Source organism: Pristis pectinata, chromosome 33, assembly GCF_009764475.1.
Source record: "Pristis pectinata isolate sPriPec2 chromosome 33, sPriPec2.1.pri, whole genome shotgun sequence".
Taxonomy (NCBI): Eukaryota; Metazoa; Chordata; class Chondrichthyes; order Rhinopristiformes; family Pristidae; genus Pristis; species Pristis pectinata.
Genome location: NC_067437.1, coordinates 7,002,537 through 7,146,318, shown reverse-complemented (window position 1 = coordinate 7,146,318; position 143,782 = coordinate 7,002,537). Strand labels below are relative to the sequence as shown.

Here is a 143,782-nt window from a genome sequence, read left to right as displayed (position 1 = left end):
CCTTCCTCTCCCCCTCTGGTCCACTATGATCTTCTCACATTTCTCCCCCCCCCCACCTTCCCAATCTCCCCCCACCTTCCCAACTCACCAGCCCCCTCTCAGTTCCTCTTGTCTCCCAACTGGCTTCATCTGCCCATTCTCCTCCACCCCCCCCACATGGATCCACCCATCCCATCTCCCCTCTACACTCCCAGTCCTGATGCAGGGTCTCGACCTAAAACATCAATTGTCCTTTTGCCTCCACAGATGCTGCCCAACCCACTGAGTTCCCCCAGCAGCTTGTTTTCCCTGATTGTGAAGAGTTGGAGCAAGGGAGGAGGGTTAATGAGGGAGTTCCTCACGGGCTCTCCCCCACCAGACTGTAGTGAACATGAGCTGCTGGAGAGGTCACTGCCAGAGGATCGAGAGAATCATAGCCTGAAGGAGACAGGGTTGGGAGAGTCCAGCAGAAATCCTAAACCTGGGAATACAGTGCAGTGGCAGACAGGTGTAGGAGGGTGGGTGTGGACATGGTCAGCAGTGTAACCTGGTGAAGTTGGAAGTGAGTGATTCAGTGATGGTCAGCACAAGAGAATGGAGATGTCTAGTGGAGCCTGAGAGGATGAAGCTGGGAGTGTGATCATTCACCCAACTGCCCAAGATCACAACAGGTTAGTGAGGATCAGATCATTGCCTGTCCCACTGCCTAATCCCAATCTTCCTTTCCTTCCAGAGACTGGAATTATCGTCAGCTCAAAGCTCAGAGTTTCCAGGTGAGTCCATGGTCAGCACCAGCCACATGGAGTGGTGCTTGTGTTCAGACTGAACCAGTGTGTGAAGAACAGAAGTAGAATGAAAGATATCCATAAATAACCACAATCAAGGTTATTCAATGTCAGCCCATCTCATTGTATCAAAGTCAATAGTAATTACCAACAAAAATACTGAGAACTAATTATAAACCACTATTGCTCCAATGGCCACTTCTACCAACTCTCAGGGACATTCTGGGGGAGTGCTACTCTGTTGGTAGTGCTACCCTGCAGTTACATAGAACAGTACAGCACAGAACAGGCCTTTTGGCCCACAATGTTGTGCTGATGTAGCTATTCCCTCCTACCTACAGAATGCCCATATCCCTCTATTTTCCTCTTGTTCATGTGCTCATCCAAGCCCCTTTTAAAAGCCCCCAATGATTTGCCTCCACCACCCTCAGGCAACACATTCCAGGCACCCACCACTCAGTAGAAAAAAAACTTACCCCTCACACCTATTCTGAACCTACCCCCTCTCACCTTAATGCATGGGTTAAGGTGTGCAGTCCCCTTAGAGTGGGGCATAGAACATTACAGCACAGGCCCTTCAGCCCACAATGTTGTGCCAGCATTGTCCTGCTCCAAGTTCTAACCCTTCCCTCCCACATACTCCTCTTCTGTCATTCAAGAATCTCTTAAATGTCCCTAATATATCTGCCCCACAACCTCCACCAGCAGTGTCCCATGCACCCACCACTCTTTAAAAACTTACCCGACATTCCCATTTATACCTTCCTCCAATCACCTTAAAATTATGTCCCCTCGTGTTAGCCATTGTCACCCTGGGAAAAGTCTGACTGTCCACTCGATCTGTGCCTCTTATCTTGTACACCTCTATCAAGTCACCTCTCATCCTCCTCCTCCTCTCCAAAGAGAAAAGCCCTAGCTCGCTCAACTTATCCTCATGACATGCTCTCCAATCCAGGCAGCATCCTGGTAAATCTCCTCTGCACCCTCTAAAGTGATACACATCCTTCCTATGAGGCAACCAGAACTGAACACAATAGTTCAAGCGTGGTCTAACCAGAGTTTTATAGAACTGCAACATTACCTCAACTCTTGAACTCAATAGCCCAACACACCATATGACTTCTTAACAACCCTATCGACTTGTGGCGTAACCTTGAGGGATTTATGGATGTGGACCCCATGATCCCTCTTCCTCCACACTAGGACTTCCTGCCATTAACCTTGTATTCTGCCTTCAAATTCAATCTTCCAAAGTGTATCACTGCATACTCTATCTGCACTTCTCAGCCCAGCTCTGCATCCTATCAATGTCCTGTTGTAAACTACAGCAACCTTCTACACCATCCACAACACCAACCTTTATCATCACCAAACTTACTAACCCACCCTTCCACATCCTCATCCATGTCATTTATAATTTATTAAAAAAATCACAAGGAGCAGGGGTCCCAGAACAGACCCCTGTGGAACACCACTGGTTATCAACCTCCAGGCAGAATACACTCCATCTATAACTACCCTTGGTCTTCTATGGGTGAGCCAATTCTGTATTCACACAGCCAATTTTCCCTGGATCCCATGCCTCCTGACTTTCTGAATGAGCCTTCCATGAGGAAGCTTATCCAACACCTTACTAAAATCCATGTACACCACATCCGCTGCTCTACCTTCAATGTGCTTTGTCACATCCTCAAAGAATTCAATCAGGCTTGAGGCACAACCTGCCCCTCAAAGCTATGCTGACTGTCTCCAATCGGCCTATGCTTCTCCAAATGCTCATAAATCCCGTCTAAGAATCTTCTCTAGTAATTTGCCCACCACTGAAATAAGACTCACTGGTCTGTAATTCCCAGGGTTTTCCCTGCTCCCTTTAAGGGAGGAACAACATTTCCCATCCTCCAATCATCTGGCACTACTCTTGTGTCCAGTGAGGATGCAAAGATCATCACCAAAGACACAGCAATCTCTTCCCTCACTTCCTGTAATAACCTTGGATATATCCTGTCTGGCCCAGGGATTTGAAAAAAAATGTTTTTCAAAAGTTCCAGCACATCCTCTTACTTCAGATTGACATGCTCTAGTGTATCAGCCTGTCATGTGCCATCTTCACAAATGTCAAGGTCTCTTGCTGGCGAATACTGGAGCAAAGTATTCATTAAGGACCTCCCCTACCTCTTCTGACTCCAGGTACACATTTCCTCTTATCCCTGAGTCCTAACTTCACTCTAGTCATTCTCCTGTTCTTCAGGTGTGGAAATACCTTGGGGTTTTCCTTAATTCAACTTGCCAAGGCCTTCTCATGCCCCCTTCTAACTCTCCTAAGTCCATTCTTAAGCTCCCACCTGGCTACCTTGTAGCTGTCCAGAGCCCTGTCTGATCCTTGCTTTCTAAAGGAAAAGCAAGCTTTTCTTCCTCTTGACAAGATATTCTACATCTGTCAACCACAGTTCCTTCACTCCACTGATCTTACCCTGCCTCAATGGGAGGAATCTGTCCAGAACCCCATACAAGTACTCCCTAAACAACCTCCACATTTCCATTGCACATTTCCCCAAGAACATCTGTTCCCAATTTGCACTCCCACATTCCTGCCCAATAGCATTATAATTCCCCCTCCCCCAATTAAATACTTTCCCCATATCATCTGCTCCTATCCCTCTCCAAGGCTATGGAGAAGGTCAAGGAGTTATGGCCACTGTTTCCAAAAAGCTCTCCCACAGATTTGAAAACTGATCAGGCTTATTGCCTAGTACCAGGTCCAGTACTACCTCTCCTCTAGTTGGCCTGTCCACATACTATCAGAAATCCTTCCTGGACACTCCTAACAAACTCTGCCCCATCTATCTGCTTGACACTAAGGATGTGCCAATCAATATTAGGGAAGTTGAAATCACCTATGACAACAACCCTGTTATTTTCACACCTTTCCAAAATCTGCTCCTCAGTGTCTCTGCTGCTATTGGGGGGTCTGTAGAATACTCCCAATAGAGTGGTCGCTCCCTTCCTGTTTCTGATTTCCACCCAATGACTCAGTAGACGATCCCTCCAGGATGTCCTCCCTTTCTACAGCTGTGACACTGTCCCTGATCAGCAAAGCCACACCCCCCCCTGCCCATCTTTTACCTCTGTCCCTGTCCATTTTGAAACATCTGAACCCCAGAATATCCAGCAGCCATTCCTGCCCTTGTGACAGCCAAATCTCCGTAATAGCCACCACATCATAGTTCCATGTACTTACCCACGCTCTAAGTTCATCAGCCTTGTTCCTGATAATTCTCACGTTAAAGCAGACACACTTCAGCTCATCCAACTGACTGCAATTTTACCCTTTCAACTGCCTATCCTTCCTCAGTCTTTCTACATGCTGCATCCTCTTGTACACTAAATGCACCAACCTCTGACCCATCACTTGGGTTCCCATCCCCCTTCCAAACTAGTTTAAACCCTCCCCAACAGCTCCAGTGAATCATCCTGCAAGAATTTTGGTCCCCCTCCAGTTCAGGTGTAACCCATCCCATTTGTATAGGTCATATCTTCAGATCCACAAATCTGAAACTCCCTCTTCCTCTATATTCCCTCTTCAGGGCCTCATCTATTTTCCTACCCATATCATTGGTACCAATATGTACCATGACCTCTTGCTGTTCAACCTCCCCCTTCAGAATGCTGTGGATCTGATACGAGACATCCCTGACTCCAGCACCCAGGAGGCAAAATACCATCTGGGAGCCTTTTTTCACATCCACAAAATCTCCTGTCTGCCCCCTTACTATGGAATCCCCTATCACTACTGCTCTCCTCTTCTCCCCTTCTGCACCACACAACCAGGCTCAGTACCAGAGACCTGGTCACTGCAGCTTTCCCCAGTAGGTCATCTCCCTCAACAGTATCCAAAACATGTTATTTGAGGGGAACAGCCACAGGGGTACTCTGCACCACTTGCCTATTTGTCTTCCTTCTCCTGACAGTCACCCAGCTACCTGCTTCCTGCAGCTTAGGAGTGACTGCCTCCCTGTAGCTCTCACCTGTGAGCTCCTCATTCTCCTGTAGGAACCAAAGGAGCTCCAGCTGCAGCTCTGGTTCCCTAACACAGTTTGTAAGGAGCTGCAGCTGGATGCACCTTGTGCAGATGTAGCCATCAGGGAGGCTGGAGGTCTCCCAGAACTCTCACATCTCACAAGATGAACACACCACTAGCCCTGGAGCTATTCTAACTTCTCTGGCCTGGCACTAAAGGAAAAATCAAAGAAAGAAAGTTACCAGAGACTTACCTTAGCCTCCACCAAAGCCTCAATCCCCCTCCCCCAACACTGACCCACTCCACTTGACCATACCTTCCTTTTATTGGCTGTTGTTAATTAGCCAATCAACTATTAAGGATTTGCAAATGTGCCTCCTGTAGACTCCTGCAAGGTGAAACTCACAAACACAAGCACAGAGACTCACCTCTTTACAAAGCTTTTCAAGAAGGAAAACAATCTGTGTCTGAAAAGGATGTGAAGATTTCCCTGGCACCACAAATCACACAGCAGCTGGGGGTTAAAATTCAGTCCATTAAATAAATCTGGAATTAAATGGCAGTCTCAGCAATGGTGACCATGGAACAATGGAATAGTTGTAAATCCTTCCTGGTCCATGGATGTCCTTCATGGATGGAAGTGTGCCACCCTGTATGTCCTGTAAATGGCTTCAGGTATCCAACTGATAACTGCCTCCTGAAACAACCCAGCCCCTGGACAACGTGATGGGCTATAACCGCTGCCCTGGTTATCTATACCGCATCCTGTAGTGCAAGTACATGGCTCTCTGAAAGTGGTAACACAAATGGAGCAATAGCCCCCACTCTCCTGAGATCAGCTTACCTGATCTTTATTGCACATCTGTTTGTGGGAGATTGGCTGTGTCTTAAGCGTGGTTGTTGTATCTGATTCCACCTCCTCTGGCAGTGTGTTCCAAATCTAAACTACTCTCTGTGTTTAAAAAAAACAGATCCTGTTTAAATCTTCTACCTCCCTCATCTTAAACCTTTGCCCTCTTGTTTTTGATACCACAACTACAGGAAAAAGATGTTGCCTATCTGCCCCAATCTGTCAGGTCACCTCTCAGCCTCCTTCTACTCCAGGGAAAATGAAGCCACTCCATCCAGCCTCTCTCCACGGCTAAAGCCCTTAAACCAGGCAACATCCTGGTGAATCTCCTCTGCACTCTCTCCAGCGCAACCACATCTTTCACCGCCAGGAAAGAACAGTGGAGTCATTCAGTCAGGACCAATGTTCCCATCTAAAAATTACCCATTCACTTCCGCAATGTCAGCATTTATTGTCCATCCCTAATTACCCCTGAACTGAGGCAACAGATAAAGTCAACCACACGGATGGGTCTAGAATAACCGGTGAAGGAGCAAGGAGATAACCGGCTGTACATCAGTGAACCAGATGGATGTCTATGACGGTGTGATAGCTGTGTGAACAACAGAAAAATTAAAATTCAGATTTTATTGGTTTAAGTTCCCAGCTGCTGTGGTGGGATTTGAACTCACGTCTGTTAGTCGTTGCTTTAGAACTCCTGCTGCTGATTCAGTAACTGCGCTAAGCCAGTAAGTCCCGCATAATGACAAATGCAGCAAGCTCCCATAGGGAGCACTGTGAGAATGATCTGATATCCTGTCTCAGGAACCCTGAGTGAAGGGTGAATATCAGCCTTAACTGGGGAATTTTCTTTTCTAGTGGTGCCTTGAAGTCTTTTGTATCTGCCTGAGAAGTCAAGAGAGGTGGGGTATCTACTGAACCCAAGAAAAAAACAGCCCCTCCAGCTATGCAGGATTCCCACAGTCCTACAGTAAATTGTCAGCAGAGGTACTTGTGGTCTGCCGTGGGATTTGAACCCACAACCTGCTGTTTCAGAGGTGGGAGAGCCACACCAGGAAACTGACACATTGTGTGCAACTCCATCTTATGCCCTACCTGATTGAAAAAACTCTCCGTTGAAGTCAGTGGTTTAGGTTCAAGGGGGAAACACAACTAGTGTTCCTCCTGACCTGACAGGTGTTTTGGGTTAAGTGTGACCCCATGTTTGCCTGAGTCCTGATTGGCTGAAGAGCTGTTTTTAAGTTTCCACAGTAGAGAAAGCCGGATCAGTCCTCTTCCTAAAACAACACCACTGACCAACAGAGAGGTAACTCGGGCTGCGAGGCAAAATTGTGTCACAGGTAATCCAAGTTGGTGTCCCAGTGGGCAGCTGTGACTAAAATTAGCACCTGGTACCAGGTTTGGTTTCGTGGCAGAAATCTCGCCAAGTTAGTGGTTCAAACCCCACCACAGAGCATCTAGGTGCTGCCGCTTTACGGTAATATTGTGGGAGATATCATCTTCCGCACGAGACTGGCACAGACAAACGTACAGTATTTGTACTTAATCTCAGGACCTGTAATGCTGCACAAGTAGAATGAAGTTACTAACCAGACCTGAGTCAGTGGGGGGGGGCGGGGTGCATCACACTCCCACAACAACAGCAGAGAGACAAAGGAGGAAGGAAACTTCTTCAAAGTGGGCATCTCCCACTTTAAGTAATCCCCACCCCCCTTCCCCACAACACCCCCACCATTCCTCCCACTTTGTAATCCCCACCCCCCTTCCCCACAACACCCCCACCATTCCTCCACTTTAAGTAATCCCCACCCCCTTCCCCACAACACCCCCCCCATGCCTCCCACTTTAAGTAATCCCCACCCCCCTTCCCCACAAGCCCCCCCCCCCCACCATGCCTCTTCTCTTCCCTTTCCTAGCCTCTTTTTCTCTACCTTTTTTCTCTTTCTCTCCTTACCTTTGACCCATCCCCCGGTGGATCTGCTCTCCCCTCCTCCCCCGCACCTGCCTATCACTATCTCTTACCTGCATCGACCTATCACCACCTTGTGCCCACCCCACCTCCCCTCTTTTGTCCACCTATCACTGCTCTGCTTTTCCCTCCCATATTTTGGGCTTCCCCTTTTCCTATCTTTAGTCCTGAAGAAGGGTCCTGACCCGAAACGTTGACCGCCTGCTTTTCTCCACGGATGCTGCCTGGCCTGCTGAGTTCCTCCCGTGTCAGTGTTTTTCACCCACAACAGTGACTCCTGTCTTTCTGATTTACAGAGAGTGGATATGGTGAAGAAACGTCTACGATGGTACGTCTCTACTGCTTTTAGCGCGTGACCGTCCTTGCAGGCAGCAACCCAATGGGTGCTTCCTTTGCTATTTTAGTTTGGTCTTGACTTTCTCCATGATAACCCCCCAGCTATCATGGCCCTTGCACCTTATTGTCTGCCCACACTGCACCTTCTTTGTAACTGTAACACTTTATTCTGCATTCTGTTATTGTTTTTCCCTTTGCACTACCTCAATGTACTTGAGTTTTGAAATGATCTATATGGACAGCTTACAAAACTAAGTTTTTCACAATCTTGGTACATGTGACAATAACATGTTTATTCCAATTAGCCCGAGGTGCAGCTCATGGAATCTCGGCTCGGTCAAGACTTCATGAGCGACCTCCTCACAAACAGCGGGAAGCTATTCAATTTGATAGGCAATGGGGGTGATTATGCTGCCATGTGAGTGTCTGATTTACATATGGCAATATACACCTTGTAGCACACAGGCAGCTACAGAGATGGTGATATGTGCATGCAATCATGTATGTAGCACATGCAACGATGCACATACATACACAGACAGGTACATTGATAGTTCTTCTCAGGCAGTCCCTCGGGATTGAGGATGACCAGTTTCCACTCCAGGTCTGTGGGTTTGGAGGAGGTTGGTGACACCAATGTGGAACCCACAGACTCTGCCACAAGTGGTGCTGCCGGGACAGAGGGAGTGGCTGGTTTGGGAGATGCTGGGCTGTCATTTACGCTGGGCTCCTGTTGCTCTGACATAGGCTTAGGGTGTGAGGAAGGGGTTTTCAAGGGGATCCAAAGAGTGAGATTTTTACACAGACAGTCATCGATATCTGGAATGTGCTGTCAGAGGAGGTGGTGCAATCAGATACATTCTCTACATTTAAAAGGCATTTAGACAGACACTTAAGTAGGCAAGGCAGAGGAGGAAATGCCTCTAAAGTGAGGAAGTGGGATTAGCTAGCACAGATGAGTAAAAAAGGTCAGCATGGACAAAGGGCCAATTTCTCTGCTGTACCACTCTATAACTCTATAAAAGGAGTGAGGTTTCCAGTCCTGCCTCACCTCATTGTCTGGGCCAGGAATTCCCAGGAATCGGGGGAATTTGCACCTTTTCAAGGAGGTTGTAATGGAAACATCGAAATAGAAAAACTGGAACAGGAGTAGGCCATTCACCCTTCAGGCCTGCTCTGCCACATAATACGATCATGGCTGATCCTCTCTCTCAATGCCACATTCCTCTCCTTCCCCATACATGTTGATGCCTTTCTGGAAATCTCTCTCCTTGTTACATACATTCAGCAATTTGCCCCCGATCATCCTTCTGTGGTTCACAAGAAGAGAGTTCTCCTTGGTCACAAATGTCTTACCTCATATCCTGAAACTGTGACCTCTGGTTATACAACCTGAGCCAGGTAAGATCTTTGGTTTTACTACCCAAGCATCCTCCCTACATCTGATCTGTCGAGCTCTGTCAGAATTTTGTACAGTTCAGTGAGATGTCCTCTTTTCCTTCCAAACCCTCGTGACTACAGCCCTAGTCAACCCAAGTTCTCCTCATACGAGAGTCCCATCATTCCAGGAATCTTTCGCTCGGTGCACTGGTACTTCCTTGCCACGACAGAGCTTGGAATAGAGTGTGTGTTTTGGGAATTTGGTATCAAGTCTGTCAATGATGTAGTCTGCCCAGCGGAGCTGATTAAGTGGAATTGGTGCCTCAATGTTGGGGATGTTGGCTGGGGAGGGGATGCTGTCCCAGGAAAGGGGGAATGATGCTGATGTTAGTTCCTTTGTCCTCTCAGTGGATTTTGAGGGATTTATGAAGACGGTGTTGGTGTAGTTTGAGGTGAGAAGAAGGAATTTTAAATGTGACCTGAGGGGTGAGAGTTGTTGAATCTGGAACACTCTGTAATCCAAGGATCAGAGGCAAGGATAGAGAACGGGAATCACTGCTTCCTAGTAGACCATGAGCTTAGTGTTGGGTTTAAAGTCTTGATCTTTGAAACGTTTTTGTCAGGGAGTCAATGGTAAATTCCACAACTTTCCCCACTGTACAACACTATCCTCCTTGACAAGACCGTGAAAAGTATGGACTAATTTCCATACTCCTAAACATCCATCCATCCATCTACATATTATAAATGTACATATGCACATCCATATACACGTCTATACGTTCAAAGACTATGTACAAACACATATTCAAATCCAACATATTGGTGCCACGTTACCTGGGATTAGTCAGTGAAGAGTCAGTGTCCTCAACCCCCTTGTGCTTTTATTATTAACTCTGCCCTGCTGATTCCTGGGGTCAGGAGGGATCTGCCTTTGCTCCTCTAACTCCAGATAACAAATAGCCAGTCAAGCTAGCCGTGGTGCAACAGGCTTACACTGTTGTCTCGTCTCTCTGTCTCTGTTTCAGGAAGTCCTCTGGCCGGATATCGAGAATGACCGGTACATCAACAGGTTCTCGATGATTCCCTTCCCACCTTGCAAGGCATCTTTGATGCGGCGGATTAAAGATGAGGAAGCAGTCGGCAGGTGACATATTAACCGGGGGGGGGGGGTCGGGGGGTGTGGGTGGGGGTTGGTGGATGTACAATCAAGGTTCGTTCACATTGGAGACACGGGTTCCAGTTCAGTATTCGGGTCAATCCCCAGATTCGATCCAGCACTTGGTACAGATTTCCCCCAGGTATAAAAATCCTTTGATTTTCATTGGTCAACAGACTGGGAGGACAGAGAAAAATTGCTGACCCAATTCTGACAGACCTGGTGCTAAATGGCTGGGCTTTTTCATGGGTTGACCTCAGTTAGTGGGTCATGTTAATGCTTTTTTCATTCCGCCATGAATGTGAGTGACACTGGCCAGGTCAGCATTTATCGCCAATCCCTAACTGTCCTTAAGAAGGTGGTGACAAGCTGCTTTCTTAAACTGCTGCAATGCATGTGGTGAAGGTGCTCCCACAGTGCTGCTGTGATATGTGTACGGTAATTTTAGAGAGGTTCAGAGGGCTATCAACATTACTAAATTACATGCCTTTTCGTCTTTGAGGAGTTCTTCAATCTTTATACAAGATATTTTTGAGGGAGAGAGTGAGCACTGCGGAGTGGAGTGCAGGATTTGCATTCCTGTTGAATGACTATTTCATGCAGATATGCAGTGTACTCTTGCACATTCATTGTTCTGAAGTCAAGCTTCATTGCACAGTCTCCTACTTCATCTCATTATTTGCCCAGGACCTTAAAACTAAATTGGTACATTGGTTTATTATTGAGGTACAGTGAAAAACTTGTTTTGCATGCCGTCCATACAGATTATTTTATTACAACAGTGCATTGAGGTAGTACAAGGGAAAACAATAACAGAATGCTGAATGTAACAGAGAAAGTGCAGTGCAGGCAGACAATAAGGTGCAAGAGCATATTACTCATAAGGAAACCAGAAAATGCTGGAAATACTCAGGTCAGGCAGCAACTGTGGAGAGAGAGACACAACTAACCTCTCGGGTCGATGACCATTCATCAGAACGGGGAAAAAAGTTGGAGGTAAGACAGATCTGAACCATGTCTGGAGGTGGGGACAGGGGGAAGGAAAGTGAGCAAAAGTGAGAGAGGCGGGCGAACTAAAGGGATGAGGTGTGAGCAAAAAGGGGACCGGTGAAGGACTAAACACTGGGCCTAGAGGGCGGTTCATGGAATAATTGTCTGGTGTTAAGTACAGAAAGTGGTATTGGTATTGGTTTATTATTGTCACTTGTACCGAGGTACAGTGAAAAACTTGTCTTGAATACCAATTGTACAGGTCAATTCATTACACAATGTGGTTACATTGAGTTAGTACAGAGTGCATTGAGGTAGTACAGGTAAAAACAATAACAGTACAGAGTAAAGTGTCACAGCTACAGAGAAAGTGCAGTGCAATAAGGTGCAAGGTCACAACAAGGTAGATCATGAGGTCAGAGTCCATCTCATCGTATAAGGGAACCGTTCCATAGTCTTATCACCGTGAGATAGAAGCTGTCATTAAGCCTGGTGGTATGTGCCCTCAGGCTCCTGATGGGAGAGGAGAGAAGAGAGAATGACCCGGGTGGGTGGAGTCTTTGATTATGCTGGCTGCTTCACCAAGACAGCGAGAGGTAAAGAGTGCAAGGAGGGGAGGCTGGTGTCTGTGATGTGCTGGGCTGTGTCCACAACTCTCTGCAGTTTCTTGCGGTCCTGGGCGAGCAGTTGCCGTACCAAGCTGTGATGCATCCAGATAGGATGCTTTCTATGGTGCATCAATAAAAATTGCTGAGTGTCAAAAAGGACATACCGAATTTCTTTAGCCTCCTGAGGAAGTAGAGGCGCTGTCAGGCAGCAACTACGGAGAGAGATGCAGAATTGATGTTTTGGGTTGAAGAGCCTTCATCAGTACTTCCAGCATTTTCTGTTCACATTTCAGTTCTTGCTCTTTTGACCATCGTTTGATATCATTGGGTTTTGAAACTGAATGCAGAAGAGTCTTACAATCAGAATCAGATTTATTATCACTGACTTAAATGATGTGAAATTTGTTGTTTTGCAGCAGTACAGTGCAAAGACAATTATTATAAATTACAAAAATAAATAAATAGTACAAAGACAAAAAGAATAACTAGGAAGTCTTTATGGGTTCATGGACTGTTCAGAAAGCTGATGGCGGAGGGGAAGAAGCTGTTCCTGTAATGTTGAGTGTGGGTCTTCAGGCTCCTGTACCTCCTCCCCGACGGTAGTAACGAGAAAGGCTCTAACATGACTAACTGGAAGATGAGGTGCTTTTCTTTGAGCTCTGTAGGAGATTGAAGATGGAGAGATCAGAGTAAGCTGTTACAATGACTGGAAGCTCAGGGTCACCTTTCTGCACTGAATGGTGGTCTTTCATCCAACCTCTGTTTGATCTCCCCAGTGAGTCAGTTGAAAGTGAGACAATTTAATCACTGTTACACCTGGTCTTCAAGGATGGTGGGACAGATGGAGGGGGGTGGGCAGGCATTGCATGCCCCGCAGTTGAATGGGAAAGTGCAGTGGAAAATGAATGTTTTGTTGGTGGAGATTGTTAGAGGGAATGATTCCTTCGGAACGCTGTTAGGAGAGGGGAAGGTTTGCACGTTAGTGACATCACACTGCAGCTGGGGAAGTGGAGAAGGAGATATTGAAGGTGGAGGCTGCTGTGGTGGAAGGAGAGGGCCCATTGAGAATCTTGGAGGGAGGAGAGGAGGTGAGAGAGAAGATCGGACCAACCATGGAAGAGGAGAATCCTCGGATGGAGGTAAAGGATGTGATGAGAGGTACTGATAGAGTGGAACTGGAGAAGCAGGGAAACTGGGAGTCCTTGCAGAGAGGAGGTGTAGGGAAGGGACTGCAGGAGTTGGCAGGATGAAGCCAGTCAGGATCAGTTCCACCCCCCCCCCCCACCTGTTGTTCCTTTACCTGCCTCACTGTTTCTTCCCTTCACCCATTTCTTCACTTACTCACTCCGTTACCTTTACTTGTCCTTCCCTCCCTCTTTACTCGCTTGCAACCCGTCCCTTCTCTTGGCTAAAAGGTTATCGACCTGAAACGTTGACCCTGTTCCTTTCTCCGCAGGCGCTGCCCGACCCGCTGAGTATTTCCAGCATTTCTCTGCTTCTCAGGAGAGGCCAGGTCTGCTCTCCTAGGTGGACACATCCCATACACAATTGCACTGAAGGGTAGGGGAGTTCTCACTGGGGTCCTGAGGCCAAGCAGTCTCTCCCAATCCACTCACCATAAGAGATTATCCTGTCGTCAACACAATAGTGTTGGTGGCAGCATACTTGTGCATAGCCTGTCAGGCACATTTTCTATATCAGGACAGTATCAACATTTCAAAAAGAGATTCCCTGTCGATGAACCATCTCAGGAAGTGCTGAGTTTCAGAAATGCAAGACACATTCTTGCACTTAGTTTCAGATTGCTAGCATCTACAGTGTTTCGCTATTGTGTTAGTGTCCTCAGTCTCTCTTACTTCTACAAGTGTTTGAAACTAGTTTTCAGCCTACTCCCTGTTGTGCATCCTTCACTTTTCGTAACCTTGGTGATATTTTGCATTTGGGTTTTGCCATGAAATTTTGTTCACTGTGTGCTTTTCTTTCCTCTTCTAGGTTTGAATTCAGGCCTCTCAGTAGCTCAATGGATTTTGGCAACAGCTGTCCAGGTACCTGCCTGCAAATGACTCTGAACAAAGCACAAGAGGGGGTGGTGACTCTGTCGTCAGTAGAGCGCTGAGCTCTGCTGTAGGAGTTGGAAACCCCCATCGAAATCCAGATTATTTCTGATCAATCCTACTCATTCTACACCTTCTTCCCTTTTCTTTTGAGGGTTGCTTATCGACAGAAGCCCTGAAAAGGAGACACACTACCTGTCGTTAGACAGGCAACTCTAATGTCAATGGAGAGGGGAGACATTGGGCGCTATGGTGAAGTGGTTAACCGATTGTCTAGATTCAGCCAGCATTCCAAGCCAGTGTTGCAGGGCACACAGCTGGCATTTCAGGGTAAACAGTTGGTGTTCCAGGTTGGGTTTGAGCTGTGGAATTTAAATACAAAAGCATAAGATGTTAGTGCCCATAATGGTGACATTTAGGGGGTAAATAGCAGGAAGCTGTCCCACTGGTGGAGCGCTGAATGAACAGGAAGGTCTTGATTCACAGTGAAGAGCAAAAGGTTTGGGGAGTGCGAAGAGAGGTTCCCTCCGACAGAGCGGCAATGCTCGGAACCCGGAGGCACAGGAGGCTGCAGATGCTGGAATCTGGAGCAAGAAACAAACTGTTGGAGGAACTCAGCAGGTCGAGCAGCATCTGTGGAGGGAACGTTTCGGGTCGAGACCCTTCACCTGAACACTTCATCTTCTCAACCCGAAACGTTAATTGTCTGTTTCCCTCTGCCAATGCTGCCTGACTCACCGAGTTCTTCTGTCCGTTTGTTTGATGCTAATGATCTGAACCTTACTGCCCACAGGGCTGGTGGAAGCAATCAGGGCTGACAGAAGGGGATCAGATTGGTGTGAGCTGTTGGGGGAAAAGAGTGGGCAAATTGGTCAGGGAGAGTCGCTCCTCCAAGAACTGCAACGGCCTGCTGTGTAGTGACAATTCTATAGTTCAACAACTATACTAGATTGTTATAGAGAACTACCTGGCTCTGTCACGTCCTTTGAAGGGGAGATAATTTGCCTCCCTTAACCCAGTCTGGTCTGAACCTGACTCCAGACCCACTCCCCCCACCCCCCCAGACTCTAAACAGCCCAGCAACTACCTCAATATCTGGGGCAATAGGTGGTTTCATTGCTGAGAGTGTCACTCCATCAAGAGACTAAAGGAAAGCCAATAGTATGACCTAATAATTCTCTCCCAATTCCTTCCCACAGTAACTGATCCTTATTTTGAGAATTATTAAGTAGCTTTTCCTCAGATTAGACGTATAGGGGTCATACAGCACAAAATAGGCCCTTCGGCCCAGCTCGTCCATGCTGACCAAGGTGCCTACCTGAGCTAGTCTCATTTGCCCACGTTTGGCCTACATCACTCCAAACCATGTACCTGTCCAAATGCCTTTTAAATGTTGCACCAGCGATACGGGTTCAATTCCCACTGCTGTCTGTAAGGAGTTTGTACGTTCTCCCTGTGACTGCGTGGGTTTCCTCCGGGTGCTCCGGTTTCCTCCCACATTCCAAAGACGTACGGGTTAGGAAGTTATGTTCGTGCTATGTTGGTGCCAGAAGCGTGGCGACACTTGCGGGCTGCCCCCAGAACACTCTATGCAAAAAGACGCATTTCACTGTGTGTTTCGATGTACATGTGACAGATAAGAAATCTTATCTTGTAATTGTACCCACCTCTACCACATCCTCCGGCAGCTCGTTCCACATACCCACCACCCTCTGTGTGAAAATTGCGGCTCAGGTTACTTTTAAATCTCTCCCCTTTCACTCTGCCCTCTAGTTTTGTACTCTGCTATCCTGGGGAAAGCTTTGTCTGTTCACCTTATCTATACTCCTCATGATCTTATAAACCTCCGTGAGATCACCCCTTCAGCCTCCTCGATCCACACCAGCCACTGGGCACTTATCCGAATTAATCCCATCTTCCAGCACTAGTCCATAGGTGGGCGATTGAAGTGCTCTGAAGGAAAGAATGTTTGGTGTCTATTCTGCAGAAGGTACAAACTCTTCAGAAGATCAGCCCATTCACCACATTCCCTTGCCTTTGTTTTCAAATCCTTCATCTTCTCCCTTATTTTTGTTTCTCCAATTCTGCCCTCTTGCTCTTCTGGTTTTGCATGTATCACCTGTGCCATCAGCAGCCTGGGCCTTGAGCTCTGGAACACCCACCGTAGTCTCCCCTTCTTTACGGTCAATCTTCTGGTTACCTTCCCCAGTAGTTTCAGATGTGGCCGGTGCATTCCCATGAACCACCATACCAGTGGCGCAGTGGGTAGGGCCGCTGCCTTACAGCTCCAGAGACCCGGATTCAATCCTGACCTCCGGTGCTCTCTGTGTGGAGTTTGCACATTGTTCGTGACTGTGTGGGTTTCCCCTGGGTGCTCCGGTTTGCTCCCACATCCAAAAGACGCACAGGTTGGTAAGTTCATTGGCCGCTGAAACTCACCCCCCCCCCCCCCCCCCCCACCGTGTGTGGGTGAGGGGTAGAATTGATGGGAATATGGGGAGATTTGGTTGCAGGGAAAATGAGTGGGAATTGGGATTGCTCTGAGTGCCAGCCGAGGCTTGGTGGACAGAATGGCCTGTTTCTATGTCATGAGAAAACGCTTTAACTGCACTGAGAGGCACCGTGTAAACACAAGCTGTTTGCTTTGCAGATAAAATTCAAAACCTGAGCTTATCGTTCACTGCTGGATCAGAGAGGGACTTCTCGTTCCCAGACTCTGAGGACCTGGGAGAGGCATCGACCAATGTCAAAGCTGGCAGCAACAGGAGGTAACTCACTGCCTGTGACTGTCCCCTCCACCACTCATCCACCCTCAGATACCACCCCCTCCACCACTCACCCACCCTGATACCACCCCCTCTGTCACTCACCCACCCCCATACACCACCCCCTCCACCCTATTTACCCCTCCTCTCCATCCCTCAGATTTACCCCGCAATGGCCCCAGGTTCCTTCACTCTCACCCATCAGATGACCAGAAGGGCTCCAAAGGGTTGACAGATTCCCCTGCTCCTGACCAGCTCAGTAACCCTGAGTTCTCTGCCTGTGGCCATGGTGTTCATGGTCTTCAGGTGCCTGTGTTCCAAAATGATGAGGGGTTTCAGCTTCAGTGTTGGACTGATAAACTGGGGTTGCCTTTGGAGCAAGGGAGGTGATTGGGATCAAGGTGGGTTTGGGGGAAGCAAATCTAGGGAAGCTATTCCTCAATTCATTGACACATTAATGAACCTCACTGTGTAGATGCAAGGAAGGTGCTTCCCTTGTTTGCAGGGCTCTGGAGCAGGGAGTCACCTTTGTAAAACGAGGGTCCGCCTTTCAGATGAGAAATTTCTTCACTGGGGTCATTGCAATTCTTTCCCCAAGGTACAAGCAGATTGATTGATAGACTTTTAGATATTAAGGCAATCAGGGGGTGTGTGGTCAGTGCAGGGAAGTGGCACTGAGGTAAAAGGTCTTATTGGATGATAGATTACATGCAAGGGGCTGAATGGCCTTTTGTTGCTTCTATTTCTTATGTTCCCATCAGTGGAGGGTACAAGGACTCAAGAACAGGTTTAAAGTTTGGGGTAAAAGTTGCAAGGAGGATAGGAGGAGAAACTTTCCACACAGTGAGCGGTGTTGGTTTGGAACTCGCTTCCTGGAGGAGAGATGCAACCAGAACAAGAATCAGGTTTATTATCATTGACGTATGTCGTGAAACTTGTTGCTTTGCAGCAGCAGTACAGTGCAAGACATAAAAATTACTATAAATTACAAAAATAAATAAATTGTGCAAAAGAAGAATAACGAGGTAGTGTTCATGGGTTCATGAACCATTCAGAAATCTGATGGCGGAGGGGAAGAAGCTGGTCCTGAGACATTGAGTGTGGGTCTTCAGGCTCCTGTACCTCCTCCCCGATGGTAGTAACGTGAAGAGGGTGTGTCTCGGGTGGTGAGGGTCCTTAATGATGGATGCTGCCATCTTGAGGCACTACCTCTTGATGTCCTTGATGGCGGTGGGAGGGGGGAGGGTGGGGGGCTTTGTGCCATGATGGAGCTGGCTGGATCTCCAACCCTCTGCAGCCTCTTTCAATCCTTCACATTGGAGCCTCCGTACCAGCCGATGATACAATCGGAATCATCCAGGGCTTTCAGTGGGGAGTTGGATGGGCTATGGGGAAAGAGCAGGGGAATGGGACTAATGCGAGTTGGCATCTTCTTGATGGGCTGAATGGCTTCCAACTGTACCTTAACAATTCTATGATCTGGCTTTGCATGTTGAAGAGCCTCTTCCTGATTGTTCTTGTCGCTACACCCTCACCTCCCACTCCTGTGCACCCCCCCTACTGTACCCTGCCTTCCATTGCCCTGTGCAACTCCTCTGTCCCATTACAACACACTTCAAGTCTCTGATCAACAAGGAGCGGCTTGGTTACAGGTTGTGTTGTTGTAGGACACTTTCTCTGTCGTTGTCTTTGCCGGATCTCAGCAGCATCAGCATTGATGTCAAGCACGACCACGAACACATCCTCAGTGACCTCACCATCGTCGGGGGCAACACAGCCAGCATCTTGGCCAACCCTGAGCATCAAGGCTCGGAGCCACAGCAGGGATACCAGCTACTGGGGGTGAGTCAGATCCAGGGTCTCCCTGCCAATCTGTCCCTACGTTGGTCATCCATTCCCCATCAACTACTCATCAGTGTAGGACAATAAAAGCTAGCATTGCCAGTGACCCTCAGATCCCGTGTTTTAAACCTGTTCATTAGTTTCCCGAGACATAAGAGACTGCAGATGCTGGAATCTGGAGCAACACACAAGATGCTGGAGGAACTCAATGGGTCAGGCAGCATCTGTGGAGGGTTTGGTTCACTGGTTTTTTTTGAGTCACTCAGTGCCTGTCAAGAACTGGTGACAAAGTTCTGGTCAGACCACATGTGTTCAGTCTGGGCTTTGCATCCAGTGGGATTCATTCTTCATTGCCACACCCAGGGGTGGTCCAGTGGCACAGCCAGTAGAGTGGCTGCCTCATGGTGCCAGAGACCCGAGTTCAATCCTGACCTCTGGTGCTGTCTGTGTGGAGTTTGCATGCGTGGATTTCTTCTGGGTTCTTCCCACACCCCAAAGGCACTCAGGTCAGCAGGTATTGTTATTGGTATTGGTTTATTATTGTCCCTTGTACCAAGGTACAGTGAAAAACTTGTCTTGCACACCGATCATACAGGTCAATTCATTACACAGTGCAGTTACATTGAACTAGTATAGAGTGCATTTATGTAGTACAGGTAAAAACAATAACAGTACAGAGTAAAGTGTCACAGCTACAGAGAAAGTGCAGTGCACTAAGGTGCAAGGTCACAACAAGGTAGATCGTGAGGTCATAGTCCACCTCATTATATAAGGGAACCGTTCAATAGTCTTATCATAGTGGGGTAGAAGCTGTCCTTGCCTGGTGGTATGTGCCCTCAGGCTCCTGTATCTTCTACCCGATGGAAGAGGAGAGAAGAGAGAATGACCCAGGTAGGTGGGTTAATTGGCTGCTCTAAACTGTCCCGTGTGTGGGTGAGTGGTAGAATGCACAGACCAGCCTTGCCTACTCTTTATGTATGAAGCTGTAATCTAGTTGATCCACTGTGTCCATGTTGAAAGCAGTAAATGAGCGCATGTATATATGATGCAGTACCTATGTTTTAGACAGCTGAAGACCCACATTTACCTGGAAGCCTCTCCTCTTCTGTGTAATGGTGCGACAATTGATACATCATATGAATTTCCTCTGAAGTTAGTACGGATAATTGGGACCATCCCCAGGGAAGGTGTTGAGACTGTACCGAGAGTGCTGTGCACATTTTCGGTCTCCGTACTTAAGAAAGGGTATACATGGACTGGAGGTTGTGCAGTGGAGGTTTACTGGGTAGATTCCTGGAATGAGGAATCCTTACCCAAAAAAAAGGAAATCATAGCATTGGAGGTAGCCCAAAGGAGGTACAAATAATCTGCTGGAGGAATTCAGAGGGTTGACCAGTATCTGTGGGAGGGAAAAGAATTTTCAGCATATCAGGTCGAAACCCTGCCTCAGGACTGAGAGTGGAGGTGGGAGATGGCCGGTATAAAGAGGAGAGAGGGAGTGGTGAGACAATTTCTTCCCCTACCCCCCCAACAGATGCTGCTCAACCCACTGAGTTCCTCCAGTAGATTGTGTGTTGCTCCAGATTCCAGCATCTGCAGTCTCCTGTGTCTCCAAAGGGAGGCAAAGGATATTCACCAGGCTAATTCCTGGGGTAAGAGGGTTGTCCTATCAGGAGTGGCTCGACAGTTTGGGTCAGTATTCTTTGGAGTTTAGAAGAATGAGGGGTGATCTTATTCAAGCATTAAAGACCTTGAAGGGGCTTGGTGGGGTAGACGTCTCCACAAGTGGGAGAGTCATGAACAAGAGGACGTGACGACAAGATAAGGGGCTGGTCATCTAAAACTGTGGAGTGCAGGAATTTCTTCTCTCAGAGGGTGGTGAATCTCCAGAATTCTCTGCCCCCGAGGGTGGAGGAGGGTGGATCATTGGATGTATTTAAGGTGGAGATAGAGGAATATCTGAAAGATTGAGAGTTATGTGGGGAACATACAGAAGAGGAGTTGAGGCCGGTGTAGATCAACCATGATGATTCTGAAGGGTGGGGTAGGATTGAGGGGCCAAGTGGCCTACTCCTGCTCCTTTCTCGTGTTTTATGAAGGGGTCGCTGTAAGATGAGAGGTCAAGCAAGTTGGGCCTATACCTGTCGAAGTTTAGAATGAGAGGTGATATTATTGAAACATATAAGATTCTGAGAGGGTTGACAAGGGACAACAGTGGGAGGATGTCTCCCCTAGTGGGGCAGTCTAGAACTAGGGAACATAGTTCCGTATAAGGGGTTGCCCATTTAAGGTTGAGATGAGGAATTTCTTCCCTCAGAGGCCGTGACTCATGGAAGATATTCCAGTTGGAGATAGATCAACTGAGGGTGTCTGTGAAGAGAATGGGGAAAGTAATGTCCAGGGCAGGATCGAGCGGCTATTTGATTTGTCTTTGTCCCTCGCTCTATGTCCTTCTGTCTAAGGAAGATGCAGGGAGACAAGGAGTTTCTGCACAGTGTTGGGTCAGAACATGTTGATGTAGCAAACAGCAGATCTCAACCCTGCCCTGGGTGGGGGAGGAGACAGTTCTCCAGGTGAAACAGCTCAAACCCAGCGGCAGAAGAAACTTGCAGTAACGTGTCGGCCAAATTAATTGCAACCAAACAAAGACTCTTCGGCGACTTTAGGCTATCTCCTAGCACTTTACAGCCAGTGAGATACATCCTAAAGTGCACCAGCTGTTGTGATGTAGAAAATGTGACAATGCAAGTTGTGCACAAGAACCCACAAACAGCAATGTCAAAGTCAAAATCAAATTCGAGTTTATTGTCATATGCACAAGTGCATGTGTGCACAGGTGCAATGAAAAACTTACTTGCAGTAGCATCACAGGCACATAGCATTGTATAAGCAGCATTCACAAGGAAAAATGTAAATTAAACATAAATTATACACAATTTTCACAAGAAAGAACACAATTAGAACAAAAAAAATCAAAGCCCATGTTAGTGCAAAGTGTTCAAAGTGGTCATAGTGCTGCAATACTGAGGTAGTGATTAGGGTTGTGCAGGTTGGTTCAAGAACTGAATGGTTGAAGGGAAGTAGCTGTTCCTGCACCTCGTGGTGTGGGACTTCAGGCTTCTGTACCTCCTGCTTGATAGAAGCTGCGAGAAGATGGCATGGCCCGGATGGTGGGGATCTTTGATGAAGGATGTTCCTTCTTGAGGCAGCACCTCCTGTAGATACTACCAATGGTGGGGAGGGACGTGCCCGAGATGTATTGGGCAGAGTCCACTATGAAATGACCAGTCGCTCTGATTTTTTGGGATGTTACTGAGGGATATATATTGACTGGCACCGGGGAGAACATTCTGTTGCCCTCAAAATGTTGGTGTGGGACCTTTAATGTTGGCCTTTCAGGTCTTGATTCATCATTCTGCTTGAAAGGTGATGCCTCCAACAGTGCAGCACCCCTTCAGACCTACACTGGAACACCAGCCTCATTTGAGAAGGGTCAGATGTTAGGGAATAAACTCGGAGCAGATTTTTTTCTTTCAGCTCCGGGCTCACTTGGCAACACTCTGGCTTTGGTATTGGGAGGGTTAATTGGGTTCAAGATGCACCCTGGAGCTACCAAGGAAGTGCTGCAATGTTGGAGTGCTCCTTTCAGGTAAGACATTAAACTGAGGCTCTGCCTTCTCCCTCTGGTGGCTACAGGTCAATGGTCTCCAGTGTCTGAGCCAGTATTGATCCCTCAACCAACATCAGACTGGTTATTGTCACTTTGCTGCTTGTGGGAGCTTGCTGTGCACAGATGCTACATTAGTGTCTACATTTCCAAAGTCCTTTATTGGCTGCCAAACATTTGGGTCCTCCCGTCGTCACAAATGCAAGTCTCCACTGTGTTGAAAGAAGCAACAAGTATCTGGTACAGATACAGAGACAGATCCTGTGTGTCTAGGTACATGGAATTCTACTGTAGTGTCCCGGCTTGCTCAGCCCTGACCTGGGAGACTGTAGCCACAGCATCCTGAATCTCTAGGAGGCGGGACAAACTAACTGGGATATTGAATGACATTAATGGTGCTACATAAATGCATTCTGAGTCAAGAGGAGAGAAAACAGTCCTCAAGTCTACGGTGGGAATTAAACACACAACATGTCCCCTTGAGGTAAGAGCATCCCATGAAGCTCTGGTGCCCCATGGTTAGTAGAATGGAGGACTGATCCCATCAGGTTAAGCTGGGCTCAGATCCCAGAGGTAAGAGGATGAATCTTTGGACTCATCCCATGTTTGAATGTCTCTTCAGCTGGAAGGGAGAAGTGGGCAGAGGACCACGCTGCAGAACTGCACAGGAAAGGACACTTTCTGGACTTTGCGCCATTGTGTTTTGCCAGATCCCCTTCAGCTTCAGCCCAGCAAGGGTAAGTGGGCCGGGAATGTGCTCTAACATGCCGATAGTTTTCTCCCTGAAGCCGTTTTGGTCATCTCTGATCTTCATCTCTCTGTCTTTGGCAATGGTGCCTTTAGTGCATAAGTCCTCGCCAAACCTTGTTCCGTCACAGGTTCCCTCACCTAAAAGTAGATGGTTCTTAAAACCTACCTCTTTGACTAGCCAAGTGGTTTTCTGATCTAATGTGGCTTAGCTATAGAATCATACAGCACAGAAACAGACCCTTCAGCCCAACTGATCCATGCCGACCAAGATTCCCACCTGAGCTAGCCCCACTTGCCTGCGTTTGGCCCATATCCCTCTAAGCCTTTCCTATCCATGTACAAGCCCTTGGTACATTTTTAAAACAACTTTTTAAATGTTGTTAATGTACCTGCCTCAACCACTTCCTCTGGCAGCTCGTTCCACATACTGACCAGTCTCTGGGTGAAAAAGTTGCCCCTCAGGTTCCTATTAAATCACTCCCTTCTCACCTTAAACCTGTGCCCTCTGGTTCTTCATTTCCCCACCCTGGTAAAAAGATTGTGTGTATTCACCCTATCTATGCCCCTCATAATTTTATACGTCTCCATAAGATCACCCCTCATTCCCCTACGTTCCAATGAAAAAAGTCCAAACCTGCTCAACCTCTCTCCATAGCTCAGTCCCTTGAGTCCCAGCAACATCCTCGTAAATCTCCTCTGCACTTTTTTGAGCATAATGCCATATTTCCTGTAGCAGGGCGACCAAAACAGAACACAGTATTCTACATGCGGCCTCACCAGTGCCCTGTACAACTGCAACATAGCATCCCAACTCTTATACTCAGTGCCCCAACTGACAAAGTCCAGCGTGCCAAAAGCACACTCTTAACTACATGTTGTTACTTGGAGTGTGATGTGTGCATGGAGAATGTTGTGTGAACCATGCACATGTGTGTTAATGGGCTGGTGGTCAGTTCACTCTCCCTCCAGTGACTGTCCGCTTTGTGTCCAAAGCTCCATCTCTCACTTCAGCATTAATTTGTGTACCTCTAGCTTACAGGACACTTCAGCGGGCGCTACAGGTCAAGGAGCCACTGGGTGGAGACTCCTTCTATATCCGAGTGAATCTCAATATTCTGGGCCAGGTTGACAGTTGCTCCTTGCAGGTGAAGTGTGACGAGATTTTGCATGTGTTGGACACTAACTACCATTCAGGCAGCGAGTGGCTCTGTGCTCGTGTGGACCCAGTCACCATGCAGGACCTAGAGCAAGGAACCATTCCCAGCTGTAACAGGTACAGTGGTGTGGGAAACTTCCAAAATTTATTGACAGCACCACATCTACCAATGCACTGGAGGTGGGGCAGGGTGTGTGACCTGCAGATAACTGTCTATTTTACTCAAGAGGATGTTTTTTTTGTTGTGGAGGGAATCAGAAACTCCAGCAACTTCTCCCGATAATAGCAGGTTAATTTCTCCAGAAAAATGCAGTAGGTGGAGGATTGCCACATATAAATTCTGTGCCACAAAACGGCTGAAGGGCTTAGTTGACATGGTATCATCTCTTCTCTGGATAGCTGTATCATTATTGAATGCAACTCATCAGGAGGTAGGTTATAGCAAATAGATATCAGTCCGGCAGAACAGAGATGCTCATTTCAATAGTCAGGAATGGAACAAAACATTCCTTGGAAGATAATAGCTGGCTGGGACAGAAGGACAAGGAGATCTGTGGATGAATGGCAAAGAGAAATGGTGCCAGGGAGTAAAAAGTACAGGCAAAATGCAACAGGTTGTTCCTGGAGGAATAAAAGGGAGTGAATGCCAGCTTTAAAAGGAAATTTTAAGAAAACTGCAGATGCTGGAAATCTGAAATAGAAAACATTGGAAACACTTGGCAGGTCAGGCAGACTCTGCAGGAAGAGAAACAAAGGTAACGTTTCAGGTTGAAGACACTTCATCAGAACAGAGCGGGAATCTGAAACAGTTGTCAACTCTACATAGAATCCCGCTGAGGCCATGTGCTGTACTGAACCATCCCACAGACAGGATGTTGGACTACTACAGCAACTCCACCAACCTCCTTGCACAGCATCTTCCAAACCCACCACCTCCACCAGCTAGAAGGACAAGGCCAGCAAAAGCACAGGAACATCACCCCCTGGAATTTGCCCTCCAAGCCACACACCATCCTGACTTGGAAATATATCTCTGTTCCTTCACCGTCGCTGGGTCAAAATACTGGAACTCCCTCCCTAACAGCACTGGGGGTGTACCCACACCTCAAGGACTGCAGCGCTTCGAGAAGGCAGCTCACCACCAGGGCAATCAGGGTTGGGTGATAACTGCTGGCTCAGCCTGCGAAGCCCACGTGTCTTGAATGGAGATAAACAAATGCAGGACAGAAATACTGCAGCTGCTGGAACCAGAAACAAACCAGTAATGCTGGAAGAACTCAGTCAGTCAGTCGGGCAGTATCTGTGGAAGGAGAAACCAGTCAGTGATCCTTCCTCAGAACTGGGGACAGAGTAGAGGGCTGTCAGTTTTCAAAGCCGTGCTGGGGGGAGGACTGAGATGTAACACTGAAGACTACATGAGGCTACGTTACGAAAAGTCAGGTGATAAGAAGCATGAGAACTGACCATCAACAAGGCAATTTTTAGAAACAGTCTGATAAAGGGACATCAGAATAATAAAGGGAAACAACAAGAGAACAGTTTCCCTGCAGCTGGAAAATATCAGTGTTCATCGCAAAGGGGTTGCAAAGTGCCCAGACAGAAGATAAGGTATTATGTTATTGTCCAGTCCAGATGAAGGGTCTCGACATGAAACGTCGACTGTCCATTTCCCTCCACAGATGCTGCCTGTCCCGCTGAGTTCCTCCAGCTCCTTTGTGTGTTGCGTAAGATGTTCTTCCACTAGTTTACATTGGGCCTCACTATGGCTGTGGAGGAGGCTGCAGACAGACAAGTCGGAACGGGAATGGGATATTGAGAATTAAAATGACAGGCAACAGCAAGCTCAGGATCATCGCTGCAGACTGAACGCGGGTGCTCCGCAAAGCGGTCATACAAACTGCATTCGGTTTCTCCGATATAGAGGAGACCACACTGTGAACACCGAATGTAGTACACTAGGTTGGAGGAAGTGCAAGTGAATTCACCTGGAGAGACCATGTGGGTCCCTGGATGTTCTGAGAGTTGCTGACAAGGATTAAGATGCAGTCAGTAAAGATTTAATTGTCTCAGAGTTTTTACTTTGGGAACGGGCTTGGTATTGGCTTTGATTTATTATTGTCAATGTACCAAGGTGCAGTGAAAAGCTTTTGCCTCCAGACAGATCATGCCATACATAAGTACATTGGGGTAGTAAAAAGAAAAACAGAATGCAGAATATAGTGTTGTAGGTCCAAGAAAGTGCAGAGCAAGTCAGCAAATAAAGTGAAAGAGCCTTGATGAGGTGGATAGGGAGATCGAGTTCATCTTTGGCGTATGAGAGGTCCCTTCAAGAGTCTGATAACAGTGGGATAGAAGCTGTCCTTGAGTCTGGTGGTACGTGTTCTCAAGCTTTTGTATCTTCTGCCTAACAGGAGAGGGGAGAAGAGAGAATAACCAGGGTTGGAGAGATCCTTGATTATGTTGGCTGCTTTCCTGAGGCATCGTGAAGTGTAGGCAGGAGTAATGGCAAAACTGGTGGACATAACGCTGAGTTTGGAACGAAAGGATGTAACAATAAGATTGCCATGAAAGGTTAGGGATTTCCTCACACAGAGTGTGGCCAGAGTATAGAATGTTTTTATATTCATTTATCGGACGGGACACCATTTGTTGTCCTTCCCTAATAGCTGAGAATTGACCACACTGGTGGATCTACAGTGACACAGATCTGATGGGCACCCCAACAGTCACCCTTGGATTGTGTTTGTAATTTAGGTTTAAGAACGTGTGTGCATACCTTGTAGATTCAGGCACATCTCCTCCAAAACATGGCAAATTGAAATTTCAATATAACTACCCTGGCAAAAAGATTCTGACTGTCTACCCTATCTATGACTCTTATAATTTTATAAAGTTCTATCAGGTCCCCCCTCAGCCTCCAATGCTCCAGAGAAACAGTCCAAGTTTGTCCAACTTCTTCTTAAAGCTCATACCCTCTAATCCAGGCAGCATCCTGGTAAACCTCTTCTGTACGCTTTCCAAAGCCTCCACATCCTTCCTGTAATAGGGCGACCAGAAGTGCACACAATGCTCCGTGTAGGTTTTATGCAGCTGCATCATGACCTCCTGACTCCTACACTCTATTCCCCTAGCGATAAATACAAGCATGCCACATGCCTTCTTTACAACTCTATCTTCTTGCTTTGTTCTGCTATGATACAAAAAAAGCCATTTAGTCCGTCAGCTCCATGCTGGCTTCCAGCAGATTATCCCACAGTCTCACTCCCTCCTCACCTTATTTCCCTGTATCCCTGCAACTTATTCTCTCTCACAGGCCCATCAATTCCCCTTTGGTTCTTTTGCCACCCATCTATGTTAGGGATAAATGGCAGTAGCCAATTAACCTGCCAGCACTATCTTTGAGGACAAACTGGAACACCCTGGGGAAACACACACAAGTTACGTGGAGAAAATCACAGCACCCAAAGTCAGGATCAAACCTGGGTCACTAAAGCAGTGATTAACTGCTGTGACAATGTGATTTCTGACTTATCGGTCAAGGTGAACCCCCAATTACATGATTTCAACCCACTGCCCTGCTGCTGATAATGGTAAGGTTGAAGTAATTTACATTGACATTTCAGGGGAGCTTTATATGTCTGTGAGAGAGGAAGGAACAGGGGTGTAAGGTAGGGTGGGTGGGAAGAGATTGTATGTTGTAAACTCTGTTTGCATGATGCTCCGTTTCTCAGGACCTTTAGCTGCTCTGAGGCTGACTGGCAATTGGTTACTTGGGAAAGGATCCTGAAGCCAAAAGAAAATGTAAGCTTTGACCTATTGACCATGGTGACTGTGAAGGCAATTGGTCTGAGATCTCTCTCTCTATCTCTCTCCCTCTCTGTTTCAGAGCTCACCAGCTACTCATGGTTAAAATTCACGCACTAATCGGAAATTTCCAGAAGAACGAGAGAACGAGAAAGGTACCTTATCAAAAAATTGTGGCTGTGATGCATGGACTGTGTGGCTAGGCCTCAGGTCAAATGGGGTTGTGCACATAGAACATGGAACATAGAATATAGAACATGGAACATGGAGCATAGAACAGTCCAACACAGGAACAGGCCCTTAGGCCCACAATGTTGGGCAGAACTAATTAAACTAGTAATCAAACACCTAACTAAACTAATCCCTTCTGCCTACACAATGCCCATATCCCTTCATTCTCTGCACATTCATGTGCCCTATCTAAGAACGAGAGGACATGGCTTTAGGGTGAAAGGGGAAAGGTTTAGGGGGAACATTAGAGGGAGCTTCTTCACTCAAAGAGTGGTGGGAGTGTGGAACGGGCTGCCATCTGATGTGGTAAATGTGGGCTCGCTCTTAACTTTTAAGAGTAAATTGGATAGATACATGGACGAGAGAGGTCTGGAGGGGTATGGGCTGGGGGCAGGTAAATGGGACTAGCAGAATAATGTTTTGGCACAGACTAGAAGGGCTGAATGGCCTGTTTTCTGTGCTGTAGTTTTCTATGGTTCTATGGTTCTAGCCTCTTAAATGCCTCTATTGTACTTGTCTCCACCACCACCCCTGGCAACACATTCCAGGCATCCACTACTCTCTGTGTAAAACAAACTTGCCCCACACATCTTTGAACTTACCCCTCTCACCTGTCCTCTAGTATTTTACATTTCTACCCTGGGAAAAAGATACCACTGTCTACCTATGCCTCTCATAATCTTATAAACTTCTATCAGGTCTCGCCTCAGCCTCTGCCACTCCAGAGAAAACAACCCAAGTGCAGTTGGTATAGCCCATAAATAAACAATGAACTCATTGCCTTTATCATTAACCAGGCGTTAGCCCAACTGCAGAGCTTAGTTGTGGAGGTATTGCTATAATTGAATTAGAGGTTGTGACTGTTGAAGGTTTATTTACAAGGTTTTCACTTTCTCCCTAGTATAAATTTAGAACAATGATTTTCACTGAATACTAGAAATTTACCCCACAGAGGAGGACCAATCAGCTCCTCGTCTCATAACTGACAAGAAAGACCTTTCAGATCAACTCCAGTTCCCAGCCTCAGACCCTGAGAACAAGAGAAATAGGAGCAGGAGTGGGTCACGGTACCTACCCTGCCAAGCCCCATAAGAATGCTGAAGCCCTGCAAGTATCATTTAAGTGTTGTCAGGGTTTCTGCCCCTATCACCCAGTGGGTCCCAATCCCTTGCCACCAGAGCTTTGCGAATGGGGGTTCCTGTTCTATCAGCCCTCAAGGTGAAACTCCCTCTTAGACTTGCTTGCCCATCTGCCTTCCCGTTTAATAGGATCATGGTCAATCTCTCAACTCAGCACCACTTTCTGCACCAACCCTATATCCCTTGATTCCTCAAAAAATCCAAAAATCTATCAAAAATCTATCTTGAATCTAATCTGAACCTCCACAGCCCCCTCTTGGGTAAAGAACTCCATGTGTCCACTACCCTCTGGGTGAAGAAGTTTCTTTTAATCTCTATCCTGAACAGTCGAGCACTTTTTAACTCTGGATCCCAGGTTCTAGATGGCCCAGCCAGGGGAAACATCACCCCTGCATCTACCTTGCCAAGTCCCATATGAATGTTACAGCCTTGTAAGTGTGCTCAGGGTTTCTGTTCCCTCCACCTAGTGAATCCCAATCCCCTACCACTGCCCAGCAGGAAAAAATGTTTCCTCAAGCCCCCCTTCAATAAGTTAGCATAAATCTAAGTTCCTGCTTTGTGGCCTCTCTGCTGGTGGTGTTGATCATCTCTCTGGGCCTGTCAGGAAGATACATTGACTTGGAATCAAGTGCAGGTATCTCCCCAGGTAGATGAGAACTTGTGTCTGAATCCACTGCACTGGCGTGTCAAGTACCAGGAGTGTTTTCCTGTTTCTTACTATTTGTTTTATGAAGTTTATGAAGAACTACAACAAGTTGAAGGCACTGGGCAGAGACCAAGTAAGGATTGTTGCAGCAAGACTTTCCAGGAATCCCTCCAGTACCAGCAGTCCTTCCTTCAGCTTCTGCCGGGAAGGTGAGTCAATGCCATGGAACGCTCTCTCCACAGGGAGATTACGGAACAAACTGGATAAAGAAAGCTATAGTTAAACCACCACGAGCTTTGTGAATAGGGGGTTCCCTTTCGAAAGGTTCTTGAGTTAAGAAATCCTCTTTGTTTTGCTCAGTGCTGGAGACCTTTATTTAGCTATAGAGGTTTATAGTGAGAAAGAGACTAACTTGCCCATTATTAGAATTCTGGTTCCAAAACTTATTCCATCGTACAAAACTTTAGAGTCACGGAATAACGGAAGCAACCCTCCAGTCCAGCTCGTTCATGATGACCAAGATGCCCATCTGAGCTAGTCCCATTTGCCCGAGTTTGGCCCATATCCCTCTAAACCTTTCCTATCCATGCCTCTGTCTAAGGGTCTTTTAAATGTTGTTATTGTACCCACCTCAAACACTTCCTCTGGCAGCTCATTCCATATACTGACTGCCCTCTGGGTGAAGAAGTTGCCCCTCAGGTACCTTTTCTCACCTTAAATCTATGCCTTCTAGTTTTCGATTCCCCTTCCCAGAGAAAAAGACTGTGTGCATTCACCCTATCTATGGCCTTCATGATTTTATACACGTTTATAAGTCTCCTACACTCCAAGGAATAAAGTCCAAGCCTGCACAAACTCTCCCAAGTCCTGGCAACATTCTCGTAAAGCTTCTTTGCACTCTTTCTGGCTTAATGATGCCTTTCCCATAACAGGGTAACCAAAAGTGTACACAATACTTCAAGTAATACACGAAAAGTTCTGGAGTAACACGGCAGGTCAGGAAGCAGCCATGGAGGGAAATAAACAATCGACATTTCGGGCCGAGACCCTTCATTGGGACTGGAAAGGAAGAGGGCAGAAGCCAGAATAAGAAGGTGGGGGGAGGGGGAGGAGCACACGCAGGCAGGGGACAGGTGAGTTCAGGTGATAGGTGAGTCCAGGTGAGAGGGGGAAGGTAGGTGGATGGGGGAGGGGGAGAAGATGTAATAAGCTGAGAGGTGATAGGTAGAAGAGGCCGAGGGCTGAAGAAGGAGAGATCCAGTAGGAGAGGGCAGTGGACCATGGAATAAAGGTTGGAGGAGGGGAGGAGAGGAGATGGGCAGGTCATCAAGGCAGGGGAAGGGAGCCACAGGAATAAGGGAAGACAAAGTCGTGGAGGGAGATAAAAAGGAAGGGGAGGGGTTACCAGAAGTTAGAGAAGTCAATGTTGAGGCCATCAGGTTGGAGACTCCCAAGGTGGAATATGAGGTGTTGTTCCTCCAACCTGTGTCTGGCCTCAATGTGGCAGTAGAGGGAGGCCGTGGATAGACATGTCAGTGTGGGAGTGGGATGTGGAATTGGCCACAGGGAGCTCCTGGCTGTTGTGGCAGACAGAGTGAAGGTGCTCGATGAAGCGGTCACCCACTCTACATCGGGTCTCACCAATGTACAGGAGGCCGCACCGGGAGCACCGGATGCAATACTTCAAGTACGGCCTCACCAACGTCTTATACAAATAACCTTCTCCAAATCCTCATTGCTTTAAATATTTCTACTCTTTATAAAAAGATCTTTTTGTAAGTCACTTTGCACAAAAAAGTTTCATCCAGAAACTCTTTGTGCAAAGACACCTGCTCCAACACCTCCTCTCACTCCGACTGTCATCTTGAAGCATCAGATATATCAATGGCAGTCACATTACCATCCCTGAGATTGGCATTTGCACTGCTTTCATGTCTAATTTAACCCTTTGTTAGGCAATTTTCAGTTGTGAGATCATTCTTGTAAATACATCTTACTTGTGGAACATAGGCACCACCTACAAGGCCAGCATTTATTGCCCATCCTTCACTGCCCTTGCAGAAGAGATTCACCAGGGTGTTGCCTGAAATGGAGGGCCATAGTTATAAGGAGAGATTGGCTGTGTTTATTCTCACTGGAATGTCTGAAGCTGAGGTGTGACCTTATAGAGGTTTATGAAATTATGAGGGGCGTAGATGGGATAGATAGAATCTTTTGCCCAGGCAAGAGTTTAGAAACAGAGGGCACAGGTTTGAGATGAGAGGGTAGAAACTTAAAGGAGATCTGGGGGTTAAGTTTCCACACTTGTGAATAGCTGGAATGAGCTGTCAGAGGGAGATACAATTACGATGTTTAAAAGGCATTGGGAAAAGTATTTAGACAGGAAAGCTGTACGGGCCTAATGAGGGATTAGCATCACGGTTGGCATGGATGTTGGGCCCAAAGGCCCGTTTCTATGAAAGGGCTTGGAGAGCTGCCCTCCTTCTGGTGAGTGGAACGATCTTGGTTCAAGTAGATGGCTTGTTCAGATATTTCAGAGTCTTCCACATTGCAGTCACCTGTACATCAGAAGCAGATTTCCTTCACTGGACGTAACTTTGCAACATCTGGAAGCCCCTTATTATTTCCAGTGTTTTATTTAATGAACAACTTAAATTCCCCAAATGTCGAGGCAGGTTCTGAATACCCATCCTATCACCAGCCTGGCAACATTCACACCTAATTCCCCTTTGTAATTCCAGCTGAATCTGCTTCCATTCAGGCAGCTTCGGGTTATTCTGCAATTTAGTTCTGTGACTTCTGGTCACTAGCCTCTGCCAGTGGTAAATTACGTTAAAAAGTTACGTTAAAAAGTTAAAATTACATTAAAAAGTTTAAATTAAATTAAATTACAGTAAAAAGTTTAAATTATGTAAAAAAGTTTAAATTATGTAAAAAAAAGTTTAAATTACATTAAAAAGTTTAAATTATGTAAAAAAGTTTAAATTATGTTTTAAGGTTTAAATTACGTTAAAAATTACATTAAAATTACGTTAAACATTTTTAATGTAATTTAAAAAAATCTTAAAACTTTAATGTAATTAAAAAATTTTTAAAAACATTTTAATTATGTTAAAAATTACATTAAATTATGTTTTTATGTTCAATTACGTTAAAAGGTTTAGAGTCAGGGAGTTATGAATTGTACTGCACAGAAACAGGCCCTTCAGCCCATCATGTCCATGCCAAGTTTTTTGACAATCTACACTCATTCCATTTGTCCGCATTAGGACCGTATCCTTCTATGCCTTGCCTACTTAAATGTCTGATATTTCCACCATGAGAAAAATATACCAGCTGTCTACCCTGTCTGTACCTCTCATAATTTTATAAACTTCTATCAGGTCTCCCCTCAGCCTCCAATGCCCCAGAGAAAACAATCCAAGTTTGCCCAACCTCTCCTGATAGCTCATACCCTCTAATCCAGGCAGCATCCTGGTAAACCTCTTCTGAAGCCTCTCCAAAGCCTCCACATCCTTCCTGTAATGGGGCGACCAGAACTGAATGCAATACTCCAGATGTGGTCCAACCAGAGTTTTATAAACTGCAACGTAACTTCCTAAAAGAGCAGGTGTTGCATCTCCTGCTCTTATTTCTTTTTTTATTTCAAAAATAAAGTTTATTCATAACAAACTATATATACAAAAGGAAAAAAAAGTGCAAAAATGTTTACATTCTTAGAGTCATTTGGTCAATGCATTCAGTAGTGTTAACACTTTTTTAAAACCACAGCACCATTTTCACTCATGTCCCTCTGGGGCGATACGCCCTTTCATTGTTTGAGGGGTTTCTCCAACCAACCCAGCCCCTCCATGTCTGGCAGCAGAAGGACCCTAGGCTGTGGCCCTATGTTGACAGTAAAAAGAGCAATGGGTACTCCTCCTTTGCCTATTAGTCAAGGACGATGCCACACTTGGTTACGACGAACTCCGTTGCTGTAATCCTGACTGAAGTTTTGTGTCCAACCACGGTGTGTGTGTCCAGTTAAAGTTCAGAGTGCCAGTGTAGGGAATGGGCTCATTCAGTCCATAGCTTGGGAGAGAAAGGGTTTTCGGAAATGAGTGAGACCAAGAGTTGTGTATTAAAACTGTGATGCCTTCTTGAATTGCAGATACGAATGAAAAGGTCATACCTTACAGCCTTGTTCAGCCAATCACTGTGCACCAAAAGCGACCGGTGCTCATCATGCCCACGGTTTTAGCCAAGCCTCTGATACAGCGCATCCTTCAGTCACCTGCCACTTCGGAGTTCGACGTAGTGAGGCCAGGTAGGAACACCCTCACTCAAGATGTACACGCAAGGTGACCATTTAGTCACTTGCTCTGGCCCTCGGGACGGGCTCATAGAATGAGAGAATCGTGCAGCACAGAAACAGGTCCACTGCTTCTATGCCACTATGATGCTAATCCCATTTACCTGCATTAGGGTCATAACCTTCCAGGCCTTTCCTATCCAAGTACCTGTCCAAATGCCTGTTAAATGGTGTAATTGTATCTGCCTCCACTACCACCTCTGACAGCTTGTTCCAGGTAACCACAATCCTCTGTAGATCCTTAGATCTCCTTTAAATTTCTTCCCTCTCACGTTAAACCTGTGCCCTCTTGTTCTACGCTCCCAGCACCTGGGAAAAAGAATCTGACTAACAATCCTATCATAATTTTGTAAACCTCCATAAGGTGACCCCTCAGCCTCCTACGTTCCAATGAGAATAAACCCAGCCCATCCCATCTCGCCTTATAACTACAGTATGTCTCCAAATGGTTCTCCAATTCTCACTCTCCTGTTTTTTTTTCTCCACATTCCTGTAAATCTTTCCAATTCTGCTTTGCAAGGTCCTGTCAGATCTGCAGGCAGAGGCAGCCCACTCCTGATCTCAGCAACTCGCCGAGCAAAAAGAACCCACCTTTTGGATATTTGGCCAATTACCTTAGATCCGTGTCCTCTGCTGACGGATTTTGTTTTAATGTCCGTGGATGAAGGGGTGTGACATCATCATGAAAACTGGCCTCCCCTCCACTGACTCCGTCTACACTTCCTGCTGCCTCGGGAACGCAGCCAACGTAATCAAGGAGGGACTCTGAGGAACGATATTTTGCAACCTGCAATGCACTACTTGAGACGGCGGTGGAGGCAGAGACTCTCACAACATTTAAGAATTACCTAGACGAGCACTTGAATTGCCAAGGCATAGAAGGCAATGGACTAAGTGCTGGTAGATGGGATTAGTATAGATAGCCAGCATGGACATGGTAGGCTGAAGGGCCTGAGGATTCCACCTCTCTGCTTCAAAATAGAACCACAAAGCAGCAGCTGGAACCCCAACCAGAGGATGACACCAACAGTGTGGCACCACCTCGGTAATCCATCCGAGTCTGGGGGTGGTGACTTGAACCAATGGCCTTCTGGCTGACAGGTTCAGCCACAAGTGACACCAAAGGTTGCTGTAAAGGGTGTTGGCAGCTCCTTCCCACCACCGTTGGAACTAATAGAATGCCCATGGCTTTCCTTTCTAGAAGTTCTTACCAAAGAGGAACTGAAGACCAAAACATGGTTTTCTTTCCAAAGGATCCCGAACCAGGACAAGTACGAAAGCATCACGCTTGAGGCCATCAGAGATGTCATAGCCAAGGTAAGGCTTGCTCGGATGAGTGAGGTTTCTCATGTTAGGTGGATGCCAGTGGCTCTGTGCCAATTTCTGCACCGCTCGGAGTCTTTTGGTTGTTGGTTGTGAGTTTGGGAGTTTTGAACACAAATTGTGAAGGCTATTCAGGGTTGGGGACTCCAAAACTAGAGGGCTTGGGTTTAAAGTGAGGGGGCAAGATTTAAAAGGAATCTGAGGGGCAACTTTTTCAAACGGAAGATAGTACGTCTGTGGAGTGAGCTGCCAGAGGAAGTGGTAGTGGCAGGTACATTTACAATTACAGGTACATGGATAGGAAAGGTATAGAGGGATATGGGCCAAACGTGGTCAGATGGGACTAGCTCAGGTAGGCAACTTTGTCGGCATGGACGGGTTAGGCCGAAGGTGCTGTTTCTGTGCTGTATTACTCTGTGACTCTATGGCTATCAAATGGTCATCAATGGTGGAGCTTTCTTTGTGTGACTTTGCTGCTGTTACATAAGAAATTGGAGCAGGAGTAGGCCACTCGGCCCCTCGAGCCTGTTCCAACATTCATCAAGGTCACAGCTGATCTCAGCACCCTTTTCTTGATTCCAGGAATGAAAGACTTAATGTACGAGGAGTGTTTGATGGCTCTGGGCCTGAACTTGATGGAGTTCAGAAAGATGAGAGGGGATCTCATGAAAATCTACCGAATATTGAATGGCAGGCATGGTAGTGTAGTGGTTAGCATAACACTATTATAGTGCCAGCGACCCGGGTTCAATTCCGGCTGCTGTCTGTAAGGAGTTTGTACGTTCTCCCCGTGTCTGCATGGGTTTCCTCCGGGTGCTCTGGTTTCCTCCCACATTCCAAAGACGCACAGGTTAGGAAGTTGTGGGCATGCTATGTTGGCGACGGAAGCGTGGCGACACTTGCAGACTGCCCCCCAGCACATTCTATGCAAAGATGCATTTCACTGTGTGTTTTGATGTACATGTGACTAATAAAGAAATCTTATCTTAGCTGGATAGAGTGGACGTGGAGAGGATGTTTCCATTAGTAGCAGAGTCTAGGATCTGAGGGCGCAGCCTCAGAATAAAGGGACGTCCCTTTGGAACTGTGCTGAGGAGGAATTTCTTCAGCCAGAGGGTGGTGAACCTGTGGAATTCGTTGCCACTGAGGGCTGTGGAGGCCAAGTCATTGGGTGGATTTAAGGCAGAGATTGATAGGTTCTTGATTGGTAAGGGGGTTAAGGATTACGGGGAGAAGGCAGGAGAATGGGGTTGAGGAAAAAAATCAGCCATAATCGAATGGCAGAGCAGACTCAATGGGCTGAATGGTCTAATTCTGCTCCTATATCTTATGATCTTGCACTATCTCCATATTCCTTAATATCCAGCAATCTATCAATTTCTGTACTCAATGAACTCAGCAACTGAGCTTTGAAGTCTGGGTTGGGAGTTCCACAGAATGACCATCCTTCAAGGGAAGATGTTACTCCTCACCTCAGGCCTCAACAGCCAACCTGTTATTGTAGGACTGTGCCCCCTCTGAAGGGCAGTAGAAGAGGAATGGATATGGGGAGGGCAGGGGAGGGTCACATTCATGGTCAACCTTGAGGGTCAGGGAGGTTTCTGCAGAGACTGACCTTGGGGGTTAAGTGGGTGGGGCAAGGCGGGGTTGATTGGCACCTGGGCAGGGTGAGTGAGAACCGGGGTGGGTGGGGAATGGGCATGGCCGTGTTGGGGGGGGGCGGGACCCAGATGGAATGAGGCGGGACTTGACTAGATGGAATGAGGTGGGGCTTCGGGTGGGATGGGCAGGTCTTGGGTTCTTCATGTTGTTTGTCCTCCAAGACGATGGGATGGGGCTTGATGGATCTAACCCCTGACTCCAAGGGCAGCATGTCACCTACAAATCTGCACCTTATGCAACATTTCTTACTGGTTTCTAGGGCTCAGTCCCCCTCAGTGTTACCTCCACCATGTCTACATTAAGATTTGTACCAATGGCCATGACAGATATCTAGGCCTGCAGACCTGCTCTTTAATTCAACATGATCATGTTCTGCTACCTCATCGGCATTCCCAGGCAATCCTGATGTCCACAATCCCTTCATTCCTTAGGTATCCAAATTCCCTGCCTCCACTCTGGTATGTCTTTAATACAGAGCATTGTTGAGCTGTCACCTGGAATATTGTGTCTAGGTCAGGTCTCCCTCCCTGAGGAAGGATCCATTTGGGACGGAGGGAGTGCAGACAAGGTTCATCGGACTGATTCTCGGGATGAAGCGTTTGCCACATGAGGAGAGATTAAGCACACTGGGCCCACCCTCTCTTGAACGAGAGGTGATCTCATTGAAATCAATATTTTTGGACGGTGGCGACTTGAGGCTGTTTCAGGCAAGTGGCACTGAGGTTAAAGATCAGCCACCATCTTATTGAATGGTGGAGCAGCTCATGGAGTCATAGTGCACGGAAAACAGGCCCTTCGGCCCAACTCGTCCATGCTGACCAAGTTGTCTGTCTGAGCTAGTCTCCTTTGGGGACACGAGAGTAGCTCAGAGATCATAAAAGGTACTGGAGGAACTCTGTGGGTCAGGCAGCATGTGTGAAGGGAAATGGACAGTCGATGTTTCAGGTCGAGACCTTTCATCTGGACTCATTTGCCTGAGCTTGGCCCATATCCCTCTTAACCTTTCCTATGCAGGGGTTAAATGACCTACTTCACTTAGAATGTAATCAGTCACTTTTCAGGGCTTTCCAAAGCGTCACACCCTCCACTTGTCGTGAGCCCTGGACTTTTCAGCCAGTGGAAGCACCCTGGGTTCACCCCCTGTATGTAGATCCACACTGCCCTTGGGCTGTTAAACCTCACACCCCTCCTCTCCACCACCCAGGATTATCTACACCACCTTGGAATTTTAATTGCAAATGTTTTTCTTTTTTAGAACAAACACGGCTTGCTTCCTTTAGGAGTGCACACCGTTAAGGATTTAATCAGCAAGGATATCTATACCATCATCATCCATATCAAAGTGACTTCAAAAAACATTAAGAAACTAAGGTAACCTACTAAGACGTGGGACAGGCTTGAGGGGTTGAGTGTCCTACTGACGTTCTACCAGTGGAGGGGAGTGAGAAGAGATGGGATACTGCGGGGTCTGCTGGGTGGATGGAGCACTGTTCTCCTCCTGATGGTCCAGTAGCTAATTACACTTGCTGCTGTGGTCCTGGCCTCTTATAACAGGGGGGGAGATCCCAGGATGTACCCTGGCTTTGCTGTGTGTCTGACCTCTCGGTCCTGAATTTCGTGCGATCACAATGATTTCATAACATAGTTAATGTTTTGAGACCTCAACACTTTCCACGCGAGTTGCATACAAGATGCTGGAGGAGCTCAGTGAGTCAGACAGCATCTGTGGAGGGAAATGGACAGTCGACATTTCTGATCGAGACCCTTCATTTCAACTGAAGAAATTTAAATCCAAGCTGGCACAGTGGCACAGCTGTAGAGCCACTCCAGTGACCCCGGTTCGATCCCGACCGCCGGTGCTGTCTGTGTGGAGTTTGCATGTTCTCTGTGTGACCACATGGGTTTCCTCTGGGTGCTCCAGTTTCCTCCCACATCCCAAAGATGTGTTGGTTAGTTAATTGGCCACTGTAAATAGCCCCTAGAGTGTAGATGAGTGGTAGAACCTAGGGGTGAGTGAAGGGAATGTGAGGAGAATAAAATGGGATTAGTGTTGGATGTTGAGAGGATGTCTCCATTAGTGGAAGAGTCTAGGACCAGAGGGCACAGCCTCAGAATTAAAGGACTTCCCTTTAGAACTGAGATGAGGAAGAATTTCTTTAGCCAGAGGATGGTGACTCTGTGGAATTCATTGCCACAGACGGCTGTGGAGGCCAAGTCGCTGGGTGTATTTAAAGTGGAGGTTGATAGGTTCTTGATTAGTAAGGGCATCAAAGGTTACGGGAAGAAGGCAGGAGAAAGGGGTTGAGAGGGAAAAATAAATCAGCCATGATCGAATGGCGGAGCAGACTCGATGGGCTGAATGGCCTAATTCTGTTCCTATGTACTATGGTCTTATGATTAGTGTAAATGGGTGCTTGACAGTTGGCAGTGATTTGATGGGCTGAAGGGCCTGTCTTTCCAACTCTAATTCCCCAGCTGCTATGATGGGATTTGAACTCATATGATCTGAAGCGGTTCTCCAGGCCTCAGGATGTTGGCATGTGGCTTACCTACTTCAGTGACCGACATTGCTGGATGTTGATCAGAAGCTGTAACCTCACCAGCCCAGCCACTACCGCACCCCCCCCCCCCCACCACCACCCCCATCGCTTGGGCCAAGAACAGTGAAGGTGACTGTGGACATCTGACCCTGTTCTGGGCTGGGCTCAGATCCATCAGGGTACCTTCAGGTCCACCCTCTCTCCCTGCCTTAGCCTTTCGTTAGTCAGCTTGGAAGGCAACAAATGAAAAGGCATTGGGGTAGACTGTTGTTGGAGGGGGTAGATGTTGAAGGGAGTAGATGTCGGAGGGGGTAGAGTGTTGTCAGAAGGGGTAGACTGTTGTTGGAAGGGTAGGTGTCAGAGACGGTATTCTGTTGGTGGAGGAGGTAGATGTGGGAGGGGGTATTCTGTTGGCAGAGGGGGTAGCTGTTGGCAGAGGAGGAAGATTGTTTGAACCCTTCCTTCCCCTTTCTTCAGGAAACTGGTTCCAAAGTCGTGCGGCAGCGACGACGAGTTCCTGCGTCTCCACCGTATCGAGCAGAAACACCTGGAGTCCGTACCTTGTCTCTCAGCCACGGTGGAGCCCAACACCTGGGGCAATGTTGACGAACTGGCCAAAGCTGTGAAGGAAAGCATCTTCCAGGAGCAGACAAAACTCGTCTGGATTGAACAGGACTAGAAATTCCTGGACTTCTGAAGCTCCAGCCGAGCATCTTGTCCACAATGTGCAATGGCAGGAACGTGACCCTGGTGGAGGCAAATGTGTGAATCCAGCCCAGTGAGGTATCTCCTGGTGCTGTCCTGTCAGATGTCCAACGACCTCGTGTTTAGATAAATCCCTTCACCCCTGTCTAGCCACAGGTCCGAATGCATGGCAGAAAACTTACCAACTGGTAGATCCACGCCGGTAGTTACAGCAAGATCATGGCTGATAGGTTTATCTCAATTCTTTCTCCCCTCCCTCCTGTGATTAGATGCAGAGAGGCGGGAGCAAAGAGCAGCAGGATGAGGAAGGTGCTGGAGGGTGGTTCAGTCGTATCTGAAGGGAGCTGCATAAGTATCTGAAGGGAAGGACTTTGCAGGACTGGGAGAGGGTGAGGAACTCAGACCAGCTGGATTGTACTTCAACAGAGCCAGTGCAGACCCAGCAGGCTGAATGGCCTAACTATTCTGTAATGCTGTGATCTTTTGCTTCTCTATCTCCCTTTTCCAGCCTCTTTTGCCTTGAATCATCATTCCTTTTACCATTTAATCTCTCCTCCCTTCCGCTCTAACACACACCTCTCCTTTAATTTGCTCTCCCCTCTCACTTTACTGCACCTTAAAACTTATTTCCTCTCTCAATTTTCCCAACCCCAGTTAAATGTCTTTGATCTGAAACGTTCTGTTTCAAAGTCAGTCGTGTTATTGTCATATGCACCAGTACATGTGTGCACAGGGGCAATGAAAAACTTACTTGCAGCAGTGTTACAGGCACATAGCATCAGATACACAGCATTCACAAGATAAACATAACTTAAACATAAATTATACACAATTTTTACAGGAAAGAACACAATTTGAACAAAAAAAATCAAAGCCCATGTTAGTGCAAAGTGATCAAAGTGGTCATAGTGCTGCAATACTGAGGTAGTGATTAGGGTTGTGCAGGTTGGTTCAAGAACCAGATGATTGAAGGGAAGTAGCTGTTCTTGAACCTTGAAGTATTCTGTACCTCCTGCCTGATGGTAGCTGCAAGAAGATGGCATGGCCCAGATGGTGGGGATCTTTGGTCATAGTGTTGCTGAACTGTAGTGATTAGGGTTTTGCCAGTTGGTTTAACAACCAAATGATTGAAGGGAAGCAGCTCCATTTTTCACTCTCCACTAACCCTATCCGTTGAACGTGGTATATAGTACGCAGGTGTGGTCTCCCAACCTGCTGTGTGTTTCAAGCATTTTCTGTTTTTCTTTCCGACTTCCAACAGCTGAGGCATTTTGCTTTTGTGTTAAAGGTTCAATGATTTATTTCTCATTATTAAGTAATACTCTGAAGTTATTGTTACCTTTAGTTCAAAAGCAGTTAGGGATACAAATAAACTGTGGGGTGTACCAGTGGAATTTCTCTACAGTGAAAAGCTAAAGTGTTGCAGCATCCCCACTGCTGGGAAGCTGCCAATACAGTGTTGACATTTACATAGGCAATTTATATTAATGTGTAGATATTTTGTGGAAAACATTGACACAGCTCTGTGACCAAAAAAAAACATGAACGTTTTTAAAGTTAGTTTTTTAAAATATTGTAAATACATCTTATTTTCAGTTCTATCAGACTATTTATCATATTTTATTTTTATTATCAGCGTTATTGATTGATTACCTACAGATGTAAATGGATATCTACAAATTGTAGTCACAGACACAGGAGACTGCAGAAACTGGAATCTGGAGCAAAAAACAATCTGCTGGAGGAACTTGGCGGGTTGAGCAGCATTGGTATTGGTTTATTATTCACTTGTACCGCTCTTGCAAACCGATCATACAGGTCAATTCATTACACGGTGAAGTTACATTGAGTCAGTACAGAGTGCATTGAGGTAGTACAGGTAAAAACAATAACAGTACAGAGTAAAGTGTCACAGCTGCAGAGAAAGTGCAGTGCAATAAGGTGCAAGGTCACAACAAGGTAGATCGTGAGGTCAGAGTCCATCTCATCATATAAGGAAACCATTCAATAGTCTTATCACAGTGGGATAGACTTTGAGCCTGGTGGTAGGTGCCCTCAGGCTCCTGTATCTTCTACCTGATGGAAGAGGAGAGAAGAGAGAATGACCCAGGTGGGTGGGGTCTTTGATTATTCTGGCTGCTTCACCAAGGCAGTGAGAGGTAAAGACAGGGTCCAAGGAGGGGAGGCTGGTTTCCGTGACACGCTGGGCTGTGTCCACAACTCTGCAGTTTCTGTGGGAGGAAAGGAAACCCTGCAAAACATTGGCAATTCTTGTTCTCAATCACGATCTATGTTGTTGTTCACGATCTACCTTGTTGTGACCTTGCACCTTATTGCACTGCACTTTCTCTGTAGCTGTGACAGTTTACTGTTATTGTTTTTACCTGTACTACCTCAATGCACTCTGTACTAACTCAATGTAACTGCACTGTGTAATGAATTGATCTGTATGATTGGTATGCAAGACAAGTTTTTCACTGTACCTCGGTACATGTGACAATAATAAACCAATACCAATACCAGATGCTTATCAATAGGCTGAGTTCTTCCAGTAGATTGCTTGTTTCTGTAGTCATGGGGAGGTTAGCTCTTTCCAGTGCGGCTTGCCTTGGAGTTTGGTAATGGTCTAGAACCGTACAGGACAAACAGGAGTGGGGTGGCCACTGTGCAGTAGACTTCCTGCAATCCTGAATGCACTTCACAGGGATCTGATCAGGAGGTTCCTTGTAGTGAAATCAATGGGGGCGTTGCTCACTCACAGGTGAGTTGAGGTGGTGGCTGTGAGTGGGTTCTTTAGCCGTGGTGCCATCAGAGGTGCCTGTTATCTCCTGACCACAGACGCAGTCTTTACAAAGAAGAGAGTTGGAGGGCAGTGGGTGGTGGCTGCCGATGTTGAGACCAACTTCATCACCCAGTCAGAGACCCCAAATTAGTCCAGCCTCACCTCTGACCATTGTGCTTGGGACCTACAATCACACCGAGCATTGTCCTTTCAACCATCACGTTAGCACACAGCGTGCCCACTGTGAAGCAAGAAAAAGTGATTGCATCTATATTGTCACCTCACAGTTTACATGAGCCAATGTGCCTGTGATTACAAAGGCAAAGCATAAATTTCATACCTAAATAAATGCCTTTTGTTTTGATTGTGCATATTTTATTCAGAACGTTCTTCAAACTATTTCAGCTTTTACCTGATTATTATTCCACTGCAAGGGCTCCCACACATTTTACCAGGATTAAATTTACCACTGTCCAGCAGTGATCCAAACACCTCCATCACTGGGCCACAGAGCTCCTCCATCACTGGACCACAGAGCTCCTCCATCACTGGTCCACAGAGGCTCTTCTGTCAGTGGACCACAGATCTCCTCTGTCACTGGTCCACAGAGCTCCTCTCTTTCTAGACCACAGAGCTCCTCCGTTGCTGGACCACAGAGTTCCTCCATTACTGGCCCACAGATCTCCTCCATCACAGGTCCACAGTCGCTTCTGTGACTGGCCCACAGAATCTCTCTCTCACAAGTCCACAGAACCTCTGAGCCACAGAGCTCCCCTGTCATATGACTCCACAGATCTGCTCCCTCACAAGCCCAGGGAGCTCCATCATAGGGCCACAAAGCTCCTCCAACACTGAACTATGTCAGCTTTCTTGACAAGTCAAGGGTTAATCAGTGAACATCCTTGTATCTCAAGGCAGCTGCCTTTCCAGGGCTGACATTATAGCAGCAGGGTGCCTACACAAGGAACATCTGCTTATCTTCTGCCTTTACTCTTCATGTTTCATCTCCCTGAGCTACAAGTGAGTAGAACATATGGGTGAACAAGATATAACTTCCCCAGCTCACGCAAGGAACACAGGGAGAGGGAAGTGGTGACTTTAGAGCACAGAGCTTAGTGGTGAAGAAGGAATTCAAGAACATTTAAGAGTGGAAGTCTTGTTTGAGGGAGTATATGTGGGAAACAACTTGCTTCTGTGAATTCCAAACCTCAGAAACAGATGTGTCAATCTGAGCTGTAGTCTTGATGCTGTGCTCCTGCTAGAATTCTCCAACCTGTGGGAATAGTTTCTATTTACTGCATCAGTTCCCCAATCATTCCTCAAATTTCTACATTCCAGGGCATTCAACATCAGTTGGTGCAGTCTCCTCTTGGAGAGTATAAGAAACATCCTGATCAACCTAGCCTGTGCTTGCTTCATGGCCAATATCTCTTCCCCAAGCTGTGGTGTTCAGGTGCGCTTCAACCAAGGCTGAAGATTGTTTCTTCCATCCCATTTTACCAGTCCGAAGACCAGCAGTCCATCAGCCGCCGTCATTTTTTGTACCTGTACAATAACTTAACCATTATGCACGTCCCTTTTTAGCTCCATTATGGGCACTTACAGCTATTGGACACTGGATGTATAGGTTGCCTTTTGGAGGATTCAATGTAAGCCATTACCTCATACTTCAACTGATTAGAGGGTCATTGTGCATCAGAAATACTCCCTAAAATAATAACAAACAATCTGCTGGAGGAACTCAGTGTGTCGAGCGGCATCTGTAGGAGGAAAGGAATTGTTGACATTTCAGGTTGAACCCCTGCGTCAGGTCCTGATGACCGGCCATCTCCCCTCTTCACTCTAAGTCCTGATGCGGAGTTTCGACCTGAATTGCCGGCAGTTCCTTTCTCCCCACAGATGCTGCTCGACCCGCTGGGTTCCTCCAGTGGATTGTTTGTTGCTCCAGGTTCCAGCATATGCAGTCTCCTGTGTCTCCCTAAAGTGGTGATGGGTGGGATGACACACTGCTCTGTGGAATGACTGGATGCAGGATTCCTCCCTCCAATAACATGCACAGTGTTAAAGTGGGAATCCAGGCATTGAAGCCAAGCATCCTTTTGGGGAAAAGCCTGATGAATGTCTGGGAGATTGTTGCAAACCTCTGCCTGGGCAGTGGCTTACAATATGGTCTGTTGTCTTCTTTTCATGCCTGCAGTGTGGAACTGGATTTGATTTTCCATTCATGAATGGAAGAGATGGTTACTTCTCCCACAAGTACTTATTTACTATTACATCCCAGCAGGACATTCAGCCCATCGGGTCCATGCCAGATCGCAGCAGAACAATCCCATCCATCCCATTCCCTTTCTCCTACAATGTATTCTCTCTAACAAGCCCATCAACTCCTCTTTGGTTCTTCTATCACTCACCTTCACTAGAGGTCATTGACTAGTTAACCCACTCGCTGACCATGTTGTGGGGCCTGTTTGAGCCTGGTGGCATTTTGCGGGATAGATCTTTTTTTGTGTGTGTGGGAGGCACGGTTTCTGTCTCAGAACTTGAACCTTGGGTTGACAGCGAGGGATTCCTTGATTCATCGAGTTCCTGGACACGGAAGATTTGCAAAATGTGCAATGAGCAAAAATCTATGCCATGGTTCAGATTGTTTTCATGTCCCCGAGAAACGATGCCTCAGTGGTTCAACAGCCACCCACTTAGGGTTTGATTATGACAGCTTGATTGGCACCCTATTCACCACCTGAAAAATTTACTCCTTCCACCACCATTGATAATCCTGTAGAATTATCCATGCACAGTTACCCCTGAGTCAGAGCAGCCAACCACACTGGAGTGTCTGCATAGGACTGGTTGTAAAAAAAGGGTAATTGTTGCTTTGGAGCTGTTACCTGTAAATACAGCGTTGGGTGTTGACTGCTCACTGGGTTGCCACATAGAGCCATACAGCATGGAAATCAGGCCCTTTGGCCCAACTCGTCCATGCCAACCAAGTTGCCTGACTGAATTAGTCTCATTTCCCTGCATTTGGCCCCTATCCTTCTAAACCCTTCCCATCCATGTACCTGTCCAAGTGTCTTTTAAGTGTTGTAATTGTTTTCAGAAGGTTCCAGAGTGGGCCTGGAGGCACCATTACAATGAACAGACCTGCTTATCGATGCAGGCTTGGTATGCAAGCAGTTAGAAAGGCAAGTGATGCGTTGGCCATTATGACAAGAGGATGTGAGTACAAGAGTAGAGATGTATAGCTCCAATTATATAAGGCGCTGATGAGGCCACACCTGAAGTATTTTGCATAGGTCTGCACTCCCCACCCAAGGAAGGACATGCTTGTTTTGGAGGGAATGGAATAAAGGTTCCGCAGATTAATCCCTGGGATGGTGGGATTGTCCCATGAGGAAAGACTACACAGATTGGGTGTGTGCTCTCTTGAGTTTAGAAGAGAGGTGATCTCACTGAAACATACAAACACTTACAGACTCAACAGGCTGGAGGGAAGGATGATATTTCACCTCGACCGGGATATCTAGACCCAGGGGTCTCAACATAAGGGGTCAGCGACAAGAAGAGGTAAATAGATGTTCTTCATACATGGGAGAAGATGGTATTTCCAGGGAGGTTATTGGATTGAGGGAGGTGAATCCTTGGAATTCTCTCTCCAAGAGGCTTGGTCACTGAGTGTATTCAGAGATTGATAGACACCTGGATATTACGTGGGCTAAGGGTATGGGAATATGGCAGTAACATGGTGCAAAGGTTAAAGGTCAGCAATGACCATCAAGTGATGGAGCAACCATGAGCGGCTGAATGGCCTACTCCAACATCTCTTCCTTGTGTTGATGAGTTGTAGAGCTCCTGCGTATTCGTGAGTCTGTTCAACCTGGTCAAGTGTGTCTGCGCGGCAGATTGCCTTTCCCTGAAGAATATTAGTGAACCAAATGTGTTTCAAAAGAGCAGTCCAGTTAGTGACCGTAGTCACAGGTTTATTTATTTACTTTGATTTATATTTCCCAGCTGATGTGTGAAGGTCTTGGGACCTGATGATCCAGGAGTCTGGTCACTAGGCTGGGAATCTCACCACCCCCGCTGCCTCTTCTGTCATCTGTACCGATGTCCCACAGCACCGGTCCAAATGCACAAAGATCGGAGGACTTTAGAAAACGTACAGCACAGGAGGCTGCTCAGCCCGGGTTGAAGAAGAGCTGCCCAGCTTAATTCCAACACTGGGTCTGCACCACTGCAGCTCAGGGTTGGGGAGCCCAAAACTAGAGAGCACAGATACACAAGATAAGAGGAGGGAGATTTAAAAGAGACCTGAGAGGTAACTTCTTTACACAGAGGGTGGTGATTACTTGGAATGAGCTGCCAGAGGAAGTGGTCGAGGCGGGTACAATTGCAACATTAAGAGGCATTTGGATAGGTAACATGGAGGGGAGGGTCTTGGAGGGTTATGAGCCGAATGCGGGCAACTGGGACTAGCAGGGAGGATGCTGTGGTCGGCATGGACCAGACAGGCCGAAGGGCCTGTTTCCCTGCTGTATTACTCTCTGACTTTTCAAGTCCACACTCGGTTTAACTGTAATCAGGGGTTTCTGGGTCTCCCAACCTTTTAGGCAAGGAATTCCAGACACCCCCCCCCCCCGCCCACCTCCCCAACACCCTCTCCCCTTTCTCCTCCACCAGTTCCTGTCTTCCCCACCCCCCCCCCCCCCCCCCGTCTCCTGACAGCTGCGTACATCCCCGACACACTCTCAGTGGCTGCAACAGTTCATGTTGATTTTCCAAACTTCCTGTTTCTTCACCGCACCCCCCCCCCTCCCAACCCCAACCACCACAATATCCTGGATTCTAAGATGATGCAGGAAGTGTTTTCTGCAACATCGTGTAGAAACCGCATCTTTCTGGAAGATGCGGTAGGAGAGCAGGGAGGAAAAGATGCTGAAGCGGAAAAGTGCTGGAGGAAGTTAGTGCCTTGAACTGTGGTTAGGGGCGGTGGAGAGAGGGAGGGAGGGAGGGAGGGAGGGAGGGAGAGCAGCTGTTTTAACGCTGGCTCTCTCTCTCTCTCTCAATGTCATTTCCCCACCAGTACTTAGACAGGACGTTAGATCCAGAAGAAGGCGACAAAAAAAAATGAGCTGGGATACTCCAGTGAAACTGACAAGGTGATGCAAGCTGATTAATTTCCAGTCCCGTTATCAGTTCCCCCGCAGTGGAGCGTCGGAACGTGTAGGCGAGAAGTTTGCAAAAACTTTTCCAAAAGTTTTTTTTCCCCCCCCCCCCCCCCCCTTCCTCCCGATCCCGGGCGCTATGGCTGGGCTGGAGGGTGCCTGGGAACACGGCTGCCTCCCGAATTGTTTCGCCTCCGGGGACGAGATGGAGATGCGGAGAAGGAGCAAAGGGATCGACCAGATGCTGGCGAGGGAGCGGCCTTACATGAGGAGGATGGTGAAGATTCTTCTGCTTGGAGCGGGCGAGAGCGGGAAGAGCACCTTCCTGAAGCAAATGAGGATCATCCATGGGAAGGACTTCGACAGGGAAACTCTGGAGCAATTCCGGGATACGATTTATGGGAATATTGTGAGCGGGATGCGGGTTCTGGTGGACGCCAGGGAGAAGTTAGGACTTCCCTGGGAGAACTTGGAGAACGAGAAACATGGGTTCTTCCTGGGCGCCCTTGAGAGCAGTGGTTTTGGAGAAGAAGGACATTTCCAAAGAGTTCTCCCGGCCATCAGAGCCCTCTGGAAGGATGAAAGCGTCAAAGAGGCCTACAGGAGAAGATCGGAGTTCCAGCTGGTGAGTAATTGTGCAGGGTGAGGGGCGTGGTTGTTTAAAGGGGCCAGCCACCCTGACCTCCCCTTTAAGTGTAGGTTCAGCATGGGGTCAACAAGAGAGAAGGGGGTATTTCCACCAGTGAGACTATTGGATAGAGGAGCAAATAACAATGCTGGAGGAGCTCAGCGGGTCAGGCAGCATCTGTGGAGGGAAGTGGACGGTTGACGTTTCAGGTCAAGACCCTTCATCTGAATGAATTGTCCAGACGTCTTGTCCTGAAACACTGACTGTCCATTTACAGAGTCATAGAGGCCCTTCGGAAACAGGCCCTTCGGCCCAAATCGTCCATGCTGACCAAGATGCCCATCTAAGCTAGTCCCACTTCCCTGTGTTTGGTCCATATCCCTCTAAACCTTTCCTATCCATGTACCTGTCCAAGTGTCTTTTAAATGTTATTATTGTACCTGCCTCAACCACTTCCTCTGGCAGCTCGTTCCATATACCCACCACCCTCTGTGTGAGAAAGTTGCTCCTCAGGTCCGTTTTAAATCTTTCCCCTCTCACTCTAAACTTGTGCCCTCGAGCTTTTGATTCCTTTTCCATTGGGAAAAAGACTGTGTGCACTCACCCTATTTATGCCCCTCATGGTTTTATACACCTCTATATATTAGATCCCTCTACAGATGCTGCCTGAACTGCTGAGTTCGTCCAGCAGTTGGTTTTTATTCCAGCATCTGCCGTGTCTTGTGTCTCCATTGGATAGAGGGTTGAGGGGAGGGTTGGGGTCTGAATTCCGACCTTGTGGGACATCGATCCATACAGTAGCTGTTGCTAAGTCTTGGCACGGTAACTCCTGGCTGATTCCCACAGCAACATCCAGGCCACTCTAACTCCCTCCCCCTGCCGTACCACTGGTTGCCAATCATAATGGGTGCATTCCTGCCAATCAAAAGACTTTTGTCCTATTGTCCGATATCTTTATTTTAAAATATTCAAAGACTTAAAACATTTTATGTTTTAAGCAGATAGAGTGGGCGGTGGAGGGGAAAGAAACTGGATGATGAGAGGCTTGGGAGGTTGGATGTTGGAAAGAAGCGGGTGTGAGAGAAAACGTGGGTGGATCAGAAGGAGAGAGAAAAGGGACAGAGGGGGAGCAGGAGACCTGGAATTGGAGAATTCAATGTTCATGCCGTCGACTATTTAGCCTCCTGGTTCTTTTGGTGACTCAGTGAGAATGTGGCTGATCTGTGACCCCCCCCCCCCCTCCCTCCACCATATTCCTGCCTTTTCTCCAGATCCCTTAAACCCTCTGGTTAGCAAAACTCCACTAACCCCAGAAGTGATTATTAACCAGTATCAATTCATCATCTGTAGAAGGTGAAGTTATTGAAGCATAAGATTCTGAGGGGGATTGACAAGGTGCATATTCCCCTTGTAGGGGGTATCTAGAACCGCGGGTGGGGGGGGGGGTAGTTTCAGAATCAGGGAGTGCCCATTTCAGATAGAGGTGAGGAGGATTTTGTTCTGTCTCCAGAACGTTCTATCCCAGAGAGCTGTGGAGGTGGAGTTATTGAATATATTCAAGGCAGTTACTGGCTGACACTTGAACTAATGGGAGTTGAGGGCTCTGGGGCTTCTGTGACAAAATGGTGCTGAGGCCAAGTTTGGGTCACCAAGCGTCTTATTGAATGGCTTCCTAACGCTCCTGTTTCTTGGTAATTGGTAATTAGTTTATTATTGTCACATGTACTGAGATACAGTGAAAAACTTTGTTTTGCATGCCATCCATGCAGATCAATTTAAAACAGAAGTACATCGAGGTAGTACAAGGGAAAAGTAGTAACAGAATGCAGAATGTAGCGTTACAGTTACAGAAAAAGTGCAATGCAGGTAGACAAATAAAGTGCAAAGGCCACGACGAGGTAGGTTGTGAAGTCAGGAGTTCACCTTTACCATACAAGAGTCTTAAGTTCAAAAGTCTTAAAACAGCGGGAAAGAAGCTGTCCTTGAGCCTGGTGGTGCGTGTCCTCAAGCTTTTGTATCTTCTGCCTGATGAGAGAGGGGGAGAAGAAAGAATGACCGGGGTGGAAGGGGTCCTTGATTACGTTGGTTGCTTTCCCGAGGCAGTGGTAATGTAGGCAGAGTCAGTGGAGGCGTTTTCGTGATAGACTGGGCTGTGTACACAACTCTCTGCAATTTCTTGCAGTCTCCTTGTGAGCATCGTTCCAACTTCCTGTCATCCTCTGGATACGGACAAGCTCCCCAACCTCACTCCCGAAAGGCCTGGTGCTAATTTAGACTCTGCCCCTTTGTCCAGTATCTCTCCATCCACCCTGTCTGAGAAACTTCTACCTACTCACAGCCTAATGTCTGTAGTTGTTTGCTGCTTGCTTGCCAGGGCTTAAAATGGGCCTTGCGGAACGGATACTGGTTTCAAATCGCCACGGTGAAGGAGTGTCCTTTTAAATTTAGGGATACATCATTTGGAGTATCATAGAGGTTTAGCAGAGGGATGAGGAACCGTGGTCAAATGGAGCCAGTATTCAACAGAGAAAATTGAATCTTATTAGGAAATTTAATAAAAGTGTTCAAAGTTGTTAAAGGAGAGAGAAATCATTTTCATTGGTGGATCTGTGGTGTGTAGGTGGCAGATTTAAAGGGAAAGGGTTTTGTTTAATGCACCAAGTTCACCATGAGACTACGGCAGTTCAAGGCAGCTCACCTTCTGGAAAGCGATCAGGGTAGGGCAACTGCTCTGCCCAGGACCGCACGAAACTGCAGAGAGTTGTGGACACAGCTCAGCACATCACGGACACCAGCCTCCCTTCCTCCCTTCCATAGACTCTATCTACACTTCCTACTGCCTCTGCAAAGCAGCCGACATAATCAAAGACCCCTCCCACATTCTCTCTCCGGTCTCCTTCCATTATGCAAAAGATACAAAAGCTTGAAAACACGCACCACCAGGCTCAAGGACAGCTTCTATCCCACTGTTATAAGACTATTAAACGCACCTCTTGTACGATAAGGATGGACTCTTGACCACACAATCTACCTCATCACGGCCTTGCACCTTATTGTCTGCCTGCACTGCACTCTCTCTGTATCTGTAACACTATATTCTGCATTCTGTTATTGCTCTCCCTTTGTACTACCTTGATGTGCTCATGCTTTGAAATGTTCTGTATGGATGGCATGCAAAACAATGTTTTTCACTGTATCTTGGTACATGTGACAATAATAAACCAATTATCAATTACCAACTTCCCAACTTGGCAGTGACAACTGCATCCTGTAAACAAATATTCAAACGTTATCATCTATAATACACTGCCTGAAAGGCCAGTGATAGATGGAGGTGAAAGTGGTCCAGGACACATAGGGAGAGGTTGTGATGGGTGGGTAGATACTGGGAGGAACCAGGGCGATTATACGGTTAATAAAGTGGCTGACACAATCAGTATGCAAGGATTAAATCAGCAAAGTCAGTGATGGGAACATATTGGTAAGAAAGTTACTCTCACTGCTGGTGGAAGCAGATTCAATAGGAACAGGATGAAAAACACAATGATGCTGGAGGAACTCAGCAGGCCAGGCAGCATCTGTATGAGAAAAGCAGGCGGTCAACATTTCGGGTCAGCACCCTTCCTCAGGACGGACCTGAAATGTTGACCACCTGCTTTTCTCCACGGATGCTGCCTGGCCTGCTGAGTTCCTCCAGCATCATCGTGTTTTTCATCTAGATTCCAGCATCTGCAGTCCTTTGTCTTTCAATAGGAACAGGGCAGCACTGTACTGCCTCACAGCTCCAGTGACCCAAGTTCCATCCTGACCTCGGGTGCTGTCTGTGTGGAGTTTGCATGTTCCACCTGTTGGTTTTCCTCCGGGTGCTCTGGCTTCCTCCAGCGTCCCAAACATGTGCGGGTTGGTGGATCAATTTGCTGCTGTAAATTGCCCCCAGTGCGTAGGTGAGTGGCAGGACCTCGGGGGAGTTGATGGGAATGTGGGGAGAATAAAGTTTAGTGTTGATGGTTGGCACAGACTTACTGGGCTGAAGGGCCTCTTTCTGGCTTTATGCCTCTATAATCCTACAAACGGAAGGAACTTGGATAAGTACTTGAAAAGAAACTGATTGGACAGATCATTTCATGAGCCAGCATCAGCTTGATGGGCCGGAAGGTCTTTTTGTGTGTTGAATGAGCTCATGATTCCACCATGGAAATTCTCCCATTGGTCAGAGACAGCATGCTGTCTGTATCAGGCCATGTCCCGTGTAAAGAGTCAAAGGAAAGGCAACTCTATGCTGAAAGCTCTCCACATTTCAGTCAATGAATTACGTTCTCAGCCCAGGGCTTTGTGAATAACAGCTTGCATTTCACAAGCTGTTGGAGGAACTCAGCGGGTCAGGCAGCATCTGTGGAGGGAAATGGACAGTCGACGTCTCGGGTCAAGACCCTTCAGCTGACTGTCCATAGATGCCCACTGAGTTCCTCTAGCAGCTTGTGTGTGGCTCCAGATTCCAGCATCTGTGGTCTCTTGTGTAACCACTTGCATTTGTATATCACCTTCACTGTCCCAGGGCGAGTCAGCAGGATGCAATCAAACAAAGTTTGGCAACCAGCTATGGGGCAGATGAGCAAAAGCTTAGTTGCGGTGGTGTGTTTTAGGGAGGGGAAAGAGGCAGAGGGCTTAGGGAGGGAGTTCCAGAGCTTAGGGCCTAGACATGGCCGTCAAATCAAAACTGGGGATGTAAGTGAGGTCACCTCTGAGGGAATGCATCATTGGTGAGATTTTGGGCTGGGGGAGGTCACAGAACTCTGAAGGAGAGAGGCCGAGGAGAGAATAACACAGTAGGAGGAGAATTTTATTTTGCAGTATTGACAGTGTGAGAGACAAACAGCAAAAGAAACAACTTCACAAGGAGGCAAGAGATCTCTTAAGTAGCAGTTTGAAGGCTGTTTTAGGGTAATGCTTCCAAAAGCGACCTCCCCATTCCCCCTGAGACTGTGAACCTGGACCCTGGACCCTGGACCCTGGACCCTGGACCCTGGGAGAGGCTTGTTACATGGGCCCTGTGGTTGAGGTGGGAGTTCCAGTCAATATTCATGCTGCCTTTCTATCACAGCTGCTCCACTTGAGCCTCAAGGCGTGGGTGACGGGGGAGTCATGCACAAACGTTAATTAATTTGATGTGCATCACCCTTCATGTGAACTTTTTTTTCGCAACGATGAATGGTTTAAGAATTCAAGAATTTTGGAATTAAAACTTGGTCTGAGTGCCAACTTTTCTGTGTCTGAGGAAGTTGTTAGTGGTTGGGGCCCAGATGAAATATTGTTTTCCAGATACTGACTACAGGCAGAGACTTAAACAATCAGGGGAAAAGTTTTGGTTCAAAGCCCTTGAAGGGTGAGTGATTCGTCTGTGGAGACTGTGGGAGAAGAATAGAGTACTGTTATCCTGGAGGTGGCCACAGTACTGGGTTTGATGTCTGTTTTCAATGGGCAGTGGAAGATGAGAGTGACGAGGGAGTTTGTAGTTGCTGCAGCTGCTTTCCATGTCGATGCTAGGGAAGAGGAAAGTTATCCAATTTAGCCCCACCCCCAGTCACAATCTGGAAAGTTACAGTCATACAGCAAGGAAACAGGCCCTTCGGCCCAACTGGTCCATGCTGAACAAGGTGCCCATCCAAGCTAGTCCCATTTGCCAGAGTTTGGCCCATAACCTTCCAAACCTTTCCTATCCATGTATCTGTCCAAGTGTCTTTTAAATGCTGTTATTGAATCTGTCTCAACCACTTCCTCTGGCCGCTCGTTCCACATACACACCACCCTCTGTGTAAAAAAAAAGTTGCCCCTCAAGTTCCTATTAAATCTTTCCCCTCTCAAGCCTATGCCCTCTAGTTCTTGATTCCCCAACCCTGGGAAAACAGACTAAGTGCATTCACCCCTCATGATTTTAAACACCTCTATAAGATCACCTTTGAGTCTCCTACACTGCAAGGAAGATCTGACAGCAGCAGTGTGCTTTCCTACACCGAATACAATGGCCAAAGTGTCTCACGGGAGTGTTGACAGACAACGTTAGACACTGAGGGGTGAGGGGGTGTGGGTACAGGTGAGTAAACCTGGGTTTGAAGGAGCATCTTAACAAAGGAGAGAAAGGCAGAATTGGTTAGGGAGGAAACTTAGGGTAATGAAATTCTCAAACATGTTATCATTAGAAAAGGAGATATTAGATGTTTTACAGAGACACAAAAGATTCTGCAGACGCTGAAATCTGGAGCACACACAAAATGCTGGAGGAACTCAACAGGTCAGGCAGCATTTATGAGGCAAATAAACAGTCGACATTTCGGGTCGAGACCCTTCAGAACATTAGATGTTTTAGTTGGCTTTTTAAATGTGGATAAATTCCCAGGGCCTGATGAGATGTTTCCCAGGTCTCTGTGGGAGGCAAGGGAGGAGATTACTGGGACCCTGACAGAGATTTTTAAATCTTCCCGGGTCTCAACTGAGGTGCCAGATACCTGGAGAGCAGCAAGTATGGTTCCTTTGTTCAGAACTGACAACAGGGATAAGCCAGACTAAGTTGAATGTTAGTGGGAGGGAGGTTGTTGGAAAAAATTCTGAGGGAAAGGATTAATCTGAATTTGGAGAAGCAGGGATTGATCAGGGATAGCCAGCATGGCTTTGCCAAGGGGAGATCCTGTCTGACTAATATTACTGAGATTTTCATAGAGGTGATGGAGCGTATCAATGAGTAGTGTATGTAGTCCACATGGACTTCAGTAAGATCTTTAATAAGGTCCCACAGGGTCTGTCCAAGAATAAGAGTCCATGGGATCTAGGGTATTTTGGCAAGTTGGATGCAAAATTGGCTGGGTGATGGCGGGGGATGATGGTTCAGGGTTAGAACATAGAACAGTACAGCACAGAACAGGCCCTTTGACCCACAATGTTGTGCCAACATAGCTAATCCCTCCTACCTACAGAATGCCCATATCCCTCTATTTTCCTCTCATTCCTGTGCCCATCCAAGCCCCTCTTAAAAGCCCCCAATGAATTTGCCTCCACCACCCCATCAGGCAACGCATTCCAGGCATCCACCGCTCTCTCGCTTCTCTTCTGAACCTACCCCCTCGCTGCTTCTCCCATTGAGTCCTAAACCTGTGGAATTGTCGACCACAGAAAGTAGCAGAGGCTGAACCATTAAATATATTCAAGAAGGAGTTGAATACTTTTCTAAGGACTGAAGGGATCGAGGGAGATGGGCAGAAAGCTGGAAGGGGAAATGAATTTGGATGATCAGCCATGGTCATAATGAAGCGGGCTCGAAGGGCTGAATGGCCTACTCCTATTTTCTATGTGTGGATGTCTAAAACCAGGGGGCACAGGTGTAAGGTGAGGGGTCGGAGATCTAGAGAGGATTTGTGGAAGATTTATTTTCACCCAAGTAGTGGTTGGAATCTGGGATGCACCGTGTGGGGGTGGTGGAGGCAGGAACCCTCACAGCATTTACCAAGTGTCTCCATGAACACTTGGAGCACCATGGCATTGAAGGCTATGGGCTGAGTGCTGGGAAATGGGATTAGAAAAGGAAGGTACTTTTTGGCTGGCAGGGACTCTGTGGGCCGAAGGGCTTGTTTCCATGTTGTATCACTTGAGGGCAGAGAATCTTAGCCAGGAGGAATGATTGGGTGGGCTGGCGATGGTTTCCCTGGAACCGAGGAGGGTGAGGGGAGATTTAATGGGGGCAATCCTAGGGGATAGAGGAGAGAAGGGACCCATGTTTCTGAACAGAGAAGATGATCGCTGTGTGTGTGTGTGTGTGTGTGTGTGTGTGTGTGTGTGTGTGTCTGTGTGTGTGTGTGTGTGTGTGTGTCTGTGTGTGTGTCTGTGTGTGTGTGTGTGTGTGTCTGTGTGTGTGTGTGTGTGTGTGTGTGTGTCTGTGTGTGTGTGTGTGTCTGTGTGTGTCTGTGTCTGTGTGTGTGTGTGTCTGTGTGTGTCTGTGTGTGTGTGTCTGTGTGTGTGTGTGTGTGTGTGTCTGTGTGTGTGTGTGTGTGTGTCTGTGTGTGTGTCTGTCTCTCTCTGTCTACCTGCCTGTGTCTCTTGCCCTCTCTCTTTCTCTGTCTCTCCCTCTGCATGTCTCTGTCCCTCTCTATTTCTGCCTCTCTTTCTCTCTATTGCTTCCTCTCTCTCTCGTTCATCTTGACTCCACTCCCGTTGCTATATTCTGGCACACACTTCAGCTGGTTTGTTGTGTCTTGCCCCAGTTTGCATCCTGTTTTCTTCGTTTTCCTGTTTTTCTCCCAATCACAAGCCCACGCTCCCAACCTCCCCTTTGTTTGCTTGCCTGGTTTTTAACTCTCTCGCCTCATTTGCAACACAACCTTCACCCACTCCGAACCCCCCCCCCCCGCCTTATAATTTTCAAAATGCTGTAGCATCCTGTTGGCTTTGAGGTAAAACGACGATAAGAAACACCATGAGTTTTAACACGGACACAGTGACTCCTTTGCATGCAGTGCGGAGTGGTTACCATGGTCACTGTGACCTTTTACAAAGAGACTGATTCTACTTCCAAAAGCCCAGAGGCCTGCACTGTACAGCTGACGGACAGGACTGACGCATTCTTGCCAGACTGAAGATCTCAAGCAAATCTAATTGGTTGTGAAGGCAGGGACGTGTCCCTTCAGTGGTTGGTGTGGCTGTAACAGTGGCCACTCCCCGGGGGGAGAGGGCTGTAGCTTGAGGGGGACTCTGCAGTGTAAGAGGGAGTAAGTTCTGGGATATAGGGAATTGAGGAGAGGGGGTATAGTACCCTGGGAGAAGGCATAACCGGAGGGACCAAATGGCCTCTGCGTTGCTAAAGGACCCAAGAAAATAGGAACAGACCACTCGGCTCCTCAATCCTGCCCCACCATTCAATATGATCATGGCTGATCTGCCCCGGGTCTCAACTCCTTGTCTGTGCCAGTTCCTCTTTGCCCTCAATTGCCTGATCTTTCAAGCTTTTATCTGCCTCCTGTTTAAATACCCGCAAATGATCCAGCCTTCGCAACTCATCGGGGTGGAGAATTTCAGAGATTCACCACCCTCTGTGGAAAGAAGTTCCCACAAATGGTTTGCAGATGGTGGAAGATGCCCTGGGGTAAGGCCAACCTTATTCGATTGAGAAGTTCCTACACACCTCAGTTTAAGATCAATAACCCTCCCCTCTGTCCCCCCGCACTACGTACACGTGCACACACAAAGACGTACATGCACACATGCACATGTACACATGCGTACACACACGCACACATGCAGACACTCACACAAACAGACGAGCCCACAGACACAGACAGATGTGCAGACATACACACACAGATGAGCCTGCACACACACACAGACGCGCACACACACTCACTCACACTCACAGACACATACACACAGTCAAACACTCACTCACTCACACGCACACACAGATGCACATGCACACTCACTCACACACACAGATGCACACACACAGGCGCGCACACACACACATACAGATGCACACACACACATGCACACACACACACACACACACACACACACACACAGGCGTGCACACACACACATACAGATGCACACACACACATGCACACACACACACACACACACACACACACACACAGATGCACACACACAGGCGTGCACACACACACACATACACACACAGATGCACACACACACACACACAGATGCACACGCGCACACACACACACACACACACACACACACACACACACACACACGCACACACGCTTATCTCGGAGCTATGTCACCTCATTCAAGACTCTTCAAAGGACAGTTGAGGTGAATGGGTGTAAGGTCCTGGGCTCCCCTTTCTGACAGCAGAGGGACTGTGGTGGTTCAAGAAAGACCTCAGCACCACCTTCTCGAGGGCAACTAGAGAAGGGAAAACAAAGCCTGCCCTTGTTTGGGATGCCCAGGTTTGGGATGCCCAGGTTTGGGATGCCCTTGTTTGGGATGGTTTCGGGATGCCCAGGTTTGGGATGGGTTTGGGATGCCCACGTTTGGGATGCCCAGGTCATAAGGATGAGCAAACAGGCAGTTTTTGAAGGACCCAATGCATCAGTTGATGAGGCAACGAGTTCTTAAAATGTAGAAGCTTTGTTCTGCCAAGTGGCCCCTTGTGTTTTCTCCTCCGTTTCAAATGGTTGTGGCAGATTTGGTCTTTTCCATCTGTACACCAGATCCATCTCGAGTCCCAAAACCAATCACTCTCTGGGATCATAAACAATGACTGACCACCTCTGGCCCTCCAGGATCAGGAAATCTGAAGGTTCTGAGTGTGGAAATCTCAGTCCCAAATGTCTGACTGCTTATCCTGATTCCGTGGCCCCCGGCTTGAGTCTCCCAACCTGGGGGAGTAGACCCCTCATCACCTCCCTTTTGACTCCTCGAAGAATGTTATATGTCTGGGTGAGGTCACTGCCTATTAGAGTCATGGAGTCCTAAATACAGTACAGAAGTAGGACCTTCAGCCCAACCTGTCCATGCCGACCAGGGTGTCCACCTCAACTGGTCCCATTTGCCCATGTTTGGCCTGTATTTCCTATCCATGTACCTGTCCAAGTCTGTTCTCAACTCTGCAGAACCTAGGGAAGGAAAGACTTGCATTTGCAGAGAGAGCATCTTTTATAACCTCAAGATATCCCAAAGCACTTTACAGCTTATGAAATGGAGTAATACAGTGGGGATACAGGCCCTTCAGCCCAGCACATCCATGCTATCAAGTGCCCATTCACACTAATCCCATTTTATTCTCCCCACGTTCAACTCTCCTCAGATTCTACCCCTCACCCACACACCCCAGGGGCAACCTGCTGCGGCCAATTAACTGACCGACCTGTACGTCGTCGGGATGTGGGAGGAGACCGGAGCACCCGGGGGGGAGGGTGAGGGGTGGGGAAGGTCACAGGGAGGGAACGTGCAAACTCCGTACAGAGAAAACTGGTGGTCAGGATTGAACCTGGGCCGCTGGAGCTGGGAGGCAGCAGGTCCACTGGTGCCACCCCAAAAACATAACTGTTGTTAGTTAGGAGATGTGGCAGCTTGTTTGTGCACAGTAAGATCCCGCATACAGCGCAGATCAGGTCATTGCTTTGTGCTGGTGTTGTGTAAGTATTGATCGGGAAACTTTATGGAGAAGCAGGCATCATCTGAGAGAGGAGAGGCCTTGGTTTAGTGTTAGCTCCCTTGACACTGCAGCTCTACCATTGGACTGACTGGCAGTGCAGTCTTTGACTCTAAGATGCATTTACCTTCCCTTGTCACAATAAATAGATGAAGCCTTCAGACAGGAGGGCTGAAAGTCACAACGAATTGACAGCATAACCCTGTCTCCATGGAGTCTGATCAGCAGACCCAGTCCTGGCAAGGTTTCACACTTAGGGCAGAGAGCGTCTGGTTTGGATAAACAGGAATGCAGCATCCCTTGGATAATTACTGACTTGTTTCCCCTGTTTGTGCAAGAACTTGGACAGCCACCAACCCGTTCCCAGAAAAAGGTACAAGCTCCTCAGTTTGCTTTCTTCACGCCCTTGGATGGACTTTCTGGAAGCCTCTTAATTGTCAGTAGTTATTCCAAAAATGTAATGAAAATTCTTTTAAAAGCAGAGTATTATCAATGTAGTTGGTATATCAAGCCCTTGCCCTTAGAAACTGGAATTGCAGTTATGTCTTTGAGGAAAGAATTCACAGGCAGATTCAACATTTATTATCTGCTCACAAAATGAATGAAGAGTCAACCGTGTTGGTGTGGGTCTGGAGTCACATATTGACCAGGCAGGATGTAAACCTACTCCCTTTGAAAGATGTTGGTGAACTAGTGGTAAATTTTACATAACACAAGATTATTAGTGCAATAAATAGGGATTCAAAACTTGACTTTTTTTTCCATTCTTGGCATAAATGTGTCTCAAACCCAGGAAAGGAATTTTCCTGAAATTGAAATACCCAAAAGGAGGAGAGGCTTATATATCAGTGCGAGCTATATTTTTGCCTTTATGGTACATTGTCGGCCACTTTGATAGATCCCTCATTACACCCAGTAGAATAACTTCATTTACCTTAAATTCCACTGGGATGTTCTGGAGCTTTGAACAGAACAATATACATTTGTTGGTCTGTCTTTTAAAACGTTTACAAACAAAATATATTGAGAAGTAAAGGGAGAGAGAGAGCGAGAGAGAGTGAGAGAGGGGTGGGGAGCAGGAAAGAGGGAGAGAAGGAGGGAGGGGGAAGGAAAGGGGGGGTTAGGGAGGAAGAGAGGGGAGAAAGGGGCAGAGAGAGGACAGAATGGAATATAATGAAAGGGAAGGAGAAGGTAGGTGCCACTGAGAGGACGCGGTGTAGCTGAGTGGCCACTGGATGGAGGGGAAGGAAGCAGATGATGTGCGGAGGGAGGGGAGGGGGAATCCCGCCATTTCTCTTGCTGGAACCTCTCCTCATTCCCAGAGGCCCTGCTGACACTCATTCAGCTTACGGCTAAAGAATCCCACCCTCTCTTAAACCTTCTCTGAGGTAAAGTGGACACCGATGAGGGGCTGGTGACGGGGGATGTGAATTCCTTATTGGAGGTCTTCTGATCTTCCATCTGAGTCACACAGCATGGAACCAGGCCCTTCGGCCCAACTGGTCCATGCCGACTAAGATTCCCGCCTAAGCTCGTCCCATTTGCCCACGTTTGGCCCATATCCCCCTTCCCATTTCAAAACAGCCACCCCATTCCAGCACACGGATACCCTTCTCCTTTCAGGCACAATCCTCTGCCTGCAATTCCCTACACTCACCACTGACAACTTTCCTCCTTATGACACCGTAGAGTTGCCGACTCTGGGTGAACACATTCCTAGAGGTTTCGTCACATCACCTCCTGTTTTGATTGCTCCACCCCCGCATTAATGCATTGGTCGCTGGACACGTCCATCTTCACAGAGCCCCACCTTTAAAAGCCAATGGAAAGTGAATGCATTCTTTATAAGACCAGAGGCGCATAAGATTTGGGATCCTCATGAACCTGCCCCCAAGATAATGGGTCATCTTCTACTTCCTTCCCCAGCCCTGCATCCTGTGATCCTCTCAATGTCCAGAAATCTCTCGATCTCAGGTATGAATGCAATCAATGACTGATCCTTCACAATCCTCTGGGATAGAGAATTCCAAAGATCCAACAAACGCCAGGAATAAATTTCTCCTCATCTCAGTTCCAAATGGCTAACCCCTTATTCTGAGACAATGAAACATCTTCCTTGCATCCAAGCTGTTGAGCCCTCGAAGGATTTTGCAAGTTTCAATGATATCACCTTGTTCTTCTGAACTCTGAAGAACATCTAGTACTAGAGGGCATGCATTTAAAGTGAGAGGGGGGTAAATTCAAAGGAGATGTGCAGGGCAAGTTTATTACTTGTGGTGGGTGCCTGGAATGTGCTGGCAGAGGTGGTGATGGAGGCAGATACCATAGAGAGGTTTAATGAATATGCAGAGAAACGAGGTATGCAGACATTGTAAAGGCAGCAGGGATTAGTTTAGTTAGCCATTTGATTACTAGTTTAATTAGTCTTGCACAACATGGTGGGCCGAAGGGTCTGTTCCTGTGCTCTACTGTTCTATGTTCTATCTTGGAACAGACTCCAAATGCATCCAGAACTCTGTTCTGCCAATTCCGAGCTTTGGTGGTTGGGATTAAACCTGCAAGTCTGACCCCATAGACCAGTGATTTCCCAACCATTCCCAGTAGTGAATGTGAGAGGCCCTTCTCACTGGTGAAGGGAGAACAGGAAAGAGCCCATCTAATTGTTTCCCACTGGCTCGCGATAAAATCAGCTGCTGACTAGTTCCACGTTTGCCAAAGTCGTGGTTTATCTAAAGAATGCTGCACAAAATGACTTTGTTATTTCAGTCGGAGACTAGATTTATTTCTCGGGCCAAAAAAAAGGGCAAGAAAATTAGTCAGACTTTTCTGCTGCAAAGGAAGTGGTATTTATTGGTAGTTGTAGGTGGGGAATCCCATGTGATCAGACTACAACTCCCAGAGTGCAGAGCAAGGTTGGTGACCTTGCTTCTCCCCCAGAAAACAATCTTTCCAGCACGATTCCACCACCCGACATATGTTCCCCTCCCCTCCTCATCAAAGGTATCACTCGTTCGAGACTTCCTGATGCTCTATTCCATCCCCACCCGCCATCTTCCCCTTGCACTCTCAGGAGATGTGACACCTGTCCTTTCACCTCTTCCCTTCTCACTATCCAGCCAACCCAAAGTGTCCTTCCAGCCAATCACTTCCAACCTAGCATCCTGCAACAGGCGTCGTTAATGTGGCCTGCTCCGCACAGGAGAACCCAAACGCAGATTGGGTGGCTGCTTTGCGGAGCACCGGGTCTCAGTCCGCAGGGGTGCTCCTGAGTTACCTGCCACCGTAGTTCCCAATCCCCCTCTCTCCCTGGCCTCCAGCACTGTTACAGCGATGCCTTACACAAGCTCGAGGAACAGCACCTCATCTGTCTGGGCATGTTGCAGCCTGCAGGTCTCAATATTGAATTCTCCAACTTTAGATAACTTGCTCCTTCTCTCTGTTTGCATCAGGACTGGACTGCTGCCTCTTCCTGTATGCTTTCATTCCTACATTCTGGTCTGAAGGACATGTCCCAGCAGATCAGATTGGACAACATCACCCAGTGTTGAGAAGGTTAGCAACACATTACACAGACTATGAAAATGAACTGTCCTTTAACAGCCATCTTATTTCATGCAATCACAGAAATTCACTTTGCCCTCCCTCACTTTCTCTGCTACCTAAATTAACTTGTTTCTCCTTTAAATGGAGACACAGAAGGATTGGAATTGGTTTATGATTGTCACATGTACCGAGGTACAGTGAAAAACTTAGTTTTGCATGTCATCCATACAGATCATTTCATCACATAAGTACTTTGAGGTAGTACAAGGGAAAAGCAATAACAGAATGGAGAATAAAGTGTTACAGTTACAGAGGAAGTGCAGTGCAGGCAGACAATAAGGTGCAAGGCCATGATGAGGTAGGTTGTGAGGTCAAGAGTTAATCTTAATGTACACAAGGTTTCATTCAAGAGCCTTATAACAGTGGGATAGAAGCTGTCCTTGAGCCTGGTGGTTCATGTTTTCAAGCTTTTGTATCTTCTGCCTGATGGAAGTAGCCAATAAGAAGCCTTGGTTATCCTGGGAAGGGAAAGGAGAGGCAGACTTTGCATCCTCAGCATACTTAGGTAGATAACACTAGGTCCCTTCACCCATCATTGATCTAGAGTGGGAACAGGTAGGCACAGGGCAAGCTCTCTGCAGATGACCACTGGCTATGTCATCCCTCCCCTCCCTGACCCATCTCCTTTACCGTCTGTCTGTCTCTTTTTCCCTCACAGGCCGAATCAGTGCAGTACTTCCTGGATGACTTGGATCGGATTGGTCAGCTGGTGAGTGTTGTCATATTGGGTTCTGCAATGGTGGTCTGCAATGGTGCGTTGGTTGCATTAACCCACAGCTCAACCATGCAGCGTGTTGACCTGTTGTTCATCTTGGGTCAGGGCTCCAAGCAGCTGCCCTCAGCGGGCAACATTAGAACTTTAACTCCACACAGTAGGTCCCTGTGGAGGCAGTCATAGAACATGGCCCTTTGGCCCACCATGTCTGTGCTGAACACGATGCAGTCACAAGGCTGCTGCCTACTGACTGTGTACAATGCTGGTCTCCCCATTACAGGAAGGATGTGGAGACTTTGGAGAGGGTGCAGGAGAAGTCGACCAGGATGCTGCCTGGATTAGAGAGTATGAGCTATAAGGAGAGGTTGGACAAACTTGGGTTGTTTTCTCTGGGGCATCAGAGACTGAGGGGAGACCTGATAGAAGTTTATAAAGTTATGAGAGACATAGATAGGGTAGACAGAATCTTTTTTCCAGGGTGGAAATGTCTAATACCAGAGGGCGTGCATTTAAGGCAAGAGGGGGAAAGTTCAAAGGAGATGTGCGGAGCAGGTATTTTACACAGAGAGTGATGGGTGCCTGGACTGCACTGGGTGCAGTCCAGGCACCCACCTGGGTGGTGGTGGAGGCAGAGACCATAGTGGTGTTTAAGAGGCTGTTAGATGGACACACGAATGTGCAGGGAATGGAGGGGCATGGATCATATGCAGGCAGATGGGATTTAATTTAATTCAACATCGTGTTCAGCATGGACATTGTGGGCCGAAGGGCCTGTTCCTGTGCTGTACCATTCTGTGTTCCATGTTTTATATTCCCTCCTCCCCACTCTGTTGCCATGGCTGCTCCTTTCCCGAGCGTTCCCTCGTTTCCCCGACCTGGAAGCACCATTCTCCGCATTCCCAGTGTTCCCAGAAGGACAGTTTCCCTCCTGTTTTTCCCATTGGGCTTCAGGCTAGGAGTGCTTCTGACTCCCGGGTTCTCCAGCCCTTAGCGTACGGTGCTCCCAGAACCGTGGGAGGCCATTCCCCCCATTGTACCTGTGCTGGCTCTGCGAAGGAGTCTCCAATCAGCCGTTCTGCCCATCTTGGGGGTCGTTCTTGTTCCCGACATTCCACACAGCGGCGCCTGGAACGGGCTGCCAGGGAGAGTGGTGGAAGCAGATATGACAGTGGCATTTAGGAGGCTGTTAGCTAGACACATGAACGTGCAGGGAGTGGAGGGATGTGGATCATATGCAGGCAGAAGAGATTTAATTTAATTCAGCATCATGTTCAGCACAGACATCGTGGGCCAAAAGGCCTGTTCCTGTTCTGTACTGTTCTGTGTAAATTCCCTGAAGATCTGCTTCCACTGCCTTCCAGATTGAATCAGAGAACCCTCACTGACATTCCCAAACATTCCCCCCAGCGTGTGGCAGGATGGGGAGAGGGTTGGGAGGAGCAGAAGTCCGGCATGGACGCGCACCCCTGCTTCCCTCCTGTGAGTCCACGGTGACACTGGCTGACGTTGATCGAGAGTGTTGTCTCTTTATCTTCTAGAACTATCTCCCGACCAAGCAGGATGTTCTCCTAGCTCGCAAGGCTACCAAGGGCATTGTGGAGTACGACTTCATAATCAAGGGAGTCCCCTTCCGGATGATGGATGTCGGTGGTCAGCGTTCCCAGAGGCACAAGTGGTTCCTCTGTTTCGAGGGCATCACTTCCATCCTCTTCATGGTGTCCTCCAGTGAGTTTGACCAGGTGCTCCTGGAGGACCGGTGCACCAATCGCCTGGTGGAGTCCATGAACATCTTCGAGACCGTTGTCAACAACAAGCTCTTCGCCCGCGTCTCCATCATCCTCTTCCTGAACAAGACTGACCTCCTGGAAGCCAAGGTGAAGACGGTGAGCATTGGCAACCACTTCCCCGACTTCGAGGGGCGGCCCCACCACCTCGAGGACGTCCAGCGCTACCTCCTGGCGTGCTTCAGCCGCAAGAGGAGGGACCGCAGCCGGCCGCTCTTTCACCACTTCACCACCGCCATCGACACCGAGAACATTCGCTTCGTCTTCCACGCCGTCAGGAACACGGTGCTGCAGGAGAACCTCAATGACATCATGCTGCAGTGAGGCTGGAGACCCCCCTGTGCCCCCCGCGTGCATCCCGTGTCCTCCCAGTGTTACCCCACGGATGTTGGCGTGTGCTCCGTGTGGGTCCCGTGCGGCTGGTCTCCCCCTAGTGAGTTTCGTGTGTGGCCCGTGTGTTTGTTCTGAGTACCCCGGGTGTAATACCCAGTGTGCCCCTGTGTGTACACGTGAACCAGGGGCATCCTCTACACTGAATCTCACTCCGGGGTACTTCATGTGTACCCCTTGTGTGTGTGTACCCCTTGTGTGTGTACCCCCTGTGTGTACCTCCTGTGTGTGTACCCTGTGTGTGTACCCCTTTTGTGTACCCACTGTGTGTACACCCCTTGTGTGTGTACCCCTGTGTGTATCCCATTTGCATTCCATGTGAACCTTTTGTATCCCGCACATGTTCCCTGAATCCCACATATTCCCTGTATTCCTTCCATACACCCGGTGCATATCCCAGTTTACCCCATGTGTGTCCTGTGTACACCAAGGTCAAAGGGCAATGCCGCCTGTTTGTACTTGTTGAGACTTGTGACGATGCAAAGCAGAGAGATATTTAATATTTAAGAGATTCCCTCACCTCTTTTGGAAGAACATTGAGAATCTGGTCTGACCTCACTGAACCCAGGTGATTATTTTGACTTCCCCAGTCATTCCCAATGCTATTGACACATCCTGGGGCATTCGCCAGGAGGTGAACTTCATCAGTGTACAAACCTGGACAGGGAGTGTCAGTGGAGTATTGAACGGAGGGGGGGTGGGGGGGGGGGGCTCATCACAGCCAAACCTCTGTCCTTCCCCCAACACAAGCCGACTCAGACCCCTTGGAGAGAGGGAGTCCCAGGACAGCAGTGGGAACCAATCCGTCTGACCAACTGCCCACTGACCAGTGACTCTTCTGGTTGTTCTGTGGAGTCACTGATGCTGGTTTTGCGTCTGTTGACGTCTTTGAGTGCTTTTAATCGAGAGGTCATTGCTGATGTCGGAGACAGCCAAGGGGAGCCCCGAGTCTCAAACCATTGACTTTTACTGCTTGAAGGAAAATGTTTACAGGAGCAGAGTGTATCGAGGGTGAGCTCCGTAAGGAATCTGCAGACTTACCTCTTCTGTTAGATACTCTCTCTCTCTGGTTTATTATTGCCACATGTACCGAGAGACAGTGAAAAGCTTCTGTTTTGCGTGCCATCCAGACAGATCATTCTGTACGTAAATACATTGAGGTAGTGCAAAAGGAAACAGAATGCAGAACATAGTGTTACAGAGAAAGTGCAGTGCAGGTAGACAAATAAAGTGCAAGGGCCACGCCGAGGTAGATTGGGAGATCGAGAGTTCCTCCTTATCGTGTGAGATGTCCATTCAAGAATCTGATAACAGCGGGATAGAGGCTGTCCTTGAGCCTGGTGGTGCGTGTTCTCAGGCTTTTGTATCTTCTGCCCGATAGGAGGGGGAGGGGGAGAAGAGAGAATGATGAGGTAGATTGAGATCTAGAGTTCATCTTTCACACTTGAGAGGTCCGTTCGAGTCTGATGTCCACCCACTCCCACACTACTGATCAAAGGTCAGCTTCCATCACATTGATCCTTGGGAGATGGGGATTAGTGGCTGGAACAGACCCCTCCATTGTTCAATGACACCCCTGTCTCCGACCCCCCCCCCACCTCTCTCTCTCTCTCTCTCTCTCTCTCTCTCTCTCTCTCCATCTCTCTCTCTCTCTCTCTCTCTCTCTCCATCTCTCTCCATCCCCTTTCATTTACCTTAAACCCAAAAATCTATTAACCTCAGACCTGAATGTCCCAACTGAGCATCTGGGAGCGAGATTCCTAAGATTCCCAATCTCTGAGTGAACAGATTTCTCTTCCCCTTTGCCCTGAGGTGCTGAGCCTGTCCAGCCTGAAAAATCATCTGCTCGTGGTCCACTGTCAGGACCAGGCTCCATTTGATGGGACCACCTCCGGTTCTTGGGCAGCACTGCCACCTCGTGGCTCAGTCAGGAACGATCAGCAGCCTTGTGTGTGTTTGTCTGTCTGTCTGTCTGTCTCTCTCTGTGTCTGAGAGTGGCAGGCAGACATCGAGTTGGAAGTGTGTGCTGGCGAGGCTGGGGGTCTTGCCCAGTTGTGAGGACAGAGTCCCCGAGACCGTGTTTGGCAGATGTTGTGTCCCAGGCTGAAACATCTGCCCAGCAGATGCAGCTGTGCTGCTCAGGTCTGGGACTGTCAGTTATCGCAGGCTGGGATTGGGAACAGAGTTTGGCTGGTTTACGGAGAACTCGCTGGGGTTTCTCTCAGTACTGTGGCTGAGGCATGAAAGGTATTTAGGCTCTCATCCCGATCAGTGAGGAGATTGACTTTCCCTTTCATTGTCCTGACACCACAACCTATTCCCAAGATTGTCACTGGAATTTCTGTCGTCAGATACACCAATGAGCAACCTCACAATAAGCAGTGAAGAATAAGAAGGTTGTCTGAGGTTACAACAGGATCTAGATCGATTGGGAAAGTGAGCAAGGGAACGGCAGATGGAATTTAACTCAGACAAGTAAGAAACTTGGGAAGTTAAACCAGGGCAGGACACTTAAACTGAATGGCAGGACTCTGGGGGAGTGTTGTTTAACAGAGAGAACTTGGGCTACAAGTACATAATTCCCTGAAAATGGAAATACAAGTAGACAGGGTGACGAAGAAGGAGTATGGCATGCTGGCCTTCATCGGCTGAAGCATTGAGCGTAAGAGTTGGAAGTCAAGTTACAGTTGTATAAAATGTTTGTTGGGTCGCACTTGGAGTATTGTGGGCAGTTCTGGTCACCGCATTATGGGAAGGATGTGAGAAAGCTTATAGGAAGCTAGAGAGGGTGCAGAAAAGGATGTTGCCTGGACTGGAGGGCTTAGCAGGAGAGATCAGAGATAGACTGTGTCTGTTTTCCCTGGAGTGAAGGAGGCTGAGAGGTGACATGTTAAGAGGTATCTAAAATTATGAGAGGCATAGATAGGGTAAATCTCCAGAGTCTGTTTCCCACGGTGGGGGTGTCCAAAACCAAATATGTGTGGTGTGTGCGTGCATCTGTGTGTGTGTGCGCGTGTGCATGGTGTGTATGTGTGTGTGTGTGTGTGTGTGTGTGTGTGTATGCGTGTGTGTGTGGTGTGTGCGTGCATGTTTGTGCATGTGTGTGTGTTCATATGTGTGTGTGCCTGTATGTCTGTGCACACATGTGTTCATTCATGAATGTGTATATGTGTGCGTGAGTATGTTTGTGCTGGCACTGGGGGGAGAGGGTGCAGATTTTATCCAGAGAATGAAAGAGAGAGATAGAAGGTAGAGGTAGAAGGTAGAGAGATAGAAAGAGCAATAGGCAATGTGAGAGAGAGAGAGAGAGAGAGAAGCAAACTGGCCGGCCCATGCTGAGAATGCAGAGATCACAACAAATCCCATAAACAGAGCAAAAATACCCCAAACATTTCAGAGGAAGCTTATTGTACAATATTTGACCTGAGCCACAAGGAGACATTAGTTCGGATGTCCGGAATCTTTGTCAGGAAGATTTTAAAGTGCACCTTAGACATGGGGAGAGATGGGGAAGGTGCGAGAGAGAATTCCAGAGCTCGGGGCCTGGGCAGCTGAAGGGATAGACACCAATGTCAGAGGAAGTAAATCGAGGGTGTGCAAGAGGCTGGAACTCAATGAGCGCAGAGGACTTGGGCTGCGGGTGATTACAGGGACAACGTAGGCAGAAAACACAGAGGGGTGAGTTTCCAAACCCGGGCGGTGTACGTGACCGAGCACAGGGTGAATGGGTTCCTGTGTGAGTGAGGACTCGGGGGCTCCCGACATCTCGGTAACTCCCAGTTTATGGAGGATGGGAGGAGGGTGGCTGCAAAGGTAGTGCTGCTACCTCACAGCTCCAGAGACCCGGGTTCAATCCTGACCTCCGGTGCCGTCCGTGTGGAGTTTGCACGTTCTCCCTGTGACCGCGTGGGTGTCTCAGGGATGCTCCCGGTTTCCTCCCACAAGGGAGGGGGGGGGTGATTAATGGCTGCAAATGAAGAGGAGATGAAGGTGCGTGTGAGAGAGAGTACGCAGTGGGGGTGCTGGGAAATAAGGGGAAGAAGGGCAAGGGGACTGACTGATAGGATTGCTTTGCTGGGAGCCAGCACAGAGACTATGGGCTGAATAGCCTCCTTCTGTGTCGCAGTAAGTAAGAGTGGATGGAGATAGCGAGGTGTGGAGGTGAGAGGTACTGCTGAGGGTTACGGCAGTGGGTGTGCTGAGCAGAGGTGCGGATGGGTGACGTTACAGAGGCGCGGGTCACTGTGGGTGTAGGTCTGAAGCTAAGCTCGGGGTCAGGCCACAGAAAGAGGGAGTGATTGAGAAAGGTGCTGTCACAGACCACAGCAGTAAAAAGTGAGCAGGGAAATCAACCCCCACCCACACACCACGGTCAGACTTAAGCTGCAGTTTCCTAATATTAAACCCTGGTTCATTTTATACTCAGGAAGTGAAGAGCTCGTGAATGTCTCGTGAGCGGCTGCCTTCTGACACCCGTGGTCTCGGCTGAACCTTCAGCTGGGCCAAGTCATCCGAGGGAGTTGGCGGAGGCTTCCGTTGACTACTCGTGGTTATTTGAAAGGCTTTTTTCAATTCCCCAGCTAAGTGTATTCAGGGAGAAAATATCTATGTATATCAAATTGTGAGAGGCATAGATAGGGTAGAAGGCCAAAATCTTTTTCCCAGGGAGGAAATGTCAAATACTAAAGGACGTAGCTTTCAAGAAGAGAGCGGAAAGTTTAAAAGGAGATTTTTTTACACAGAGAGCATTAGGTGCCTGGAACGCTCTGGCAGGGGAAATGGTGGAAGCAGACACAATAGCAATGCTTAGAATGTAGAACAACACAGTGCAGGAACAGGCCCTTCGGCCCACGATGTCTGCACTGTACACAATGCCAAATTACACTTAATCTCTTCTGCCTGCACATGATGGCGTAGGTGTACAAGATGACAAGAGGCATAGATCGAGTGGACAGTCAGAGATTTTTTCCCAGGACGACAATGGCTAACACGAGGGGACATAATTTTAAGGTGATTGGAGGAAGGTATAAGGGGGATGTCAGGGGTAAGTTTTTTACACAGAGAGTGGTGGGTGCGTGGAACACACTGCCAGCAGAGGTTGTGGGGGGCAGATACATTAGGGACATTTAAGAGACTCTTAGATAGACACATGAATGATAGAAAAATAGGGGGCTATGTGGGAGGGAAGGGTTAGATAGAGCAGGATAAAATGTCGGCACAACATTGTGGGCCGAAGGGCCTGTACAGTGCTGTAGTGTTCTGTGTTATATGTTCTATATGATCCATATCCCTCCATTCCCTGTGTCGAACAGCCTCTTAAGCGCCACTATTGTATCACTTCTCCAGGCAAGTGATTCAGGGAGAATTGAACCCCAAAATATCGAAAAAGGTACAGTATACAAAATTACGAGAAGTACAGATAGGGTAGATAATCAGAGTCTTTCTCTCAGGGTGGAAATGTCAAGTACTAGAGGGCATAGCTTTAAGGCGAGAAGGGTAAAGTTCAGAGGAGATTTACGCGGTAAGTGTTTTACGCAGAGAGTGGTGGGTGCCTGGAGTGATCTGCCAGGGGAGGTAGTAGAAGCAGATACAATAGCAACGTTTAAGAGACATTTAGACAGGCACACGAACAGGCAGGGAGTGGAGGGATTGGGATCGTGTGCAGGCAAATGGGATTAGTTTAATTTGGAATCATGGTCGGCACAGACATCGTGGGCTGAAGATTCAATGTTCCTCATCTGCTGAAAGTGTTGAATGATGTAAAGTTGAATTATGAAACAACAAAGATGATTTGTTGCACAATTCCTGGGACAGGCATGAAGAAAAAATCCAGGTCCTCGGCACTGGCTGTAAGGATCACTGAACCTTGACAGCACTAAAGTCTGGCTGCGGCCTGTTTATCGGGAATCTCTCTCACAGCCACGTGGTACCTCAGTTACTGCTTGAAATAATTCAAAAATAAATCTTCAAGGGATAATTACTTTAGGAATGGCAGAGTCTACATTTCTTTTGGATATTTAACATCTGCACTGGGAGGCCTTTTAGTTGCTAGGCCTCACCAGCAAATGGATTCAGGGTCTTGTCCCGAACGTTAGCCTACAGTATTTACAACCGTGAGCCTCAGACGTTGGATGTCTCTGAGGTGCTCGAGGCCACAGACTTCAGTGTGGCTCGTGTGCAGTAGCAACATCTGGCCACATCACACAGGTGATGTGTGATGTTGGTCTGTGCAGTGGCAACATCTGGCAAGTTTTGCAGCGGCAACATCTGTTGGATCTGCACAGCAACAACATCTGGCAAGTATGGCAGTGGCAACATCTGTCGGGTCTGCACAGCGGCAAGATCTGGCAAGTCGCAGTGGAAACACCTATCGGGTCTGTGCAGCTGCAACATCTGGCACATCTGTGCAGGGGCAACATCTGGCCAGCTGACACGGGTGAAACTTGTGGCAGGCCCAGGAAACTGTAAGATTTTGCCGGTCTACGCAGCTGTAGCAAAGGGGATGCAGGTGTAGTAGCAACATCTGGCAGGCCCAGCAGCTGCAACATCTGGTCAGCCTTTGCAGCTGTGTTGGAATTCAGGCCTGCCCTCTCCTGGAACCCCAGGAACTCTGACAACTTCCAGATGTTAAGCAGACATCTGGGGTGAGGATTGGCTCTGCAGAGCTCTGGGTGTGTATAAAAGTGTAATCCATTTCGATCTGTATTCTCCCTAAGATAATAAAGCTCAGCTCTAAGGATTGAAATGTGTTTGTGATCGGTGTCAGACTTGTCAATGGCAGAGGTTTCATCTCCTGGTGACCTCAGTACACATGTTCACAGCAGATCCCAGTACCCTACCTTCCAATCAAACCTGCTGGCTTCCTACTCCAACACCCACCCTCCTCCCCCACCCCTGGGGTGGGGTGGGTGAAGAGCGCTGAAACAACTTGAGTAAAAGGACAGGGCAGGGTGGCTCTTCTTCCGGGTCCTCATTGCAGTGTAGGAAGGAATTTAATGATCTCACCAGTAGTGCGAAGGTAAGAACCATAAAATGGCTGCTGTGGCAACAGAGGCCGTCGTCTCACTGTGCCCAAACCAGCTGGAAGTTGTCTCACTACCTGTCCATTGTGGAAGAGTTCTTCCAAGCGAGCACCTTTGACCGCAAGTCCATCAGGCAGGGGTCAGCATTGAATGTCCTGCAGACACTACAAGACAGGGACTATGGATACTGCGGGGTGGTTCCCCTGAGCAAACTGTCCAAGTCATCTGGTGGAATGCCTCATCGCCAGGACTCGCCAACAAGCACTGGGACCTCACTTGGCTGGCGGTGATGGGGGCCCTCACAGATCCTTCCTGAACAGGGAAAATACCATCCCCAATGCACCCTGCCCTTGGGACGGCTGCGGCTGGGAGGAATCGGTCACTCATCTCTTTGCAGACTGTGGATTTGGTAAGAGGGTGCGGAGACGGATGCAAGGGTCCATGTTCCAGTTCATCCCCAGCAGCTGCGTAACAGAGGACTCTCTGATCTATGGGCTGTTCCCAGACACACACACACAATGAGACAGACATCAATCGATCTCATTTTCCACTCTTTGTCCATAGCAATGTTAAGTTTCCTCCTCTAATTCTTTTATGTAATGAACTCATGAACCATCTTTAACTACAGCAACACACAAAATGCTGGAGGAACTCAACGGGTCAGGCAGCATCTATGGAGGGAAATGGATGGTTGGTGTTTCAGGTTCTTCTGAGTCCTGAAGAAGGGTCTCAACCCGAAACATAACTGTCCATTTCCCTCCACAGATGCTGCCTGACCTGCTGAGTTCCTCCAGCATCTTGTGTGTTGCTCGAGATTTCCAGCATCTGCAGTCTCTTGTGTAACAATCTTCCACTGCACTTTCAAGTCAAGTTTATTGTCATGTGCACAAGTACGGAGAGGTACGTCTGTAGTGAAAAGCTTGCTTGCAGCAGCACCACAGGCACCCAGGTACAGACAACAACACAGAATATAACTTATACGTAAATATTCAGGCAGCCAATGAAAATCAAAAACACTGCAGATGCTGGAAAGCTGAGATCAAAACAGAAAACACTCAGCAGGTCGGGAAGCAGCTGTGAAGAGTGAAACAGAGTTAATGTTTCGGGTCAACGTCCCTTTGTCAGAACTGAAGGTAGTTTTAAGTTGCCGAGGAGGTGGGAGGGGACAGAGGAGCATTTCGAAGGGTTCCGTCCCTTCATGACTCCCTGGTCCCCTCTTCAACCCACACCAACCACTCCCTGTTCAGGGAATTTTCCCATCCAATCGGAGGACATGCAGCGCCTGTTCCTTTGTCACTTTCCCTGCCACTATCCGGGGTCCAAAACACTCCTTCCAGATGAAGTGGATATCCAGTTGCACTCTGTCCAACTCTGCAACTCGGGAAGCTTCAGTTTTCTGTCTTTCCTGATGTAGGATCTTCGATCTGAAACTGTTCCTCTCTCCGCAGATGCTACCTGACCCGTTGAGCAGAAGTTGCAGAGGTAACATTTAAGATAAGTTTGGATAGGTACATGGATGGGAGGGGATTGGAGGGATATGGTCCTGGTGCAGGTAGAAGGGACTAGGCAGATGACCAAGTCAGCATGGACTAGATAGGCTGAAGGGCCTGTTTCTGTGCTGTTGTTCTCTATGACTATGACTCTATGACTATGTGAGTGTTTCCAGTGTTCTCTGTTCTTCTGACAATGTGGTGTTCTCTACACTGGAGAAACCAAGTGCAGATTGGGAGACTGGTTTGAGGAGCCCCAGAGTTCAGTCCACATGTGATTCAGAGCTCTCTGTTTTCTGTAGACTTAACTCTCCACCGCACTCCCGCTCTACGTTATCCATCTGTTGCATCCTGCTCTGTTACAATGAGGCACAACAGAAACTTGAGGAACAGCACCCCATCTTCTGCCTGGACACATTGCAGCCTTCCTGACTCAATATCGAATTCGGGTAACTCACCTTGTCTGCACCAGAACAGACTAGTCATCTATCCGTGATACTGGTTCAGGTTTTTTCTCCTCATTAGCATGTCCTGACCTGCTGGGCTCATCCCATGGCCCTGCACTTTACAGACATACATAATGCTAATTAATCAGAATTAGATTTACCATCACTGACTTAGGTGTCGTGAAATGCGTTGTTTTGTGGCAGCAGTACAGTGCAAAGACATAAAATTACTATAAATTACAAAATAAATAAATAGTACAAAAAAGAGGAACAATGAGGTAGTGTTCATGGGTTCATCGACCATTCAGAAATCTGATGGCAGAGGGGAAGAGGCTGTTCCTGAATCACTGAGTGGGGGTCTTCAGGCTCCTGTACCTCCTCCCTGATGGCAGTAATGAGAAGAGGGCATGTCCCGGATGATGAGGGTCCTTAGTGATGGATGCCGCCTTCTTGAGGTATCGCCTCTTGAAGATGTCCTTGATGGTGGGGAGGGTTGTGCCCGTGATGGAACTGGCTGAGTCTACGACCCTCTGCAGTCTCTTGCAGTCCTGTGCATTGGATTTGGAGTATTGCGTACAGTCCTGGTCACCACACTACAGGAAGGATGTGGTGGCATTAGAGAGAGTCCAGAAGGGATTCACGAGGGAGTTGCTTGGAATGGAGGGCTTTAGCTACAAGGAGAGATTGGATAGGCCGGGTTTGTTCTCACTGGAGAGAAGGAGGCCGAGGGGTGACATTATATAAAGGGCATAGATAGGGTAGATAGTCAGAGGCAGAGGAGAAATTTAAAGATCTAGTGTGGCAGATTTTTCACACAGAGGGTGGTAGTTATCTGGAACAAGCTGCCAAAGGAAGCTATGGGGCAGATACAATCACAATGTTTAAAAGGCATTTGGACAGGTACATGGATAGGAAGGGTATAGAGAGACATAGGCCTAATGCTGACAAATTGAATTGGTGTAGGTAGGTATCATGGTCAGTATGGATGAGTTGGGCCAAAGGGTCTGTGTCTGTGCTGTACAACTCTATGAACTGATGTTGCTTTGTTCATATTCTCTGTCTGTCTATTTACCCCTCTCCCGAGCTGTCAATCCCTGTCTCCATGTCCCAAAGTTGTGCTGGTTGGTGAATTAATCGGACGCTGTGATTTGCCTCCAGTGTAGGCAGGAGAATCGGGGGGAAATGTGAGAGAGAATAGGTTGCAGGGAAATGAGAGGGGCAATGGGGCTGATTGCTCTGAGAGCTAGCATTGACTCGATGGGCCAAATGGTCAGGTGAAAATATGAAATATGTGCCGCAGTTTCCTGTCTCTTTATCTCTTTACCTGCTCTCTCTTGCGGGCTGCCCCCAGAACGCCACGCAAAAAAGTGTATTTCACTGTGTGTTTCAATGTACTTGTGACTAATAAAGATATCTCATCTTTGGACTTTACTCCTTGGAGAGAAGGAGGATGAGAGGAGACATGATAGAGGTGTACAAAATATTAAGAGGAATAGATAGAGTGGACAGCCAGTGCCTCTTCCCCAGGGCACCAATGCTTAATACAAGAGGGCATGGCTTTAAAGTAGTGGGTGGGAAGTTCAAGGGAGATATCAGAGGAAGGTTTTGTACCCAGAGAGTGGTTGGGGCATGGAATGTGCTGCCTGGGGTGGTGGTGGAGGCAGGTACGTTGGTCAAATTCAAGAGATTACTAGTTAAGCATATGGAGGAATTTAAAATAGAGGGATATATGGGAGGAAGGGGTTAGATAGTCTTAGGCGAGGTTTAAAGGTTGGCACAACATTGTGGGCCGAAGGGCCTGTATTGTATTGTACTGTTCTGTGTTCTAGGTTCTATGAAATGAGAGGGGCAATGGGGCTGATTGCTCTGAGAGCTAGCATTGACTCAATGGGCCAAATGGTCACATGCGAATATGAAATATGTGCCGCAGTTTCCTGTCTCTTTATCTCTTTACCTGCTCTCTCTATCTCTTCCTCTCCATCACTCTCTTTATCTGTCTCCCTCTGAGTGGGTCTCTGTCCTGACACCACCCCCCACCCTCTCCCGATTCCAGCCCCCTTCCTGCCTGCCATCTGTGGCTGGGAGAACAACGAGGAGGGCGGCTCAGTTGAGGAGGAGGGCACGCCCTCTCCGAGGCTCTGATCGCTTTCAGCTTCACACAGAGCCCCATTCAGTGGCGGGGAGAGCAGCCACGGAGCTCAGACAATGTGCAGCTGAAACTGGAGCCCTCTCCCACCGCCAGGCTAAGTCCCAGTGGAGGGGTGGCTGACACAGCCTGGGAATACTGGCCCCCGCTCGCTTTGTCCTGCCTGCAGAACGGACAATGAGGTGCACTCAACAAAAGCAAGCTGTTGCCTTCCTCGGAAGGACAGGTGGATTTAGATTTTAAACCAAACAAAAACAGATTTCGGTGTTCCCATTTGGTGCAGATTTAATTAACTTTGCTGGTAAAATGAGTTGCCTGCCTCTGCTTCTCACATGGAGACGGGGGGTGGGGATGGGGGGTGCGGGTGGGGAATACATTTCCCAGTGTGTGTTACGGGCCCTCGCTGTGTGAAGCTGACTTTAAACAAGGAACGCCGTGCCTCTTGCTTGGCCACACACACATCCCTTCTGTGCGGAGTCAGCAGTGGGAACGGGATAACTAGTTCCCCACCATCACCCCTGGCCCACTGAAATCCAAGTAAGCCAGGCTAGACAGAGTAGGGCAGTTCACCAATAGCAGCAGCAATACATGAGGAGTTATAATATTCCAGAGGCCCTGGAGCCACGCTGACTATTGGAATCCCTCGGTTAACACTGGAGTCTGTCACTGACCACTGGAACCTCTCACTGACCACTGGGACTTCCTGCAGATCACTGGAGCCTCTCACACCACTGGAGCCTCCCACTGACCACTGGGACCCCTCACTGACCACTGGGACTTCCTGCAGATCACTGGAGCCTCTCACACCACTGGAGCCTCCCACTGACCACTGGGACCTCTCACTGACCACTGGGACTTCCTGCAGATCACTGGAGCCTCTCACACCACTGGAGCCTCCCACTGACCACTGGGACCTCTCACTGACCACTGGAACCTCTCACTGAGAATTGCAACCTCTCACTGACGACTGGAACCTCTCACTGACCACTGGGACTTCTCACTGACCCCTGGGACCTCTCACTGACCATTGCAACCTCTCACTGATCACTGGAACCTCTCACTGACCATTGGAACTTCTCACTGACCACTGGAACTTCTCACTGAGAATTGAAACCTCTCGCTGACCACTGGAACTTCTCACTGGCCATTGAAGCTTTGCGCTCATCATTCGAACTTCTCGCTGACTATTGAAACCTCTCACTGATCATTGGAACCTCCCGCTGCCTTTTGGAACCTCTCAGCGACCATTAAACCTCTCACTGACCATTTCAACATTTGAGTGACTGTTGGAACCCATTGCCAACCACTGGAACCTCTCACTGACCATTGGAGCTTCTCATTGACCACTGGAACCTCCCATCGACAAGTGAGCGCACTAACTGTCTCCTTGTGAGCCATTTCTCTCCCTCTGGCAAATGTACCCTTGTTGCCCTTGTCCTTTTCCTGTGCCACCTCTTACACCCTGGAAATGAATGGTGTCTCGCATCTGGAGAAAGGTGTGATAAACTTGTATCAGTGGAGGTTACCCACCAACTAAACTGAAGTGGAAGAAGTATTGAAAAGAAACAAACACTAATTAACTGTTGCATTTCTTAATTTCACCAGGTGGCTGTAGAAGTTTGTCAACTCAAGGTTGTGAAAGGAGTTTAATGGATACACCTATTCTTTTACAATATCTGCTGAGTGGGACAGGTGTATATCTTGGGAAAAGTTAGATGACCCCATTCTGGATCTCAATCCCCTCTTACTCTGTGTGTTAAGATGTTAAGATGAGATAAGACAAGGTAAGAGAAGATATCTTTATTAGTCACAGGTACATTGAAACACGCAGTGAAATGCACCTTTTGTGTAGAGTGTTCTGGGGGCCAGCCTGCAAATGTCACCATGCTTCTGGCACCAACATAACATGCCCACAACTTCCTAATTCGCATGTCATTGGAATGTGGGAGGAAACTGGAGCACCCGGAGGAAAGCCATGCAGACACAGTGAGAACGTACAAACTCCTTACAGACAGTGACCAGAATTGAACCCGGGTCGCTGGCGCTGTAATAACATTACGCTAACCGCTATGCGAATACTCTGGTGCCAAGAAACGGTAGCTATCAGAGGTTCCAAAACTTGGCCAGATGTTCGGGGTGAAGGAATACCTGAAAGAGAGGAGGTGAGGGTGATTGGGGTTAGAGAAATAGAGAGGCAAACTGGTTTGTGGAATGAGTTCCAGAGGCAGGACCTTGTAGCTGAATGTTTGGCCAATAATATCCTGTTTCAGTGTTACCAGGGTAAAGTACTGAGACATGTAGCTCTCTGGAATGTACCGGGATACAGAAGGAGGCCATTCAGCCCATTTGATACTTGCTTGCAGCCTTATCCTCATGACAGACTTTGCCCCACTTTATCAGAGGTGCAGGGATCTTTCCTTTGTCCCGCCTATCCCTCCCCCACTCCTTCCGCAACCTCAAACCAACTTGTTTTCTCTCTTTCGCGAGATCTGACAGAAGAGTCTTTGACTTGAAATGTTAACTCTGTTTCTCTCTCTCCACAGATGCTGGCTGACCTGCTGAGTGTTTCCAGTATTATGTTGTTATTCCAAATGGATCATTAGCCCTGTTTGCAATTCCCCAAGCAATGTAACACAAGCATTGTGACTCGCAATCAGGATATTATATTCCTAAAACTGATATTCTAGATGCATTTAGAGGACAAATCAAGTTGAGCCGATTTATTGTCATGTAAATACATGTTACACAGGTTGCAATGAAAAACTCACTTGCAGCAACATCACAGGCACATAGCATTAGAGACACAACATTCACAAGAGAAACATTAATTAAATGTAAATTATACAAAATTATACAAGGAAGAACACAATTAGAACACAAAAAAGCAAAGTTTGTTGTAGTACAAAGTGGCCATAGTGTTATCCTGAGGTAGTGATTAAGGTTGTGCAGGTTGAATGGTTGAAGGGAAGTAGCTGTTCTTGAACTTGGTGGCGTGGGACTTCAGGTTTATGCTACGTGGTAAGAGGTTTAGCAGGGAACATCGTGTCCACTCTAGCTGACAAAGAGTTTTTGGTTAGTACCCCGATGTGTTATAGCACATTTAATGTTTGTCTAAGTACTTTATAAAGGAAGTGTTTCAGGCTCTCTCACGCCCTTTCAGACAATGAGTTCCAGATCCCGACTCCTTTTGGGTCTGCAATTCATGCCTCCATTGACATCTCTATTCAGAGAAAGAGGTCCTCTGTGGGCAAATGGGATTAGCGTAGATCAGCATCACGGTCGGCATGGATGAGGAGGGTCGAAAGGGCCTGTTTCTGTGCTGAACGATCCTATGATTCTGTGTGTAGACGAGTGGTAGAACCTGGGGGGATTTGATGAAAATGTGGGAAGAATAAAAAATGTGATTAGTGTAGGATTAGTGTAAACTGTCAGCATGGACTCGATAGGCCGAAGGGCCTGTTTCCCTGCTGTCTGATACTATGACTCCATGACTAATACTGAAGAATGTTGTTCCTGTTTCTTTCTTGATATGAACTTAACTACACTGGTGCCTCAGAATAGAGCAGCCAGTTGTGGTGACACCAAGGATTGAACCAGCAGTCACCCTACTTTGGTTAACTCTGAGTCACCCGGGAAGTTGCTGACCTATGCTTTTGAGAAGAGGACCATTGTACCAGAGTCAATGAAGTATCCGCTGAGAGGTTTTTGATACATGACAGTGAGTGTTGTCTGGTCAACTAACATGGAAACTCTGAGGTCAAACTTGCAAACATGTGAAAAGTTGTCAATGGTGAGGGAAGCAGTAGAAATATCAGCTTCTGATCTGGTCATGGGGTCCATGGATGTTGGTATGCTAGCGATGGGCTCATGGATATTGGTACTCTGGTCATGGGTTCATGGATGTTGATGCCCTGGTGATGGGTTTATGGATGGTGCTCTGGTGATGGGCTCATGGATGTTAGTGTTCTGGTCATGAGTTCATGGATGTTGGTAATCTGGACATAAGTTTCATGGATGTTGATGCTCTAGTGATGGGTTCATGGTTAGCTGCCCTTGAAGTTGTCCCTTGCACTGTTGGGGTAAGTACAGCAATACTGGGGAGGTGCTGGGAGAATCTCAGTTGGAGCAGTCGGGTGTTTTGGCAAAAGAGATGAGCTCCCATTTTGGGCAACCCACTCAGGGGGCCTGGAGACTAGGTTGTGTGGATTCAAATGTCTTTGGCTTTCCCAGGCTCTGGTTTAACTGGGTTTTAGGTTACTTGGCCTCTGAATTACCCGGGCTCTGGCTTCCTGCATTAGCTGTGTCCTGCATTGCCCAGGTCCTACGTTGCCCAGGTCCTGCGTAGCCCAGGTCCTGCATTTCCTGGATCCTGCATTGCCCAGGTCCCATGTTACCCAGGTTTTGTGTTGCCTTAGGGTCCTGCGTTGCCCAGGTCCCGTGTTGTCTAAGTCCTGCGTTGCCCAAATCCCTTGTTACCCAGGTCCCGTGTTGCCCTGGTCCCGCGTTGCCCAAGTCCCACGTTGCCCGAGTCCCACATTGCCAGGGTCCTGCATTGTTTAGGCTCTGGATCTGTACAGCCCATCAGCTGAGCTCTCAGGTGCACATGGCTGAGCATGTCCATTAATGAGGATGCTTGAGGAAAGGTATTAATGTCACAGAGGTGAGGGGTATTCCATGAGTTGTGGTGTAGGGGAGTATGTGGACGTTTCCACTGACTCTAGTGAGTGTAATTAGTTTAGGACATCTGTTCCTGTTGTCACAATGCTCTGCCGTTGAGTACATTATCCCCCAGCAGGGCTGTAATCACAGCGGTGAAAGGCAATTCCTCATTTGGCCTGCTTTTTGTAATTTATTTTCTGTTCTACAATTGTCATCGATCCATCAAATAGAGGGAGAGAAAGTGGGGTGGGGGGTAGAGAGAGAGAGAGAGAGAGAGAGAGAGGGAGGGAGGTGATAGGAAGAGAGGGAGAGGGATAGAACAAGGGGGAATAGAATGAGTGGGAGAGGAAGAGAAGGAGAGAAAGAGAGAGGGAGGTAGAGGGAGAGAGAGGAAGATAAACAGAGGATGAAATGGGAGGGAAAGATAGAAAGAGACAGAGAAAGAGGGAGAGATAGAGGGTGAGAGGGAAAAGGTGGGAGTTGGAGAGGGAGAGAGAGAGAGAAGCAGCTTTTAGGCTCTGTGTGGTTAAAGTTCTGAGGAAGGATTGGGGAAGTTGCATTTGCAATCTTTATATAAGAGGAAGTAGTCAGGGAGATTCAGCTGAAAGTTTCGGTGCTCGACAGAGAATTGTTCCAATGACCCGACAAGCGTCAAATGCCTGGGGACTGAATTTTGAAAGTTCCAAATAAGGAATGTAATGTAGTTAGAAGTCTCTGACTCCTGAGTTACAAGGTGTGGCCTTTGCTGTTGACAGACTCACAATCAGAGAGAGATGGTGGTCAGGTCTGCGCAGTGATCTTTCAAAATGGGATCAGCTCGGTCAAGTTGTTTTCCTGTTTTAAACATAAATCCTTACGTTCTTCCGCTGACAAACTTCAGCCTTGGGTTTTGGTGCTTACAGACGTGCGCAGGATGTTGAGGTAGCTCAACAATCATCTGCAGCTCAGCTGGTGCCTAGCCTGACACTGCAGAGGCAGCATTGCACTTCCGAAGGCAATGCCTTCTCGCCAAGGCTCCATTTGCACGCAGCTGATGGTATGACACAGAAGGAGGCCATTCGGCCCATCGTGCCTATGCCAGTTATCAGAGCAATCCCATCGCCCCACATTACCCGTAACCCGCAACCTCTCTCAGAAGCCCATCAACGCCCCTGTTGTCCTGCCACATACCAGCACGAGGAGTAATTTACAGTGGCAATTAACTAACCTTTGGGATGTGGGAGCACCTGGAGGAAACCCACGCAGTCACAGGGAGAACCTGCAAACTCCACACAGGTAGCTTTCAAGGTCAGGATCAAACCCCGAGTCGCTGCAGCTGGACAGAAGCAGCTCTACTAACTGCACCACGGTGCATTGTACATAGAGTCTTACAGCACAGAAACAGGCCCTTCGGCCCAACTCATTCATGCCAACCAAGATGCCCATCTAAGCTAGTCCCACTTGCCCGCATTTGGCCCATATCCCTCTGTTGATGTACCTGCCCAAATGTCTTTTAAATGTTGTTATTGTACCTGCCTCAACCACTTCCACTGGCAGCTCGTTCCATACAACCACCACCCTCTGCGTGAAGAAGTGAAGCCATCTTACCGCAAGTCGAGAAGTTGCTGAGGGGTTTAAATTACAGGGAAAAATGGGAAAAGCAGGAGTTCCCTGAGAAGTAAGTTAATTGTGTTTGGTAAATGGTGTTTGACATGGTAAGTCATGAGAGGATACTTTCCCTTGTAGAAGAGACTAACACCACAGGTCATAAAAATGAACCACTGATAAAGCTAGTCAGGAATTCAGGAGAAACTTCCTTCCTCAGAGGGAGAGATGGGCTCACTCCCACGGGGAGCGGTTGTGCCGAACAGCAGTGATGCATTTACGGGGGAAGCTGGATTATCACACAAGACTGACACAGTTAGGTGAAGGTGGCTGACAGGAGGTTCATGTGGAGCTGAAATTCTAGCAAAGAGCAGAGAGGTTGAATGGCCTTACCTGTGGTATAAATTGTATGTAAAGATCAGGCTGTTCTCTCCAGTGTCCAGATCAATATATATACCCCAAAGTGATTGTTTTAAATACATCCTGCTCTATAGCTTCTTGATTATCTATAATTATTGAGATGCTTTTAGCGTCTTCTACTGTGAAGGTTGATCCAAAATAATTATGTAGAATATCCCATTATTAATTCCCAGTCTCTCCAAGAGACTTAAGCTACTCTCTTCTCTATAGACCTGCAGAAGCTCTCACTGTCTATTCCTACATTATTTGTTAGTTTAATCTCGACCTTCTCCTGCTGATTTCTAAAAATTCCCCAATCTTCTGGCCTACGGCCAATTTTCACAACACTGGATGCCTTTCCTTTCTACTTGGTGCCATCCTTAACCTCCTTGGTTAGCCACAGACATCGTATCCTTCCTGAGGTGCCTTCCTCACCAGCTAAGATTTATGAAGTATCTTCTTCAATGGCAGCTGCTTTACTCCTCGTCTCTCTCCTTACACCATTGTAGTTGCCCTGATTTAAATTTGTGAAGCTAGCTTCAGACCCAGGTTTCTCACACTTAAACTAAATGTGAAGATGGAGTGGTGAAATCATACTGCATAGAAGCAGGACCTTCAGCTCACCATGTCATGCTAACCATCACGTATCTGTCTATACTAGTCCCACACCAGCAGTTGGTCCATTACCATATGCCTTGGTGATTCGAGTTTCTTAAATGTTGTGAGAACCTCTGCCTCCATCACCCAAGTGTTCCAAACTCCAGCAACCCCTGGATGATTCTTATACAGATCTTCTTGAAATCTCTGACCCCTTATCCTAAAACTATGCCCTCTTAAATGTGTCTGAGATATCTGCTTTAGGAGTACAATATCCTGAATGTGAGTCAAAATGTTCATATTACGTTACTTGGATAAGTGGAATTGCAAACAGGATTCATGGTCCATTTGGGGAAAAAATATCTGAGAATGCTGGAATCACTCAGCAGGTCAGTCAGCATCTGTGGAGAGAGAAACAGTCAACATTTCAGCTCAAAGGCCCCTTGAACGTAGAACACAGAACACAGAACAGTACAGCACAGTATGGGCCCTTTGGCCCACGATGTTGTGCCAACCTATATAAATCTTATCCACATTCAATCTATTCCCCTCTCCACCTCCCACAACCCTCTATTTTTCTTTCATCCAAATGCCTATCTAAGAGTCTCTTAAATTACCCTGTTGTATTGGCCCCTACCACCCTCCCCCCCCAACAGTGCATTCCAGACACCCACCACTCTCTGTGTAAAAAACCTACCTCTGACATCTCCCCTGAACTTTCCTCCACTCACCTTAAACGGGTGACCTCTAGTACTGGCCATTACCGCCCTGGGGAAAAGATGCTGGCAGTCCACTCTACCTATGCCTCTCTTTTGGAAAGAGGAAAAAATCAAGTTGGTTTGAAGTAGAAGAGGAGGTAGGGGAGGGACAGATAGGACAAAGGAAGATCCCTGCAACATATCACTGATGAGGTGGGGCAAAGTCTATTGTGGGAGTTAAACCTATGCCCACTGGTTTTAAATACTTCTTGTTTTAGACACCTCTGTTATAGGCAAATGATTCTTACCACCTGTTCTATCTATCTATCTCCCTCATAATTTTGTGTACCTCTGTTGTTCCCACCTCAGCCTCCTCCGCTCCAAGGAAAACATATCCAGCCTCTCCAGTTTCTCCTCATTACTGGAATGTTCCATTCCAGGCAACATCCCAGTGGGTCTCCTCTGCATCCTCTGTATTCCATGGTCACTCTTTCCCTGAGGATCCTTCAATCTGAGACGATGAACTAAGATGGAGGAGACACAAGAGACAGCTAATGCTGGAATCTGGAGCAACACACAAGATGCTGGAGGAACAGCGGAACAGGCAGCATCTGTGGAGGGAAATAGACAGTCGACAGATAATGAATTAATACTTTCTCAGATCCTAATTCAGAGAGTACCACTGCCAATCCTGTCCACTATGTCAAAGTCAAAGTCGAGTTTATTGTCATCTGCACAAGTACATGTATGCACAGGTGCAATGAAAAACTTGCAGTAACATCACAGGTGCATGGCATCAGAGACACAACATTCACAAATAAAATAAATTAAACATACATTATACAAAATTATACAAGAAAGAACACAACTGGAACAAAAGAAAGTCCATTGGAGTGCAAAGCGGGACAGTCTAGTGTAGCGGTTAGCGTAACGCTTTACAGCGCCAGCGACCCGGGTTCAATTCCGGCTGCTCTCTGTAAGGAATTAGTACGTTCTCCCCATGTCTGCGCGGGTTTCCTCCGGGTGCTCCGGTTTCCTCCCACATTCCAAAAAAACGTACAGGTTATGAAGTTGTGGGCACGCTATGTTGGCACTGGAAGCACGGCAACACTTGCGGGCTGCCCCCAGAACACTCTACGCAAAAGATGTATTTCACTATGTGTGTCGATGTACATGTGACTAATAAAGGTATCTTAGTACCTGCAGCCCCTAAAGGGTTAACGACAGTGTCCCGCTCAGTAACATAGGCTATAGCCCACCCCTTTCCTTCCTGACCTCCAATGCGATTGGCGAATCTCAGGTGCCAGTCATTGGTTTAGCCGCGCCCCCTCCCTGGTTCCCCGAAATTGACACAGAACAAAACTGCTCCAAAGTTGTGACAAATTGAGAGTCGGGCAGACGGCAGGTGGTTACTGTGAGTTCGGGCCAGAACAGCCGGGTGGTTGGGAGCTATTTAGTTCCCGTTGCATGAAATTATTACCTTAAAACTAAAAAAAAATAAAATATTGAGTGACCTTTATGATTTTATTAAATATGTAAAGTTATTCTGATCCTGAATTACTGGTAAAAATATATTTACCAAGAAGTGGAAATCTGTGAAGATTACAATGCAAAACGAAGCTTGTCAATGGCATTTCGTTTTAAATCTATTTCTGCAAAAAAATCTCCAAACAATTTTAATGGGATTGCACCCAGCGATGGGTAGTCCACTCGCATCATTTTAGAACTGGAAGCAAAATGCGCCTTTGCTTCAAGAAGGTTTTTCTGACAATATCTGGGGCCACCGTCAGTTTCCTCCTGCTGGCGTTGGTGGATTACCAGAGGCGAGAAGGCAGCGGCGGGGTCAAGGTGAAAGCTAGCCGGCTCTCGGCCGCTCCGAGCGGCCAGGGCGTGGGAGGGGACTCGCCGCCTGCGGCGGTCAAGCCCGGGCTGACGGCTCGAGGTACCAACCTCTCGGAGCGAGTACCTTGGCAGTGGAAGGTGGAACTGAAGGATATTTTCATCGCCATCAAGACCACCCACAAATTCCACAAATCCAGACTGGAACTGCTTCTGCAGACTTGGATCTCAAGAGCTTGGAAGCAGGTGTGTGTATTTTATTTACGTATCTGTGTCTGAAGCCTGGGTACAAACAGCGGGTCAGGCAGCATCTGTGGGGACAGCGCAGGAGCAGGTCCTTCGGCCCATAAACAGGCCCTTCGGCTCTCTTTGGAGAGAAGAAGGATGAGAGGTAACTTGACAGAGGTGTACAAGATGATAAGAGGCATAGATCGAGTGGACAGTCAGAGACTTTTTCCCAGGGCAACAATGGCTAACACGAGGGGACATAATTTTAAGGTGATTGGAGGAAGGTATAAGGGGGATGTCAGGGGTAAGTTTCTTACACAGAGAGTGGTGGGTGCGTGGAACGCACTGCCGGCAGAGGTTGTGGGGGCAGATACATAAGGGACATTCAAGAGACTGTTAGATAGACACATGAATGATAGAAAAGTAGGGGGCTATATGGGAGGGAAGGGTTAGATAGATCTTAGAGCAGGATAAAATGTTGGCACAACATTGTGGGCCGAAGGGCCTGTACTGTGCTGTAGTGTTCTATGTGGCCTGTGCTGAACACAATGCCAAATTAAACAAATCCCTTCTGCATGCGCGTGATCCATATCCATCATCCTTGTTTATTCACAAGGCTGTCTAAATGCCTCCTCTGTCATATCTGTCTCCACCTCCACACCTGGCAGCCCACTCCAGGCACCCACCACTTGCCGTGTAAAAAAAACTTGCCCTGCACATTTCCTTTGAACTTTCCCCCTCTCACCTTAAAGCTATGCCCTCTAGTATTAGACATTTCAACCCTGGGGAAAAAGATACCAATTGTCTACTCTCCCTATGCCTCTCACAATTTTATAAATGGTCAAGTCTCCCCGCAGCCTCTAACACTCCAGAGAAAGTTTGTCTTTATAGGTAAAACCCTCTAATCCAGGCAGCATCCTGGTAAACTTCTTCTGCACCCTTTCCAAAGCCTCAACATCCTTCCTGTAATGGGGCGACCAGGACTGCGTGCAATACTCGGTGTGGCCTAACCAGCGTTTTATACAGCTGCAGAGATTGTTTTTATTTTGGATTTCTAGCATCTGCAGGTTTATTTTTATTGGACTTCCATTTACTGTTCTAGGGAACCAGGAGTGGGTGTGATGAGAGTTTGCTGTATCACGCAGGCTTTCTTGAAATGCTGAATACATTTTACCTCCCACAGCAGCGCCTCTACTTCCTCAGGAGGCTAAAGAAATTTGGCATGTCCCCTTTAACCCTTACCAATTTTTATCAATGCACCACAGAAAGCATCTTATCTGGATGTATCACAGCTTGGTGTGGCAACTGCTCTGCCCAGGACCGCAAGAGACTGCAGAGAGTTGTGGACACAGCTCAGCACATCACGGAAACCAGCCTCCCCTCCATGGACTCTTGTCTATACCTCTCACTGCCTCGGTAAATCAGCCAATGTAATCAAAGACTCCTCTCACCCTGGATGTTCTCTCTTCTCCCCCCTCCCATTGGGCAGAAGATACAAAAGCCTGAAAGCCCGTACCACCAGGCTCAAGGGCAGCTTCTATTCCACTGTAATAAGACTATTGAACAGTCCCCTTGTACCATAAGGTGGACTCTTGACCTCACAATCTACCGTGTTATGCCCCTTGCGCCTTATTGTCTACCTGCGCTGCATTTTCTCTGTAACTGTAACACTTTATTCTGCATTCTGTTATTGTTTTCCCTTGTACTACCTCACTGCACTGTTGTAATGGAATGATCTGTATGGATGGCATGGAAAACAAAGTTTTTCACTGTACCCTGGCACATGTGACATTAATAACCCAATTAACCAATTTGCCAATTTAACATGTAGACATGTCCTCAGGGCCCTGAGTCTGTAGTGACAGGACAAGGGGTTGCTCAGTTTCTCCAGCCTGACCCACCATGTGTGTTATTAGTAGCCTAAATGAGTTCACAGCAAGCTCCCACAATAGCAAAGTGGCAACAACATGATAATCCATAGTTATTGATTGAACAGGTCACCAGACGTATCTTCTCAGAGGGTCGCTACCTGCAGGTATTGCCAGCTGATCTTCCACATTCCACTGAGAATGCAGATAGAGCTTCAATGTAACCTGAAACACAGCATCCCTGACACTACAATGTCTGGTTCGAATTTTGTGGTCAAGCTTGTCCAGGGGTCTTTCACCCAATGCTTGGTTCAGAAGAGAGAGGGCTGGCCACCAAGCCACAGCTGAGATTTACCAGCTAGTATTCCCCGCAGCTTGAAGTCAAATTCTGTCTCCTATGAAGTGCCTTGGGATGTTTTGTTCATTAAAGGCATTGCACTTATACACATTGCAGTCTACATTGTTGAATTAAATTATTGGAGAATTCAACTGTTTTCCGAAACAAAAAGGCATTGTGTCACATTCCATTTGAAGAAGCACAGATATCAATGAAAGCAGTTTGAAGCTGCTTGATGTTGTAACTCCTCGTCAAACAATGGCAAGATGTTCTGGCTTGAGATTTTGCAGTGAGGTGGATGTTTGGACAGTACCAGTCCTGTTGTTGGCGGATAACTTGCACCCCACCTCAGCAGCAACTCACTGATTGGATAAGGGAGACAGGATCGTTATGACGGGGCTTGGAAGTGGAGGCGTTGGAGGAGAAAGGTTAGGTTAGTCCGTCTTCTCTGCACTGAAGTTGGGCAGTGGAGTGGGAGGTGTGATGTTTGTTTCCGATGCTTCAGTTAACTGGAAGCTGGTGATCGGAGAAGTGAAATGGATGGATTTACCCACATTGCGGTTAGCATTGATGAGTTGGGCTGAAGGGCCTATTTCTGTGCTGTACATTTCTGTGACTCGATGACTTGCAAACCTTAATGTTGCAGAGGGCGGGTAAAAAGCATACGGGTTATAAATTAATTTTCACAACTCCAAAAAATACAATATTGTGCTTTTGAAAACCAGATAAACCAGCATTGGAACAATTCCTGTGCCTATCTGAGTGCAGGTTGGGAAATTCACCTTGGAGGCACAAGAGACTGCAGATGCTAGAATCTGGAGCAACAAACTATCTGCTGGAGGAACTCAATGGGTCAGGCAGCACCTGTGGGGTGGAAAGGAACTGTTGCTGTTTTGGGTTGAAACCCTGCGTCAGGACTGGGGAGGGTTGTCTCAGTCCTGATGCAGGGTCTTGACCCCAAATGTCCTCAGTTCCTTTCCTCCCACAGCTGCTGCTCGAACCGCAGAGTTCCTCCAGCAGATTGTTTGCCGCTAGGAAATTCACCTCCTCATCTTGCGACAGGGCTTTTCTTCCCCTAGCACTGCTCCGCAGGTATGAAACACCCCCAGGTGATGTCTGCTGTGGCGAAGCACGCAAAAATCATCAGCTGAGAAATTTTTGATCTCAGTGGTCAGATTATTTACTCACAGAATGCCAAGTTTTATTAATGTTGTAATGAATGCCTGAAATACTCAGCAGGTCAGGCAGCACCTGTGGGGAGGGAGAGAGGGAAAGAGAGAGAGACGGGGTTAACATTTTGGGTTGATGATGCTTCATTGCTTTACTAAACCTGTTTCCTCAGAAACTGTGCTGTACAAAGGGTCAACACACAAACTACATTCTTTGCCCTTACTGACCTGTCATAGAGTCATAGGGAGAAGCAGCAAGGAAAACTGTCCCTCCTTCCCAGTGAGTCCGCACCGACTATCAACCACTATTCACACTAACCCTACACTAATCACATTTTCATTCTTCCCCCCCCCTGTTTCCCATCAACTACCCCCTCCAGAGTCCACCACTCACCTACCCACTAGGTGCAACTTACAGTAGCCGTTCAACCTACCGACCTGCACATCTTTGGGATGTGGGAGGAAACCGGAGCACAGGGGAATCCCACACAGTCACAGGGAGAACATGCAAACTCCACTGACATACATGTGCATTGCCTGTGGAGGTCAGAGGTCAGGGTTACTCTCAGCTTGCCAGCCCAAGGACCATTCTTGGCTGCTGTCTGCCACATCGCATGGTTTGCTGCATTAGGGAGGATCCACAGACTGAAGCAGAGGAGACTTCATCTACTCTCTCTCCAGCCCACAGGAGCAGGCAGAGTGGGCTTGGACATTTCCCTGCACTACAGACTCACCAGTGTGCAGGAATTCAGAGACTGCCCTTGTCTTCCCTGTAACATAGAACAGTACAGGAACAGGCCCTTCGGCCCATGATGTCTGTGCTGACCATGATGCTAAATTAATTAGCTTGGCACAGCATCGTGGGCCGAAGGGCCTGTTCCTGTGCTGTAGTGTTCTACGTTCTATGACTGTGTGTAACCAGGACCTCAGTACTGGGGATGTTAACCTGGGAGAGAACAATGACATTGATTCACTCAAGCTTCCAGTGAATTTGGCGGATTTTGCAGTGACATCGGCGTGGTATTTTGGTGCCCTGAGGTGACTGCTGTAGTTAGTCCAGGGTTCAGGAGCACATATATGAGGACACTGCTGTCTCATAGACCATGGTTTTGTGTCAGGTCATGGTCTTCCAAAAGGTGTCTCCTCAGTCCAATGATGCATAGAGTTTTGTCAGCGATGCATGAGGGGTGCTTCCCGAGATACGGGAAGTGGTCCATGGTTTTCCATATCTCGGCATGAAACAGTGAAGACACATTGGCAGAGGACCTTGGTCTTGTGGTTGTTGAGCACAAGGCACATCCTCTCATATGCTTCGGCGAACGAGTCGACGATATCTAGGAGCTCAGCTTCCGAGAATGCATGAACACAATTGGCAGCTCAGTGACTGAGGTTTGGGTGACCTGGGTCCTGGGGTGTAGTTGCCACTGATTGGTCAGATTCTATTGGTTCTGAAGATTAACCTCAATTGCTTGGAGTGTTTGTTAGATTGGAGGTGAAATATTGCAACAAGAAAGATTAAGAAACATGTTGGGACGGTCTTATTTAACATGATTTTTCACTGAGATTAGCTAGTAGATAAGATATCTTTATTAGTCACGTGTACATCGAAACACACAGTGAAATGCATCTTTTGCGTAGAGTGTTCTGGGGGCAGCCCACAAGTGTCGCCACGCTTCCGGCACCAACATAACATGTCCACAACCTCCCAACCCGTCCCTCTTTGGAATGTGGGAGGAAACCGGAGCACCAGGAGGAAACCCATGCAGACACAAGGGGAGAACGTACAAACTACTTACAGACAGTGGCCGGAATTGAACCCGGGTCACTGGTGCTGTTATAGCGTTACACTAACCGCTACACTACCGTGCCTGCTGTATCATGGCTTGTGGAGCGTGAATTTTTTGGGCAGCTGAATTTGAGGGAGGTGTTGCACAATTCCACCAGAGTGACGGTCAAAGGCTTTAGCTGGGTTGAAGACTTCCCTGTATGATGCTCCCTGCATTTCTCTTGGAGTTGTTGTGTGGTGAAGATCACGTCCATTGTACCTCGGGATGGACGGAACCCACACTGTGATTCAGGGAGCAGGTCCGTGGCCAGGATGACTTTCCCTATAGCAGAGCAGGAAGACTCCCCTGCCATGACCAGAGCTGGACTCGTCTTCTTTCTTGATGATTATGGCAACTCTGATTCCCAGTGATATCCTCCTCTTCTCCGATTTGGACGATGAGATTGTGGATTTATGACCAAAGCACTACACTGCTGAGTTTTAGGATTTCATTGGGGATACCGTCTCCTTCCGAGGCCTTGTTATTTTTGAGTTGGGATGTGACCTTGTCAGTCAGCAGTGGAAGTAAGTTTGGACTGAACAGGTTGTTGTGAGATTGGGTCAAGCACACTCACATCAAGGACAGGGTGGTGGTTGAGAAGGTAGTTGTGGTGTTCCTTCCAGTGGGCCTTTACTGCCTGATGAGTTCACCTCCGTTCTTGGCTCTCAGTGAAGTGGGGCCTTGGGTGTTAGGGCCGTAGGTGGGTTGAACAGTGCTGAAGAACCCAAGAACGTCAGTGAGTTGCTGAGCCTCGTGCACACTCGCCATCCACCATCTGTCCTTCGGTCCCTGGTTTTCTGTTGGACTTCTTGTCTTCAGGAGCCTTATAGAGCTGCTTCTTTAATCCATGAGGAAAGGTGGAGAGTTCCAATCCAGGAATGTCTGAAGTTTGTGATCTCCTGGTCATTTTCATCAAACCAGTCCTGCTCCTTCTTGGCCAAGAGCCTCTCCACAGGCGCCAAATACGGACGACCACAGAACAAGACACGAATTATGGATGCTTTGCGGCTCCTGTCAGCTGGGAGTTTACCGGCTGCCTGAGAAGATCTGCCTTTGTGGGGACCTCGAGAGCACTGACATCGATCTCCCTGAAATGCTCCTGTCAGTGGTGTTGGGGCTAGGGTTGACAGAGATGATGGAATGCTTTTGGCAGTGGGCAGTCCAACAGTCATCCGTGCCTGCCATGACACAGGTGTTGTGGACATCTTTGCTGATTTCAGTCAATGGGATAAAAGAATGGGTGCCAATTTTTGGACAGTGGATGTTGCCACGATGTGCTTGCCTCTCTGAGGAAACAGAGTATGTCATGATTGTGTGGAACAGGATCAAGCAGCCAAGTGGCCTACTCCTGCTTCTATTTTCCTGTGTTTCCAGAGACAGGTACATACTGGAAGGGCTGAAGAGCCTGTTTTGTGCTGTAAAGATTGCTCTAAATAATAAGCTCAGTTACAGTGGGGTTGTGAATGACTTGAGCCCCAACTGCGTGACAATTATGTGTGTTTATTTTCTGCGTGTGTGGAGGGGAAGTCCTGTGAGCTGTGTATGAGTAATGGAGGAGAGACACACACCAGATCACAGGATGGAAAATGTTCAGTTTCTCTTATCACTGGGGTTTCTTGCAAACTGATCGGTATCTCAGACATGAGCTCGTCGCTGATAGGCCTCGTGTCAGCGAGTGCTTGCGATATCCTGTTGCAGAGGATGGCAGCTGCTGTGTAGCTACCTCAAACCATTGCTCAGCCATCGAGAATCAGAAAACTGTTCGGGCATTTTCAGTTCCTGCATTTGGTTTCCACGCTAACTGTCCATTTCCCAACGCAGCCACACTCTCATCCCCCAACATACCCGGCGCCCTTACCCTACCCTACCCCACCCCCACAGCCATACCCCCACCCCCACACTCCCATCCCCCACACTCCCCATCACCCACCCCCACACTCCCCAGCACCCATCCCTCACACTCTCCCAGCACCCATCGCCCACACTCTCCCAGTACCCACCCCCACACTCCCACACCCATCGCCCACACTCTCCCAGTACCCACCCCCCCACACCCATCGCCCAACCCACCCACACTCCCACCAACCTCCCACACTGTTCCCCCACCACACCAGCCCCACCCATTCACTCCCCATACCTCCTCCACCACCCCAACCCCACTGCCCACCCCACAACCCATTCCAACCCCTCCGTCCCCCAAACTCCCTCCACATACCCAACCCTATGGCCCACCCCCCCCAGCCTCTACTCCCACCCTCCCATCAGCTCTCACCACCCATCCCCACACTGTTCCCCAACAACAACCCTCCCCCAGCTGCACATATACATCCCACCCTCCCACTGTCCCCCTCCCCCTCCAAGCTCCTCAGCATAACTGGCCAGCTAGTTCCTATATATCTCAAGCAGTGGGCTACAAGCACCTTGCCCACTGGAGCCTTGCCTTCAGAGGTCTGGATCTGGGGCTCTGGAATTCCCTCCGTAAGACACCTCCCTCCACCTCCCCCTCTTCACCATAAGGTGCTCATTAGAGCTCAGGTACATACACCCTGCACCATCAGGTGGACAAGGTGGTGATGAGCCACCTTCTTGAACCACGACAGTCCTTCTGGTGAAGATGGTCCCACTGTGTTCACTGGGGAGGGAGTTCCAGGATTTATTCCCAGCGACAGTGAAGGAACAGGGATATATTTCCAACTTGGGATGGTGTGTGACTTGGGGAACCTGCAGGTGGTGGGGCTCCTGTGTACCTGCTGTCCTTTTTTTAATTTCAAAAATAAACTTTATTTATAATAAATAACATAACAAACACAGTACAAAACTCTTTACATTCTTCGTGTCATTATGAGGGGTATAGACAGAGTAAATGCGAGTAGGCTCTTTCCACCTAGATTAGGAGAGATAAGTATGAGAGGACATGGCTTTAGGGTGAAAGGGGAAAGGTTTAGGGGGAACATTAGAGGGAACTTCTTCACTCAGAGAGTGGTGGGAGTGTGGAACGAGCTGCTATCTGACGTGGTAAATGTGGGCTCACTCTTAAGTTTTAAGAATAAATTGGATAGATATATGGAGGGGAGAGGTCTGGAGGGTTATGGACCGAGTGCAGGTCAATGGGACTAGCGGAATAAAGTTTTGGCACAGACTAGAAGGGCCAAATGGCCTGTTTTCGGTGTTGTAGTATTCTATGGTTCTATTTGGCCGATACGTTCAATGGCATTAGCACATCTTTTTTTACATTGCACCATTGCCACTCATGTGGCCCCTGGGGTGATACACCCTTCCGTTGTTTGAGGGGCTTCTCCACCAGCTGCGGCCCCTCAATGTCCAATGGTGGAAGGAGCCGAGACTGCAGTCCTTCTCCACAGAGCCTTTGCATTGGCTGCACCTTCAGGGCATCCCGCAGCACGTATTCCTGCAGCCCGGAACATGCCAGTCAGCAGCATTCCTTCATGGACCTTCTTGGTGGGAGAGTTTGGGAGGTGCTGTCAGAGTAACCTGGGTGAGTAACTGCAGTGCATTTTGTAGACGGTACCCATTACAGCCACTGTGTACTGGTAGTGGAGGGAGGGAGGGAGTGCTCAGGGTGTTGGATGGTGTTCCAGTTAATCAGGCCACTTTGTCCCTGGATTGTGTCGACTTTTTAAATATTCCTTGTCAGGTGTTGCTGGCAAGTCCAGCATTTATTACCCAAGCCTAATTAGCCTGGAGAAGGTGATGGTGAGCTGCCTTCCTGAACCACCGCAGTCCTTGAGTGACATAAGAGATTGCAGATGCCGGAATCGGGAGCAAAACACTGGAGCATTGGAGAATCTGGAGTGTTGAGTAGACAGCTGGTATCTTTTCCCCGGCGTTGAGATGTCTAATACCAGAGGGCGTGCATTTAAGGCGAGAGGGGGTAAGTTCAAAGGAGATGTGCGGGGCAAGTTTTTTACACAGAGAGTGGTGAGTGCCTGGAATGTGCTGCCAGGGGTGGTGGTGGTGGCAGATACGACATAGGCGTTCAAGAGGCTCTTAGATAGGCACATGAATGTAGGCAGAAGGGATTAGTTAGGTTGGACATTTGATTACTAATTTAATTAGTTCAGCACAACATTGTGGGCTGAAGGGCCTGTTCCTGCGCTGTGCTGTTCGATGTTCGAAAACAAACTAGTGGAGGAACTCAGTGGGTCAATGACCAGTGGTGTTGAAGTTGCACTCATCCAGGCACGTGGAGACTATTCTGCCGGAATGATTGTGAGATGGTGGTTGAAAATATCCCCTCCCTACCCTGAGTCTCATCTTGGGGACCATTTTTGCGGCCCACTTTCAGTTCCATCTCACTGTCTGTTCTGTCTGAGACCACATCACTAAAAGCCCCACCCAGACCCACGCCCATGGTTCGGTATGAGGCGTGCAGAAAAAGAGGAAGCGGACTTGTTAGTTCCCCACGTCTGCACTTCCTACAGACTTTATTCAAGTCAAAAGAGGGAAGTTGTTCAATGCGGTCATTTTGGCATCCGGAGAACGTCTCTTTCGTCACTGCCTACGCCCCCAAAAACATTCAAAAATCAACGCTTTTGACTTCTTCCTCATTAAATTGTTTTTCTTTTAATATGTTTAGTTTGGAAACAAAACTAGAAATGCTGATGATTGATTTATCCAGTCACTAGTCAGAAAGGCTCGGTAAGATTAACTAGCCACCTTCCCAAGGGAAAGTCCCCATGTATATTATCACTCCCTCCCTCCCTACCAAGCCTCGATGTAGTTTAATTCTGCAGAGAGCTGGGTGTAGTGACGAGGTAGTCGGACTTTTGCAGTTCAACTGGGGTTTCCAGAATTAAGTCAAACATTCTCCAAGCTACTGCTCTGAGCAGCCCATGGAGCCACAAAATAAATTGTGGGCTTCTTTTGATTGACTTTCGAATACTCAGGGGATGATTGGATGAATGTTCTGTGATTAAGTCTTGATCCCCCAAACAGGGGGACATGTTCACACTGCGAGGGGAGGCTGGGCTGTGCTCAGGGCGACCCTGGGCTTGGCTGAACACAGACTCTGATTTGTGATCTGGTATTGGTATTGGTTTATTATTGTCACTTGTGCTGAGGTACAGTGAAAAACTTGTCTTGCATACCGATCGTACAGATCAATTCATTACACAGTGCATTGAGGTAGTATATGGTAAAAACAGTAACAGAATACAGAGTAGAGTGTTACAGCTACAGGGAAGTGCATTGCAGGTAGATAATAAGGTGCAAGGTCATAACAAGGTAGATTGTGAGGTCAAGAGTCCATCTCATCGTATAAGATCGATGCCGTTCAATAGTCATATCACCATGGGATAGAAGCTGACCTTAAGCCTGGTGGTATGTGCCCTCAGGCTCCTGTATCTTCTGCCTGATCGGAGAGGGGAGAAGAGAGAATGACCTGGGTGAGTGGGGTCTTTGATTATGCTGGCTGCTTCTCCAAGGCAGCGAGAGGTATAGACAAGAGTCCATGGAGGGGAGGCTAGTTTCTGTGCTGTGCTGGACTGCGTCCACAACTCTCTGCAGTTTCTTGCAGTCCCGGGCAGAGCAGTTGCCATACCAAGCCATGGTACATCCAGATGGGATGCTTTCTGTGGTGCATCAGTAAAAGTTGGTGAGTGTCAAAGGGGACATGCCAAATTTTTTTAGCCTCTTGAGGAAACAGAGGTGCTGGTGAGCTTTCTTGGCTATGGCGTCTGCGTGGTTGGACCAGGACAGTCTATTGGTGATGTTCACTCCTAGGAACTTGAAGCTCTCAACCCTCTCGACCTTTCGATCTGTGAGGATTTAATCATGCTGATCTTCAATGTTACATCCTCACCAGGTCTTCAATAGCCTCTCCCATACCCACCTTTCTGATCGTGACTTGGTGGGACTCCCTGCAACATGTCCAACTATACAGGCTATCTCTGGGTTACAAATGGATTTCTGGTCCTTTGCAACTCGGACACCTCAACATATGAACGAGCTCTCATAATGTTATTTAATTCCAAAGTCCGACATATGTACATATGTTGGTTCCTACGAACAGCAGAATAGTTTCCTCTCTCTCTCCACTTTTAGTAAGTGTTATTTCTCATCAGTCATGTGCTTTTGATGCTGTTCATTAAATAACTGTGCAGGTATGTTTGCTTCATCAAGTGATTTTTGTGTATTTTCTAACTTATGGACAAAATCGACATGGTAAAAATGGAACCTGTTCTTTAGTTGGGGGTGTCGCGTAGTGCATTTCTGGCCAGGGTTTGCGTCTGGCGCTGGAGATTCCCTATATAGTCATGACTGTGTGGCCAAATTCTGCTCTAACTCCATCTACAAGTTTACAGATGATACCACTGTAGTAGGCCATATCTTAAATAACAATAAGTCGGGGTACAGGAAGGAGGCAGAGAGGCTAGTGACATAGTGTCATGACAACAACCTTTCTCTCAATGTCAGCAAAACAAAAGAGCTGGTCATTGACCAGGAAAGGGAGCGGTGTGCGTGCAGCTGTCTACATCAATGGTGCTGAGGTCGAGAGGGTTGAGAGCTTCAAGTTCCTAGGAGTGAACATCACCAATAGCCTGTCCTGGTCCAACCATGTAGATGCCACGGCCAAGAAAGCTCACCAGCAACTCTATTTCCTCTACTAAGGAAATTTGGCATGTCCCCTTTGATACTCACCAACTTTTATCGATGCAGAAAGCATCCTATCTGGATGCATCATGGCTTGGTATGGCAACTGCTCTGCCCGAGACAGCAAGAAACTGCAGAGAGTTGTAGGCACAGCTCAGCACATCACGGAAACCAGCCTCCCCTCCATGGACTCTGTCTACACTTCTCACTGCCTCTGTAAAGCAGCCAACAGAATCAAAGACCCCACCCACCTCAGACGTTGTCTTTTCTCCCTCCCATCCGGCAGAAGGTACAAAAGCCTGAAAGTACATACCACCAGGCTCAAGGACAGCTTCTATCCCTCTGATATAAGACTTTTGAACAGTTCCCTAGTATGATAAGATTGACTCTTGACCTCACAATCTATCTTGTCATGGCCCTTGCACCTTATTGTCTACCTGCACTGTACTTTCTCTGTAACTGTAACACTGTTTTCTGTTGTACTACCTCAATGCACTGATGTGATGAAATGTCTGTATGGATGGCATGCAAAATAAAGTTTTTCACTGTACCTCGGTACATGTGACAATAATAAACCAATTTACCAACTTAATGTCACTTGATGTCGGAGCGCTCATACAGAGCCAAGCATTGTGTCAAGGGTGTTCTACCAGTCACTGATCAAAGGGCTCAGGGAGGTTCCTGGACATCTGGATGGTGACTTCATTTTGTCTGTCAAATGACGGTGTGTGTGGATCTGAAAGGAGAGCGAGGGGAATACAAAGTGAGGCAGAAGGAAGGGAAACGCGCCGGACAATTAGTTGAGGCTGGGTATTAACCAGTCAATGGCGGCAGCCGCCTTTGTACTCGGCAGCCTGAGTCACAAAGGACATTTCACGCTGCTGAATGCTGCTTCTATCAGGGGAGGGTTTCAGCTCATTAAGTGTGGAGAGGGGTGAAGTTAAACCATCTGACGGTCCAACAATGGGCGTGAGAGAGGAGGCGGGCGAAGCGACGGGTGGATGGTCTTCAATGCGGAGCGAGTACGGGCCACCACAGGGGAGCCCCTGCTGAGTGGGGAAGCAGGTGCTCAGCCTCGAGTGTCCCATTGAACCGTCCCATTCGCAGCCCCCTCTCGCCAACATGGCGTCAGTCAAAGCGGTCACTCTCCTGCCTCTGGGGTGAGACTGGAACACGGGTGAAGGGGCGATATGTAAATGTGGCTCTTGTAACTTTGCAGGGAAAGAATTTTTAAATATGGACTCAAGGAGGGTTTAACTTCAGGGAGGTGTTGGTTCAGGACACTTCCTAAATCTTGCTGGATTTGCAGATTGCTCCCTCCACCCCCCCTCCTCCCTCCACTTTCTTCCTCCCACCCTCCTCCTCCCTCCACTTCCCTGCACTTCCCTCCATCCCTCCTCCCTCCAATTCCCTCCACTTTCCACCCTTCCTCCTCCCTCCCCCTTCCCCTCCCTCCACTTCCTTCCACCTCCCTCCCGCCCTCCTACTCCCTCCCCTCCATTTCCCCCTCCTCCTCCCTCTTCCTTCCTCCACCCCTCCTCCCTCCACCTCCTTCCACCTTCCTCCTACACTTCTCTCTCCCCTCCACCCCTTCACCTCCCTCTTGCCCTCCTCCTCCCTCCACTTCGCTCCTTGTCCCCCACCTCCTCTTCGTTTATCGTCCTCCTCCCTCCCCACCCCTCCTCTTCTCACCTCCCTCCAACTGCCGACTGAAATTTCCCTCAGCGGCTGAAAACGTCACTGTGGAGATGGATGAGAGAGGTGGATGGGTTGATATCGTTGGAAGAAGTTACAAACAATGGGGTTGGAGCAAGGGGGAAGCTGTGGGGAGATTGATTATCAGTTGAGGAGGTGTTGGTTGTGCAATTAGTGCTGGCCAAGGTACCAAAGAAACCCCTCCCTACCCTTCCCTGGAGACAGTCGGGTCATTCACATCCACCTGAAGCAGACTGATGTGGTTTGGCAAAAAATAAACTGCTAGAAGAGCTCAGCGGGTCAGGCGGCATCTGTGGAGGCAACGTGGCGGTCGATGTTTTGGGTCGAGAGCATCAGGAGTGAGAGGGCAGAGGGACGATATCCTGTATAAATCAGTGAGAGGGAAGGGGGCTGGCAGGTGATGGGTGGGGCCAGGGGAGGGAGAGGAGGGAGAGGAGGGGCAGGTAGAGAGAGTGAAGCCGGTAGGTGATAGGTGGAACCAGGCAAGGGAAGGATGATGGGCAGATGGGGTAGGCAATCAGAAAGGTGGGCCAAGGGAGGAGAAAGCCAGATGGATTGTTGAGTGGGGGATGGACAGCTGGGGGAGGGTGTTGAGACTGAGGAACGAAAGAAAAAGGTGAACAAAGGAAGAGAGAACCTAGAGCGTTGCATCTGAAACCTTCCAACCCATTGAACCCTCTCTGTGATTGAACAGGCCCCTCAAGTTACCTTCCAGTCACTGCCAGACCAAAGGAGGCCATGCAGTCCATCAAGGCTAGGCTAGAACTCTGTAGATCGACCCAGTCAGTCCCATTCTCCCGCTCTCTCCCAAGTGCTGATCCAGTTTCCTTCCGAAATCATCGATCGTCTTCACTTCCACCTTCCTCAGGGGGCAATGAGTTATTCTTGGCCCCTCTCCACTTTCCCGGAGGGAAGGTTCGGCTGGCTGAGCCCGTCCTGTTAGTCGAGGCACCAGCCCGCAGAGGAGGTCTGTCAGTTCAGGACAGTTGGGCTTCAGTCTGAACACAAAGCCTCTCCAAAAGTTTCCACCCTCTGTTCGGGTTTCAATTCACCTTGTTGTCTGTCAGAGTGACGACAGAGAATCAGGTTTATTATCACTGACGTATGTTGTGAAAATTGTTGTTTTTGGCAGCAGTACAGTGCGAGACATAAAAATTACGATAAATTACCAAAAATAAATAAATAGTGCAAAAGAGGAATAATGAGGTAATGTTCATGGGTTCATGGACCGTTCAGAAATCTGATTGTGGAGGGGAAGAAGCTGTTGCTGTAATGTTGAGTGTGGGTCTTCAGGCTCCTGTACCCCCTCCCTGATGGTAATACGTAACGAGGGCATGTCCCGGATGATGAGGGATCTTAGTGATGGGTGCCACCTTCTTCAGGCACTGCATCTTGAAGATGTCATTGATGGTGGGGAGATTTGTGCCTGTGATGGAGCTGGCTGAGTCTACACCCCTCTGCAGCCTCCTTCGATCCTGTGCATTGGAGCCTCCATACCAAGTGGTGAAGTAACCAGTCAGAATGCTCTCCACCGTGCATCTGTAGAAATTTTCAAGAGTCTTTGGTGACATACCAAATCTCCTCAAACTCCTAATGAAGTAGAGCTGCTGGCATGCCTTCTTCATGTGTTGGGCCTCTGAGATGTTGACGTCCAGGAACTTGAAGCTCAGGAACTTGACAGAATCCATTTCCCAGAAAAAACATGGAGTGTTTGGTGGCCGAGCTTTGAAGCACACTCGTGGTTTGCTACAGTGGTGTGTTTAGCACACCCAAGGCTCCTGCAGTCGTACTTATTGTAAAACACGAGGAGTCCATTCATTCCATCAGGTTCATTCTGGCTCTCAGCAGATTTCTCTTCCTTTCTCTTGTTTTTTCTCTCTACCTCTTCCTCTCCCCTCTCTGCTCTTTCTCTCACTCTCTCCCTCTCTGTCTGCTCCTCTCACTTCCCCCGCTGTCTGCTTCCACTCTCTCTGCTGTGTTTGCTGTCTGCTTTTCTGTCTCTCTTGTTCACCCTTTCCCCGTCTCTCTCTATTGTCTCTGTCTCTCTGTTTCTCTCTCTATCTCTCTCTCTCTCTCCCCTTTCCCCCTCCCCCTTTCTCCCCTCTCTCTGTCAGCTGTCAGTCTCTCTCTATGTATCTCTCTCCCTCTCCTCCCTCTATTGTCTCTCTGTATCTCTCTACCTCTCACCCCTCTCTCTCTTTTCCTCTTTCTCCCTTTCTCTCTCCCTCTCCTCTCTCTATTGTCTCTCTGTATGTCTCCCTCTCTCTCTCTCCCTCTCTCCTTCTCTCTCTCTCCCCCCTCTCTCCCTCTCTCTCTCTCTCCCTCCCACTGTCTGCCTCACCATGGACGGTTCTTGAGATTTAGACCCTGTTGCTATGGAGATCTGTGGAGGGATTGAGTGTGGGTCAGTGACCGGAGTCAGAAAGCTTGTTCCGCTCACCGCCTCCCCGTGGAACGTGCTGAGCAGCTGGTCCGCCCACACATCTGGTCCCATTAATCCAGCTGTGTGCGCTAATGGTGAGGGAAGTGGGCAGAGGGTAGGCCGCTGTGTTAACCGAGCAGACGGCTGCCTTCAACCACAGCGCTGGGTCGCTGTCTCAGCAGGCGGAGGTTCCGAGGTCAGGGTCAGAGGTGGTGAACTGGGGCTGTAAGCCATGTGTGTGGACCCCCTACCAAAGAAAGGGAAAGGTTCGGAGCAAGGGGAAACTCCTGTTGCACTGCCAGGGCCTAGTAAAGCAAAGTAGAGAACTGCGGCCTAGCCACTGGAAGTGGTCTTCTGGTGCTGACGGACAGGATCTGTGCCCAACACCGTCCATAGTTGATCATTTCCATTGCAACTGCGACCACCCCCAAGCCTCTTAATGGAGAACTGATGTGGTAGAACAGAGAACATAGAACAGTACAGCACAGGAACAGGCCCCTCGGCCCACGATGTCTGTGCCAAACACGAGGCCAAATTAAACTAAATCCCTTCTGCCTGCACATGATCCACATCCCTCCATTCCCTGTATATTCATGTGCCTGTCTAACAGCCTCTTAGATGCCCGATCGTATTTGTTTCACCCCTGGCAGCCGGTTCTGGTCACTTCATTATAGGAAGGACGTGGAAGGAGGTGCGGAGGAGATTCGCCAGGATGCTGCCTGGATTAGAGAACATGTCTCATGAGGATATGTTGAGCGAGCCGGGGCTTTTCTCTTTAGAGCAATGCAGGATGAGAGGCGATTTGGTAGAAGTGTATAAGATTATGAGGGGCATAGACAGAGTGGACAGACAGCACCATGTCCCCAGGGCGGCAAAGCCCAATACCAGATGACGTCAGTTTAAGGTCAGAGGAGGAAAGTTCAGGGGGGATGTCAGAGGTGGTGGGTGCCTGGAACACACTGCCAGGGGTGGTGGTAGAGGCTGATACAAGAGGGACATTTAAAAGACTCTTAGACAGGCACATGGAAGTAAGTAAAAGGGAGGGTTATGGGCTGTGTAGGAGGGAAGGGTTAGATTGATCAGGGAATGGTTGTTTATAAAGGTTGGCACAACATTGTGGGCCGAAGGGCCTGTAATGTGCTGTACTGTTCTATGTTCTATGTAACCGACACCCCCAACGCCCCCCTCCCACACCCGCCCACCTAGTTTTTCTTCTCCCTTTGTCTGCCTCTTCCATCTCCTTCCCCCACCTGGTTCCATCTGCCTCTCATCCCCTCCCCATCTGGCTCGACCTATCACCTACCGACCTCCATCCCACCTTCCCCTCCACACACCGCTATATTCTTTTCTCTCTTCCCTCTCAGTCCTGATGCAGGGTTTCGACCCAAGACGTCGGCCTACACCTTTTGCCTTCGCAGATGCTGCTTGACCCGCTGAGTTCTTCCTGCGTTCTGTTCGTAGTTGCTATCGATGTCTCCCCTTTAAGGAGAGGCTTGGATAGAGTCTGGCACAAGTGGGATGCCCATACGCCCTGTCACAGCCCAATCACACAGCCTTGGCAACTCGGCCACACCGGAGCTCAACAGTTCCAGAAGGGTTGTTCAGGGTTTGGTGGGACGGGCTGGTAGGTGATAGGTGGAGCCAGATGGGGAGGTGATGATGGGACGGCCGTTCCAGTAGATTATGTTTGGCCGGCACACCTGAGTGAGTGTTGGTTCCCTCCTAACGGTTCCTCTTTCCTTCCCTGCCAGACGTACATCTTCACTGATGATGATGATGAGGAGCTGAAGATCAGGACAGGTGAGATTTGCTTTTCATTTCATGGACAATCAGTGTCTGAGCTGTACACAAAAAGTGCTGGAGGAACTCAGCAGGTCAGGCAGCATCAGAGGAGGGAAATAAGCAATCGATGTTTTGGGCCGAGACCCTTCATCAGGACCGGAAAGGAAGAGGGCAGAAGCCAGAATAAGAAGGTGGGGGGAGGGGGAGAAGCACATGCAGGCAGGTGATAGGCGAGTCCAGGTGAGTCCGTGTCTGAGCTGCTAAATTGGTATTGGTTTATTATTATTGTCACGTGTACTGAGATACAGTGAAAAGCTTTTGTTTGTGCATCATCCAGACAGGTCATACTATACATAAGTATATTGAGGTAATAAAAAGAAAACAGAATGTAGAATACAGTGTAGGAAAAATAATGTTCCTGCCCAGGATCGAACTGGGAATCTTTCCCATGGGAGGCAAATGTGATAACCACTATACTATAGAAACTGCTTCCTGAAAGTGGTAGTTCTGGACTGTAAGGGAACCAGGGGATATGATGACTGGGTGGGAAATAGGATCAGCAGTGATCTTATGAAAGCTAAAGCAAGTTCGAGGGGCTGAAAGGCCTTTTCTTACTTGCTTGTCTTTATTAGTCGAGGCATTGAGGTCAAGGGTCAGGAAGTTACGTTGCAGCTTTATAAAACTCTGGTTAGGCTGCATCTGGAATATTGCATTCAATTCTGGTCACCCCATTATAGGAAGGATGTGGAGGCTTGGGAGAAGGTGCAGAAGAGGTTTACCAGGATGCTGCCTGGATTAGAGGGCATATGCTATAAGGAGAAGTTGGACAAACTTGGGTTGTTTTCTCTGGAGCGGTGGAGGCTGAGGGGAGACCTGATAGAAGTTTATAAAATGATGAGAGGCATAGATACAGTCGGTATCTTTTTCCCAGGGTTGAAATGTCTAATACTAGAAGACATTTAAGGTGACAGGAGGAAAGTTCAAAGGAGATGTGTGGGGTGAGGTTTTTACAGAGAGTGGTGGGTGCCTGGAATGTGCTGTCTGGGGTGGTGGTGGAGGCAGATACAATACAGGCCTTTAAGGGACTCTTAGATCATCCCATTTTGCCATATTTGGCCCATCTAAACCTTTCCTACCCACCACCTCTGTGTGATAATCTTGCCCCCCAGGTCCCCTTTAAATCTTTCCCTTCTCACCTTAAACCCCTCCCCCACCCTGGTTTTAGACCCCCCCCCACCCTGGGATAAAGACTGCAACCGTCCACCTTATCTATATTTTATATACATGATTTTATACACCTCTATCAGCCTCCTTCGCTCCGGGGAAAACAATCCCAGTCTATCCAGTCTCTCCTTATAACTCAAGCTCTCCAGTCCCGGCAACATCCTTGAGAATCTTTTCTGCGCCCTTTCCAGCTTAGTGACATCCTTCCTGTCGCTAGACAACCAGAACAGCACACAATATTCCAGCTGCGGACTCACCCATGACTGGTACAGTTGCAACATGACGTCCCAGCTCTTGTACTCAATGCTCTACCAAGGCAATTGTGCCAAACGCCTTCTTCATCGCCCTGTCTACTTCGGTGGGGAGGGTGGGTTTGTGTCTGGGCAGGACCAAAAATAGCTGGGTTTGGACTGAATGGCCTTCTGTCACACTTTGCCTGCATGGTAAGTGGATTGGCATTCTCTGGTTGGTTCTGGCTGGCTACTTTACTGGGTGTGCATTCCGTGCTTGACACAGCGACCTAGGAGTGCAAGTGCATAGTTCACTGAAAGTGGCGTCACAGGTTGATAGGTTGGTGAAGAAGGCATTTGGCACACTGGCTTTCATCAGTCAGGGCACTGAGTATAGGAGTTGGGAAGTTATGTTGCAGTTGTACGAGACATTGGTGAGGCTGCAATGGGGGTGTTGAGTACAGTTTTGGTCACCCTGTTAGAGGAAAGATAGAAACTAGAATGAGTGTGGAAAAGATTTACCAGGATGTTGCCTGGACTTGGGGGCCTGAGTTATACGGAGAGGTTGTGTAGACTAGGAATTTATTCCCTGGAATGTAGGAGACTGAGGGGTGACCGGATAGAGGTGTATAAGTTCATGAGGGGCAGAGACAGGGTGAAAGCACATAGTCTTTTTTCCAGGGACGGGGTGCTAAAAACAAGAGGGCATAGGTTTAAGATCAGAGGTGAGAGATTTAAAAGGGACATCGGGGCAGGTTCTTCACGCAAAGGGTGGTGTGTATTTGAGCTGCCAGAAATAGTAGTTGAGGCGGGCACATTAGCAACATTTAAAAGCCATCTCGATAAGTACATGGATAGGAGAGGTTTAGAGGGCTATGGGCCAAACGCGGGCAGATGGGACCAGCTCGCTGGGCATCACGGTCAACATGGATGCGTTGGGCCGAAGGGCCTGCTTCCATGCTGTATGACTCTGTGACTCTGTACTTGAGCTCTTGTTGCATCCTCTTTCTCTCTCTCTCTCTCTCTCTCTCTCTCTCTCTCTCTCTCCCATCTCATCTCAGGCCACCGGGTCATCAATACCAACTGCTCGTCCGCCCACAGCCACCAAGCCTTGTCATGCAAGATGGCGGCGGAGTTCGACGTGTTCGTGGCGTCGCGCCTGAAGTAAGTTTCCGGGATGGTATGTGGAAGGAGCAGCGAGACCGTGTCAGTGAGCAGGGAGCATCGGGGTTGCAACAGCACAAGATGGCGGACAATTGGCCCACGTAGAGTTGTAGAGCACATAAACGGGCCCTTTCATCCCACCATGCCAAACGTGATGTCTTTCTGTACTAATCCGGACTGTCTGCATAAGTCCCGTATCCCTTTTACTCCTTTCCTGTCCAAGGGCCCTGGGACTACTGAGGGACAGAGGGACATTGGTACTACACAAAGAGGATGGGACAAACTTGGAACACCTTTTCTGGAAATTGGGATTGGTGCTGGGTCATTTGTAAACCTGACACTGATAGAATTTTATGAATCAGTGGTATTTACAAGTCCATAAATCCCTAAAGGTGACAGCACAGGTATATAAGGTGGTAAAGAAGGCAGACAGGGTACTTGCCTTCGTTAGCCAGGGCACAGAATATAGGAACATGGAGGTCATGATATAACTTCATAAAACTTTTGGTTCTGCCACAGCTGGACTACTGGTTAAACTGGTAAATTGGTTTATTATTATTAGTGAAAAGTTTTTGTTTGCATTGTCATCCAGACAGATCATTCCATACGTGTACATCGAGGTAGTACAAAAGGGAAAAAACCCAACAGAATACAGAATAGTGTTACACTTACGGATAAAGTACAGTGCGGATAGACAAATAAAGTGCAAGGGACCTGTCCGAATGTCTCTTCAACACTGTCATTGTATCTGCCTCTACCACCACCTCTGGCAGCTTGTTCCAGATATTCGCCACCATCTGTGTGAAAAACTTAGCCTTTAGATCTCTTTTCAATTTCTCCCCTCTCACCTTAAACCTGTGCCCTCTCGTTCTGGACTCCCCTGCTCCAGTAAAACGCTCTGACTCTCTATCTTATCTATGCCCCTCATACTTTTATAATGCTCCATAAGGTCACTCCTCAACCTCCGATGTTCCAGTTGGATTAAACCTAGCCCATCCAATCCCTCTTTATAATTGCAGCCCTCCAATTCCAGGCAACATTCTGGTGAATCCTGGGGGTGGGGGTTGTGGGACACAATGGAAGGGGGGCGGGTGTAGGGAGTGGATTTAAGAAGGGGTACTGCACGGAGAGGATGGGACAAATTTGGGATATCTTTTCTGGAAATTGGGATTGGTGCTGGGTCATTTGTAAACCTGAGACTGATCGAATTTTGTGAATCAGTGGTACTGGGGGATATTGGGAAGGACAGGTAACAGAGTCACGGGGTCAGTGATGGGGCAGTACGGGCTGGAGGGGCGGAGAGGCCGTTTCCTCCATCAGCACTCCTGGAACAGGGCGATGTCCGCCCAAGGAAGACACGAGCCCAGGGACAGGGTGGCAGTCTCTCCATGCACAACCCTTGCATACTGCCCCAGTCCCTCACATGCGCCGGGCACACTGAACTGCCCTCTCGCACACTTTTTGCACACTCCACCACTCCCTCGCACACTCCTCGCATGCTTCACTGCCCCTTTGCTCACTCCTCAAAGTCCACAACCCTCTTGCACATCTTGCACACCCCACCGCCCCCCACACACTCCTCACACACTCCGCCATGCCTCACACACTCCTTGCACACTCCATTATGCCTGCACAATCCACTACCTCTTGCTCACTTCTGCACACTCCACTACTCGCACACTCCTCTATCCCCTCACACACTCCCTTGCACACTCCTTGCACGCTTCTCTACCCCTTGCACATTCCACTACCCCCTGGCACACTTCTTTATCTCCTTGCACACCCACTACCCCTTTGCACACTCCTCTAACCCTCACACACTCCACTACCCCCTTGCACGCTCCTTGCTCACTCCTCTACCCCTCACACATGCACTACACCCTTGCACATTCTGTGCACACTCCTTTACCCCTAGCACACTCCAACACTGCCCGAACACTCCTTGCACATTCATTCACCCCTCGCACACTCCTTGCATGCTCCTTACCCCTTGCAAACTTCACTACCCCCCACACACTCCTTGCATACTCCTTACCCCTTGCACACTCCACTACCTCCTTGCACACTCATTGCACACTCCTTACCCCTCGCCCCCCACAACCTACCCAGCTGCACACTGTTCCCCTTCCATGTCGAAGCTGGTGTCTAGGCCTCGGTCATCCAGCCCTGGCCTCACACGGGGACCTTTGTTCCCGAGCGGCTTGGTGGACCCATCGATCTGGAGGGGGTCAAATCCCCCCCCCACCACCCCGGCTCCCTGGGCCTGACCCCAACCGAAATCCTCGACACCCTCCGGTGCATCCTGGTGGCCATCGCCAGGTCTGATTGGTCACCAATGTTGACAGCCCCCTCTCACCCCTGTCTCCTTCTCTCTGCCCCCCGCCCCAGGTGGTTCTGCCACGTCGATGATGACAACTACGTCAATGTGCGCGCTCTGCTCCAGCTCCTGTCCAGCTTCCCCCCAACACAGGATGTCTACGTGGGAAAACCTAGTCTGGACCGTCCAATCGAGGCATCCGTGAAACTGGCCAACAACAAAACGGTGAGTGGCTCCAGATTCCCGAGAGAGAGGAAGCCCTCTGGAATTTAAATTTTACTCAGGAATTGCACAAGGAATAGAATCGGGGAAGGAGATGACCTGGGATGCTTTTCCAGCTCTCTGACTCGTCTCATTCCCAGAACCCGGGCCAGTTTTATTCCAACTTCCTTTCAACAGTTTCCATCGAATCAATTTTTATTGGTATTGGTTTATTATTGTCACTTGTACCGAGGTGCAGTGAAAAACTTGTCTTGCATACCGTTCGTACAGATCAATTCATTACACAGTGCATTGAGGTAGTATAGAGTGCATTGAGGTAGTACAGGGTAAAAACAATAACAGAATACAGGGTAAAGTGTCACAGCTACAGAGAAAGTGCAGTACAGGTAGACAATAAGGTGCAAGGTCAAACAAGATAGGTTGTGAAGTCAAGAGTCCATCTCATCGTATGAGGGAACCGTTCAATAGTCTTATAACAGTGGGATGACACTGCAGTACAGTGAAAAGCTTTTGTTTGCGTACCGTCCAGGCCAATCATGCCGTACACAAGCAGTTAAAAGAAAAACAGAATATAGCGTTATACAGCACCTCTCACTTCCCTTGCAGGCAACCCAAAGAAATTCACAGCCAGAGAAGTGACAGTGTGGTCACTGCAGAAGTTGGTTCATGTACAGTGAGGTCCCACAGTAGGAATGTAAGAATGATCAGATAACCCACTTTAGTGATGTGGTTTGGGAGATAAATATGTGCAAGAGTTCCTGCTCTTCCTCACAAGGAGTGCCTTGGGGATGGTAAAATGGGCATGAATTTCTAAAGTACATTTTTGCTCCTCAGGACATCCTAAAGCGTTGACAGAGAGTGAAGTGAATTGGAAGATTTGTCACTGTTGTAATGGAGGAAACGTAGTGGGTTTATTATTGTCATGTGTACCAAGATATAGTGAAAAACTTTGTTCTGGTTGTCATCCAGATAGATCATGTTGTATATAATTGCAATGTGGTAGTTAAAAGAAAACAGAATGCAGAATGCAGTGTTGCAGTTACAGAGAAAGTGCAGTGCGGGCAGACAGATAAGGTGCAAGGGTCACGACGTGGTAGATTGGGAGATCAAGAGTTCATCTTTCAGTGTATGAGAAGTCTGTTCAGTAGTCTTATAACAGCGGGATAGAAGCTATCCTTGAGCCTGGTGGTACGTGCTCTCAGGCTTTTGTATCGTCTGGCCGATGGGAGGGGGGAGAAGAGAGAATGACTGGGGTGGAAGGGGTCATTGATTATGCTGGCTGCTTTCCCGAGAGAGCGGGAAGTGTAGATGGAGTCAATAGAGGGGAGGATGGTTTTCATGAAGTGCTGAGCTGTGTCCACAACTCTCTGCAATTTCTTGTGGTCTTGGGCAGAGCAGTTGCTATGCTAAGTTGCGGTGCATCCGGATAGGATGCTTTCTGTGGTGCGTCTGTGAAAATTGGTGTGTCATCGGCAACATGCCGAAGTGGGATGTTTTTGTAACTTGGCATTCACGCCGGCGGTTCATGCCTTGGCAGTGCACCGGGTGAGGAACTGTTGCTTGACTGGTGGGCAGGGAGAGTGTGTGAATGGGCAGGGTACCTGGTCTTGTCTGGGCTCTCATTGCCCCGTGCTTGTGAAGCCTGCAGGTGGTGACGTTGGTGGAAAGTGTGCCTAGTTTACAGCCACCCTTGGTCTGGTTCAGGCGTACAGTGTCAGACTGGCATGACATGGGTTCGAAACCCACTGGGGCAGCTGAGGAACTTAAATAGTCAAATAAATGAGGACATTTAAAAAAAAGCCGTGTTAACCATGAAGCTGCCAGATTGTTGTAAAAACTAACGTTCCTCAGGGCAGGAAATCAGCCACCCTTTCCCAGCCTGCTCACTATACGTGACTTCACACCTACCAATGTCATTGGTTCTCAATGGACGGCAGGGATGGACAATAAATGCTGGCACTGCCATTGACGTCCACATCCGTTGTACTAATGGACAAGTAAAACTGGCTGCAGTCTTGACCTTGAGTGAGAGGGCCACCACACCATGATCCCAGCTGCCGCTCCCAGACAGTGCTGTGGGAGTGCTAGACTGTCAGCGGCACCGTCCAGACACACTTTAAGGATTCCACAGCCCTGCTTATTGTGGAAATTTCTTCCAGCATTATGGCTAACGTTGCTCTCTCTGTCTAGCCAACACTGGCCTGCAGTTCTCTCACTGGGACCGACCCACGGTCAGTCAGAGTCCATTCAGCACTTGGCTTCCGTCTCTGGCAGTGACTTGACTCATTGATAGAGGCCTCTGCATTCCAACCGATGCTGCTGCTGCTACGTGTCACGTACAACACAGAAACAGGCCCTTCAGCTCTCTTTGGAGAGGAGGATGAGAGGTGACTTGATAGAGGTGTACAAGATGATAAGAGGCATAGATTGAGTGGACAGTCAGAGACTTTTTCCAGGGCGACAATGGCTAACACGAGAGGGCATAATTTTAAGGTATTTCGAGGAAGGTATAAGGGGGATGTCAGGGGTAAGTTTTTTACACAGAGAGTGGTGGGTGCGTGGAACGCACTGCCTGCAGAGATTGTGGGGGCAGATACGTTAGGGACATATAAGAGACTCTTAGATAGACACATGACTGATAGAGAAATGGAGGGCTATGTGGGGGGGAAGGGTTAGATAGATCTTAGAGCAGGGTACAATGTCGGCACAACATCATGGGCCGAAGGGTCTGTACTGTGCTGTAGGGTTCTATGTTCCATCAATTTTTGTATCATGTGGCAGGGTCGATGTTGAGATGTTTTCATTAATTGGAGAATCTTGAATGAGGGGACAGACTTCCAAGATGAGAGTCCAGGCATTTAAAACCGAGCTGTGTAGAAATTTCTGGAGTCTGAATGTCTGGAATTTTCTGCCCTGTAGTGTTGTGGAGACTGGATTATTAGAGTTACCTAAAGTGAGGTAGATACATCCTTGAAGGGTCAGGGAATTGAGGGCTAAGGGGAGGAGGCCTGGGGCCAATCAACCATCATCTTATAGAATGATAGGACAAGATTGAGGGGTCAAATGGCCTGTTCTTGCTCCTATTTTCTTGTGCTGTTGTGTGTGTAAGTTTGTGATCCAGAGATGTTGCCATGGTTGGGTGAAGCCCCACCCAGTGGTTGAAGGGTATAGGTGCAGGTGGCAAGACTTTGGAAGGGAGACGCAAGAGGTGCTGGAACTTTGAGCTAAGAAACAGATGGCTGGAGGAACTCGAGCAGCATCTGTGGAGGTAAAGGAGAGGCTGATGTTTCGGGTCGGGACCCTGCATCAGGACTGAGAGTGTAGAGGGGAGAAGGAGGGGTGAGAAACGGGCGGTAGGTGATAGGTGGAACTAGATAAGGGAGGGGTGATGGGCACATGGGACTAGGTGAGGGAGGGTGTTCAGATTAAGGAACTAGGGGGTGAAGAATAGAAGCGATGACCAAAGGGAGAGAGAACGTTGCATCTGAAACCTTCCGACCCGTCGAACCCTCTCTGTGATTGAACAGGCCCCTCAAGTTACCTTCCAGTCATTACAACACCAAAGGAGGTCATGCGGCCCATCGAGATCAAGCCAGCGCTCTGTAGGGCACCCAGTCAGCCCCATTCTCTTGCTCTCTCCCTACAGCCCCTTGAAGTCATCAATCGGCTCCACTAGAGTGAGTGGGGGAGTGAGACCCTTAGAAGTTAGATATATATATATTTGCACTCCGCCTATGTCACAGGGAGCCAATGAAATACTTCTGTAGTCACTGTTATAATGCAGGAATGTTGTGCACAGCAAGCTCCCACAATAGCAATGTGACGATGGTAGGAAATCTGTTTTAAGGTAACACCATATGACAGAGGATGAAGATCAGAACGCTTGTCAAAGTCAAAGTCGAAAGTCAAGTTTAATGTCAAATGCACAAGTCCATGTGTGCACAGGTGCAATGAAAAACTTACTTGCAGCAGCATCACAGGCACATAGCATCGGATAATAATGGGAGCTCTGTAGCCAGGAGAGCAGGCAGGCATTTCTGTGGTTGTAGAGTGATTACAGGTTGGTATGTTGTCTCTCTGGTGCCAGCATCAAGGATATCACTGAGTGACTGCAGACGTTCTAGAGGGAAGGTGAACAGTCAGAAGTTGGGGTCCATGTTGATACCAATGATAGGGGGAGTAGGGATGGGTCCTGCAGGTAGAGTTTAAGGAATTAGGAAAGAGATTAAATATGAGGACATCAAAGGTTGAATTATTCAGATTATTCCCAGTTCCAGGCACCAGTGGGTATAGAAACAGGAGGAGAGGGCAGATGAACGTGTGTCTGGAGACATGGTGCATAGGGAGGGTTTTAGATCCCTGGAGAATTGGCACCAGATCTGGGGGAGGAGGGTGCTGTAGAGACTGGACAGATTGTACCTCAACAGACTGACTAGGACCACCCTCTTCTTGAGTCTGTAGGCGGAGGCTTAAACTAATTTGGCCAGGGGTTAGACACAGGATGGTAGCATTAAAGAGGAGGAAAAAGTGGGAGAGATAAATAAGTTCCTGGATAAATAGCAGGAGGTTTTCAGACATAAAGAGGGCACTGTTCAGTTTACTGTGTGTCTATGTAAACACCAGGAGTGTCACAGGAAGATTCAAGGATGTTCTCAAAGCCTCCATGAAGAAATGCAGCATCCTCATTGACTCCTATAAACTTCTGGCCCACGACTGCTTGTGGAGGAGCAGTGGGGATAGGATTGAGAATGGCAAACCTTTTTGTCGGGAGCACATAGGGGCCCAGCACAAGTGGGGAGAGGAGTGCACCATCTCCCAAACTACCCACCCGCCTGCTCCATCAGACATCTGCCCCCCCCACAGCTCTCAGTCTACATTGGCCTCATCAGGGCCCACAGGACCTGAGTGGAAGCAAGCCATCCTTGATCCTGAGGGATCTTCTATTCCCATAGATTTTATAGGATTCAAGGTGGTGAGGGAGGAAGGGAGAGGAAAGAAGGAAGGGGAGGTGCAGGGTTGATCAAGGAGAATGTTGCAGGACTAGAGAGAGGGTGTCCTGGAATGATCATCCCATGAGGATCATTCCAGGACACTCTCTCTCTCTATCCTATATCTGTTTTAAAGTCAGGAAACACTGGAGCACTGTGGGGTCCATCCTATGGCCCAACAGCAGGTGGGAAGGTCATTGAGAAGCAAATTTTCAGTGAAGTTCCGAGATGTGCAAAAGTCATAGAGCAGTGATAGTGGGAATTCAAATACCCAAATACAGATGAGGCACTAACACACAGGGCAAAGAGCAGAGGAGTCCCTGAAGTCTATCCAGGAGAACTTTCTTGATCGGTACATTTCTGTCCCAACAAGGAACTTCTGGACTTGGTTCTGGAAATGAACTTGGCCAGGCAGAGCAAGTATGAGCGGGGAAGCATCCAGAAAACAGCAATCACAACATAATTGGGTTTAGAGCATAAAGATGTAGACCATTCCAAGGTTAAAATAGACATTTGGATAAGAGCCAATTTCAATGGGATGAGAACATACCTGGCCCAGGTAAAATGGAGTAGAAGCTTGGCAGGTAAAATGGAGTAGAAGCTTGGCAGGTAAAATGGAGTAGAAGCTTGGCAGGTAAAACTGCAATTGAACAATGGGGATACTTCAGCTGTAGTCCATGAGGGTGGGAAATAAAGGCTAGAGGTCCACAAATGATTAGAAAGATAGAAAGTAAGAGCAGTAAGACCAGGGTAGTTCTAGTCACCACAGCAAAGGAAAGATGGTGGAGAGGGTACAGAGGAGATTCACCACGATGTTGCCTGGGATGGAGTGCTTTTTATTGGCAATCAGTTTATTATTGTCACATGTACCGAGGTACAGTGAAAAAGTTTGTTTTGCATGTCATCCAGGCAGATCATTTCACCATATTGCTCCAGTTGAGGTAGTACAGGGGAAAAGCAATAACAGAAAGTGTTACAGCTACAGAGAAGGTGCAGTGCAGGCAGACAATAAGACGCAAGGGCCATGACGAGGTAGATAGTGAGGCCAAGAGTTATTAGGAAGGACGAGAGAAGCTGGGTCTATTTTTCCTGGAGCGAGGAGGTTGAGAATGTTTGGTTTGTTTTTACAGAAATCGGTGTTCTTTTGGTTTGCCACGGGAGGTGCTGGGTTGTGTATCAGCCGCAGCTTGGCACTGAAGATGAAGCCTTGGGCCAGGTAGGTGTCAGCCATTGCTGGAGGATTTGATGTAACATTCATCCAGCAATGCACCTGCACTAAATTCTGTTGACTGGGGCCTTCACATCAGCCTCCGGTTGACCCCTGGTGTGAACTCTACACCATCCTTGCCCACCATTGGATAACAACAAACCTTTGCAGTCATTAGGTCACATTTCATCAAACTGATTGAGTTTGATTGTCTGAGGGTCACACTCCAGTGCGGTGATGTTCAAGTTTATTGTCACGGATATAAATGCCATGAAAATGAGCTTTATGCAGCAGCAGCACAGTACATTACAAACATAAATTACATAAATTAAAATAAATTATACATAATTACATGACAAAATAAACAAAAATAACACAACAACATTAGTGCAAGGAAATATACTCTGAGGTAGAATTAAGGTTTTTCCATCGGTTCTGACGGCAGTGGGAAAGAAGCTGTTGTTGAACCTTGAGGTGTGGGCCTTCAGGCTCCTGTACCTCCTGCCTGATGGCAGCATCGAGAAGATCGCACGGCCCAGATGGTGGGGGTCCCTGATGACGAATGTCGCCTTCCTGAGACATCGCCCCTTGTAGATGTCCTCGGTGGTGGGGAGAGCTGTACCTGTGATGGAACTGGCTGAGTCCACCACTCTCTGGAGCCTCTTGCGTTCCTGCGCATTGGAGCTTCCATACCAGGCCATGATGTAACCAGTCAGAACGCTTTCTACTGTACATCTGTAGAAGTTTGTTGGAGTCTTCGATGACATGCCGAATCTCCTTAAATTTCTAAAAAAAAGTCGAGATGCTTGCGTGCCTTCTTCATGGTTGTATCTATGTGCTGGCCCCAGGATAGGTCCTCTGAGATGTTGACACCCAGGAACTTGAAGCTGCTCACCTTCTCCACCGGAGACCCTTCAGTGAGGACTGGTGTGTGTTCGCCTTCCTGATAAAGGGATATGGGGTAAAAAAAGTCTCTAGTTATCCCCTCCTCACACATCTCCCACCCTGGCTGATCCCCCATTACATCACCTGCCCCAACCACCAGTATACCAGCCAAGCCCCTACCCATCTCCCTCCCTGAGCGTCCCACCCATCTCTCTCCCCAACTCCCTGCCCATCACCCACCTCCCAACCACCTCCCACTCAACCAGCTGCTCTCGCTGTGCCTGCTGAATAGTTCCACCAATTTCGGCTGTGTTCCACTGTTGTGGGTCCTCCAGGAACTGCCTATCTCCAGGATGCCATTGGCAGGAATATTTGGAATCGGAATCCTGGGGACCATTTATGTATTTCTGCACATTGTGTTTGGACATTTCAAACATATCGGTCATCAGCAATAAAGGGTGACCGGTTAACTGTCAAGAATTGGGGATCAGTCAGGAAGGCAGTGACCGTTAAGGATGGACACTAGGGAAGTCTTGGCGGTCCTCGTGCAGGTTACCCTAAAGGTTAACCACCAGGTTGGTTCGGCAGTTAGGAAAGTGAATGCTACGTTGGCATTCATTTCAAGAGGAATAGTGTATAAAAGTAACAATGTGTTGATGAGGCTCTATGGGGCACTGGTGAGACCTCATTTGGAGTACTGTGTGCAATTTTGGGCCCCTTATCTTAGGAAGGATGTACTGATGTTGGAGAGGATTCAAAGAAGATTTACAAGGAAGATTCCCAGAATGAAAGGGCTTACATACGAGGAGTGTTTGTCGGCTCTTGGACTGTATTCATTGGAGTACAGAAGAATGAGAGGGGACCTCATAGAAACATTTCGAATGTTGAATGGACTGGACAGAGTAGATGTGGCTAAGTTGTTTCCCTCGGTGGGTGAGTCCAGGACTAGAGGGCGCAGTCTTAGAAATAGAGGGTACCCATTTAGAACAGAGATGAGGAGAAATTTCTTTAGCCAGAGGGTTGTGGATTTATGGAATTCGTTGCCAGATACAGCTGTGGCGGCCTGATCATTGGGGGTGTTTAAGGAGGAGATTGATAGGTATATAATTAGTCAGGGTATCAAGGGATATGGGGGAACAGGCCGGGAATTGGGGCTAGATGGGAGAATAGTTATCTCATGGTGAAGTGGTGGAGAAGACTCGATGGGCCGAATGGCCTACTTCTGCTCCTTTGTCTTGTGATCTTGTGAGGTCATGCAACAAGATTTCCAGGATTACTTCAACTAAGAGTTGGTGAGCCATCTTCAGCCAACACTGAGACTGAATCTCAAAAGGATATCGACCACAGGAGGAAGTAACTTTCCAAGGGAATGGCGGAGACTCAGGGTCTGTGAATGCTGGGTAAAATTGAGTCATAGAGCGATAGGGATGCATGGAGTTGGGAGTTAACGTATTGGCATGGATAGGGGATTGGTTACTCAATAGAAGGCCGAGAGTTGGGATAAATGGGTGTTTCTCTGATTGGCAATCAGTGGTGAGCGGGGTGCCGCAGGGGTCAGTGCTGGGCCCACAACTGTTCACGATATACATTATCGATTTGGAAGAGGGGACCAAGCGTAATGTATCTAAGTTTGCTGATAACTCCAAGTTGAGTGGAAAAGCAAATTGTGCAGAAGATGCGGAGAGCCTGCAGAGAGAGAGAGAGAGAGAGAGAGAGAGAGAGAGAATCGCAAAAGGTTGGTTTGTAGGTGCAACAGGTTATCAGAAGGCAAATGGAATGTTGGCCTTCATCGCTGGAGGGATTGAATTTAAGAGCAGGGAGGTTATACTGCAACTGTACAGGATACTGGTGAGGCCACACCTGGAGTACTGCGTGCACTTCTGGTCTCCTTACTTGAGGAAAGATATACTGGCTTTGGAGGCAGTGCAGAGGAGGGTCAGCGGGTTGATTCCAGAGATGAGGGGGTTAGCCTATGAGGAGAGATTGAGTCGCCTGGCACTATACTCACTGGAATTCAGAAGAATGAGAGGGGATCTTTTAGAAAAATATAAAAATATGAAAGGGATAGATAGGACAGAGGCAGAAGAATTGTTTCCACTGGAACTAGGGGACATAGCTTCAAGATCGAGGGAGTAGATTTAGGATAGAGACACAAGAGATTCTGTAGATGTTGGAATCTGGAGCAACACACACAAAATGCCCGAGGAACTCAACAGGTCAGGCAGCATCTGTGGAGAGAAATAAACTGTCGATGTTTTGGGTCGAGACCCTTCAGCAGGACTGGAAAGGAAGAGGGCAGAAGCCAGAATAAGAAGGTGGGGAGAGGGAGGGGAGCACACGCAGGCAGGTGATAGGTGAGTCCAGGTGAGAGGTGAGTCCAGGTGAGAGGGGGAAGGTAGGTGGGTGGGGGAGGGGGGTGATGCAAGAAGCTGAGAGGTGTTAGGTAGAAGAGGCAAAGGGCTGAAGAAGAAGGAATCTGGTAGGAGAGGGTAGTGGACCGTGGAATAAAGGGAAGGAGGTGGTGAATAGCTAGGCAGGTCATGTGGGTGGGGGAGGGGAAAGAAAAGGGGGAGGGGGGCCACAGGAATGAGGGAAGACAAAGGTGAAAAAAAGGGGAGGGGGAGAAGAGGGGAGGGGTTACCAGAAGTTAGAGAAATCGATGTTGAGGCTGTCAGGTTGGAGACTCCCAAGGCGGAATACAAGGTGTTGTTCCTCCAACCTGCGACTGGCCTCAACGTGGCAGTAGAGGAGGCCGTGGATAGACATGTCAGTATGGGAGTGGGATGTGGAATTGAAGTGGGTGGCCACCAGGAGATCCTGGCTTTTGTGGCGGACGGAGCGAAGGTGCTCGACGAAGTGGTCACCCAATCTGCGTCGCGTCTCACTGATGTACAGGAGGCCGCACCAGGAGCACCAGATGCAATAAATGACACCCTTGGATTCACAGGTGAAGTGCTGCCTCACCTGGAAGGACTCTTTTCCCAGAGAGGAGTGAAGCTGTGGAATTCTCTGCCCAGGGAAGAACTAGAGGCTACCCCATTAAATATATTTACGACACAGTTAAATAGATTTTTACACAGTAGGGGAATTAAGGGTTCTGGGGAATAGGCAGGTAGGTAGATCTGAGTCCGTGGCCAGATCAGCCATGGTCTTGTTGAATGGCAGAGCAGGCTCGATGGGCCAGATGGCCTCCTCCTGCTCCTATTTCTGATGTTCTCATGATATAACACGGAAACAGGCCCGTCAGCCCAACTAGACCATGCTGACCAAGATGCTTAAGCTAGTCCCATTCGCCTGCATTTGGCCCATATCCCTCTAAACCTTTCCTATCCACGTCCGTGTCCAAATGTCTTTGAAATGCTATTATCGTACCTGCCTCAACCACCACCTGTGGCAGAGTTGGTGTCAGAAATGCCATCCGAGTACGCAGGAGGTTGGCCAAGCCTGAGAGGGGGCAGGAAACGGGCCTGTCCCATGTGGAATAACCACTAACTAGAGACAGAATCAAACAGGCCCTTCGGCCCACCATGTCCATGCCAACCACCTTTACTAATCTCATTTGGTCCATAACCTTGTGATTTTTGAACCAAGAGGTACGTTGAAGGAAATATGGTCAAATGTGCACATTTGAATAGTGAACTGTGATTTCCTTTTGCGACCAGCAATGGGCATTTTATGAACACGGCAGAGAGAATCAGTCTCCCTGATGACTGCACCATCGGTTACATCATTGAGGCTGTCCTGGGTGTGAAGCTGATCCGAAGCCCACTGTTCCACTCTCACCTGGAGAACTTGCAGCTGGTTTCAGAAGCCCAGGTTCAAAACCAGGTGGGTAGCCCTTGTCTCCTCCAGCTGGGTCATGTCGACGGGAGCAGGCACTCTGTAAATGCAGCGTGGCAGTTGTAGAGGGTAGATAAATGGGGCTTGTGAATAGTGGGATGGATTGAGGTTGGGGAAGGGTTGAGGGTTGGGCTGGATGACATTGGAGATGGGTTGAGGTTAACCTGAGGTTGAGGCTGATTAGAGACATGAGTGAGCCTGCTTAGGTAGTCAGTGAAAGGTGCTGGATCATGGTATTGTTCAACCATCTCGTAGAGCTGAGCACAGAGCAAACTAAAGGAAGGCAGACTGAAATAAAATTGAAATTGTGATTTTTACTTCTAGGTAACTTTAAGTTATGGAACCTTTGAGAACAAGAGAAATATCATTGAGATGAAGGGAGCGTTTTCTGTTGATGAAGACCCTTCAAGGTGAGTTCATTTGAACCTATTGTATTCTTGAAGGAATTGGATTGATTAAGATCAGCCCTCAGATTGTGGCTGTCTGCCCTGGATAGTGGTGTGAGGGTCGCACTGCAGATGGTCTCAGAGCTGGCATGTTATCACCTCACCTGCTACCACTAAGACCTCTGCTGACACTGGTCTATATTCTGTATCACCTCACCTGCAGCTGAAGCCCTGATGTTCGTTTCGATGGTTCCATCCTTCCAGCGAAAACAGAGAGCGCTGGGGACACTCAGTGGTCAGGAATTATCTGTGGAGGGAGAAGCAGAGGGAGCACCTCAGATGGAAAATCAGATGAAAGCCTTTAGATCTGAAACAATAACTCTTGATTCTCTCTCCACAGCTACTGCCTGACCTGCTGAGTGTTTCCATCATTTTCTGGTTTTACTTTAAACTTGCAGAGTCTGCAAATTTTTTTGATCTTCAGTTACACCCCTCACATGGCCTGTTCCCTCTTCTCTCTGTAAACTTTGCCATATGAAATGCTTGCTGTTCATGTTCCACTGGCACCGTTCCATTTCTCCCACCACCCCTGCATGCTTACAGTGCTTCTCCACTGAACAACACCTCGAATCCTACCATGTTCTGCCCCTCCTCTGCAATCTCCTCCGAGCTTAAAGCCTTCCAGGATATCTCTGCTCCTCCTTATCCCATCACAGGATGTTGACATCACTGGTAGCGCCAGCATTTATTGCCCATCCTTAATTGCTCCTTGAATTGAGCAGGCAGTGAAGAGTCATCCTCACTGTGGTGGGTCTGGAGTCACGTAGAGTCTGGACTGAGTAAAGACAACAAATTCCCTTCTTTGTTGGACGTTAGTGAGCTGGTGGGACATGTACAGTTTTGGTCTTCTTTTCTGAAGAGGGAGCGTAGCTAAGATTTGCCAGTCTGATTGCTGGGATGGTGTGTTTGCTGTATGGCGAGAGATCGAGCAGTCTAGCATTTTACTCTCGGGAGTTCAGAAGAATGTGAGGTGACCTCATTGTCACAGAAAGGGATTGGCATTCCCAAAGGCTCTGAATGGTGCTGCAGATACTTGCGGGCTGCCCCAAGAACACTCTATGTAAAAGATGCATTTCACTGTGTGTTTTGATGTACGTGTGACTAATAAAGATATCTTATCTTAAATGCACAGCTGTCTTTCTGTAGAAGCTCTGGTGTTACAAGATGGCCCGATATACAGCTGACAGATATTACAGTCATTCCTCAACTTATAACAGAGATGTATTCCCAAGAACCATTTCATAAAACTAAGATTTGTAAATTGAAAGGGCTAGTCCGGGCAAAAGTTATTTTTGGGTGCTGTGTACTCCTTGGTATGAGGGGTGGAACCCCTTCTATTGCAGTGATTCATAATCTGGAGACACCAGTCTGAAGAGTCAATGGCATTATAGCACAAATTTGTAAATAAGATGAGATTTCTTTATTAGTCACATGTACATTGAAACACACAGTGAAATGCATCTTTTGCGTAGAGTGTTCTGGGGGCAGCCCGCAAGTGTCGCCACGCTTCCGGCGCCAACATAGCATGCCCACAACTTCCTAACCCATACGTCTTTGGAATGTAGGAGGAAACCAGAGCACCCGGAGGGAACCCACGCAGACTCGGGGAGAATGTACAAACTCCTTACAGACAGTGGCCGGAATTGAACCCGGGTCGCTCGTGCAGTAATAGAGTTATGCTAACTGCTACACTACCGTGTTCTTAAATCAAGGAACACCTAGATATAAATTTTTAACTATTTATCTGGTGAACCCCACTGAGAAGTGTGTGTTTGTGAATGTGTCTTTGAATGCTTGTGAATGAGTGTGTGTCAGTTTCACTGTGCTTGTGAAGGAGTGTGAATGTGTCTGCTTCTGTACAAGTGAGTGTGTCTTTGTGTGCTTATGAATATGTGTGAGTTTCTCTGGGTGCTTGTGAACAAGTGTTGAACATGAGTCTGTGTGTACTATGGGCACTCACTGCCTACAGTGTGGACACTTGTGGGGGAGGGGGGGTGTGGTACCTGAGGGGTGTCTCACCAAGAAACTGCAGCAAGAAGTCATTGTTAGTTGGTAGTGGAAGGCGGGGTTGGGGGAGAAATAAAACACAGAAATGAAAAAAGATTAGATTAGATTACTTTATCGTATATACACCAGGGTGCAATGAAATTCCTTGTTTGCATGAAGCTCACAGAGTAAACAGTATACATGGTGATAATAAATACAGCAACGAGTGCCAAACAGCAGAATGGTGCAAAGACTGTTGTGCAGTCTGAATTAGTGTGAAAAAGGAAAGGCTAAGTGACAATAATGAAGTAACCAAGAAAGGTAGGGTGAAGAGTCCGAGAAAGTGTCAGCACCACCGGGAAGGGGTGAAACAAAATCAAATGTAATACTCCAGAGAAATAACATTCTGTCTTTTACAGGTTCAAGTCCATTCACTGTCTGCTGTACCCAGAAACACCATGGTGTCCCTAGACCTCCGACATGTCTCAGGGTCAAAGGTTACTGGAGGCTAGAGTCACCGCTGCCAACTCTGCACTTTCTGAAAGCACTTTGGGCCACTGACCTTTGCAACCAATGGTGTGAAACAAAAGAAAGAGGGAAGGAGGAAAAATAAAGTATTGACTATAACTGAGCTGGAATTAACTCTCGAGCAATGGTCACACAATGCCTTCCCCACCTTGGCATCCAAGTGAGTTGACCTCAACTGTGAACAAAGTCAATAACAAGCACAAGATGCCAATGAGATCCTTGATTGGGAAATATTTTGAAGGAAGATTTATTTTTAAAATATTATAGCTTTTCTTATATTTTTGCATGACTGGAAAAAGAGCCCTGGCCTGTTTCTCTGCACACACAATGGGCGTTTCGTGAACAGTGGTAACGATGTGCTTTGCTGGGGAGAGCCCCGTGTGCTTGGCTCACCGACAGATGTGCACTGCACAGTAAAAAGCTTGCTGGTTGGAATTTTCTCCCAAGTGTGGCTTTCTGAAAAGAATATTTTTAATTTTTGAAAAAAAAGCTAACACTTTCACGATGTTGGACTTGTTCTCTTTGGCTGCGGTGTGAGTGTTTGTGTAGATGTCACGCATTTATTGCCTACCTAAGCTGCTCTAAGTGACTTGCAGGGCTCTAAAGAGCAGTTAAGAGTGAGCTGTTGTCTGGAGTCACATCTAGACCTGACTGGGTACATTCCCTGTACCCTTGCAACTTATTCTCTCTCACAAGGCCATCAACTCCCCTTTGATTCTTTTGCCACTTAGGTACATTAGGGATTATTTATAGGAGCCAACTTACCTGCCAACCTGCAGGTCTTCGGGATGTGGGAGGAAACTGGAGCACCTGGTGTGTACGAGAGTGTGTGTGAGTTTCTCTGGGTGCTTGTGAATGAGTGTACAAACTCCCAACAGACAGCATCAGGGGTCGGAATTGAACCTGGCTCACCGGAGCAGTGAGGCAGCAGCTCTACCAGCTGTGCTACCTTGAATTTAAATTCAAGTTCAAGTGCAAATTTATTGTTGTCATGGGCATAAAAACACAGGGTATAAATGCCATGAGAATTAGCTTTGTGCAGCAGCAGCACAGTATATGTTAGAAGACGGGAGAAACATAAGTTAACGTAAATGTTGACATGAATTATATCCGTAAATGTTCGCAAAAAAAACCAAACAACATTAGTGCACAATAAAGAGAAAGAAAAAATATAGTCCGTGGTAGTGTTACGGTTTTTCAGGTCAATTCAAGAACCTGACGGCAGTGGGGATCCTTGAGGACCTTAATCAAAAAAATAATTAATTAAATTTGCATTGAAAGTTTAAGCATCAGTAATGCTGATTGTTTTTAAAAATCATCTTGTTTGTCAATGGAAGTAATCAGCCCTTACCTAGCCTGGTCTGTATGTGACTTTATACCCAGTGGTTGACTCTTAATTGCTTCATCAGTTCAGGGATAATTAGTAATGCACAAAAAATGTTGGCTACATCCTGTCATTGGATAAATTAAAGAAATAACCCTTGCTGAAGAGTGTGTTTATTGGATGAAGATAGCAGCAGTCTGCCTGGTGATATCTTCCCAGATTCTTAAGAGAGGCCCAGATAGAGTAGACAGCCAGTATCTTTGTTGCAAGGTCGAAATGTCTAACACCAGAGGGCACGCATTTAAGGTAAGACAGGGTAAGTTCAAAGGAGATGTGTGGGGCAAGTAAGATAAGGTAAGATTTCTTTATTAGTCACATGTACATTGAAACACACAGTGAAATGCATCTTTGCGTAGAATGTTCTTGGGGCAGTCCGCAAGTGTCGCAACGCTTCCGGTGCCAACATAGTATGCCCACAACTTCCTAACCCGTACGTCTTTAGAACGTGGGAGGAAACCGGAGCACCTGGAGGAAACCCACACAGACACGGGGAGAACGTACAACTCCTCACAGACAGCAGTGGGAATTGAACTGGGGTCGCTGGCGCTGTAATAACGTTACGTTAACTGTTACGCTACCACACCGTCCAAAGTCGGGAGGCCCCAGTGAGGATTTTTACATAGAGAGTGGTGGGTGCCTGGAATGCACTGCCAGGGGTGGTGGTGGAGGCACATAAGATGGAGGTGTTTAAGAGGCTGTTAGACAGTCCTGTGAATGTGCAGAGAATGGAGGGATATGGATATTGCGTAGGCAAAAGGGAGTAGTTTAGTTAGGCGTTTAATTCCTGGATTAATTAGCTCGGCACACCACCATGGGCCAAAGGGCCTGTTCCTGTGTTGTTCTATGTTCACTTACCTACACACCAGGGACAATTTCCCGGGACCAACTTGCATGTCTTTGGGATGTGGGAGGAAACCGGTGCACCTGGAGGAAACCCATGTGGTCACGGGGAGAACGTGCAAACTCCTCACAGACAGCACCTAGGGCCAGGATTGAACCTGGGTCACTGGAGATGTGATGCAGCAGCTCTACCTGCTTTGCCACCATAACTCTTCATAATAGGCAACCTATTTCACTGACCTTTTCTCCTCACATTTCAAGATTTATTCAGTTTAGTTGATTTTCTCTTAGAATTCAGACTAAAGGCTTCTTAAATACTGACGGGAAAATAACCATCAATTACAGATGATTTTCTTAAAAGGATAAAAGAATTAACGATAAATGAGAAGCATTTGATTCTCTGGAACATTATCATTAATAAGGGGATTCCTTAAAATTAAGTGCTGATTGGAAGGGTTGGGTATTAAAGTGAAGCTAATACAAAAGAGTTCAATTTTACCCATCATGTACCCCATTTATGGTATAATTCTCCCTTAATGTGCAATTTATTATCCTGATTGATTGGAAAGGAAAGGAAATCTCTTCTCAGGTTAAGCTCTTGGTCTCTCTGCACTTGTTAAGCTTTCAGATTAATGCTAATTATTTCCAATAATTAGGGAAAAAAGTGGTTTGTCTCTGATCCTATTATGCAATTACCACTAGTCTTCCCCGTGACTGACTGTTGTGGGATTTGCCTGCTGAGAGCACTTTGTGAGCTCGTCCCCAAGATCCACCGTCTCATGAATGCGTGTGGTGGTTTGAAATTAATTTGCAGAAGATGATCGGATCACTGGTCTTGGAATGCTGATTTGATGCCAGGCAGGATAAAGTTGTCCTTACGATGGATGTTCAAGATGCTGAGACAAATCAGAAGTCTCAATACCTGGCTGTTACTGGTATTGGTTTATTCTTGTCACGTGTACCAAGATACAATGAAAAGCTTTTGTTTGCGTGCCATCCAGGCAGATCATTCCATACATAAATACATCGAGGTAGTGAAAAGAAAAACAGAATGTAGAATATAGTGTTGTAGTCCCAGAGAAAGTGCAGTGCAGGTAGACAACTAAAGTGTAAGGGCCATGACGAGGTAGATTGAGAGATCAAGAGTTCATCTTTATTGTATAAGGGGTCCGTTCAAGAGTCTGATAACAGCGGGAGAGAAGCTGTCCTTGAGCCTGGTGGTACGTGTTCCTAAGTTTGTGTATCTTCTGCCCAATGGAAGGGGGAGAAGAGGGAATGACCAGGGTGAGAGAGGTAGATTGGGGGATCACGAGTTCATACTTCGCGTATAAGAGGTCAATTCAAGTATCTGATAACAGTGGAATAGAAGCATAGGCACGGGCACGTCTCTGCATATGTATACACACATGGTGAATACACAGGCACACAAATATTCTCACAGGTGTACATGCATGCACACATATGTGTAGGCAAATTCACATACTGCAAACATGTAAAAATATACACATTTACACTCAGGCATGTACACGGGTATACACAACCACATCCACCAGTGCAGATACACACATGTAATTAGGTACAGATGTACATGGATTTTATATATTTATATATAAACATATATACACAAATGCACATGCATCATATGTATATGTGCACAAAGTATACACAGACAGGCAGACAAGCACACATACACTCAGACACAGAACCGTGTACACAAAGAATGAAATATCACAGAACTGTGCAGATGTTGTAAGCTGAGTGCTACTCTCTATTTGCTAATGGCACCAATATTGTAATCACTATGAAAAACAGGCTGACTCAGTTTCGATTGCACACAGCACTTTAATACTTGGCCACTAAAGTGATTGCAATTAAGATAGTGTTGCCGATATTCTCTGGGTACTGAGCTTTGGAACAGTTTAGAGATACACCTTCGAGAAGACCTGATTAGATACTGTATATAGAAACAGGAGCAGGTCAGGCAGCATCTGTGGATGGAGAATCAGGAGTTAACTTTTCGATTGGATGAACTCTCATCAAAAACTGGGTGAATTTAGAAACTGATCATGGTTTAAGTTCCAAAGAAGGGTGGAGAGAACAAAATGTGTGTGTGAGAACAGAGATTAGGAAAGAGTGAATGACACAAGGATGGCACTGCTGGCTGAGAGAGGGTGGTGGGGGATTGTTAATCGGACTGGAGATGTAAATAAAGGAGATGAATGAGAACAAGAGAGAAAAGAGAAATGATAATGAAACTGTGAGGTACAGAACCTAACAAAACCAGAAGTCTAAAATAAAAGAGAATGCCAGAAATACCCTACAGGACAAACAGCATCTGAGAGAGCGAAACAGAGTTGGCAAACAGGGTTGAGTTGTGACACGAACTGGAAAGGCTGGTTATCTGAAATTGTTGAATTTGGTGTTGAGTCCTGAGGGCTGCCACATGCCTAGTTGGAAGATGGGACACTGTTCCTTGAGGTTAGAACAATAACTCTTGCATCCAAAAGATGTGTGGGTTGGTAGGTTAATTGGCCACTGTAAGTCACCTCTGGTGTGTAGATGTAGAACCTGGAGGAGTTGATGAGAATGTGGGGAGAACAGAAATGGGATTAATGTAGGATTAGTATAAGTGGGTAGTAGATGGTTAGCACGGACTTGGTGGCTGAAGGTTCTGTTTCTGTACTGTATCTCTCGATGACTCTATAACGCAAGGAAGATCAGATATGTTTATTAGTCACATGTACATTGAAACACACAGTGAAATACATCTTTTGCATAGAGTGTTCTGCGGGCAGCCCGCAAGTGTCGCCACGCTTCTGGCACCAACATAGCACACCCACAACTTCCTAACCCGTACATCTTTGGAATGTGGGAGGAAATTGGAGCACCCGGAGGAAACCCATGCAGACACGGGGAGAACGTACAAACTACTTATAGACAGTGGCCGGAATTGAACCCGGAATTGAACTCTGACGCTGTAAAGCGTTGGAATAGAGAATTAAAGTTTCTGGTAACCAGAAGCTCAGGGTCATCCTTGAGGACCAAACAGAGGTGTCCATCCCTCCCTTCCCCACACTCTCTGCAACTTAACACTTCATGTTTCTCTTTTCCAGTTCTGATGAAGAGTCTTCATCCTGAAACATTAGCTCTGTTTCTCTTTCCGCAGATGCTACTTGACCTGCTGAGTGTTTCCAGCATTTTCTGTTTTAATTTCAGATTTCCAACGTCTGAAGTTTGTTCTTCACACCAGGGTCAGGGATCAGGATCCTCACACCAGGGACATGTTTAATCCTTTACTCTTTATTCATGTTTTTGCCAGTACATTTTAAAACCCAAACTCCTACACTATGAAACATCAGGGAAAATCAAAGCAACACAAATAACTGTGAAAAGGACATTTAGGCAATTGGAGTTATAACACGAATGGGTACTTAATTGAATGGAACCTCTCACAGAATAGGAAGACGCACTGTTGGGTTTGTTAATTTACATAATCTTTAGCATAATTTTAATTCGCTGTGGACTTCAGGGAGGAAGTAATTTAATTATTGTTTTACATTGTCAGAAGTGGCAGGGCTTTTGTGTAAGTAAACACTTATCAACATGACTGGGAAATTTAACTCATCGCAAGTCTGATTGTAACATCTAAATTAGAACTGAGCCCAGCCTTGCTTTGTATCCCTCTATGTCACCTCCCCAACATCTGGAATTAAGTCTTTTAGGAAAGAAAAAGGGCATCCACTTATTGATCATGTTAGCCACTGGACTCATTGCCAAATGTTGATTTGTGCTCCGTTGGCAAGTGTAGCAGAGCAGAGCAAGATCCCACTAACATCAATGAAGACTTAGTTGTGTTTAGCAGGCTGGTTGTGGGTTATAGTGCTGGAGGAACTGGCAGTTCTTCGATTAGTGTAAAACTGAGAGATGGGACTGTGGATGAAGAGTGTTCAACAAAGTCCCACTCAGCTTTACTCTATCCCTCCCCCGAAGAGCCTAACTCTAATGTTAATAGAGGGATAGAGTCACGGTGTAGTATTGCACAGAAACGGGCCTTTTGGCCCAACACATCCATGCTGACCTTTTTGCCCATCACTAATCCCATTTGCCCTCATGAGGTGCATATCCTTCTATGCTTTGCTTATTCAAGTGCCTGTCTAAAGGTCTTTAAACATTGTGATTGTATCTGCTCCGCCATCCTCTGGCAGCTCCAGATGTCAATTCTTCTCTGTCCAAAAACTTTCCCTTCAAATCCCCTTTAAAACTCCTTCTTCTCACCTTAAACCTATGCCCTCTTGTTTTTGATACCTGTTAAAGGTCTGTCCATTTGTTCTGGCTATCAGGGGAAATGATTAGTGACTATTGACCCCTTTAACCAATGTCACCCTCTCAATTAGATCACATCTTGGTCTGCTATAGTCAATGGAACTCAGGCCTGCTCTGTGTAATCTGTTCCTCGGAACACAGACCCAGCTGGGTCCTCATACAGCACAGATGGGGGTTCTGAATGGTGGGAGCATCTGTCTTTCGGATGAGAGGCTGGATCAAGGCCTGAAAGGGTCGAAGTCGAAGATTCCAGGGGAACCATTTAAGGAGCAGAAGTCTCCCATCCAGTTTAATGATGGTGTGGTCATTTTCTCATCGCTGTATGTCAGATCTTGCTGTGTATAAATTTGTTGCTGAATTTCCTATGTCACAAGAGGGACTACACTTCAAGGAAGGACGTACATTTCTGTGGTGCCTTTCACATTCTTCTGAGGATGTCTTAAAGTGGTTCTCAGTAGATTGGAAGCAGTGCTGTAGGGAACACAATGGTCAACTCAAGCACAGCAATCTCCCACAAACAGCAGTGATATGATGGCCAGGTAATTAGTCCGAGTGATGTAGTTAAGGGATAAACATGTACGTTATTAACCTGGTCATTCAGTGAAGCCCAGCAGGCTCCACAGTGGAGGAATCCACAACACGAGGTGAGCCAGCGCCTGATCTGGATGGGGCAAAGAGCGAGAGAGATTGTGTGTGAGAGAGAGAGGGAGAGACAGACAGAGAGACTGAGAGACAGACAGACAGGCAGACAGAGAAAGAGACAGACAAAAAGAGACACAGGTAGAGAGAAACAGAGAGAGAGACAGAGAGAGATTGAGTTAGAGAAAGACAGACAGAGAGTGAGAGAGAGAGAATCATTTCAAACACACTCTAGTTTGTTAATTGTTTAGAGCTGAGTTAACAACTCATTAACCACCATTAGTGCTTAATCATGAGTATCAACGTCATATGTTGAAGTTGTATAAAGTGTTTTTCATTGTCTTATTATCGTTAATGGAGTGAGCTCTTAAACCATGAGTGCAGGAAGGATTCCTCCCCCCAATCTCCTGTTGCCTGGGCACCTGGGTAATTGTACTGTGATTCCTGCCTCTTGGCAGCGTTGTCATCTTCTGGGCATGCCCAGAGTTGCCCATCATTTAAAGATTGGGATGAACTTTGCTGACTGTTGGAAGTTACTGGTGTTCAGCCATTCGAGGTGATCTGTCACTCAGCATCATGCGGTGAATCCTCACTGCACCATTGCTGGACTGTACCTGGGGAGTTCAGTTTCGCTGGGGACCCCCGTCATCACCTCTCAGACCTTTCACCAGGTCGGAATCAAAAAATAAAAAGCTCTATCCAGTAACCCAAACCATTCCCAGTGACGCAGCAATTCACCTTCCCTTCTTCCATGCTAGTGAACTGGTTTCAGTGCTCATGATGTGGCCTCCTCTACACTGGAGAAACCAAGTGCAGATTGGGTGACAAAGAACCTGTGTTCAATCGGTGAGGACCATATTTTTACAGAAGCGCCATAGAAAACATCCCATCTGGATGTATCACAGCTTAGTACAGCAACTGCTCTGCCTGAGACAGCAAGAAACAGCAGAGAGTTGTGGACACAGCCCAGTCCCTCACACAAACCGGCCTTCCCTCCATTGACTCCGTCTACACTTCCCGCTGCCTCAGAAAAGCAGCCAACATAACCAACCCCTCCCACCCCGGTCGTTCTCTCTTCTCCCCTCTCCCGTCAGCCATGAGAACACATACCACCAGGCTCAAGGACAGCTTCTATCCCACTGTTATCAGACTCTTGAACGGACCTCTCATACGCTAAAAGGTGAACTCTTGAACTCTTGATCTCCCAATCTACCTCATCGTGGCCCTTGCACTTTAGTTGTCTACCTGCATTGCACTTTCTCTGTAAATGCAACACTATATTCTACATTCTGTTTTCTTTTTACTACCTCAGTGTAATTATGTATGGCAGGAGCTGTCTGGATAGCCTGAAAACAAAAGTTTTTCACTGCATCTCAGTACATGTGACAGTAATAAACCAATTAACCAATAAACCACCCTGATTTTCCGGTTGCCTGCACTTTAATTGTCCAGTCCACTCCCACTTTGACCTCCCTGTGGTTCTCTGCACTGTACAAATGAGTCTCAACTCAAGCTGAGAACAGCATCTCATCTCCCATCTGGGCATTCTGCAGCCTTCTGGACTTAGCGATGAATTCACCCAGGCCCCAAGTTCACGGAGAAGTGATCTCACCCACTCTGGGTTCAGCGAGGAGCAGCTGGCACCTCGGGCGCTGGGATTCGTCGGCACTGCTGTTTCTCCATCAGCGAGAGCAGCCACTGACTCCACTCGTGTCCTAGAGGGGCTCCATCAGTAACCCGGACCCCGTCACCAACAAGAAAGATTTCCGCTCCCCTGGTGTGGAGTCGTTGGGGACCACAAGAAACGTTTCCTCAGGGTGACTGCCATGTTTCTGGGAAGGAGACATGACCTCCTTCGCCCTGCGGGAGTCCGCACCGCTGGACACCTCCAGCAGACAGCACTGCCCAGAGGGATGGGTCCTGAGGACAAAGGCTCCCCTCTACTGCTCTGGCTCCTCACACCAGTGTGTTTTCCAACCTCAGCAGCTGAGCATAGGTACAGGGACATCAATTGGCAGGATCATTGGGGGAACACCAGAGGTCTCCTGTAGCTGAGATGTTCAAGTTCAAGTTTATTGTCATAGGCAGACATACCCAGGGTATAAATGCCTTGGTGAAGCAGCCAGCATAATCAAAGACCCCACCCACCCGGATCATTCTCCCTTCTCTCCTCTTCCATCAGGCAGAAGATACAGGAGCCTGAGGGCACGTACCACCAGGCTCAAGGACAGCTTCTATCCTACTGTGATAAGACTATTGAACGGTTCCCTTATACGATGAGATGGACTCTTGACCTCACTCACAATCTACTGTGTTTGACCTTGCACCTTATTGTCTACCTGCAATGCACTTCCCTGTAGCTGTGACACTTTACTCTGTATTCTGTTATTGTGTTTTACCCTGTACTACCTCAATGCACTCTGTACTACTTCAATGCACTGTGTAATGAATTGATCTGCATGAATGGTATGCGAGACAAGTTTTTCACTGTACTTCGGTACATGTGACAATAATATACCAATACTATGAAAATGAGCTTTTTGCATCAACAGCACAGTACATTACACACATGACAAACATAAATGACACAAACTTAAATTAACATAGATTATACATAACTTACATGAAAAAATAAATATAACAACGTTAGTGCAAGTGTGGGAAATATAGTCCAAAGTCGAAATAGAGTTTTTCAGCTCAGTTCAAGAACCTGACGGCAGTGGGGAAGAAGCTGTTATTGATCCTTGAGGTGTGGGTCTTCAGGTTCCTGTACCTCTTGCCAGATGGCAGCATCGAGAAGAGGGCATGGCCCGAATGGTGGGGGTCCCTGATGATGGATGTCGCCTTCCTGAGACATCGCCTCTTATAGATGGCCTCAGTGGTGGGGAGAGCTGTATCCGTGATGGAACTGGCTGAGTCCACCACTCTCTGTAGCCTCTTGTGTTCCTGTGCATTTGAGCTTCCACACCAGTCAGAATGCAGACGTTGCTGCCTGCATCAGGCTGTGGAACTCTGTAAGTTTGTTGAAAACAATGTCACAGGTACACAGGGTGGTGAGAAAGGTTTTTAGCACACTGGCCTTCATCAGTCGGGGCACTGAGTTACAGGAGTTGCGACATCATGTTGCAATTGTATAAGTTGCTGGTGAGGCCACACTTGGAGCACTGTGTACAGTTTAGGTCACCCTGTTATAGGAAAGACGTGGTTAAACTGGAAGGAGTGCAGAGAAGATTTACGAGGATGTTGCCAGGACTCGAGGGTCTGAGTTATAGGGAGAGGTTGGCCAGGCTGGGTCTTTATTCCTTGGAATGTAGGAGAATGAGGGGCGACCTTGCAGGAGTGTTTAAAGCTATGAGAGGCATAGCTAAAGTGGCTGGTAACAGTCTTTTCCCCAGGGTAGGGGAGTCCAAAACTCAGGGGCATAGGTTTAGGGTGAGAGGGGAAAGGTTTAAAAGGGTCAACTTTTCCATGCAGTGGGTGATGAGTGTATGGAATGAGCTGCCAGAGGAAGTGGTTGAGACAGGTAAATGGTAGTGTAGCGGTTAGCATAATGCTATTACAGTGCCAGCAACCTGGGTTCAATTCCGGCTGCTGTCTGTAAGGAGTTTGTACATTCTCTCATTGTCTGCGTGGGTTTCCTCCGGGTGCTCCGGTTTCCTCCCACATTCCAAAGACATACAGGTTAGGAAGTTGTGGGCATGCTATGTTGGCGCCAGAAGCGTGACGACACTCACGGGCTGTCCCCAGAACACTGTACGCAAAAGATGTATTTCACTGTGTGTTTCGATGTACATGTGACTAATAAAGATATCTTGTCTTATCTTACAACAGTATCATTTAGGACATACTCGGATAGGTACATGGAGGGGTGGGGCTTGGAGAGATATGGGCCAAATGCAGGAAATTGGGAATAGCTGGGTGTGCACAATAGTCAGGCTGGACTCGTTGGACCGAAGGGCCTGTATCTGTGCTGTATTGCTCTATGACTCTTTGACACCAGCCTGATGCGGAGACCATATCGCTGTTTGTTGCCAGCTACTGTTCCTTTATATTCTTCCCAATCCCTTGAGCCCCTCAGTCTCCATATCCAGCATCCTCAGCTCTGATCCCCAATATTCCCGAGATGGAGCCAATTCCTGACACTATGTAGAGATGTAGAGATTTTTCTTCGTCTCAGTCCAAAGTAGCAGACCCCATAACCTGTTCCTGCTCCCTGGTACTGAGGAGGGGGGGGGGAATAGAAAAGATTAACCCCACTCTGAGGTTACAAGATTGGGCTAAGTGGTCACAGGTTCATACCAATTATGTCTGAGATTGATGTTTGGAAGTCCTTCATGTCCGGCGGGGAACAGTTCTACTGGGAAGGAGGAGGGGAGCGGGACTAATTGGATTGTTCTGTCCAGGAGCCAGCATTGGTGAGATGCAATGGTGAAATGAACAGCAGACACTTAACCCTTAAAACTTTTAAAAAGTTTGTAATACAAGGGGGTTTTCTCTCTGATGGATGACCCAGATGGAGGAAACGTCATCTGCAATGTGAGAAACTTTTCAACTCCTGATTCTGAAAGTGTTTTTTCTAATGTAATTAGCTCATTTAAAAATAACTTTTAAGATAATTTGATTAGGTAAATTAACACAAGGTTAGCTCATGTACAAAAATTCCCACTGTTCTCTCTGAGACAATGACGCTCAACATATGAAAAGCGTTTGATGTCTCTGGGCCTGTACTCGATGCAGTTCAGAAGGATCAGGAGGGATCTCATTGAACCCTACTGGATACTGAAAGACCTGGATGTGGAGGGGATGTTTCCAGTAGTAGTAGAGTCTAGAGCCTCAGAATAAAGGGACGTCCCTCTAGAACTGAATTGAGGAGGAATTTCTTCAGCCAGAGGATGGTGAATCTGTGGAATTTATTGCCACAGAGGGTTGTGGAGGCCAAGGCAATGGGTGTATTTAAGGCAGAGATTGATAGGTTCTTAATTGGTAAGGGGGGGGGTTATGGGGAGAAGGAGGGAGAATGGGGTTGAGAAAAAAATCAGCCATGATTGAATGGTGGAGCAGACTCGATGGGCCGAATGGTCTAATTCTTCTATCTTATGGTATCTTATCTTATGGATAATATCTTATATCATAATAATATCTTATGGTCGTATGGATGCTGAACCCCTGTTTATTAATAACTTTACTTGGAGAGGGGTTGGCAGACATGATGTATGGAATTTGTAAGTTCAGTCCTTAAAGAGCCTGGGATAAGTTATCAAGACAGGAGTTAGTTAAAAGACTGTCCTTCCTGTCAACCCATGATACCGATTCATTCTAAACTAAAAGGTTATTTCTGAGAATTTATTGTTGAATTGACATAAGCTGTGCATTGGGGAAAAAAAGGTTTTAAATATATTGGCAGGAAGTTTAATGGCTGTGGACAGGTTGGAGAAATAAAGGCTTGTATTTGATCAGTAGGCACACACTACACCAGATGTTTCTCTCCTGAGCAGGGCAAACATCTGGTGAGGCAAATTTAACCTGGCAGAAGATACATTTTAGAACCCTTACAAAGTAAAGTGGAAATGACTTCATCTCTGTGGAGAGCTGCTCCTTTTATATAAGAGCTATAACTTTCTGTCAAGCTGGAAGATAGAATTATATTATGGGTTAAGGCAAAGGCTCGGAGTCATTGCAAACTCTGACAGGTTGCTGGAGATTTGGAACCCAGAAATCTCTGCAAAGCAACTGCCTCACTCTTCTCACAGGGCAGGAAGGGTTAGATTCACTTTCTGACCATGGGAATGAATCCTTTATATACATCTGCACAATGTGGGGAATTGCAGGGGAATATGTCACAGAAGATCAAAGGCCAAATGAGAATTACATCCTTTCTGTTTCCAATTTCAGAAACTCTGTACCCAACAGTGCTGTGGGAGGAGCACCTTCACCACATGGGAGATCATGTGCCAGTTCTCATTGGTGGGTTGGCGGTGGAGGGAGTTATCAGTTTCATATTCCTGGGCGTTAACATCTCGGATGACCTGTCCTGGGCCCAGCACATAGATGTAATCACGAAGAAGGTACGCCAGTGCTTCTACTTTCTTAGAAGTGAGGGGATTTAGCGTGTCACCAAATACTCTAACAGCCTTCTGCAGATGCATTGTGAACAGTATCCTGACTGGTTGCATATTGGCCTGGTACAGCAGGTCCAATGCACAGGAATGCAAGAGGCTGCCTAGAGTAGTGGACACAGCTCAGTCCATCACGAGCACAGCCCTCCCCACTATCAAAAGCACCTGTATGAGACGCTGCCTTAAGAAGGTGGCATCTATCATCAAGGATTCCCACCATCCCGGTCATGCCCTCTCCTTGCTGCTACTATTGGGCAGGAGGTACAGAAGCCTGAAGTCCCACACCTCCAGGTTCAGGAACAACTACTTTCCTATAACCATCAGGTTCCTAAACTGACCTGCACAACCCTAACCCCGCCCCAGCATGGTAATACTACGGACCACCTCTCGCACTACCATGGACCTGTTTCTGATTGTGTTTCTGCACTAACGTCTGGCTTTGCACAGTCCTTTTCTTCACTGTCTAATTTATGTATAATTTAAGTTCTCCCTGCTGTCTGTACCTACATGCTTGTGATGCTGCTACAAGCAAGTTTTTCATTGTACCTGTACCTCACTGTACTTGTGCACATGACAATAAACTCAACTTGACTTGGAATGCAGAGGTTCAGGATGTTGGCTCAGCACTAGCTTCCCAAGGGTGACTAGGAATGGCTTTGATGCCCACACCCTATGCACTCAACATCTGTTGGTTTACGTCCTCAGTCTGCAGTTCACTCTTGGTGTGGATCTCCAATAGAAGTCTCAGAACTGACCTGCTCTGTTTCGAGATTATGACTCCCTCATTCTTGAGTTTTCCCATCAGAGGAAGTAGTACCTCTGTAACAGAACATTTTCAACACCTCAATTAGACTGCCACATAATCCTTCAATATACAGGAGGGGAAGGCAATCAGTCTGAGCCCACAGAACAGCTGGGCATGGCCCCAGTGTACACAGTGTAATAGTGGTCTGGTACAGCAATTTGAATGTGCAGGACTGTAAGAAGCTGCAGAGAGTAGTGGACTCAGCCCTGTACATCTCGGGCACATCCCTCCCCACCATTGATAGTATCTACATGAGGCTTTGCCTCAAGGAGGCAACATCCATCATCCCCACCATCTGGGCCATACCACCTTCTCACAGCTACCATCGGGCAGGAGGTACAGAATCCTGAAGTCCCACACCACTAGGTTCAGGAACAGCTACTTCCCTTCAACCGTTCTGATCTTGAACCAACTTGCACAACCGTAATCACTACCTCAGTACAGCAACACTGTGATCACTTTGCACTGTAATGGACTTTTGTCTGTTTTTGTTCTAATTTTGTTCTTTCTTGTAAAAATTGTGTACATTTTATGTTTTTCTTGTGAATGCTGCTTGTCTGATGCTATGTGTTTGTGATGCTGCTGCAAGTAAGTTTTTCATTGCACCTAGTGCACACAGGAACTTGTGCGTATGACAATAAACTCGACTTTTACTTTGACCCCACTGAAACATATGGCTCAGTAATCTACAATGGGAATGTGTAAATGAACTTGGAGCCTGATGATTCCACTTCCCAAGTATCATGCTTGTAGACCAGAGCAAACATTCCCAAATTTAATATTCTTGTTATAATACATGAAAGAAGAAAGGTGAATCAGTAAAGGAATGAGGAAACTGAACAGTTTTAATGGTTCACACGCTCCCTGTAATGGCATTTTAAGTGGTGTATGAGGCACATATACTTTATTGAAAGGACAGATTATATTACGATTCATCTTTCAAAACCCTCTGGAGAAACTGAACCCAGCAGTAGTCAATTATCAGCTTAGAAACCAGTGCTCAACGTTCCAAAAGAATGGCTTTAATATCGTCCCAAATTTAAGAAGTTGAATTTAGAAACAAACTGATCCTTTTTCCCCATTGAATGGAGACTTAAAGGTGACCTTAGGGGGTAATTGCTGTGTTAAGTGAGGTCAGTAAACTGATGAATTTTCTGACCCGCTTTGTTGGTTGCAATCTGTTCCCGTATGATCTTCCCTTTGGCTTCCCATTGGATGCATGAGCCAATTTCCCCCCTGTGAGGAGAGGCTATGTGTTTGTAGGCGACACTGCAGTTATTCAAAGTGACGTCGCAGGTAGACAGGGTGGTGAAGAAGGCATTTGGCACGCTGGCCTTCATCAGTCAGGGCACTGGGTATAGAAGTTGAGGTGTTATGTTGAAGTTGTACAGGATGTTGGTGAGGCCTCATTTGGAATATTGTGTTCAGTTTTGGTCATCCTGCTGTAGGGAAGATGCCATTAAGCTGGAAAGAGTGCAGAGGAGATTTACGAGGTTGTTGCCAGGACTTGAGGGACTGAGTTATAGAGAGAGGTTCACATTTCACTGTGTGTTTCGATGTACATGTGTCTAATAAAGAAATCATATCTTATCTTATCTTATCTCTGGTTCTTGATACCCCAAGCCCGGGAAAAAGACTGTGTGCATTCACCCTATCCAGCCTCTCCTTATAACTCTAGTCCTCCATTCCTGGCAACATCCTTGTGGATCTTTTCTGCACCATATCCGGCTTAGTCAGACCCAGTCTTCCACAGCCACCTGAGTATCCAGACGGGGTTTAATATTTCATCCAAAACACAACACTGCAGCTGCCAAGAGGACCAGAAAATTGTTCAGCTAAACGTGAATGATACAAACAGCCGTGCATACATTCTGCTTCTTGCATTCCCCTCCTTTGCTCTTCAGCAGCAGAGTGCCAGTCTTGCAGCCACTGCTGCATTGCATGATTGGTGAATGCCAGCCAGGGTGGATTTCTGCCCCACAGTCTGTGATCTCGAGCCCACGAGTAACTTTGAGGGGAGAGTTTCTCAGACTCAGACTCAGCTGACATCCTAAAGACCATGCCATGGCCGAGGAAAGGCGTGGGGGCTAAGATGCAAACACAAGGGACTGCAGATGCTGGAAATCTGGAGCAATACACACACACACACACACACACACACACACACACACACACACACACACACACACACACACACACACACACACACACACACACACACACACACCACAGGTGCTGGAGGAACTCAGCGGGTCAGGCAGCATCTGTGGAGGGAAATGGACAGTTGATGTGTTGGGTCGAGACCCTTCATCAGGACTGGAAAGAAAGAGGGGAGATCGCCAGTATAAAAAGGTGGGAGGAAGGGGTGGAGCTGGCAGGTGATAGGTGGATCCCAGGTGAGGGAGCAGGGAGAGTGGGAATGATCTTCTCCCCACCTCCCTCCCTTCAGTCCATGGTCCACCGTCCTTCCCCATCAGATTCCATCTTCTCCAGCCCTTTGTCACGTCCACCTATTACCTTCCAGCTTCTGACGCCATTCCCACTCTCCTCCCTAAAAGTCCCTGCCGCAATGTTGGAAAATGTGACGTCTAACGTGTGCACAGCAGGATCCCAAAAAAGCAGTGTGCTAATGACCTAATAACCCGGTAAGTTTCAATACTGCTAGTTGAGGGGGAAATATTGGCCAAGGCACTGGGGAGAAGCCTCGTCCTCTCTGTCACAATAGTGTCATGGGATCTTTTGTAGGGACCTAGATTCATGAACTGCATGAAAACAGGCCCTTCGGCCTAACTGGTCTATGCTGACCAAGGAACCTGCCTAAGCTAGTCCCATTTGCATGCATTTGGCCCATATCCCTCCAAACCTTTCCTATCCATGTGCCTGTCTAAATGCCTTTTAAACGTAATTGTACCCGCCTCTAGCACTTCCTCTGGCACCCGGTTCCATATACCCACCACCCTCTGTGTGATAAAAGTTGCCCCTCAGGTCCCCTTTAAATCTTTCCCCTCTCAACTTAAACCTGGACCTCTAGTTTTAGACTCCTCTATCCTGGGAGAAAGATGGTGACCATTCACCATATCTACACCCCTCATGATTGTATGTACCTCTGTAAGGTCATCCCTCAGCCTCCTGCACACCAGGGAAAACCTCAATGCTCTGTTGTAATGCACTGAAAACATAACTTTAAGGTGATTGGAGGAAGGTATAAGGGGGATGTCAGGGGCAAGTTTTTTACACAGCGTGTGGTGGGTGCATGGAATGCACTGCCGGCAGAGGTTGTGGGCGCAGATACATCAGGGACATTTAATAGACTCTTAGATAGACACATAAATGATAGAAAAATAGGGGGCTATGTGGGAGGGAAGGGTTAGATAGATCTTAGAGCAGGATAAAATGTCAGCACAACATTGTGGGCCGAAGGGCCTGTACTGTGCTGTAGTGTTCTATGTTCTGTGTTCAAATTAATCCATAAGGATGGCAAGCAGAACAAAGTTTTTCACTGTGCCTTGGTACATGTGACAATAATAAACCAATTTACCAAAAATCCCCAGCCAATTCAGTCTTTTTTTAATAACTCAAGCCCTTCAGTCCCCAGTAACATCCACATGAATCTTTTCTGCATGAAACTTTTCAGCTTAATGACAGTCTTCCTATAGATTGGTGACCAGAATTGCATACAATCATCTGAGAGGGGTAAGTGGGGCTCTTGGTTAACGTCACGTCCAAAATCCATCCCCCACAACTGTGCAGTGCTCCCTCAGCACTTCACTGGAGCAACAGCCTTGAGTGTTGTGGACAAGGCTCTGTGGTGGGGGTTTGGACCGGACTCTGGCTTGGAGATGAGAGGAGTGCTGGACACTGAATCCCATCTTGGAGATTTTCATGAAGCTGCCTGTTCTGGCATCCCTGCGGTCTCTTGCTTCCCTGCAGAGTGCCTGAGGAGGTAAGACTGGTGAGAAGATACGTACAGTGGCCTTCAGCTCCTGTCAGCAGAGGGAGCTGTGTCCCAGGATATTGGGAATAGCGCTCGGAGAGAGCAAGCGGCCCTGAGCCGAGACTTGAAGCTCCCTGCAAGAGGCGAGTCCCTTAATCAGTCACCAGCTCACTGACAAGCTGGTTTACCTCTGTGTGTGGCCCCTTACACAAGCAGTAACACTCCAGGATGTGACCGGGACTGGAAGGGCTTGATTTATAAGGAGAGGCTGGGGCTTTACAAATAAAAGAAAAGAGGAATAAGGGAATGGAAGACAAAAATGGCCAGTCTGGGTGCAAAACGAAAGAAAGAGTGTGTTATCTAAAGTTGGAGAATTTAGTATGGAATGCTGCAATGTGCCCAGACAGAAGATGAGGTGGTTGTGCCTTGAGTTTGCATTTAGGCCTCATTGCAACAGTTCAGGAGGTCACAGACAGGAAGGGTAGAGTAGGAGGGGGGTGGGTAATTAAAATGGCAGGCAACGGGAAGCTCAGGGTCACTCCTATGGACTGTGGTCACCTAATTTACGTTTGGTCTCCCGATTGCAGAGGAGGACACATTGTGAACACCGGACGCAGTACCGGAAGTTAGAAGAAGTGCAAGTGAGTGGCTGCTTCACCTGGAAAGACAACTTGGGTCCCCCGATGGTGGGAAGGAAAGAAGGGAGCAAACAGCTTTTACATGGGAAATTGCCATATGGTAGGGAATTATAGGTGGGGACAGAAAAGAGGAAGGACTCGGGGAGAGAGCAATCCCTTTAAAAAGTAGAAAGGGTAGCACGGTAGCGTAGCGGTTAGCGTAACGCTATTACAGCACCAGCGACCCGGGTTCAATTCCGGCTGCTGTCTGTAAGGAGTTTGTATGTTCTCCCCATGACTGCGTGGGTTT

General features: G+C 47.6%; 3 protein-coding genes across 4 annotated transcripts in view; all 3 read left to right on the top strand.

The window, feature by feature from the left end:
• The window catches only part of LOC127585477 (caspase recruitment domain-containing protein 11-like), a 70,048-nt gene extending 27,516 nt beyond the window's left edge, over nucleotides 1–42,532 (top strand). The window contains exons 10-23 of one of the 2 annotated variants that reach the window (XM_052042957.1): nucleotides 713–752; nucleotides 7,898–7,929; nucleotides 10,346–10,464; nucleotides 14,067–14,119; nucleotides 16,779–16,896; nucleotides 18,597–18,735; nucleotides 23,025–23,139; nucleotides 24,185–24,425; nucleotides 28,195–28,267; nucleotides 30,217–30,337; nucleotides 34,279–34,434; nucleotides 35,681–35,796; nucleotides 38,720–38,835; nucleotides 40,482–42,532. In XM_052042957.1, coding sequence (XP_051898917.1) covers nucleotides 713–752; nucleotides 7,898–7,929; nucleotides 10,346–10,464; nucleotides 14,067–14,119; nucleotides 16,779–16,896; nucleotides 18,597–18,735; nucleotides 23,025–23,139; nucleotides 24,185–24,425; nucleotides 28,195–28,267; nucleotides 30,217–30,337; nucleotides 34,279–34,434; nucleotides 35,681–35,796; nucleotides 38,720–38,835; nucleotides 40,482–40,683 — 1,641 coding nt within the window. In that variant the 3' untranslated portion in view covers nucleotides 40,684–42,532. Of the gene's footprint in view, nucleotides 1–712; nucleotides 753–7,897; nucleotides 7,930–10,345; nucleotides 10,465–14,066; nucleotides 14,120–16,778; nucleotides 16,897–18,560; nucleotides 18,736–23,024; nucleotides 23,140–24,184; nucleotides 24,426–28,194; nucleotides 28,268–30,216; nucleotides 30,338–34,278; nucleotides 34,435–35,680; nucleotides 35,797–38,719; nucleotides 38,836–40,481 lie in introns of both variants that reach the window. The other variant, XM_052042956.1, reaches the window with a different exon arrangement.
• A 6,001-nt stretch (nucleotides 42,533–48,533) lies between these two features.
• LOC127585482 (guanine nucleotide-binding protein subunit alpha-12-like) lies at nucleotides 48,534–73,656 on the top strand. The gene is made up of 3 exons (XM_052042966.1): nucleotides 48,534–49,281; nucleotides 64,707–64,757; nucleotides 66,302–73,656. Exons 1-3 carry the CDS (start codon nucleotides 48,796–48,798, stop codon nucleotides 66,869–66,871), a joined length of 1,107 nt encoding a protein of 368 aa, XP_051898926.1. The 5' UTR covers nucleotides 48,534–48,795; the 3' UTR covers nucleotides 66,872–73,656.
• A 13,723-nt stretch (nucleotides 73,657–87,379) lies between these two features.
• Nucleotides 87,380–126,100, top strand: LOC127585483 (beta-1,3-N-acetylglucosaminyltransferase lunatic fringe-like). Its single transcript, XM_052042967.1, has 8 exons — nucleotides 87,380–88,063; nucleotides 105,747–105,795; nucleotides 108,293–108,395; nucleotides 110,784–110,937; nucleotides 117,053–117,138; nucleotides 121,677–121,842; nucleotides 122,179–122,264; nucleotides 124,706–126,100. The coding sequence occupies exons 1-8, from the start codon at nucleotides 87,716–87,718 to the stop codon at nucleotides 124,755–124,757; spliced, it is 1,044 nt and encodes a 347-aa protein (XP_051898927.1). The 5' UTR covers nucleotides 87,380–87,715; the 3' UTR covers nucleotides 124,758–126,100.
• The last annotated feature ends 17,682 nt before the right edge of the window (nucleotides 126,101–143,782 follow it).

What these genes read in the sequence shown, in the direction of transcription:
- LOC127585482 (XM_052042966.1), top strand. Translation starts at nt 48,796, where the DNA reads ATGGCTGGGCTGGAGGGTGCCTGGGAACACGGCTGCCTCCCGAATTGT. An exon ending in GAAGATCGGAGTTCCAGCTG is followed by an intron (nt 49,282 to 64,706) that starts GTGAGTAATTGT and finishes TTTCCCTCACAG; the next exon opens with GCCGAATCAGTGCAGTACTT. An exon ending in TGGATCGGATTGGTCAGCTG is followed by an intron (nt 64,758 to 66,301) that starts GTGAGTGTTGTC and finishes TTTATCTTCTAG; the next exon opens with AACTATCTCCCGACCAAGCA.
- LOC127585483 (XM_052042967.1), top strand. Translation starts at nt 87,716, where the DNA reads ATGCGCCTTTGCTTCAAGAAGGTTTTTCTGACAATATCTGGGGCCACC. An exon ending in TCTCAAGAGCTTGGAAGCAG is followed by an intron (nt 88,064 to 105,746) that starts GTGTGTGTATTT and finishes CTTCCCTGCCAG; the next exon opens with ACGTACATCTTCACTGATGA. An exon ending in AAGATGAAGCCTTGGGCCAG is followed by an intron (nt 117,139 to 121,676) that starts GTAGGTGTCAGC and finishes TTTTGCGACCAG; the next exon opens with CAATGGGCATTTTATGAACA.